At 40.3% G+C, this 144,179-nt stretch overlaps 1 protein-coding gene across 1 annotated transcript; it reads right to left on the bottom strand.

Moving 5' to 3' along the window:
- Window positions 1-42,600: 42,600 nt before the first annotated feature.
- LOC309386186 (cation channel sperm-associated auxiliary subunit beta-like) lies at window positions 42,601-122,742 on the bottom strand. Its single transcript, XM_081941292.1, has 23 exons — window positions 122,424-122,742; window positions 119,714-119,783; window positions 119,081-119,176; window positions 118,478-118,624; window positions 115,985-116,077; window positions 114,268-114,386; window positions 110,742-110,808; window positions 104,010-104,056; window positions 102,679-102,831; window positions 102,093-102,245; window positions 98,646-98,790; window positions 88,498-88,649; window positions 87,137-87,273; window positions 81,135-81,331; window positions 78,957-79,283; window positions 64,497-64,636; window positions 61,876-62,085; window positions 59,408-59,518; window positions 59,008-59,118; window positions 56,220-56,358; window positions 48,710-48,810; window positions 46,395-46,469; window positions 42,601-43,053 (listed from the first exon to the last, which is right to left on the bottom strand). The coding sequence occupies exons 1-23, from the start codon at window positions 122,631-122,633 to the stop codon at window positions 42,838-42,840; spliced, it is 3,216 nt and encodes a 1,071-aa protein (XP_081797418.1). The 5' UTR covers window positions 122,634-122,742; the 3' UTR covers window positions 42,601-42,837.
- Between the last annotated feature and the right edge of the window lie 21,437 nt (window positions 122,743-144,179).

Below are 144,179 nucleotides of genomic sequence, written 5' to 3'. Positions count from 1 at the left end.
TTTACTTAATTCTAGGGTTTATAGATCTCTGGCCTCAGTAAAATAGCTTGCAATTTTAAGCAAAACATAATTGTGTAATCCTTTACAGGCTTAAAAGACAAAGTCTGTTATGAGTTCACTTATTTATTCAAAAATTAAACCCACTGAGCTCACTGTGACTTATTCCTAAGAAAGTACAGATAGTCTTTGACTTACAACGGTTCATTTAGTGACTGTTCAAAGTTATAACAGAACTGAAAAAAGTGGCTTACGACCATTTTTCACACTTACGACTGTTGCAACATCCCCATGCTCATGTGATCAAAATTCAGATGCTTGGCAAGTGACTCATAAATGGTTGCAGTATCCCAGGATATGTAATAATCCTTTGCCACCTTCTGACAAGAATAAGTCAAGGGGGAAGTTGCAAAGTAACACTTTATAGCCATGTTACTAACTCAACAACTGCAGTGATTCAACAACTGTGGCAAGAAAAGTTGTAAATGGGGCAAAATTCACTTAACAACTGCCTCAGCAACATAAATTTTGTATTTGTGGTCATAAGTCGAGGACTATCTGTATGAATAGGGACATGTAGTAGCATTTGCTTCCGAGTACACATATATCAGGTAACCTTGTTGGATAGCAAACCTATCATCGTTGGTGGTTGTAGCTATGTAACACTCATCAAATAATATGCAATTACAAGATGCTGCACTTACCAATATCTTTCTTTTTATAAATCACACCAATTATTGCTACATCACTTGCACAAGGACTCTTTGTCATTTTCAAATCTCTTATCTCAGATATTGTTTTCTTAATATGTACGTAGGTACCCATTATATAAAGCCACTGAAGAATTGGCTCTGTAAAATATAAGACAGTGAGGTTAATATGTAAGAAATGTGTATTCTGCACAGTTTTGTAACTTTACTATAAAATATAGATACAGAATGAAAATACAGATTTTGATTGTTAAAATCATTGAAAATATATTTACAGCCCCATTATTATGAGCCCAGTCCTAAATACTATGTATGTAGTTAGTATCTAAATTCCAATACTTCCTGGAGAACAATGCCATTAAATAAACAAAGAATTGCTATCTGTCCTTCATATTTGATTTGGATTTATTTATTCTAAATTCCAGTAATAAAAGTCACTTGAAAATCTATCTCAGCTGTCAACAAACAAATCTCTCCTCGTGGCCGCAGTGTCTTAGCCAATCAGATGACCACCATTTAATATCTGAACACCTTCAGAAAGCTTTGAACTGTATGTAGCTACTACTAGTAATTTCCCTGAACTGTAGCTATAACTTACCTCGCATCATATCCAATAATGTTCCTTCAGTGGTGAACATACCTAACCCATGATGCATATTGAATTTTACAAACCATTCCTCTACTAGAGCAGTATCTAGTCAAACAGGAAATAGAAAATGAATATAATTCCTATGAACATCTAAGTGTAATATTAACATCTTTCTTTAATATACGATACACTCAGGCATATTCAGTGGAGTTATTCAGTTTACTTTTCAATAATGTGTATGCTTTCATATTTGGGGGTTCATGTCATTTTCTTATTTATATTCATATTTACATTTATATTTATCATTTTATATTGTTTATGGTTAACATGACACACTACTGGATCATTGGTGCAAATTAAACTAAGGAAGCAGCAATAATCCCATTAGAAGAAACATACTATTATAGCACTTAGACTTATATACCGCTTCACAGTGCTTCACAGCCCTCTCTAAGCAGTTTACAGAGTCAGCGTTTTGCCTCCAACAACCTGGGTCCTCATTTTACTCACCTCAGATAGAAGGCCGAGTCAATTCTGGGGAGATTTGAATTGCCAAATTGCAGGCAACCGGCAGTCAGCCGAAGTAGCCCACAGTACTGCACTCCACTGTGCCATCCACCGTGGCTGATAACAATCTCTCACCTGTATTATATGTAATCTTTTCTCTAGGGATATCAATAGACCATGTGTTCACTTCTTCATCTCCTTTTCCCTTTAGAAATTATGTCAGAAAAAGACTTTCAGACTTAAAGTTTCAACAGCTATAGTCATTTATAGATCATAATTTTAATATGCATTTAGTATTGTATGGTATGGTTGGTTTAGATTCGGTTCTCTTCTCAGCCAAATTTACTAGCTTAGCCTGCATGAGTCAATCTTTTAACCAAATTTACTGCTTGATGCATAGGAGGGGAGAAACTACTCTTGAATAGGCTATGAGCTCCTTGGGAAAAATCAAAAACAGAAGTAAAGCAATTTTCTTATTTATATTTATATCTTGCAATAACTACATGAGGTCAATGATTAGTATTCAGATGGAAAACTACAAAGAAATCCCAAATTTATAGACTAAATGTAAACTAGGTGTAGATACAGTATATACTGTATACTGGAAGAAAACAGTAGCACTCCACTTCTGGCCAAGAAAATAAATGAGTATGTATTGTAGGAATATCAAACTAAAATAACAGAATGTTTATGCCGCTTCAAAAATGAACATCTTAATTTAAGTCAGCTTATAGGGGAGATGGACAGCATAAACATATAATACATAAATAAAGTAAACATTTTAATTCAGATTAATGCAAATTGTACCAAAGAATTGGTTATCGAGGCCCATAAATGGACCAAATCATCTCTTGCTGTAATTCACAGTAACCGATAACTGAGATCTGATCCTGAAAGTAGTATCAATCATCATGAACGCCACATGTACACAGACACTGCAGATATGTTGTATGCATATTTGCTTGAGATTTAATATTATCAAGTACCAGTGACGTGCAGTCAGGTGAGGCAAGTGAGGCACAGCCTCACCACTCTCATCATGAAAAAAAAAGTAAAAGGAAAAAACTGAGCTAGTTGCTGCCTCACCGTGGATGACTCTGCTTAACCTCACTGGTGCTCTCCCTCCCCAAGTGTAGTGACTTCCTCCCCAGGCCCCCATTCATTTCTCTCTCACACACACACAGCTGGATAAAACTATATAAAAATCTAGCCCAGCTTCACTGATTACAAGTTTGAAAAGGCAACGTGGCTCCACCTGCAATCAAACTACACTTGGGGAGGGAGAGCACAAGCGAGCACTGAGGAGACCACAGGAGGAGGCAGGAAGCCAGGCAAAGAGCCATGCTGTAGTACACACACTTCCCCCCAGCTTCTTTCTTTTGGAAGGCTCAGCTTGGCTCCCCTCCGGCTTCTCTGCCTCTCCTCTCACCCCAGCCTGCCAGCAGGAGGTGGTGGGTGGGCTTTATTGTGTTCCAGGCATTTCCCACCCAGACAGCAAGCTGCATTTGCAATGGTGGAGGTGTTTGGGAAAGGCAGCAGGGGAATGGGAGGGGGATGGCAGAGGAGCTGCTTTCAAGCCACTGGAAAAGATATCCAATCCAACTTTTGTGTGTGGGGGGGTTTGTTTGAGAGTGAGTGAGAGAGGGAAGGGGTAGGAGAGATAGTCCAATCCAACTTCTGTGTGTGTGTGTGTGTGTGTGTTTGTGTGTGTGTGTTTGAGAGAGGGGGAGGAAGGGAGAGAGGGAGGAAGGATGGGAAGGAGAAGAAAAAGAAAAAGAAAGAAGGAGCAAAGGAGAAAAAGAGCGTTGGTCCTTACCTGAACGCTTATTTTCGGTGGTAAAGGTGGGAGGGACTACGCGTGGGTTTGATACAGCCTGATTGGTCCAAAGACTGAGGGATTTTTCTTTTAGTGTCCTCCTTTCCCTCCTGGCCCCCAGTTCCCGAGGTTGCATGGAAAAGCTGATATTCATATGTAAGGAAATAACCGTGGAAACAATACACAGAACACAAAAGCAAGCAACAAATCATAATTAACGACCCCCCCCTGACCCCTCTATACTTTGGGCGGGAACGTAGTCCCTCCCACCTTTACCACCGAAAATAAGCGTTCAGGTAAGGACCAACGCTCTTTTTCCGGTGGTTTCGGTGGGAGGGACTACGCGTGGGACATACCCAAGCTACGTCCCAGGGTGGGAAGAACTCAACGTGGAAGGGGGGGTCGCCACTTGTTGGAGCACTCTACGGCCGAAGGCCGCATCTCCCGAGGCGAAATGATCGAGGCGGTAGTGCCTGACGAAGGGAGAGGGCGAGGCCCAGGTGGCCGCCCTACAAATATCCTCCAGTGGAGCCCTAGTCGCCCAAGCGGCAGTGGTGGCCGCGCTCCTAGTAGAGTGTGCCGTTATACCCTGAGGGGGAGTTAGCTGCAAGGCCTGGTATGCTTCCGAAATTGCCTGCCGGACCCACCTGCCAATGGTGGCCGAGGATACCCTAGCCCCCAGGGTCCCTGGTAGGAAGGACAGAAATAAGGCTTCCGATCTTCTAAAGGAGGAGGTGCGCCTGAGATAGATGCGGAGAGCCCTTCTGACATCCAAACCATGCCAACTGACCTCCTTCTCGTGAACAGGAGCCGGACAAAAATTAGGTAATATGATCTCTTGGGAACGATGGAAAACAGAATTGACTTTGGGCAGGAAGACCGGGTCCAGTCTGAGGACGACCCTATCTTGGTGAAACTGACACAAGTCCTCCTTGGATGACAAGGCACCCAGTTCGGAAATGCGTCTGGCCGAAGTAACGGCCACTAGAAAACTACCTTTAAGGTAAGGAATCTGAGATGTACTGTTCTCAGGGGCTCGAAGGGGGCCCCAGTCATTGCCCTAAGGACTAGCGCCAAGTCCCAGGTGGGGAACCTATGTACCGGAGGGGGGCATAGATTCGCAGCGCCCTTGAGAAACCTCTTAATTAACGCTGACTGAGTTAAAGAACCCGTCCCCACCCCTGAAAGAATGGAAGACAGGGCCGCTGTCTGCCTCTTTAATGTATTGTGGGACAGCCCGCGATCTAGCCCGTGTTGTAGGAATTCCAGGACCTCCGCGACCGAGGCTGAGGTCGGGTCAATGCTAAACCTCCCACACCAGGTAGCAAAGGTCGACCACGTTGAGTTGTAAATACGCGTGGTCGAGGGGCGTCTAGAAGCCTCGATGGTAGATATTACTTTGGCTGAAAGATTAACGCCCCTTAGGATGCTCCGCTCAATAGCCAAGCGGTCAGCTGGAGCCACTCGAGCTCCGGATGGCAAAGAACCCCTTGGAATAAGGTTACCTCCCCCTGTGGAATCCGCCAATGGGGGGCTACGGACAGTTGGATAAGGTCCGCGAACCACGGGCGTCTTGGCCAAAATGGGGCTATCAGAATGACTAGGGCCTTCTCCAGAACAATTTTCCTCAGGGTGCCCTGAATCAAAGGAATGGGAGGAAAGGCATAAAGGAGGCCGGGAGGCCACGGGCACCGCAGAGCGTCCGTGTTCTCCGCATGTCGAGCCGGGAAGCGGGAAAAGAAGCGTGGGAGCTGAGCGTTGCTCGGACTGGCAAAAAGGTCCACCAGGGGAGTCCCGAACCGGTGGCATATCTTGTGAAATATGGTCGGGTCGAGCTGCCACTCTCCGTGATCCACGGTCGCTCGACTCAGCCAGTCTGCCTGGTGGTTGGCAATGCCCGAAATGTGCTCTGAGATGATCGAGGCCAGATTCTTCTCCGCCCACCTGCCTAGTTTTTGAGCCTCCAGCCATAGACTTTTGGAGTGCGTCCCCCCTTGACGATTTATGTGCGCTTTCGCTGCCACATTGTCCGTCAAGAGAAGGACGTGACGGTTGTGAATATGGTCCCGGAAGTGAAGAAGGGCCAGGCGAGCCGCCTTGAGTTCTAGCCAATTGATGTTGTGGCACAGGTCGGATTTGGACCAACGTCCCTGTGCCAGGCTGGACTCCATCACTGCGCCCCAGCCGAACAGGCTCGCGTCTGTTGTAATGGTGACTCTGTCCGGTTCCCAGAACTCGGCCCCGCGATTCAAGGTTGGTTTCAACCACCACTTCAGAGACCACCGGAGATCCGGCGGAATCCGAATGGGTCGCGGAGAGTTGCTGAGCAATTGTCTCTGGAATGGGATTAGAGTCCACTGCAGCGTTCTGGAATGGAGACAGGTGGCTCTTGGGAAAGTTTATGGAAAAACCTAGGCTTTGAAGGAATTGAATGGTGACCTGAACATCCCTCGCTGCTTGAGGCTGGGACTGGGCGAGGACGAGAACATCGTCGAGGTAGCAATGGAGTCTCACCGGTCTCGAGCGGAGGTGAGCCGCCATTGCCGCCAGGACCTTCGTGAAGGTACGGGGGGCTGATGCTAACCCGAAGGGGAGGGCCCTGTACTGGAAGTGTTGCTCCCCGTGTGAGAACCGGAGAAATTTTCGATGGGATGGCCGAATTGGGATATGTAAATATGCTTCGGTTAAATCTATGGATGCCATGAAATCCCCTCGTCTGATGGCGAGGAGGATTGACTTGAGCGAAGACATCTTGAAGCGCCGGTATACTATGTAAGAGTTGAGGCGCTTCAAGTCTAAGATCGCTCTCCATCCCCCGGAGCTCTTCGGGACCACGAATAGGTTGGAATACACTCCTTGACCCCGCTCCCCCTGAGGAACCGGTTCGACAGCTCGAATTTCGATCAGGTGTTGAATTGCGAGAAGCGTGAGGCATCGTTTCTCCGGATCTCTGGGGAGGGGGAAGGTTCTGAAGAGCGTCGGGGGAGGGACCAGGAACTCCAGCCGGAGTCCTTCCCTGACAGTCGATCTGACCCAGGCATCTGAGGTGATCCGATCCCACTGGTCCGCGAAGGACGCCAGGCGGCCGCCTATGGGCAGACTCGGATTTGAGTCATTTGCCCCTGCGGAAGGGATGGCCGCCCCCTCCGCGAAAGGGCCGTTTGGATTGACCCTGATACCTGTTCCTGTCCTGGTAATAATTCCGTTGATACTGCCTATCATACCTGTAGGGTGTGAATCTGTTTTGACGGAAATCCTGTTCTGAAGCCCTATAGGAGGAAGACCTACGGAAGGTTGAAGGGCGGTTATCTGTCTTTTTTGTGTTGGACGGAAGGACCTTTTTCTTGTCCTTGTTCTCGACAAGAATAGGATCCAGGGAGGAACCAAAAAGGTTGGGGCCCGTGAATGGTGCCCCCGCCAGACTCCATTTGGACTTATTGTCCATTTGCCAATTTCGGAGCCATAAAAGCCTCCGCGTAGTCACAGAGGTGGCTAGGGCTCTGGACGAAAATTTAATGGAGTCGAGGGTGGCGTCCGCCGAGAACTGGGCGGCTGAAATGATTTTGGCAATGTCCTGATGAAGGCGCTCGTCTTCTAGAGGAATGCGGTCTTGCAATTGCCTAAGCCACATGACTGATGTACGATTGAAATAAGAAGCTGCTGCGGCTGCCTTAATAGCCCATGCCGAAGCATTAAAGTTTTTGCGTAGGGCAAGTTCTGCTCGCTTATCCTCCGGTTTTAATTTATCAGCAACATCACCCGTGACTACGGAGGAAGCGTTGGCTAACAAGGCCACTGGGGCATCTACTGTGGGCAGTTGAAGAGCCTGTGTGAAGGCCTTCTCCATATTGTAGTAGCTTTTGTCGCTACTGCTGGGATTAGGAAGAGAAGAAGGCTTAGCCCACTGATCCTGAACTACCTCCAGGAAAAGGGGAGGTGCAGGCACCTCTTCCTTCTCAGTGTTGGGGTTGATAAACATGGCCAGATTGGGGTCCTTACGCTGGTAAGCCGGAGGGGGCCCCGTGCCAATTTGAGTGGTTTTTTTTGCTTTGCGCAGCATAGGTTTAAATGCCAGAGGAGGGAAAAGACCTGGAAAGCCTGGTGTTTCTGGGGTGTCCTCCTCATCTTCAGAAAATCCTAGAGTAACATGCGCAGGTTCCCCCAAAAAGGAGCCCTCGCTGACCACAGAAGGGGAAGCTGCCCTAGACCTTTCCAGACTTCTATCAGCAATCTGAGGTCTGCTACTTGTGGCAGTCACAGGGTGAGGCCTACCCTGGGGAGGATCCCTGTGAGCTAGGCCAGAGGAAATGCCCTTGTAAATTGCAGTAGAAATAAGTCTTTTAATATTGGGAGGCAAGTTCTCCAATTCCTCCAAATCCTCTTCTGAAGGACCCCGGGAAGGATCCTGTGGAGCCAACTGAGCTGGTGGTAAATAGTCACCAGATCCCCCTTCTCTTGGATCCTCCATTCTACCTCTGGGGGAAATGGATGGGGAGGGAGAGGTCACTTCCCTCCTGGGCCTGGCCGGGGAGACCGAAGGGGATGAAGGACTGTAGCCCCTAGTAGGGGAGTCTGAGACCTGAGACCGTGCCCCCATAGGAGATCTAGATCTAATAGGGGAGTCATGCCTAGAAGCCAGTGCTTGCTTCTCAGCCCTGGCCACCTGTTTTTCCAGAGCCCTTTGTCTTCTAGACTCGTCCCTGGCAGTTGCTCTGGAAGGGCGTTGCTCTGCAGAGGGCTTGGGGCCTGCTGTTCTGGGCCTAAGCCTGCCCTGGCTCTCCTCCACCCTTTCGCTGGCTTGTGAATCAGAAATAGTGGAAGCCATGCCTCACTCACGTGTCCAGTAGATTTGTGCTTCGGTCTCAGGTAAAAAGCCTCGTTGCAGCCGCACACGAGGTTCAGCGTGCCTTTCCCTTGTCCTGCAGGCCTGCTTGCTCAGCTAATTGCACTCGGGAAGTAGGCCGCCGCCCACGAGGTCGCACCAAAATGGCCGCCGCGCCTCGTGGGTGAAGAAATTAAGCTGCCCGGCTGGATGGAAAAAGCTCTGAGGGATAAACCTCACTAAGAGCTTAAACGCAGCCTGGGAGATCTTCAGCTGTCTCGCTGGCTGCGAGCAGCACTTAAAACGACCTCTTTTTTTCCTTTGCTCTGCAAACAGCCGGGGAAGCTCTTTGAAGCTGCGGCAAGCCGCGCGGCAGCTCTTTGAACTAGCGGTGAGCTGATCGGCTTGATAAGAGCCGATTTGAAAGCTCCCAACCGCCGGAAGATTTACAAGCTTTAAAGTAGCAATCTGAGGCTTTCCAGGCTAAACAAGCCTCAAAACAAGCCTCGCTCTTTTTCGGCACTGCTGTAAGGCGCTCCTAAAGAGCCCCCACCCTCAGGAATTTCCTGAGAGTGCAAATTGCACCTCGTAGCTTTAAGGCAGAGGATCAAGATAAACTTATTTTAAATCTCCAATTATATACCAATTAAACAGTCAACCTCACAGGAGCCAAACTAGCTTGGACCAAAGACTGAGGGAACTGGGGGCCAGGAGGGAAAGGAGGACACTAAAAGAAAAATCCCTCAGTCTTTGGACCAATCAGGCTGTATCAAACCCACGCGTAGTCCCTCCCACCGAAACCACCGGAAAAACAAATGCTGTCGCTTTAAATTGGAACTGAGCATGCCTGGCTGTGGAATTCTGGGAGTTGAAGTCCACAAGTCTAAAAATATTTGAAACTCAGCACTGTGTCAGTGCCTCACCAGTCATAAACCTCACCGCACGTCACTGTCAAGTACAGAGATCAAAATATGCCTTCTCGGTTCAACTGCAATACACTCCACTTTCAGCCTGAGCAATCTTGTAAATCTCAACTTTTTCCTCACAAATTTTTTATTCAAATCATCTAAGCACTGTAATATCTGGTAGTTCCATTCTTGCAGGAATCATGGCACATATGACCCTCTTAAAGGAAACCAAAAGTAAATTAAAAAGTAAGATAACTTGTTTAAAATAAATGGTGGAAATTCCATGACATTGCCAAATCCTATACAATGTTAGGGGTATATAAAGGACCCAAGTCTTCTAAAATCACTATTTTTGCACAACTGCAAATTGTTTTTAAAGGCTTTAAAAAAAAGTTTTAGAAAAAAAAACATTTTAGAAATGTTGTATATTTTTGTAGCACCTGCTATAACACGTACAATCAGATAATGATGCCCATCATCTGAAAAGATTGCTGGCTTCTGCTACAAAATAATAGAAAGACAAGATGCTGATGTACACCGGATAGGACTATTTTAATATTTAATCTATTGTTGCCTTATACTACTGGAAGTTTCTCTCTCTCTCTACATCTTTCAATCATTTGCCACTTGAGTCTAACTGAAGATATCACTGGAAGTCTTTAAGAAGATGTTGGATAGCCATTTGACTGGAACGGTATAGGATTTCCTGCCTAGACATGGGGTTGGACTCGAAGACCTCCAAGGTCCCTTCCAACTCTGCCATTGTATATCAGGAAAGGAATCTAACCCATGGAACAATTTACCTTCCCCAGTCATTTTATTTACCAGAGTCGTTTCGAAGAAGAAGACTCTTGAGAAGGTGCTATTGAAGATCTGTATGCTGGGAGCAAGACCTACTGAAGAATAGAGCAGTAGATTTTTTCTTCTGTTCTCCTTGGTATCATCTTCATTAATATTATACAAATGGCAGAGGACTTTCTTTGAGATGAGATGCACACCAAAAAAAAGAAGGAAAAAAGTTATACACAAAGTCATATTGTCCAACCATAGCACTGAACATATTTAAAATGTTAAATAATATGCCAATACAAACATGCCTGCACGCACGCACGCACACACACACAAATTCTTAATTCCTACAAAAACACCTTCCAACTTGCTGCTTCTGTGATATAGATAAATAGATCCAATCTATATCTTTATTATTATTTTTTTGATTAAAGTTTTTTATTTTATTTTTCCATTTTCATAACATATAATCACATGTATACTATTACATTCCCAACATCATATTGTATTATTAAATGTTTACATCAATTCATCTAACCAACAACTCCCAAGAACCAATTATTGGCTCTTCTGCTCTCCATACACCATATTTGTACTTTGTCCATCACTTCCTTCTCCCTCTCTCCTCCCCCTATATACCTTCTTTCTTCCCTCTGTCATGCTTCTCTTCTCAATTTCCCCTTCCTCTCTCCTTCTCCTCCCTCCTCTTACCACTGCTCATTTCTCTCTTCCTCTTCCCCTTCCCCCCTTACCTTCTCTCCTATTTCTCTCTTCTTCCCTTCCCTTTCTCCTCTACTTCCCACTCTTCATCTCATTTACTTGGTGTATTTCAGCTTCTGGGCAAGCTCCTTTTTATGTTTATGGTATTTATAATTCTTTTTCAATATACATATTTAATTTTTCTCCTCCTTTTTAGTAAAAAGAAGGTGATATAACAGAAAAGTATACATATATAGTCATTGTGTTTTTAACCCCCCCCCCCCCAAACCTAATTTTGGTTGAGCTGTAGACCTGGTTACAATTCCCAGCTATTCTAATCATTATCTTTATATAGTTATACATCGTTACATGCCCCCAATTTGTGGTTCTTTTTTTAATGTTTTTTTAAATTTTCAAAACAAACACAACACATCCTTCTTTACATACTGTAGAAAGTGTATCAGTTGGTTACAAAAAGGCTTATGTGCATCTCTTCCACAGTCAACAAACATAATTCATATTAACTCAAATATTTTAACTCAGATATTTATACATGTTACCATCATCATACCACCATTTTCATTTGACTATAATTGTTTAAACATCCTTCATCATAAAATATACCAAGATTTAATACATAACCACATACTGGCATTTCATTTACTATTTCTAAAATCCTCCAATAACACTAAATCCTTATGTCCTATTCTAGCTAAACATCCATAATATTTAATAACAAAGTTTTCTAATCCTTCTTTCCAAATCACTGTTTAAAATTTACATCCCATTTCCTTATGTTGTACTATATATATATATGTTATTATCATTATCCCTCCTTTATTTGACTATATCCTGTATCATATCATTTCCCCCCCTAATAATCAAGACTTAACTGAATCTAACTTAATTCTTTTTTTAATTAACCTTTACATATAATCCAAAAGGGTTTCTAATCTTCCTTTCATGGGCACCATTCAATATTCATATCCAGTTATTACTTATCATAACACTACACATTGTATACATTATTATCATTATCAATTATTTATTTAACTATATCTATTGTCACTAAATTTCACTAAGTTTAACTAGTTTTAAATTATACTCTTCCATCTATCAACCTGTATCTTTCCAGTAACAAAACAGTCTCATATCTTCTGCCATTTGTGGTGTCAGTCCTCTAATCATCTCCTTAATCAACTTTGTATGGACTCCTCTTAGCAACTCTTTGCTTATAAAATCTCTCATGTAATTTCGATGCCCTTCTTCTGTTTCCTTAATCAGCTTATCTTTGATTGTCGGTAGTGTTATCAATGATATTGCTAATAAAATTTCTCTCTTTAAATCCATAAATTCTTTTGTTTTCTCTTCTTCTGTATCTTGCCATCTGGGGTAGATTTCCCCTCCATTTAATTCCTCTTTCAGTAGTCCACTCTTTCCCTTTTCAGAGACAAACCAATCACCATAAATATCAGCAATTTTAATTTCTTTATATTCATTTTCCTCTTCAATTTTTAGGATTTTAACCACCAATTTTTCCATTTGATTAACGTCTTCAACTTCTTCATCATATCTTGCTGTCAGGTGCACTAAGTCTTCCATCTTCTTCTCTATCCTCTCATGTGTATCTGATAATTTCTGTATTTCTGAGAATATCTTTTGCAGACTTAAAACTTATTTCTGCTGCTGAAATTGTGCCATTATCTCCAGCTAACAAACACTGCTGTTCTAGCTTAGAAGGTTTTAACAGGATTAAGCATAGATTCATAATAACATTTCATCTTTCTCTGGTTAAAAATATACTTCAAATGAACATCTGTGTGCTTTTCTACTTATCACTCTCTATAAACAAGCGGTGAGACCTTGAAGTGCCAAGCCAGGATAATCAGTGAAAAAAAATAAAAGTGTTTCGTTTCCAATACACAAACCCCCAGCCTCCGAGCAGCAGTGTTATTGTTGCAATGTTGCAATTTTCTTTGTTTCTTTTTGTATCTTTTTTGTATTTCAAGTTAAAAAAAAAGTCCAATTCTAAAATGAGTTAGAAAAACACCCACAGTAATAAAAGAGGAGAATTTTAGTCCATGGATTACAAAGAATAGTAAAAGAAATAAAATAGAAGAAGGAAACTTAATCCATTCGTTTTAAAAGGCTTGCGTAAATTCCATCCATGAAGATAGCGTTTAAAAAGTAAGATAATCCACTGTCCAAAACCATTCCAAGTTTAATTCCACTGCTGATTTTTTCTGTTCTCCAATTTAAATCAGTGAACAACTTGCCTCCATAAATTGTGAATGCCCCAACACTGCAAGTGTTAACAAGATGTTGGATAGCCATTTGTCTGAAATGGTATAGGGTTTCCTGCCTAGGCAGGGGGTTGGACTAGAAGACCTCCAAGGTCCCTTCCAACTCTGCTATTGTATTATATTGTAAATTAATTTTAAATTTTTTATAGGATGTCACTTTTAAAACAGTAAAAATTCCTCACCAGCTGGAAACACTTTCTCTTTCCATATCCTTCCGTTTTGGAGCCGCCCTGACTTCATCAGCCAAATGGCTGGATTTTTTGTCACTGGCTTGAAGAACTTCTCTTGGATCAATCAGGGACTTTGCAATGTCCCTAAGATCAGCAAGACATATTCTTCCTGTTCACCGTCTCTGCGGGACGGTTTAGGTCCGTTTGGACCACCTAGTGGCAAAAGTTTTGACTGCGATCTCAGAGCATTGAGATCGCACATTGTCGCGTTGCGACTTTGGCTCCTCCCCCGCCCCAATTTGTGATTCTGTCTTTTTATCACAATAGTTTCCCATTGTAGATATATACCATGTTTCTTCTCCATTTCTCTAAATCTTGGATTAGATTAGCCTTAATTACCTCTAGATGACAATCTTTGCTGTTCAGTGTTCATTACACTTCCCTTAATGTATTATATGAAGTAACAAGCTGTAAACATCTCACTTTGTTCATCATCTTAAAGGTTCTATATATGTCCACGTTTCATAGATTTTGACCCATCCTTAGTTGTCCTTGTATTGTCATATTCACTCAGTTCGCAACTCAATTTAATTATCATGTTAAAATATCACAAACCTCTGCTTTACAAACTCCCCATATCAATTTTATATTTATTCATATTCCATATATTTTGACTTTTATTTAGTTATCTTTCCATTATTATATTCAACAAGTTAGCAACTCCATTTTATTATCATATTTGGGAACAAAGCCCTTATCTTAACTTCATATTTTCCCATATAGTAGTTTCTAATTATCTGTTTTTTTTTCCTGGTAAGTCTTTTGTCCCACTTCTCTGTTCCTATCTTCTCCCTTTTCTTTATTTTGACACATCCACTCCCTTCAAATTTCCCCAGGTGACCAAAGGAATAATTTATATTCCTCTTTGTTGGGGCATAACCTCCTGCTTCAATTTCCCTTATGCCACTAACAGCCTCCAAGATCACTTTTGTCAGCTTTCTTTTCCCTTTTGTTGGGGAAAGAAAAGGGAAAAGAATTACAATTTTCCCTACACCATTGCCGGGACCAAAGGAGTGTTTTGTCTGCTTTTTATTTCCCTCCGCTTTTACCCCTTCAATGTCTCGCCCCCCTTCTTCTTTGAGTTCTTCTATAGCTATTTGCTCCTCTGGATTCAAAATTCTAATTAGGTTTGATTTTACTGATGTCAGGCCTGTAGTTATGTTTCTTTTAGGATCTTTGGCCTGCCACACTTTCTTATAATTTTCTATGTGTTTCATTAGTGTAGTAGTTGGGAGGGGGGAGTAGAAAGGAGTAGGATTGTGGAATGTATTGTTGTCATTCTTTTATAGAAGTCAAGGTCATCTTTTGTCTCCGCACCTCAACACCTGACCAGAAGCAGAGGGGTGTAGATGCCAGCGTGGAAGATGGTGATTGGAACATGTGATGGATTTGTGGGTGTGGGGATAGATCATGAACTTTCAACTGGGTGGAATTCCAGGAAGAACATTAGAGTTGGAATTCCATAGACATGCTAACTTGCCTGTATGATTAAAAGGGAACTTTAAGGATGATTCTGCCCTGGTCTCTGATGATTTCATACATGGTATTTAGAACGCTAACAACTGATTTTACTGATTTATGTATATATTTTTAAAAAAATTAGACATAGTTTCACATAGAGTTAGAGGAAGTTCTTCAGCTGGACAGATGTGGGGGTTTGTGGGCTTTCCAGAGCCTCACATGAACCCTGTCTGACAAACCAATTCTGAGGTCCGTCTAAACCAGAACCCCTCCCTGGAGGGGGGGCAAAGAGGACAGCGTCTCATTACACCTAGGTGGAGGCAACAGATCCCTTGCAGGTCAGAGATTTGTCTTTTGAATCAGTCAGGGCGACAGCTTATAAATATGGCTGACAAGATGCTGAACTTCTTGTCAAAGCATTATTATTATTATTATTATTATTATTATTATTATTATTATTATTTATTAGCGTTTATATACCGCCCCCTCTCCCGAAAGGGACTCGGGGCGGTGTACAGTCCCTATCAAAATACAATTAAAACATAGTAATAACTACATAAATACGTGTATAAGAGGAGGATAAAATATGCCAAACTGTACAGCTAAATAAGTAAATCGATACAAAAATTTAAAATCCCAATATCATATCAAATTTAAAACACTATCCTTCTAAAAACCAGTAAGAATGTGTATGCCAGGAGGTAGACGTTATAAATTATGCCAGACCAGCCAGTCGGAACAGGTGTGTCTTCAGTTTCTGTCGGAAGGAGCGGAGGTCAGTAGTGGTTCTAATGTCGGGGGGGAGGTCATTCCAGAGGGTTGGGCCCATCACAGAGAAGGCCCTACTCCTCGGTGTCGCCCGTTGGCATTGCCTCGTGGACGGCACCAGGAGAAGGCCCTCCCTGTGAGAGCGAATTGGCCGCAGGGATGTATGTGGGAGGATGCGATCCCGCAGGTAACTAGGCCCTATGCCATGGAGCGCTTTAAAGATGGTGATCAGAACCTTGATCAGAACCTTGATCAGAACCTTGAAACGCACCCGAAAGACTACAGGCAGCCAGTGCAGCTCGCGCAGGAGAGGTGTTACGTGGGAGTACCTAGTACTCCCCATGACTACCCGCGCGGCTGCATTCTGGACTAGCTGCAGTCTTCGGGCGCATCCCAAGGGAAGCCCCATGTAGAGAGCGTTGGAACAGGAGGGTTCAGAAGAGATGAAAGGTCGGTAAGGTAAATTTATCTAACCCACAGCCATAAATCAAACTTGGAAAAGGCAAAGAAATCCTGAGAACATAAATAATATTGATGGTCAGATTGGGACTTTTCCAAAAAGAAAGAAAGAAAGAAAGAAAGAAAGAAAAAAAGAAAGAAAGAAAGAAAGAAAGAAAGAAAGAAAGAAAGAAAGAGAAAATGGAGAGTTGAAAGACCAGCCTCCCCAAAAGTTATTTACTTGAAACAATTTTGGACAGAAAGGAGAAAGCAGAGAAATGAGAAACCTACTCAAATATAAACTTTAAACTTGGTTTTGGATTTGAAAAAGAAACCAAATACTTTCAAAGATTTATTCTGTTTGAATTTTCTCCAATTGATTAATCTTAACTCAAAAAAAAAAGTAGCACTTTTTCTTACTGATAACTGATAACCTAACTGTGTGGGGAGGTTTAATCAACCAACTGCCATAAATCAGAACTTTGAAAAGTAGGAGGCAAAGAAGAACATCCAAATCTGGCTCATTTCAAGTGATATAATGTGAGCAGCTACAAGAGACTGGACCCGGTAAGGGAAAGAATAACAACAAAATAATAATGGAATCCAAACTGGGAAATATGAACGTTTTTTTTCATTTTGTTTTGCTTTCTTCTTCTTCTTCCTTTTTTTCGCTCGGCAAAAGATGGCTCCAGCTTCTCTTCCGGTTTGAATTTAAGGTGGTCCAGAATCTCAAAATAAGATTTGTATAACTAACTGCAATTTTGGATCTGGACATTAAGGTAGAACAAAAGAGTAAGATAGCCACCAACATTTTCCCCCACAGCAACTTAAGCTGATAAACTTAAGGTGGAACAGAACTCTGAAATAAGAACTGCATAACTATATAATTGACTGTAACTTTGGAAGTGGACATCATGGAAAATTTATATGGAATAAAGTGTTTAGCGAAGTTGAACTTGAGGAAATTCAGGCAAATTGCAAAAAAAAAAAAAAAAAAAAAAAACCCATCACAAGAGGAAATAACTGATATTCAAGATACAACTAAAGAAATCGTAGTAGAACTCCCAGAGGAAGCTGCCGGAGAGGAAATAACAACACTACCACCAGAACCAGTTACCATTGAACCAACTGATGAACCAACTCAAAAACAAAAAGAACTGAAGGACAAGATCATGGAGTATTTTCTGGCTAGTGAGAAAAGGCAACGTTTACCATCATTAAAAACTGTCCCTAACACTTTATTACTCTACTGCCAGAAGTAATTAGAACAATTTCCCCTCTGGTTGGACTCCTAGCCTCCTGATCTCTCTCGGCGGTTTCCCTCCTTAACTTCCTCTCTGTATTGACTTTGAACTTTTACTGCTCAACATAATGCCACCTAAAAGACCACCCCCGGGGAAGCCGGGCTTCGCTGTCTCCGCCCCGACATCTACAGTATCCAGTCCAAGCGGACAACAGACGTTAACCTCTCTGATGCAGCCCAAACCTGCTGAGACAGATTTCCAAAAGATGTTCCAACAAATCTTAAAGGGACAGGGGGACATAAAAAGTGAACTAAAGGAGATGAGAGAGCAGCTTAAAGAGAACCAAGACCAGACGACTAAAAACACACAGAGACTGGATCTTTTGGAGGGAGGGACGGCTGAGATGAGGGGGGAGGTGAAAGGGGTGCAGAAGGGGAACCAAGAGATTGAGATCCACCAAATGAAAACAGAATTTGAAAGAATGTCATTTTTCCTTAGGTTTCAAAATGTAGTTGAGGCAGACGATGAAGATTTAAGGGATATCATGACAAACATCTTGGCTGAATACATTCAAAAAGAAAAACAACAGATGGGGTGGGAATTGGATCTGGTTTATAGAGTAAATTCAGCGTATGCTAGAACACATAACGTGCCCAGGGAGGTACATATTAAATTTCTCAGAAAGACCACAAGAGATGAGATTCTGAGTGCACAAAGGGGGCAAGCGTTGAAATATCAAGATAGAGAAATAACCATCCTGAAACAGATCCCCAAGAAAGTGAGAGAGAAAAGAAAAAAATTATTCGCAATTAGCGAAGAAGTTATACCAGAAGGGGGTGTGGTTCAGATGGCTGATGCCTGAAGGTATGTTAATATTCTGGGAGGACACAAGAGCTAGAATTAACACAACCATAGAGGCTCAGGCCTTTATGGAAAAAAATAAAGCACTCCTAGATAAACCAGATGATCCTATACCAGACATACAAAACACGGGAGGGGCCGGAGCCCTGCTGCAGGGGGGAGAAGGGGCAATACCAAGAAAACTCAGATCACAAAAATGAATAAGGAAATCGGTTTGATATAAATTGATTGAAATTATTATTTGAATTTACATGCTGACAAATTATTATTATTTAGTATTGAATTATTTGTTTCAATGAATACTATGAGTACAGGGGGAGGGGACACCTTCTACATATTGTAACTGCCAAAATTTGTAACCCATTCCAATACCCCTTTCCTTTTTATTTTTTAAAAAAAACATTAAAACTTTGTTTAAAAAAAAAACCTGTCCCTAACAAAATTTTGGGTCCTATCATGAAAATGGTTAATGCAGTGCTTTTAACAATTGAATCGGGATCCATCTTGGAAACGAATCAGTTAATGTACAGTGCAGCTGTAATAATCACTAATGAACTAGACATTAAAATCAAAGCTCCTAATCACACAATGGAAAAAGCATCAAAGCCAAACTCGAAAATCCGATTAGAACAAAAAATCAAAAAATTAAGAGCAGATGCTAGCAACTTAAAGAACATGCATGAGCAACGGCTTAAAAACAGCAAAATCATAGATCAGCTAATCAGAAGATATAGATTGGATACTTGAAACATCAATGAAGCTGTAGAGATTGTAAAACAGCAGATAACAGCAACAGCTTGAAAAATTGAGAGATATGAGGCACGAATCATCCAATACAAACAAAATCAACAATTTCGATCAGACCAACGGCGTTTTTATCAAAGTGTTAATGTGAATGGTGACACCAAAAGTGAAAAACCAGAAAAGCAGGCCACAGCTGAATTCTGGAAAGAATTGTGGGAAAATGCAAAGGACTACAATAAGGAAGCAAAGTGGATACATGATCTTGAGGAAAGCATTGGTAATAAACAAATGCAAGTATTAGAAATAACAACTGAGATGGTCAAAAATCGAGTAAAAAATGTAAAGAATTGGACATCACCTGGAAATAACCAATTACATGGTTTCTGGCTCAAATATCTGACCAGTTTACATGCAATATTGGCCAGGCAACAGAATGAAATTTTACAAAATGGTCAAATTGATGAATGGTTGGCAACTGGAAAAACATACTTGATTCAGAAAGATGCAACTAAAGCAACAATACCTGAAAACTACAGACCAATAACATGCTTGCCAACAACCTTCAAATTACTCACAGGCATTATTGCAGATAACATTATGGACTATTTGGAAACAAACATCTTGCCAGTAGAGCAGAAAGGCAACAAAAGAAGGAGTAGGGGCACAAAAGATCAGCTCCTAATTGATAAAATGATATTAGAAAATTGTAAGAAAAGATCTGGTCTGGATTGATTATAAAAAGGCATTCAACTCATTGCCACATAGTTGGATCATAAAATGCTTAAAAAAACTGGCATTAGTAAAAATATTACATCCTTCACTGAAAAGGCGATGAAACAATGGAGAACTGAGTTGGCAGTAGGGAATGAGAACTACGGAATGGTTAATATAAACGAGGAATTTTCCAGGGTGATTCACTTTCACCTCTTCTCTTCATCATAGCAATGATCCCACTATCAGGAATCTTAAAAAAATGAAATTAGGCTACCAAACAGCCAAAGAAGCTGAAAAAAATTCGCATTTATTATATATGGATGATTTGAAACTCTATGGAAAGTCAGAAATAGAAATCCAATCACTGACAAACACAGTCTGAGTAGTCAGCACCGATATTTCAATGCAGTTTGGCATCGAAAAATGAGCCACTGTATCCATAAAAAGGGGCAAAATCACTGCATGTGAGGGAATTGAAATGCCCAATGGCCAAATAATTAAATGCAATGAAAATGAAGCCTACAAATACTTAGGCATTCTGCAGTTGGATAACATCAAACATGGAGAAGTAAAAACTATTGTCAGGAGAGAGTACACCATCAGAGTTAGGAAAATTTTGAAATCTAAATAAAATGGAGGAAATACAGTCAAGGCCATAAATACTTAGGCAATACCAGTTATAAGATACACAGCTGGTATAGTTAACTGGACACAAGCTGATTTGGACATTTTGGACTGAAAAACCAGGAAACTAATGACAATGCACTACAATTTATATCTCCGCAGTGACATTGATAGACTATACCTGCCCAAAAAATCAGGTGGTAGAGGATTATTACAAGTGAAGCAAATAGTTGAAGAAGAAAAACATGCGCTGGCTGATTATTTAAAAGAAAGTCAAGAACATCTATTAATCGAAGTAAAGAACAAAAATCTACTGAAGACCCAACAGACGAAACAAGAATACAGAACAGATGTGATAAAATCAAGAATGGAGAGTTGGCAGAACAAAGCATTGCATGGTCAATTTCCGGAAAAAATAAAAGATATAGTGGACAGTCAAAAAACTTGGTTATGGTTAACAACAGGTACATTGAAGAAAGAAACATAGTCACTAATCCTGTCTGCGCAAGAAAAAGCTATCCAAACAAATGCCATTAAGGCCAAAATCGAAAAATCCTCTGATGATGCCAAATGCAGACTCTGCAAAGTAGTTGATGAAACTGTTGACCACATACTCAGCTGCTGTAAAAAAATTGCGCAGACTGATTATAAATTGCGGCACAATTCAGTAGCACAAATGATCCACTGGAATTTGTGCAAAAATTATAATATTAAAACAACAACAAACTGGTGGGAACATAAGCCTGAAAAAGTCACTGAAAATCAGATGGTCAAGATCCTATGGGATTTTCGTATACAAACAGACAAAATACTAGCGCATAACACACCAGACATCACACTGGTTGAGAAAAATAAGGTTACAATCATAGACATCTCAATACCAGGTGATAGCAGTGTCGACGAGAAGGAACATGAAAAAAATCGCGAAATACCAGGACCTAAAAATTGAAATCCAACGATTATGGCACAAACCGGCAGTGGTAATTCCAGTGGTAATCGGCATGCTGGGTACTATTCCAAAAGCACTGGAATTACATTTAAAACAGTTAAAACTTGACAAAATCACCATCAGTCAAATGCAAAAAGCTGCACTGCTTGGATCTGCACGTATATTACAAAAATACGTTACGACATCCTAGGCCCCTGGGTGGGGCCCGACTAGTAATCAATGCCAAATCTGGCCAAACAACTGGCCACTGTGATACAATTGAATAATAATAATAATAATAATAATAATAATAATAATAATAATAATAATAATAATAAATAATTCAGTGAACAAAGTGAAGAAATCAAAACAAAGTGAATAAATCAGTGAACAAAGGCTAATGGACCAATGACGTGTAATTCTTAGCCACAAATTTTTCACTACAGCAGAACGACTGTTGGCTTACCTGAATGGTCCTTCTCTAGGCGCTGCTTGGAGTGTCCAAGCATGGGTTAACTTCAGCTTGCTGCCCAAGGACTGAGTTCAAATCTTTGTGTAGCCACGCCTCCTGCTCCCTCCAGGAGCTCAGTTTTAAAAACTCAGTCGCCCTAAAAGGATGCAATTGGAGAGGCTCCAGACCTTGAGCAGCAAATTGAACTCTCCATATAGTTAGTGTAGTCTCTTTTTTATTATTTTTGTATTAGTTTAGTGTAGGTCTGTTAATTTAGTCGATCCTATAAAGTGGTGTGAGTGCGTTGGACAGGTGATCGGTGTGCGTGGCCCTTCCGCGACCACCGCGGTTGAGGCTCCACCGGGAGACTCGTTAGCGGCTGCTGACGAGCTCCGAGGGCAGGTAGGTAGCCAGGAATCCCTCGAATTCGCTGCCTGGCCTTTAAATCGTCGATCGGAAGCTCTACTGCAGAATTAACAGGAATCAAAGAGAAAGCAACTAATGGTCTGAGTATACCAATAAAGAAGAGTAACATCAAGAATGATCCGCAGACTCAAAAGCAAACTGAGGAAGAAAGGGAGGAACAGGCTGCTGAAATGGATGAAGATGAAGAACAAGGAAGCACTGAAGAACAAGCACCAACAGATAGTGCTCAATTAGCTGAGAAAATAAAGCATCAAATGGAGGGCGCTGAAAGAACACGTTTGCCAAAGCTGAACCAAGTGAACCAAAAAGAATTGAGAAATGTACTAAAAAGGGTCAATAAGGCTGTGCAAACCATTCAAACCACTACATTAGCTGAAACAAACCAGCTGATGTATGCAGCAGCCTTCATAACTACCAAAGAATTGGGTTTGAAAATACAAAGGAACCAAAGAGGCAAGAAGGGGAAGCCTAAGTGGAAAATTTGTTTGGAATTGAAGATCAAAAAATTTCATGGAGACTTGAGCAACTTGAAGAACCTATGGCAAGGTCAGCTAAAGAACAAGCAGGTCAAAAGCAGCCTGGAAGCAAGATACGATTTGGAGGATAAGGGGATTGTGGTAGTAATTGAAGAGCTGAAGCAGAGGGCTGTTGCCATTGCTGAAAAGATTAAACGGTATGAAAATCGAGTAACTCAGTTCAAGGAAAACTCACAGTTCAAAGCAAATCAGCACCAGTTTTGTAAGAGCTTAGAAAGTGGAGATGGAGTAACAACAAATGAAAAGCCTGGTAAAGAGAAAGGTCTGAAATTCTGGAAGAATTTGTGGGAAAACAACAAGAAGCACAACAGAAATGCAAAATGGATCAAGCAGGTTGAGGATTCTATTAAAGTGCATAAAATGGAAGATGTGAAAATAACAAAAGAAATGGTGCAAAAGCAGTCAAGAAAAGTGAAGAATTGGAGTGCACCTGGACCAGATGAGCTACATGGTTTCTGGCTAAAGGCACTTACAAGTATGCACGAAAGATTGGCAGCCCAAATGAACCATATTTTAAAAACACCTGCAAATGATGAATGGATGACAACTGGAAGGACATTTTTGATCCAAAAAGATAAAGAAAAAGGAAAGGACCCTGGAAACTATAGGCCAATCACCTGTTTGCCAACAACATACAAGCTCCTTACTGGTATCATTGCAAACCAAGTTTACGGATATTTGGAAAGAAATGACTTGCTTCCTGTAGAACAGAAAGGATGCTGCAAAAATTCAAGAGTAACAAAGGACCAACTGCTGATTGACAAGCTAATCCTAAAGAATTCAAAGAAAAGACGAATCAAGCTGTTCATAGCTTGGATAGACTATAAGAAAGCGTTTGATTCCGTTCCCCACAGCTGGATCAAGAAATGCCTGAAAATCTTTGGCATCAGCAGCAACATATCAAAATTCATGGAAACTTCAATGAACCTCTGGAAAACGAAGCTTATGGCTAATGGAGAAGAACTGGGTGAAGTTGAAATTAAACGAGGAATTTTCCAGGGTGATTCCCTTTCACCCCTATATTTTATACTCTCAATGCTACCACTGACAACCATTTTGAAGAAGGTGAACTGTGGATACGAACTTACAAAGAAAGGACTGAAAATTTCACACTTGGTGTACATGGATGATTTGAAGCTGTTTGGTAAAACAAAAGCTGAACTGAATTTATTAATTGAAAGCACAAAAGAATTTAGCCAAGACCTTGGTATGCAGTTTGGAATTGACAAATGTGCAACAATGGCAACCAAGGCAGGCAAGGTCCTAGAAGATGATGGATTACAACTTGAGAATGAAGAAATGATAAAGGCAGTAAGACCAGAAGAAGGCTACAAGTACTTGGGGATTTTAAAGGCCTCTGACTTAATGCATAATAAAGTCAAGGAATTAACCTCAGCCAAGTACATTCAACAAATTCTTAAGATATTAAGGTCCAAACTGAATGGAGGAAATATCATAAAAGCCATAAATATCTGGGCTATACCTGTAATTCGATACTCTGCAGGAATAATTGACTGGACCCAGATGGAGTTGGACAATTTGGACAGAAAAACAAGGAAGCTTATGACAATGAATCATGCTTTGTACCCTAAAAGTGATGTTGACCGATTGTATCTACGAAGATCAGAGGGTGGTCGAGGACTCCTACAAGTAAAGCAGACTGTGGAAGAAGAAAGACACAGCTTGAATGATTACATCCAGAAAAGTGAAGAACCAATGATTAAGGAAGTAAATAAAGGAGGCCTTTTGAAGACAACTAAGTTAAAAGCTGAATATAAGAAAGAAGTAATTGAGAAGCGAGCTGAAAATTAGAAAAGCAAAGCTATGCATGGCCAATACTTGAAAAGTATTGAAGGCAAAGCTGACCAAAAACTAACTTGGAACTGGTTAAGATCAGGAGTACTGAAAAAAGAAACAGAAGGCTTCATTTTGGCAGCTCAAGAATAAGCCTTAGCCACAAACTGCATGAAGGCAAAAATTCGACATGTTACCTCCAACAGCAAATGTCGCCTCTGTAATGAGAAAGATGAGACAGTCGACAACTTGATCAGAGGGTGCAGCAAAATTTCACAAACTGACTACCTACAACGCCATGACCATGTTGCTAAGATTATTCACTGGAAATTGTGCCAAACGTTTGGATTTTAGTACAGTAAAAACCACTGGGACCATCAGGTTGAGAAGGTTTTAGAGAATGAGAAAGGCAAAATCTTGTCGGACTTCAGAATCCAGACTGACAGGCACTTGGCCTACAACACACCTGACATAACAATAAGTGAAAAGAAAAAAAGTATGGTTCATTGACATTGCAATACCTGGTGATGCACAAATTGAAGATAAACAGCAAGAAAAAAACACAAAATACCAGGACTTGCAAATTGAGGTTGAGCGACTGTGGAAAAAGAAATCATGTGTTGTCTCAATTGTAACTGGAGCCCTTGGAGCAATACTTAAAGGGCTACCTCGCTATTTGAAAATTCTAAATTTACCTGACTTGAACATCCTGACTCTACAAAAAAACCACCCTACTTGGAACAACTTATATCCTCCAACGTTACCTTAACAGTTCCTAGGTCCTTGGTTAGGACTCAAGCTGTTAGGCTACCAACCAGCCCCAAAGGCTGTGAATCTCACCAAAGATTAACATAATAATAATAATAATAATAATAATAATAATAATAATAATAATAATAATAATAATAATAATAATAATAATAATAATGTAGAGATTGTAAAACAGCAGATAACAGCAACAGCTAGGAAAATTGAAAGATATGAGGCACAAATCATCCAGTATAAACAAAATCAGCAATTTTGATCAGACCAATGACGTTTTTATCAAAGTCTTAATGTGAATGGTGACACCAAAAGTCAAAAACCAGAAAAGCAGGCCACAGTTGAATTCTGGAAAGAATTGTGGGAAAATGCAAAGGACTACAATAAGGAAGCAAAATGGATACATGATTTTGAGAAAAGCATTGGCAACAAACAAATGCAAGTATTAGAAATAACAACTGAGATGGTCAAAAATCGAGTAAAAAAAGTAAAGAATTGGACATCACCTGGAAATGACCAATTACATGGTTTCTGGCTCAAATATCTGACCAGTTTACATGCAATGTTGGCCAGGCAACTGAATGAAATTTTACAAAATGGTCAAATTGCTGAATGTTTGACAACTGGAAAACATACTTGATTCAGAAACATGCAACTAAAGGAACAATACCTGAAAACTACAGACCAATAACATGCTTGCCAACAACTTTCAAATTACTCACAGGCATTATTGCAGATAACATTATGGATTATTTGGAAACAAACGACATCTTGCCAGTAGAGCAGAAAGGCAACAAAAGAAGGAGCAGGGGCACAAAAGATCAGCTCCTAATTGATAAAATGATATTAGAAAATTGCAAGAACAGAAAAACGAACTTGAATATGGTCTGGATTGATTACAAAAAGGCATTTGACTCATTGCCACATAGTTGGATCATAAAATGCTTAGAAACAACTGGCATTAGCAAAAATATTACATCCTTTACTGAAAAGGCGATGAAACAATGGAGAACTGAGTTGGCAGTAGGGAATGAGAACTACGGAATGGTTAATATCAAGCGAGGAATTTTTCAGGGTGATTCACTTTCACCTCTTCTCTTCATCATCGCGATGATCCCACTATCAGTAATCTTAAAAAAAAATGAAATTAGGCTACCAAACAGCCAAAGAAGCCGAAAAAAATTTGCATTTATTATATATGGATGATTTGAAACTCTATGGAAAGTCAGAAATAGAAATCCAGTCATTGACAAACACAGTCTGAGTATTCAGCACCGATATTTCAATGCAGTTTGGAATGGAGAAATGTGCCACTGTATCCATAAAAAGGGGCAAAATCACTACATATGAGGGAATTGAAATGCCCAATGGCCAACTAATTAAATGCAACAAAAATGAAGACTACAAATACTTAGGCATTCTGCAGTTGGATAACATCAAGCATGGAGAAGTAAAAACTATTGTCAGGGGAGAGTACACCAACAGAGTTAGGAAAATTTTGAAATCTAAATTGAATGGTGGAAATACAATCAAGGCCATAAACACCTGGGCAATACCAGTTATAAGATACACAGCTGGTATAGTTAACTGGACACAAGCTGATTTGGACATTTTGGACCGAAAAACCAAGAAACTAATGACAATGCACTACAGTTTACATCCACGTGGTGATATTGATAGTCTATACCTACCCCGAAAATCAGGTGGCAGAGGATTATTACAAGTGAAGCAAACAGTTGAAGAAGAAAAACATGCACTGGCTGATTATTTAAAAGAAAGTCAAGAACATCTATTAATCGAAGTAAAGAACAAAAATCTATTGAAGGCCCAACAGACGAAACAAGAATACAGAACAGATGTGATAAAATTAAGAATGGAGAGTTGGCAGAACGAAGCATTGCATGACCAATTTCTGGAAAACATAAAAGATAAAGTGGACAGTGAAAAAACTTGGTTATGGTTAACAGCAGGTACATTAAAGAAAGAAACAGAGTCACTAATCCTGGCTGTGCAAGAACAAGCTATCCGCAGAAATGCCATTAAGGCCAAAATCGAAAAATCCTCTTATGATGCTAAATGTAGACTTTGCAAAGAGGCTGATGAAACTGTTTACAACATACTCAGCTGCTGTAAAAAAAATCGCGCAGACTGACTATAAAATGCGGCACAATTCAGTGGCACAAATGATCCACTGGAATTTGTGCAAAAATTATAATATTAAAACAGCAACAAATTGGTGGGAACATAAGCCTGGAAAAGTCGTCGAGGGTCAGATGGTCAAGATCTTGTGGGATTTTCGCATACAAACGGATAAAATACTGGCGCATAATACAACAGACATCACACTGGTTGAGAAAAATAAGGTTACAATCATAGACATCTCAATACCAGGTGATAGCAGGGTCGCCGAGAAGGAATATGAAAAAATCGCGAAATACCAGGACTTAAAAATCAAAATTCAACGATTATGGCACAAACCAGCAGTCGTAATTGGCACACTGGGTGCCATTCCAAAAGCACTGGAATTACATTTAAAACAGTTAAAACTTGACAAAATCACCATCAGTCAAATTGCAATAGGCTGCATTGCTTGGATCCGCACACATATTACGAAAATACGTTACGACGTCCTAGGCCCCTGGGTGGGGCCCGACTAGTAATTAATGCCAAATCTGGCGAAACAACTGGCCGCTGTGATACAATACTGTTGATGCAATAATAATAATAATAATAATAATAATAATAATAATAATAATAATAATAATAATAATAATAATAATCGTGAAATACCAGGACTTAAAAATCGAAATCCAACGATTATGGCACAAACCAGCAGTGGTAATTCCAGTGGTCATCGGCACACTGGGTGCTATTCCAAAAGCACTGGAATTACATTTAAAACAGTTAAAACTTGACAAAATCACCATCAGTCAAATGCAAAAAGCTGCACTGCTTGGATCTGCACGTATATTAAGAAAATACGTTACGACATCCTAGGCCCCTGGGTGGGGCCCGACTAGTAATCAATGTCAAATCTGGCCAAACAACTGGCCACTGTGATACAATTGAATAATAATAATAATAATAATAATAATAATAATAATAATAATAATAATAATAATAATAATAATAATAATAATAATAATAATAATAATAATAATAATAACAATAGACTTCAATATTCACAATGTGTGAAAAGTTGCTGATGTTGGCAATTCATTTTTTAGAAAGTGGAATCTTAGCTGCTCTAAATCCTTGTCTTATCAATCCATACAAAGACATGGTTCGTCCTAGGCCTCATGCCATTACTACGCATTGTTACCTGTTTGGGATTGGCTTTCAACCCTGAATGAAAACTTATTGCAGCAAATGCTGCAGATGCTTTTTTCTGAATGTTTTTCTTTTGTGTCAATACATCAGGAATCACAGCAGGCATGTCCACAACTCTGCCTCCTGCCTCCTGTTTAAGATCCCTGTTTTCCCCTTGTTGCTATAGGCAGGAAGTGAGTGCTTGCCCTTTGAAAACCCAGGTGTGAAATGGCAGAATATAAAGTCCTCAGTACCTACATGTGGAAAGAGTGGACAATATGATTACAACATTTTATCTCTTTTTAAATATTTTTTTAAAATCCTGCCTTTATTATTATTTATCAATAACTCAAGGTGGTGAACATACCTAATATTCCCTCCTTTTATTACCTCACAACAAGAACCCTGTGAGGTGATTTGGGATGAAAGAGAGTGACTGGCCCAAGATCACCAGGCAGATTTCATGCTTAAGGCAGGAATAGAACTGATAGTCTCCTGGTTTCTCGACTGTTGCCTTAGGCACTAGACTAGACCAAAATTGATAGCTGAGAGCCATTTCTTTAATTTACATTTTATTTACCGTATCCTTTCTATACTTCCATAGATTAAAAAAATTCCCCTAGCAAGTAAAAAACTATTCTTTGTTTTCAGGGACATTTCTTATCAAAAATATTTGTATATAACTATTCAAGCTGAATTTTATAGAAATAACAACAAAAGAATAATTTTATAGAAATAACATAATTTCATTCATACAAAGAAGAAATCCTTAATTTGACAGACTCATGGGAGAGAAGGGATGGATCGGTTACAATCAAATGTAAAATAGTGCCTGTGTGGAATGGTGAATAAAATGGCATTTTGCCTGTTGTTTAAGAAGTCTGTGAAACAGAGATTTGGTAAACCTATTTACTGGATAATGAGTTTTTAAAAAGTCATTGTTAGTTGCTATAATTTAACTTTCTGCACAGTATATGAAAATGAATGAGCAACTTACTAAGCTCGTCGAGTAAAGAAACAGTTTGATTGTTTTAGACTTCATAATCTCAAGTTCGTACAAATCAGTGTAGCAAGAAAAACTTGAAGTGCTCACCCCTGAGAGAAAATACAGAATTACTATAATAACATCTCTAAACATTTTTATTTATACTAAGGATGTACAAACTTTGTGGGCTAAAGGCTGCATCTGGTCTTTGCTCATGTACACCTATGACTAAAAGGGTAGCAGGATAAAAGCCAAATTTTAATCTAACTAAAATGAAATCAAATGTAATTAATATAATGATGTGACTATAGTATTCAATCAATCAATCTTTATTGATTAGCCCTTGGGCCATATCAAAGTACTAAGTTCCAGAGACAAAAACTACAGTTTAAAATGAGATTGAAATAAATCACAATTTAAAATGTAAATGGAATAAAATGCAATTTAAAATATAGTCAGAATAGAGTGCAATAATTTAAATTACAAATTAAATATGCTTAAAATTATATTACAATGTCACCCCTATGTCTACCCCGTCAAGTGGTTTTTCCTACAATCTACCACGTTCTGCTGCACCAGCTTTGTCCTTGTTTCCATCAACTTTACAGTAAATTTGGCAATCTGTTTCAGCAACTGCAAATTAATACCTAACAAACAATGTTGCAAAAAGCGCTCTTTGGACTTAGGAGTGCTGATATAAAAGATCCTACCCAACTGGTGTTCCCTCAAATCTGAGTACAGGGGGAAATCAAAAATTACGTGGGAAATTGTTTCGACTTCCCCCATCCCACATAAACAAACTCTTTCAGTTGCAGGGATTCCCTTATACCTGCCCCCAAAGCATGTTTGTTTGAAGTTGGTCCAATCTCAATTTGGAAAAAAAATCTCCTTATGACGGGAGATAAAGGTGAAATTTTTCTATTTTAAAAATTTGTTTGTTTACTGATAGCCGGGGGCAAACTTTGGCTGCTGTCACTTGTGCAATGTCTGATTGTGTACTTATGTCCATAAATCTCTGTGCAATCCAAGATCTGATCTGCCTAAGATCATGCTGCTGCCAATTTAGAGGAATACCAAAACTTGATACCTGTTTCAAAATTCTTGATAACCAATTATTTTTATTACTTGATCTAATCTGCTCCATTAGCGCTACCTTTACTAACCTCCCTTCCTCCATCTCGATTATTCTTAGCCAGTAATAAACAGTCTTCAACATGGCCCTTGTGCCAATCGCATGTACTCCCAATTCTGCCCTCACTACTCATGCTGGTGTTCCAGGGGACATAGCCAAGATTCTCCTCAAGAACTTATTTTGAGGGATTTCCAACCCAGGCAACTTAACTAACCCCCATATTTCTGCCCATAGGTAAGTATTGGTCCAATTTTCACCTGAAAGACCTTTAACACTGGGGTTAATGAAGATGGACTTTTCTCTAAGATAAGTTTATTTAATTGGGCCGTCCAAGCCAGAGCCTTCTGAGCTCCGGCTTTTACATGTTTATTCCATTTACCATTTGTCTGGAATACTATCCCATAGTAGGTAAAAGACTGAACTTGTTCTATTCTTCTGCCATTTAAAATCCATCTCCTCATCTTTTGTTGCCTGCTAAATATCATTACCTTTGATTTCTCTACGTTAATTATCAAGCGATTCTTTATGCAATGTGCTGCCAACCTCCCGAGTGACCTTCGTAGCCCCACCCGTGAGGCCGACATCAAAATTATATCATCAGCATATAATAAGCAATTTACCTGTCTTGTTCCTATACTAGGCCCATGGAGTGATATGTCTTCCAAACATTTTGGCAAGTCGTTTAAGTATAAATTGAAAAGTGTTGGAGCTAAAATGCAATCTTGTCTTACGCCCCTATTTATTGGGATTGCACTTGTTACCGATCCTGTCCTGTTCACTCGAACTCTAACCTGGTTTTCCATGTATAACAGTTTAATTAAATATAGCAATTTCTTTTCTATTCCCATGGCCTCTAATTTATCCCATAATATTTGTCTATTAATGGTATCGAAGGCAGCCTTTAGGTCTATAAATGCCACATACAGTGGTTTTTTCCCCAAAAACTTAAACTTTGTTATTATATGGTCCAATACAAAACAATTGTCCATAGTAGATCTTCCGCGCCTGAAGCCTGTCTGTTCTTCAGCTAGAATGTTATCTCTCTTTATCCAATCTTCTAATTTATGCAGTAAATACTTAGCATAAATTTTTGCTGAAATATCAATACAATACAATACAATAGTAGAGTTGGAAGGGACCTTGGAGGTCTTCTAGTCCAACCCCCTGCCTAGGCAGGAAACCCTATACCGTTTCAGACAAATGGCTATCCAACATCTTCTTAAAGACTTCCAGTATTGGAGAATTCACAACTTCTGGAGGCAAGCTGTTCCACTGATTAATTGTTCTAACTGTCAGGAAATTTCTCCTCAGAGATTACAAAAGCCCAGTCTAGCACAATACCAATGAAGAAGAAAAATAACAGCTCCCAAAAGAAACCAGCATGGCTACATAAAGAACTCTCTGACAAACTGAAAGACAAAAAAGATAAGTATAAAAAGTGGAAAGAGGGGGACATAACTAAGGCAGAATATCAGCAAATAGACAAGCACACGGTATGGTAATCACTATTAAATGCTTGGTCAATTAAACTAATTAACTGGAAATTATCTGGGTTATCCCTAAAGGTTTTTTTATGTAGTGGAATAATTATTGATGTGTGCCAGCTAGCAGGAATATAACCTGTTCTATTAATAAAAGTAATGAGACCCACCAGGGCAGGCGCCCACCAGGTTATGTTTTCTTTAAATAACGTTGCCGGGAGTTCATCCTGTCCTGGAGCTTTGACTCCAGGGAAGAAAGTAAACGCCTCACGTCCATGATCGACACTTCTGCCCACTGGTGTAAGGCTTCATATCTCTGTTCCAGGCTAAGAGAAGACATCACGTCATCAGAATTTTCCGCTACTGCTGGAGTGGCCAGATGCCTCTCCCAACTTACTGCAGTAATAGTTGGGTCACTTATTGATTTTCTATCTTTAATAATTTTTGAGACCCCCAACCAAAAGAGTGTAGGTGAGGCCAGCTTTGCTGCCTGTTCTAAGCCAGCCCAATAATTATCAGTATAAGAGCCTTTTTTTCTTCTTCATTAGCTACTTATATTTCTGCCACATGGTGATATATTCCTTCTGTAATTCCATGTTTAGGCTGTTTAAGTATTTCCTAAGTGACTTCCTGAGCTGTTTTCTCCTATCTTTGCATTCGTTATCAAACCATGTTGAGTGACTTTGATCAAACTGGCCCTTTGGCTTAGTAGTCATGAAAAAAATGCTTCAATTTATGGCATATTTCCGCAAAATATACTAAAAGCTCTTGTTCCCCTGTACTATTTGAGCATATAAGCGCTAGGGTTTCCATACATGGTGAATTCAAAAATTCTGTCACTACTTTCCCGTCAACCCTCTTCTATGTTAGGTTTCTCTCCTGGGCTATTTCCAAGTTGTGGCTTATTTGTTGAATTATTTTATTCCTTTTCCTTAAATCAGAAGGAAATACCAGGGACATCGCAATTGAAGATGATCACTTTCAGGCCTTGGTAACGTCGAGAACGAAGTAGCCCCTGAGACTAAGCTGTGAGAAACACAAAAGAATCGATAGAGCTACATGCCTTGGGACCAAAAAAGGTTATGGGGTACCTTCTAAACTCTGAGTACTGCCCTACAATTTGAAGGTTACTATAGTATTTTTCCTCTTGTGTTATATTACAATATGATTATGTATAAATTCTAGGACTAATGCTCAAGATTTGGGAAAGCAGTATGCAGCCAGTGAAACTTAGATTGTACAATCATTATGTTTGATGTTTAATATAAATGAAAGTCTGAAGGAGAAACAAATTAAAAGTTTAGAGAAATGGAGGAGACATGGAGAAATGGAAGGAAAAAGAAAGAAAGAAAGAAAGAAAGAAAGAAAGAAAGAAAGAAAGAAAGAAAGAAAGACAGACAGACAGACAGACAGACAGACAGGCAGGCAGGCAGGCAGGCAGGCAGAGACAGACAGGCAGGCAGGCAGAGACAGACAGACAAAACATTCTTGGTGTCATTTACTGTTAATATTATCACTGGGCTTGTAGTAAAAATTAGTTTACATAAATAGCCTCCTTGCTCCTTCTTTTGGGCCAAATCAAATGCTTAATTGCTTACAGAAATTTAAGATACCATAGAATTGCAAGCAGAGAGTTATTCTTTTAATTTAAAGAATTACATTTAATTTACAGAACACCTTAATAAACAATAACAAATTTTGCAATGGATCAGAAATGGATTGTTGATATCCCTTTCTAATAAAACTGTGGTGCAAGAATGATTGTCCTGGTAGGTGTGTGTGTGTGTGTGTGTGTTGGTCTTGTTGTATTAGGTTCTTTTCTCGTGTAAGATCTTGCACGGGAAAAGAACCAAATACAACAAGAATACAACAAGACCAGCATACCTACACCTGTGAAAATCTACGAAAACATAGACATAGAAAACATAGTGTTATGTCAAAGCACCTGGTATGCCCAAATATGGGAGGGAACATACTGCTTCCCAAAAATGGTTTTCTGCCTGGAAGGCTCCTAAGGTGGAGCTGAAAGGCAAAAGGGAAGCAGTAGGCTCCCTCCCATATTTGGGCATACCAGGTGCTTTGACATAATGCTTAATCATTTCCTTGCCTCAGCTGATAAGGGAGGAGAGTTTGTGGCTTAGAGGCTAATACAACTGCCTAACATGTAAAAACAGCCAAGGTTCGAATCCCAGTAAGGGTATGGCTAGCTGATGAGAGCTAAATAGCTTGAAATAGATCTATCCAAGTCTCCCTTTATTTATTTATCAACACAAATGCAACACACACACACACACACACACACACACACACACACACACACACACACACACTGAGGTCAATTAATATTAATTTGTTTCAGTTCTGGCTGCAACAGGTTCCACATAATGCATTCATAGAAGAGATAGATTACTATCACAACATCTAAGATTGTATGTCTTGTTTTGAAATTTTCAATAGCTACATCTGCAAGACAGTGACAACTTTTCCAGGAGGCATACGGTAGGACTGCCAGATCTGGGCTGCAGAAACCTGGAAAACCACTAGATGGCAGCCAAGGGTTCTTTGCCAGGATCCATTGTTCATCTGAATTTTTGCAGGCTGGATTTGCTAGACCTAGGATATACCCGTAATATGATTCTTTAGAAGTCTCGTCAGGAAGCTGAGGATGCTCTTGTGGTGAATGATGCATACTATATCAATTAGTACTTGTGCCACAGATGGATTTATTCTAATTCCTGGAATCACATATGTACATAGCAAATTCTTACTATAACATCAATATTCATTTATTGCTTCTCGTATAACTAAAATTCACTTTGGTTTAATGGGTGAATGATGGCAGGGTGAGATCATTTAAAGAAGGCTAGCCTGAGGTCATTATGTTGCAAGGAATGTAACTATAGAAAATGGAACCAGGTGGAAAACAGAACAGAGTAAAAGTGATCTGAAATCAAGTAAAGTAAAACAAAAACATCCAAGAACAATTTGACAAAGCCAATGAGATCTCATAATAAAACAAGGACATTACAAAAACTAAAATAGAATCCATTATGAAACCTAACAAGCATGATTTCAGCTACCATTTAAAGCAAAATTTCCTTATAGTGTCAGGAACATGATTGATGGTCATTGTAGCTGCCCGGGACATCACAAAAAAGCACAAAAAAGCCAGCACGAGCCTTCCTATGGCATAAACAGGCAAAGAAAGAGAACAATGAGCAAATTCCCTAGCCTGAGCGTCCATCTTCTCCTTTTGATCATTCTAACAATCAGGGGTGAATGCATTTGAAATCACAACTTGCCTCTTTTATTGTAGGTAATGCCTGAAGAAAGTTTCAAAACAGCTCCAAGCAAAATATAAAGCCGTAGCAGCTCCATCTATGCCATAAGAAAAGAAAAGAAAATGTGAATATGAACCTTTACTTTCTGTTCCAGACATGGTCAAATAAAGTCAAGATGGTAGCCCCAAGAGTGCAATCCCAGCTGCATCTGTTTTTATGTGCATTGCATGGGCAGGTGGCACTTCAGCACACTGCTGTTTACTGTGCTGCATCCTCTGATCCAGTGGCTGGTTCATACGTTACATACCTGTTTAGACCAGGCGGGTAGGCTGTGCTGTCCTCAGGGGATAAGTAATTTCCTTTTTAAAAATCCAGTTGAAATCTCCCGGCTCCTCTGTTTTTTCCACCAGGTCCCCCACCTCTTCTCCAGGTTATCTTTATATTATCTCCTGAAAACACCTTCTTTTTGATTTCTGCTTAGGCTGGTAGAAGTACATTCTCCTCTCCTTCTGACCCAATAGAATAGTATTACAATAGTTCTCTTCCCCACTTTTTAAATCTTTAAACTACAATTTAGGCATGTTGGAATGAAGCCACAACATTTCAATGAATCCCATTTCTTTTTCTTCTATGAACCTATCAGCTCTTCATTGCCACAAAATTGTTATGGACCTAACAAAGGAACAGTGTGTTCTTTTCACTTTAATCTTTGTAGCATCAAGGCAAAATAGTATAATATAAGAGAAAAGATGGATTGATGGATGGATGGGTGGATGGATAGATAGATGATAGATAGATAAATAGATAGATAGATAGATGATTGGGTGGATGGATGGATGGACGGACGGACGGACAGATGGAAGAAGAAACAAGAAAGAAATAGAAAGAAAGAAAAAAGAAAGAAAGAAAAATAAATAAAGAAAGAAAGGATTGGTAGTGTCAAACAAGAAAGTGTAGGAGTGGGTTCCAAAGTTCATAAATATTTGGAAAAAGAATGGGGACTAGTGAGAAGGGAGAAACCCATAAAAGAAAAAGACAGTCAACGGTAGACCTGTCCACACCAAGTCTAGTCAGCAAGACTTGCCTTCTATGCATGGTGGGGAAGGGCAGGATGCTAGAGAATGAATAGTTAGGGACATGCTCAATGGTCTCCCTAACCCCTGGTCCATAGCTCAGGACTGGGTTGCAGCCCATTGAGAACCAGGTCACATAAGTGACGGTCAAACTCACAAGCACAAGAAGCTCCATTTGTGCAAACGCTGGGCACGCACACGAAACTACCCCCTTTCTCCCCCTGCTACCACCACCACCACTGGTCCGCAGAACTGGTAAGAATGGGGACCACCAGGATATAGCATTGCACCTTGTCTACCACACCCCACTGACTTTCCATTTTTTCCTACTACTAGTGAATGTCTGTAAATCTCCCATAAGTAAAAGCAAAGTACTGGACTTATAGAACCAGGTTTTGGAGGAAACAAAATCGCACTTTCTACTTACTGCAAAGTAGCAATGACCTAATAAACGGACTTCCTCCCAACTATATTTTTTCACGGACCCAGACAGATGTCATTGTTCTGGAAACAGATGAGAGGGGTTGAAGTGCTTTCTCTGCAGCTGTGGAACAGTATCCCCCTGATGGCTCTTTCCTGGGATTGTGGGTGCTGATTTGCTCCCTGATGGTATTCTGTGCCTAAAATTCTCTTTTAGTCCCTTTTTTTTTTGCTTTTTTCAATCATTTTTTTTTTGCCAAGGAACAATATGTATTTTTGTTCTTAGTGTGTTATCTATGTTGCTTTACTTGCTGTCTAAGCCTTAACCTTAATATGTGCCTAGAATTACTGAGTTGAGGGTGTGACATAAATAAGGAATCATCATGTCCTGTGCTAAACCCATTGGGCTACAAGCAATAAATAAGGAATGAAATATATAAATCTTACCTAACTTGGCCAGGGCTGGCTTTACTAATAGGAGAGATTAAATGAGATGCAGCTTTGTTAACAGAATGATTATCTAGTAGATCTACCTTGTAATGGTATATCTTTTGAAAGACAGAGTGCTATAACAACTGGCTGATGATATTAATGGTGGGTAGTCAAATATCTATGAGAAACAAGGACGAACAATACCTTTCTCTACTTCCTGGGGTCTTCTCCCTTGCGCTTTTGCTGAGTTCTTCCTGCCCCACCCCCTTGTAGGGCCTTTGAAAGAGCCAGTTAACTGATTCTTACATTTGAATCTTCAGAAAGGCAGTTAGAAGGTTGCAGTTTCTCTTCCAAACATCATGTTATATGAGCAGATCAAACTGCAGGTAGTCCTTGACTTACAACCATTCCCTTAAAGTTACAACAGCACAAAAGTGACATGACCATATTTCACATTTATGACCATTGTAGCATCCTTGCGGCCATGTGATCAAAATTTGGACACTTAGCAGCTGTCATGTATTTATGACGATTGCAGTCTCCCGGGTGTGTGTGTCATATGATCAGATTTTCAAACTTTTGGGCAAGTAAGTCAATTGGGAAGCTAGTGAAGTTAGTGTTACTAACTTAACAACTACAGTGATTCACTTAATAACTATGGCAAGAAAGGTGATAAAATGGGACAACAATCACTTAACAACTGTCCTGCTGAGCAAAGTAAATTTTGGGCTCAATTGTTGTCATAAGTTGAGGACTATTAAACAATGATGGACATCCAGACAGTTGATTTTCAGAATGATTTCAATTGGAAGCAGAAGATTGCATGAGACAGTCCCCTTGCAGAATATAATTCCTAAATATAAACTGGCAGAGCTAATTTGGAAACTCTATTTGTTTATAGGGCAGTAAAGTAAATAAACTATATTTATAGTGAAGGTCAATTCCTGGCAATTTATTTTGGCAACAAATAAATGTCCTTGAACTCTTAGAGAAGAAGAGGGATATAAATGAAAACAAATGAAAGGACATAAATAAATTATCTAAAGCTAATGTTTAGGCTTACAGAAGAAGATTATGAATAATAGTGTCAACTATATTTCACTAAATGCATTCTCCCATTCAACTTTTGTCCCTAGTCATAGTCCCACTATGCTTTGGCCCCCATCACAGACTCAAAGACTGAGTGAGATTCATCCGACTCTTCCGTGATCCTTTGCAAGAGAGCTTTCTCTGTATGCTCTGACATGCATACTCTTTCTGGCTTTGAAGCCCTTTTCCCAATATCTCTGACACCTTCCTTTAAATACCAATTGCAGGTCTTAAAAATGTTGCACATGCTTAAGGCCGTAAGGATTCTATTTTCTGACGGGTTTGGTTCCAAGCCAGGAAATGATGAGTGAATCCAGTCAGTATTAAAAAAACACATGCAGATAAAGGTGATTTAAATAATACTTGGCCCTGTTCACTGTTTATACTACGCTGAACCATGAGGGAGAGAGAAATGTGTTGTGCAATTACAGTACTTTAACTTGGCCAACTGACTCTATCAAGTGATCCTGGTGGGGTTACCAGGTGAATTCTGCTTTAGTTCCAAACAAACAAAGGTCTGTTTTGGCTAAAACAATGAAAAAGGAATGTCATTGAGTGGGGCTAAAGTGACTCCACCCAGTCAGTTAGGTAGCAATTTTTCATTATCACTTTATTTTGTCATTCAGTGAAGAACGATAAAAGGATCTCACTTAACCAGAAAAATGGATATCAAATCAGCAAATACAACTCAGTGTGAACTTTTAAAAAACATTCCTATATAATCAACTTCCACTAAAAGCCAACTTTATATTTGTTTACAAGTTCACTTTTCAATTGGCAGAGTCTCTGCTAGCATAGAAACATATATTCATTTTTATGCAATGTCCAAAACTGGGTTTGATCTTGTTATTTAAGGGCTACTTTAGCCAGAGCATGGCTAAAACAGCAATATTTCTTCCCCCTCCCCACATGTAATGTTTGACACAAACTATCTTTGTATCATCTTTAACTGTTGCTTAGTGAACTAAATGAATAAAGTTGCACTTAGCTTAACTGTATATCTCGATCAGCGGTAGGATTCAATTTGTTTTACTACCGGTTCTGTGGGCGTGGCTTGGTGGGCATGGCATGGCTTGGTGGGCATGGCAGGGGAAGGATACTGTAAAATCTCCATTCCCTCCCCACTCCAGAGGAAGGTTACTGCAAAACCCACATTCTGGGGGCTGCTTGGAAAGATAGTTTAATGGTGGACAGGTCTACATGGCTTTAGTCCTGAACAGAAAAGGTGATCAGATGCTGCAATGTTGGTGGAATCTTCTCTAGAAGCTTCTCTAATGAGATATTGCCTTTATGAAAAGATCATATTCCTACATGAAGAAATGAAGAACGCCGTCTACATGCAGCAGCCAAACAGATTTGAGGGATCTGGGGAAAAAGATCTGGTGTGCAAATTCAGAAGAGCATCTACAGCCTGAAGCAATCAGTTAAAGCCTGGAATGGAAGGACAAACTATATACTATATTTGTCAGGGAAGAGTTTGTGCAAGGTATAAATCTGACCCTTGCCTTTATTCCAGATTCAAAACAACAGATGACCTATATCTTATATATTATTTAGTCATTTGCTGCCAAGAAACAAGTGATGGCCAAGAGACTGAAAAAATCTCAGTAATGAAATTGATATGAAAGTGTTGGAAATCAGTTTTTGCTATCTTGGCATCCAGACAGAAGAAGAGTAAGATGGAAGTTACCTCTTTAGCCAGAAACAGAAGACAGGATTTTCTTCGGTATCTGGGGCTGGCTGGAGCAAACGAGATCAGGGCTCCAATGGAAACTCAAAATCTACAGCAGACTTTAAACAAGGAAGTCTGAGACTACAGGACAGCAGTTGGGAAATGAAAAGACCAGACTTTGTGGAAGCATTCAGATTCCTTTGCAGGAAGGCATCAACCACAGGAGTCTGGATTCCAGTCAAGAGATTGAAGGAAATTAAACTAACTCTCAAGCTACCAGCCAATATTCTGTAGTGGTATTGCAAACTGTATTGGTATTGAATTGGTAAGGTATATGGATGCCAACAGGGCAAAACACAAGACAGATTGTTAATCCTGTATGGGAGTGAGCCAATCAGCTAGGCAAGTGAAACACAGCCAATTGTTGTCCTATTGTCTAACAAAGCAGACTTTAGGATATAAGAGCCAAAGCCAATAATATCTTTCAAATACAAGCAAAGATATATATATCTTTAATAATTCACAGTACTTTCTTTCTTTTACCATGTTAGAGAAAGTTTTTATGTCTTATCATGACATTTACTTTTTTTCTGTCTGAAAAGTAATACTGTGTGCTGTGCCTCTGAATTTAAATTGAAGCCCCCCCCCAGCTGATTTTTAAAGTCAAATTTGGATGTAAGGCACACCATTTCTGCAAACTGCAGCTTGTATAGTTACCACTAGATGGTAATGTTTTATTTTATTCTGCACTTCTGAGGCTTGTCTTCTGCCTGTTCTACAGGATGAAAAATAAAAAAATCTACTCCATTTTTGGCAATATAGTCACCTTACATGTTTGTTATTTTATTCAGATCTGATTGCAACTTCTGATACTTTGCAGAAATTAGAGGTTTTAGAGAATTATGTGGGGTTCCCAAGTGAGCAACCTTTTCTTAGAGGAACCTGAATGAATTGATATTATGCATGTAACCTTTAGAATAGCAAGTTTGAATGACCTTTCTTGGTAAACCAATGGCACACTATATTAAACAATGTGAAATTCATTGCTTATGGTCTTAAAATGAGATATGCACAACAGCTTACTACGTATATCCTAAAGAACATTCATTAAGAGTTGGGTATAATCATGTTATTATTGGACATGAAAGACAGAAATTTGAACTGTAATCAATATGATTATATCTTATCCTATGGCATTATATTTGGAGCTAACATAGCATTGTTAGCCTCTGGGTCAATATCAAAGATGCTTAAGTTCTTTTGGATTATATCCTCACATTTGAAATATGTCATCTATCAAAACAGTGGATCTTTTCAGTCATGGGAGAGGACTAAAACAATTGTCATGCAACACTGGGATGAGAAATCTGCCCCTGACTTTGGTGTGCACTTGAATTGGTCTTCTTTTAGTAAAGACTAATGAAGATCATCTCTGAACATTCCATGTTTTGATAGTTCTGCTTTTTTCCAGGCCTTTTTCACTGCCTTTTTAATGGCTATGCTTGTAAAATTTAGGTGGGATAGATCCTGTATTGATGTTATACATATACTAGTCTTTACTGATTAGTTTTGGGTAATAATACAAAAAAAATCATTCCAGTGAGAAACTCACGTGATATACTGCATGGTAGGCTAAATGGAGCGCAGTGAAAAATAAACTTATTTGGGGGAAATCCTAAGTTTTGCATTATATCCATAGGTCAAGCAAACTGTAATGCTTCCTTTTTAGCCGAATGACTACACCTCAACTCACGGATAGTTTGGGAATCACTTTGAGAGAAGGAAGCGAGAGGAATAGAACAAAGTATTGCATTGAATCCTTAAACAGGAATATTGTTATACTCCTCATTTTTATTTCAGATTCCATTTTATATCATACATCTTTTTCTCATGCTGTATGGCAATGAACCAACCATATTAATCTGTGGGGACATTATTTTTAAAAAATAATATTTTGAATCTTTGCCCTTTGTTTCAAATTCCTGGAAGTATAAAGCACATATGTAACAGTAGTTGGTGGATTTTTTAAGCAAATGCAATAACAGTTAGACTTATATACTGTTTCACAGTGTTTTTTACAGCCCTCGCTAAGTGTTTTGAGGGTCAGCATGTTGCCTCCAACAATCTGGGTCCTCTTTTTACTGATCTCGGAACTAGCCAGCAATACTACATTCTAACCACTACGCTATCATGGCTCTTTTTCTTTCTTTTTTGCTATATATACTTTTGTTTTCCTTTGAAATTATCTCTGAATAACTTCTTAAAATTTAAAAATGTTCAGTGTAATGTATATTCTCATTTATATTTTATCAGCCTCATAATTAGGGAATTTCTCCCCACAGTAAAATACAGAATAATGCATTCATAATTTTGTTTTTAAATTTATTTGTTTTTAATCTTGTTTGTTCTTAACTTTGTTTAGTTACTTTTTTTTGCAATGTATTAACATAAATGACAATAACTGCTAGATTGGACTTACAGAGCTTTTAATCAAAAATAACTGGTACTTAATAAATACAGAGTTAGAATGGATATATATTTAATAACTCTTTTCTATTACATTTTAATTAAGTTATTGTATACTGTTGAATGACATTTTCTGAACATCAGTCTACACTTTGGCAAAAATAAATGCATACATAACTAGCTTCCTCACTCAAAAGCTAAAAAGTGCATGGCAACAGCAACTAGAATAATGTCATATTTAGAAATAAAAGAATATTCTTTTTGTTATCTAACAAGAAAAAAACCCTAACTAATCCTTTCAATTTTTGTGGGCCAAATTAGACCAAAATGGCCACATACTGGCATGGCAGTGAGAACATTGTGCCATAATTGACAATTATGATTCGTTGCTTTCATATGATGCTTCACTGGCAACTGAAGTTTTTGATTCTACTTTGTTTCTGGTTTTCTTTCTTTTAAAAAAAGTTATTATCTGGATTTCATACATGTGCAGAAGAAAAGCTATAAAGAGAATCCCTCCTATTGACACAGCTACAACTGTAGTGATGAGATATTGTCCAGGAAAAGCCAGTGGTGGATCATCAACATAAATCTGCAATAAAAATATATCCCGGTAAACTGAAATGTCATACTACTTTAAAAGGTGTATCTTGAGATAGATAACTTAAGTTTACATTAGTAAATGTACCTTTGAAGCCAAGTCTAGCATTGCAAGTTTAAATACAGATTTGAAAATTTATTACATTAAAGAAGCAGAAAGAGCAGCTACATTTCCATTTTAGGACTATTCAAAGTTTTAAAATACAGTACAGGTACCGTAATCCTTGACTTATGACCAATTAGTGACAGTTCGATGTTCTGATGGGCCTACCTGGGTAGTGGTGGTACTTATGACCTGAATTCAAAGATCCTGTAGTTGTATCCCTGTGGTCACTTGACCACACTCTATGGCAATTTGCAATGTTCTGTGGTCACATGAACACATTTTGTAACCATTTTATAAAAGGTCATGTAACCAATTATTTTATACCCAGCATAAGTTACGATAGTGATGGACAAGTTCCACTACAGTTGTAATCTGAGGTTATATGTATATTATAAGAACTGAATAAATGGATGAATATCAATAAATCAGTCAATCAGTATCAAAGTCTTGTAACGTTATATTTGTATTACTTAATGGTATATTTGCTTAACTTGCTTAAATTCTAGAAAGAGACAAATAGGGACAACCATTATAGTTCTCAATGGAACTATGTCTACATGGAGGGAAGTATAAATGAGGGTACCCCAAGATTCTATCTTAGGTCCAATGCTCTTCAACCTCTTCATAAATAGTTTAGATGAGGGAATAGAAAGGGAACTCATCAAATTTGCAGATGACACCAAACTACGGGAAATAGCCAAGACCTGAACACTGGGCCCTATCCAACAAAATGCAATTCAATGGTGAGAAAAGTACTGTAAGGTTTTATACTTGGGTAAGAAAAACCAAATGAATAGAATAGATGGTACCTGGCTCAATAGTATAACTGTGAGAGGCATCTAGGAGTCCTAGTGGACAACCACTTAAGTATGAGCCACCAGTGTGCGGCAGCTGCCAAAAAAGCCACTGCAGTCCTAGTCTGAATCAACAGAGGATTATCACCACACGAACTATCAGTAGTGCTATATACTGCGTTGGTAAGACCAGACTTGGAATACTGCATCCAGTTCTGGTCCCTGCAATATAAAATGATACTGAGACTCTAGCAAGTGAGTAAAGAAGAACAACAAAAATGATTAGGGGGCTGGAAGCTGAAACAGATCATGAATTGCTGTTGGGTATATCTAGTCTAACAAGGAGCAGGACTAAGGGTAACATGATAGCAATCTTCCAATATCTGAGGATGTCACAAAGAAGAGGTGAGTGAACTAGAGGTGGGTTCTTACCAGTTTGGACTGGTTCAGCCAAATAGGTACCGTGCATTCCCGAAAATATGACATGTCCTGATAATAAGGCCATGCCACATTTCTCTGGTGGGCAAAAATATAAGCCTTCCCCTGCAAATAAGCCCCCTGGACAACCACCCACCTCCAGCCAGGCAGAGTGCTACTCACCAACCTAGCGGTATCCCGGGGGGGGGGGGGCAAAGGTGATTGCATTGCTTGGCACCTCCAGGATACCGCTAGGTTGGTGAGCAGTGCTGAGCCCAGCTGAAGAGGGGGCGTTGCTGGGTGGCTGCCCTCTTACGAGTGAGCTCCCAAAGAGCCGGGCACAGCCTCATGGGCGAATGGCTATGTTGCACTGTCGCAGCAGCGCAACACTACAGTCATGAAGCGACCACGCTCATGATCAGCCACCCGGAAACCCCCGTTCCAGCTGAGCAAACTACCATTCACTGATCTAGGGGTATCGCCAAGTCACGTGAGCGCCTGTTCGCCGCTACCCGGCTCCCGCGGCTTGGCGCCTTCGAAATGCCAGTGAATGGCGGTCTGCATGGTTGGAGAGGGCGGTTGCATGAGTGGCTCTTCCGCTCTCGCTCATGTGCCTTCCAGCCTCATGATACCCTGGCCCAGCTCTCCCTGCAGAGCCAGAGCACCCCCACTGCTGCCTCTGCTGCCACCACCACTGCCATCCCAGCCCATGGCTTTTTCGGTGGCTTCCAAACCGAGTCTTCTGGCAGTGGCCAATCTGGGCGTACGCTCTATGGTTGTGGGCCAGCTGCAGGCAGAGCGTACAACCATAGAGTGTACGCCCAGAGTGGCCACTGCTGGAAGACTCGATTTGGAAGCCTCCGAAAAAGCCATGCTGGGATGGCGGTGGCAGCGGCAGTGGAGGTGCCCTGGCTCTGCAGAGAGAGCTGGGCCATGGCATCATGAGGCTGGGAGGCACGTGAGCGAGAGCAGAACAGCCGCTCACGCAACCGCTCTCTCCAGCCGTGTAGAGCGCCATTCACTGGCATTTCGATGTTGCCAAGCCACGGGAGCCAGGTGGCGGCAATCACACGGCTTGGCGATACCCCTAGGTCAGTGAATGGCGCTGTGCCCGGCTGGAAAAGGGTTTTTCCGGGTGGCTGCTTGTGAGCATGGTCGCTTCAAGGCTGTTGTGTTTGCTGCTGCAATAGCGCAACACAGCCATTCACCCATGAGGCTGTGCCCGGCTCTTTGGGAGCCCACTCGCAAGAGAGCAGCCACCCTGCCATGCCCCTGAACTGATTCTCTTGGCAGCTCCTACAGCAGCGCCATCTTGTTTTTGGCTTCTGCGCATGCACAGAAACACTTTTTTAGTATTCCATGAGCAAACCGGCAGTAGCAGCAGGCGGAACCCACCCCTGGAGTGAACATATTCTCCAAAGCACCTGAGAGCAAGACAAGAAGTAACAGAGGAAACTTATCAAAGAGAGAACCGACTTAGAATTAAGGCAAAATTTCCTTGCAGCGAGTACAATTAATCAGTGGAACGACTTGTCTCTAGAAATTGTGGATGCTCAGACACTGGGTTTTTAAAGAAGAGATTGGAGAGCCATTTATTTAGAATGGTATAGGGTCTCCTGGTTGAGCAGGAGACCAACCTCCAAGGTCCCTTCCAACTCTATTCTTCTGTATTCTGTGTATTTCTGTTACAACAATCTTTGAAGCAGGAAAGGTTCCACTTGCTACAAGGAAAGGAATAGAGAGTCTTCCTGTGCTCACGGCTCTTTTAATATGTTGGGGGCTATGAAGACCGGATGCAGTGTTTGCATTCTATCAATACTCATTTGTAGAAATGTTACCACTCAGAAATTGTGGGGGCACTTCAGACAATATCATTTAAATTTGTTGAATATGGGATTGTTGTTGATTATATCTGTACTAAGTTACTGTATATAAATAATTTTGCCAATGTAATTATTCTATGTATTTGAGATTTGTTTCATAGTCTTCTATATTTCAATACTGTGAAAAATATACCTGAAATTCATCAAATAAATTGCAAAAGGAGACTCTGGGAATAATGGATACTCTGAAATGGAAAAGTTCAGATCCCTGTTAAAAAGAAACATTTTTATTAGTGCATAATAATATTTCTTTTGCTACAAATACATTTTCTAGCATTGCTTAATCTGCTAAAATTAATGTTATTTTGAAGGTCATCTTGAAGGATATGAATGTAAAAGTCTATGGGAATTTTCAGTCCTCCAGGTTATGGTTGTCCCAAAGGTGCTTTTCCAAAAGGCAAAGGGACTTTCTTGTTTTTTTTCTTTGCAAACCCTTCTCCAGCATTCAAACAGAATTGAAAAAGCTTCTTGGATGAGAAGAAAACATTTTCAAGAAGAAAAACCCAAGAAAGTTCAACTGCCTTTTGGAAAAGCATCTCTGGGACCTGAATGGAAATGAATTCTTTTCTCTATTACCATTTTACTTTATTTGCAAAGTGGGATTTGCTGCCCTAAATAACTTGATTGGTTTTAGATACATGTCTTTATTTGGACAGATGGATAGGGATTTCAGTTAAACTACATTTATCAAATATTGACTGTCTATCTAGGCCAGGCGTGAAATGCTAATGGTTCAGGACGGTTCGCAGAACTGGTAGTAAAAAAAATACTTTAAAATGTAAAAAAAAAAAAGTTCCGACGATCGTACGTTGCACAGATGATCTTCAGACCTTTTTCTTTTTGCTTTTTAAGCATTTTTTTTACTACAGGTTCTCCAGAAACACGGGGGTGGGGGTGCTGAGAAAGAAAGAAAGAAAGAAAAGGGAAGGAAGAAGGGAGAAAGAAAGAAAAAGAAAGAAAAAGAAAGAAAGAAAGAAAGGGAGGGAGGGAAAAAGGAGATGAAAGAAGGACTACAAACCTGGCACTAGACGCAGCTTCAGAGGATAATCCAGGGCTGGAAGGGACCAACGCTGTTCCAGCAGGGCTTTGTTAAAGTGAGTTTCTGTCTTTTGAGCCTCCAGTTCATTGGTGGGCTTCAAATTTTTTTAGAAACTCTTCTGTAGGTGTGGCCTGCTTTGTGGGAGTGGCTTGCCAGCCATGTGGCCAACTGGGAGTGGCTTGGCAGTCATGTGACTGGGTGGGCATGGCCAACTTGTAAAATGTGGTGAAACTCTCTCACAACACTCTTGCTTAGCAACCAAAATGTTGGCTCAGAAACTCTGGCATTTGAAGCACACAATTCTTAAAGCTGTCAAGTTACAAGATCCTTGCACTCCTAACCCTTTAGAAAAAAATAACCAGGGATGTTCAAACTTGACAGCTTTAAGACTTTAAGGTTTAGATAGAACTCTTAGAGGTGGGCAGGGCAATTGGTGAACCAGCCAATCAGTGAGCAGTGGGCGGGGCAAGCGTGGTGCGGACGGATAGGGGGAGGGAGCTGGAACCGGTTCTAAATGGCACAGTAGATTCGTGGAACCTCTTCTATAGAAGAAGTTAGAACTGGCAGGAACCCACCCCTGCTCCAGTTACATAACTCCATAGCCATGCCCACCCAGTCACATGATCCCACCACACCACAAGCCACGCCCACAGAACCCTTAATAAAAAAAATAGATTTCACCACTGATCTAGGCCAAATCTTCCTTCTCTGAATATTCATGAATATGCATATCATGGTGCAGTTTTTTCTTTGCATTGGGAAACAACTAAAATTAGAGAACAATCTGCAAATATTTGTACTGAATTATTTAATGCAATGTGTATACTAACTAATTGTAGTTCATTCAACAAATCATAGATAGCAAAATCATGCAATTTTAGCAAATCTGATTTTTTTTTCTTGAGATGCAGGTATTCAATTTAAGATACACCATTAGGGTAATAATTAACATTAGGATGAAAAAAAATCCCCCTTTGGTGTGAAAACAAAGATTTTCTCTAGAGTTAAGATTGCCAATTGTTTTGACCAAAATCAAGACCAAGGAAGAAAGCTTTAACCTATCTGTGTCTTGTGATGCCAATGACATTCACATTTCTCCCAGACTGTAGGTATTAAAGGCACTTTTCAACCTGCTTGCCTTGCTGGATTTGCTTTGTGTCAGGCAGTTCTTTGAGTTCCATGGGGAGGAAGGTTTTTTACAAATGTAGTTTCTATTTGGGCTGCAAAAACCTGGCTGATAGCTACTTGACATGTACCATCTCGCTGCTCTCTAAAGATCATTCAGAATTTTAGAGCCAAGGTATGGTATTCCTAAAACAGGGTGGGGTAGGATTCAAAATATGGTGTGCCAGATTGTGGCAACACTTTTGGCTTATCTATTCAAAATACGTATTTTATCAGAAGCTTACAGTTATTGATATAGTTAGCCCATCTGGATTATACAACTTGCTTTTGATCTTCTTCTTCAAGTATGTCCTTAGTTTTAACAAACTTAATGTTTCATTGGTACCTGAAAAAATATTTAAAATAGTTTTTGAGTAATAGTTCTACACATTGTCTGACTATACATTCCAATAATAAATGAATTTTACATAAAGGGTGACTAGCCCATGCTTTGAATAAAGATATCCTTTAGCAAAAACTAAAAATTTAGATTAGAAATCAGAAATGGAGATCTATCTGCAGCAGATTTTTTGTTACGATGATAACTTATGATGAAAGGGCAAACTTAAAACTTGGTAAAGCAAAGTATCATCAAAACTCTTTATCATGAGTAGAAACTTTTCAAGAATAGTGAAAATGAAAATGAAAGTAGATAGATCTGGAAAACAATATTTTTCATTTTAAGTTATTGAAGGTTTGGCAAGGAAGGGAGATTTGAACATTAAGAGTGATCATACAGGGTCAGGCTGGATAGCCTCTCAGGGGCCCTTTCATGTTGTTATTATAAAGTAAAAGACAGAGTTTGAAACTTGTAAAAGAACAGGAAGTATGAAGCCTAGCCGCAGAGTTCAGTTAAAGTTCTCACAAAACCACAGAGTTCAGCTAAAGTTCTTACAAAGCCACGTAGCCATTATGAGACTAGAGCTCCATACCTGCGGCCCAGACAAAAGGGGAAGCAAGACAGTATCTGCTTATAAGGCCTCTTTCCTCAAGGTAACCAATCAGAAATGGGTTAAGTATTTCCGTGTTGTGCTGCTTTTGACAAAGTATAAGAATGTGTGCTTCCATTAGAAGAGTTGTTCAGAAGTTACATGCTAGTCTTTGACTAGCTTTTCTGAACCTGGTTGCCAAATAAACTTCTCCTTGATCCTTAAACATCTAAGCCCTTTTATTTTCTACAACAATTGTGGTGACCGCGGCAGGTCTTAGAGTGGTATTTCGCTGAGGATGGCAGAGATGGCCCAATCGAGGCCATGTTGCCCAACCTTCAGGCGTCAACAGAGAGTTTCTCTGGGAGGAGGCAAACGATCCCCCTCGGGCATCCGGTGGACACTACTGATCCAAGAACAGGACCGGGATGAGGACAAGTCAATAAATTACACTGGCTGAGAAGAAGAAGACGCCTGCAGGCAGGTATTGTGGGAATTGTAGACCCACTCGGTTGAGAGTGGAAGAGGGGGCCTGATCACCCCCCTGGGATCTGGGACTGGCACGTCCTAACAAGATCCTAGAATTGTGTGGGAGGTTAAGTCACTGCAGTTCCTGAAGGCGACTGTGATACTCCAGCACCCCAGATCGGTGACAGTGTCTTAGAAATAGAACATGGGTGGTGAAGGAAGCGTTCCTCGAACACTTCTTCAATACATGTTACTCTATACATCTTGATCTTTAAAAATAGGCCAACACTTGTTGGGAGGTCAAAAGATAGATATAGAAAACTTTGGATCTTTAAAAATATGCCAGCGCTTGTGGGGAGATAAAAAAATTCAGAAAAGAGAAGACACTGAACACCCCAGAACAAAGAAGAAGAAGAAAAAAGAGTTGTAAGGTGTGTAGTCCTGGGTAGACATGATACAACACTCTTAGAAAAAAAAAACCCTGAGATATAGTCAGTTACCTGGATGGGTAACAAGCCTCAAGGAGAAAAAAAAGAAAAAAGAAAAAAGAAAAGGAGAGTCTCAATGAAACATTTAGCTCCTGTGTTGTTTTAACTTGCGTGTTTGTCTTTGTTGATGTGTTTAAGTGTCTTTTTTGTTTTTGTTTTACAAAAAAGAAAAGAGAGAGAGTCTCTGACATCAGTGCCCTCCACCTGTGTATCTTTGACATGAAATGGTTGACACTGAAGAAGTAGGAGAACCAGGGAGACAAAAGGTTGAATCAGATATTGGTTAGAAAGAACAAATGGTCCCATTAGGTGGGGCCAGAAGGAAGAAAACCAAAAAGGTTACCGAAGGGACAGATCAAGTGGACCACAAACCTGATCCAAGGAAGCAGTTGAGACAAAAACTCAAATTGCCCCTAAGGGAAATTTTATTGCCAGGAGTTGAGGGGGAGCTATGTAAGGTGTGGATATACTGTATGCTCCATTCTCAACGGCTGATTTATATAATTGGAAAAATCAAATTCCTGCTTATAGAGAAAATACAGATGAGATGCATGTCCTTTTGGCATCCATTTTTCTGAACTCACCAGTCTACTTGGGCAGACATACAAAATCTGATGGAAATTTTATTAAACCCAGAGAAAAGAAAGCTGGTGAAAGGAACCATGAATAAGCCTTTGAAGAAGGATCATGCAAAAGATCCGGACTGGACATGGTTACTGGAGGAACCAGATTGGGAACCTTAGTCCATTCATCTGCAAAACTATTGGACCTTAGTTTTGTTAGGACTCAAACAAAAGTTAGGAACTTATCAAATTCAACAGAAAAAAGGATGAAAATTCAGGGGAATTCCTAGAATGCATTTATCAAACCTTTAGGCAATATACTACATTAGATCCTGAGGTTGAAGAAAATAAGAGAATGGTCAATATGATCTTCATTGGTCATTCTGCAGATGACATTAGGGTAAAAATTACAGAAGACAAAAAGGGGGGCCAGGAAAGGCATCTCTGAACTTGTGGAATGAGAATACAAAGCGTATATTAAGTGGGCTCAAAATCTCAGAGAAGAAGGGAATTCAAAGGGCAAGAAGAAATGTCGTTTTTCTCGCCGAAGCCCTTAGACAGGAAAAGCAGGAGGCCAGGGTAACTGCCGGAAGAATTGTCGAGGAGGGGTCAGTAGTTAGAATCCCACTCCCAGTCAGAGGAAGAGCTCTCCAGTTAGCAAAAGGGAAGGTGGTTAATGTCTACACAGACAGAAAATATGCATTTAGAGTTTTACATGCTCATGGGGCTATTTTGAAAGAAAATACTCACTGATTTTGTCACTTGATACATGCTGGAAAAAAGCACATATGCCATTGTTAATCAGGTTGCTCCAGCCTGTCTCTGTTATGCACAAAACAGGCATTTGAGATTTTAAAGTAAGCATTGCCTCAAGCTCATGTTAAGGAACTTCCCAATCTTGAGAAAACTTTCTTGACTCAAGAAAAGGGAAGTGGCAACAACCCATTTGTCAAAACAATGATGAAGTAGCAAAAAAAGGGAGCGGCATTGCCTTAAAATCCTGGCCGCAACTGCTCTTCTGATCAAGGAAGCTAATAAATTGACTTGTGGGCAGCCAATTACTATATTTATTAGTCATGCAATTTGTGGAGTATTAGAAACAAAGAGCAACTAGTGTGCTTGCCCGGGGGAATTAAAGATCTCATATGGGGGATCTGCACAATCTCCAAGCTGGATGCTCGGATCCAGCAGAAAAGGGAAGAGCAGCTGACAGAAAAGCAAAGCTGTCAGCAACCCGAGATGATCAGAGCCACCCTGACATGACAGCTTATTGGAAATGCAAAGGGGACTGAGCCCCAGATATTCTAAAGCAAAGGAACTCTAGGCAACTGTAGATTTGAAGGGACATAAGCAGGGAGAATGGTATATACTCCCAGATGGAATAATTTATGTACCAGAAAATTTAGCCTGGCCAGTAGTAATAGACTCTCACTCAACAAGTCACATGGACAAGAATGCATTTGCAAAAGCCTTTTAGCGTATCATGTACATCAATTGCCTTCACTCACTATGTGCCCATGCTACTGAGAGATGTAACACATGTGCTCAAGTTAATCCAAGACAAGGACCTAGTCTTCTGCCAGGAAGTCAGCTCAAGGGATATTACCCTATGGATTCATTAGTTATTGATTTCACATACATGCCCAAGTGTGGGCTGTATAAGGCAATGCTAGTCATAGTATGTAATTATACTGGATGGCCTGAATGTTTTCCCACCAAGACAAAGCAGGCATGCAAAGTAGCTAGAATCCTACTTAAAAACATTGTGCCCTGATATGGAGCACAATGGGCCTGAGTTTGTGCATCAAGTAATTCAAAGGCTAGCAAAATCCTTAGGGACCCACTGGAGACTTCATTGTTCCCTGCACCCCCCAAAGTGGGGGTCGCGCTGAACATGGGAACCGCAATGTTAAAGAAAAGATAACCAAGGTGTGCCTTGAAACCCACTTTAAATGGGTGGATGCCTTGCCGCTGGCACTTTGGTCTGTGCATGCACTCCATGAAAGGGAATTAGGTTATCTCCTTTTGAAATGATATTTGGAAGACCCCCGGTTATAAGTGCTAACTTGAAAAATCACGTAGGGGACCTAGGTCTGTGGACATTGTATGTTACAAATAGGGGTTGGTTTTGTGGAACACCTAAGATTGATATTGCCCTTTCCCAAGTCACATATAACCCTAACCTTCTTCCTGATGTAGTGATTTTGTAGATTAAGATAATTGTGATTGGGTAGGTTCTGTGTAAAGGACAATTATGAGGTATTTTGTGGCTTTGCCTGTTATTGGCAAAGGGCCTGCTGAGTGATAATATCCTGAACAGTAGTTCCCAATTTGTGAGAATGCCCAAGTGATCCCCCTTGCCCTTGAGGGAGGATCTGGGGAGGTTGAGAACCTGTGTCAAACGAATATCAGGAACCTGGCATTCCTGTAGGGATACTGGCTGAAGGACAATGTATATCAGAATTATACCTTAGCCCTAGAGAGACACTTATGGATGTAAAACTAACCCACAGTATTTCTCCTTCTGCCCACAACCTCTTCCAACAGAAGGTCACCTTTTCGCTTCCGTCACCTTTCACCTTTTGCATATGGGGAGGGAATTTGACAACTGAAAAATGCCCAAGGCCATTTCAGCCACCCCAATTCCCAATTTGGCTCTCAATTCAATCCGTCCCAGGATTATGTTTTCACTTTCCCCCTGGAAACACCAGTACCATTATCTCTTTGAAGGATCAGTTCTCAGGGATAAGCAAAAGGACCCTAAGCAAGAAGTTCCATTACAACCATTGACTGGCATGTTCGTGGCAGGAACCTTGGGGGTATGGATTAATGAAAAGAACTTTTCATACCTTTTCTATGAACATAGCTGTGTGTCTAGGAGAAAATGGGGTCTTTTTCTTATGTGGGGGGAACACCTCTTCCCCAAGATGGATGTTGTCAGTGGGGAACAAACTCTACCTGTTCCTCTCATGGGACATATTCAGAAAAGAGTGCCACTAGTAATCCCACTGTTAGTAATCCTGGGAATAGGGACAGCAGTTGGAACAGGTGCAGGTGGAATGACACACTCCATAATACAGTTTAGGCACTGAGGAACTCCAAGAAAGCCTAAGCCAAATTGCTGGAACCTTGGTTGAGGTCCAAGATCAAATAGACTCCTTGGCAACAGTGGTTTTTCAAAACCGGCATGCCATAGACCTCTTAACTGCTGAGAAAGGTGGGCTGTGTGTATTCCTGGGAGAAGACTGCCGTTTCTATATGAATAAATCAGGTGTGGTCCAAGAAATAGCCAAAGATTTGCGGGACCGGGAATCCAAGATTGGACAGAGGCTGCAAGGGGCAGATGCATAGTTCTCTTGGTTACCTGGGACTGGTTGGATTAAACAAATGCTATTTCTACTGTTATGTTGGATTGCAAGCCTAGCCTTTCTTCCTTGCGTGATACTCAGAAAACTAGTTTTGAGGTCAGTAAAGGAAATAGAGGTTGAAAAAGAATTAGTTTTAATGGAAAGCCTTATTGACCATAGGATTGCCCCATATCCCTATGATAAGGATGAGATTTCAGACACAGGTACATATGTTCAACTTGCACCCTGGAGACTGGAGAGAATGCTTTCATAGGATAAGCCCTAAGAGCTATTCCATATGTATTACTTGTCTTTTTCTTTCTCGCTGCTATATATCATTATTTTGCATTAAGTATGTTATGCCAAAGATTATATGTTTGCATTATTGATTTAAAGCTCTGTAGTAGGCTAGACTCAATTATAGCTAAAAATAGAGTATAGAAGCGGGGAATAAAATAGGACTTAAAGTGAGATTTGGGCATTAAGAGTGATCCAGTGATGTGCAGTCAGGGGAGGCAGGGAAGGCAGAGCCTCACCGCTCTCATCATGAAAATTAAAAACAAATTACTCTGGGAAGCCGCAAAAGTGGCTGGGAGAGGCACGCGGCTTGGTTTAGCCTCCCTGGACATTGCAGCATCAGCCCCAAGTGCACTGATCTCACCATTTTTTGCATTGGGCGAGCCCGGTATCCTTGCAAGGGGAATGGGACCATGTGTGCAGGGGAAGGGGACCGCGGCTCACGCTGATCTGAGGCTGGCGCTTCCGAGCCTCCTGCACACGTGGTCCCATTCCCCTTGCAAGGATCCTGGGCTCACCCGATGCAAAAAATGCCTAGGTAACATCATCAGTGCTAGAAGGGAGTGGGGAGGGGGAGGAGGAGAAAGGAGAAGTTTCTCTTCTCAGAAATGTCAGAAAGGGACAGGCAGGCTGCCACAGGTCCACTGAGAAGACATTTCTGAGAAGAGAAACTTCTCCTTTCTCCCCCCTCCCTTCTAGCACTGATAATATCATGTTACCTAGGCATTTTTTGCATCGGGCGAGCCCGGGATCCTTGCAAGAGGAATGGGATCACGTGTGCAGGAGGCTCCTCAGTGCCAGCCTCAGATTAGCGCAGCCGCGGTCCCCTTCATGTTGGCTCAGGAAGGAGGGGAATGGGACCACGTGTGCAGGGGAAGGGGACCGCGGCTGCACTAATCTGAGGCTGGCGCTGAGGAGCATCCTGCACATGTGATCCCATTCCTCTCGCAAGGATCCCTGGCTCGCCCGATGCAAAAAATGCCTAGGTAACATGATATCATCAGTGCTAGAAGGGAGTGGGGAGGGAGGAGGAGAAAGGAGAAGTTTCTCTTCTCAGAAATGTCTTCTCAGTGGAGCTGTGGCAGCCTGCCTGTCCCTTTCTGACTTTTCTGAGAAGAGAAACTTCTCCGGTCGGGCTGTGCCCGTGCGATTGGAGCAACCACGCGGTTTGATGACGTCACCAGCCTCACCAGCCATAAACCTCACCGCACGTCACTGGAGTGATCATACGGGGTCAGGCTGGATAGCCTCTCGGGGACCCTTTCATGTTGTTATTATAAAGTAAAAGACAGAGTTTGGAGCTCGCAAAAGAACAGGAAGTATGAAGCTTAGCCGCAGAGTTCAGTTAAAGTTCTCACAAAACCTCAAAGTTCAGCTAAAGCCATGTAGCCATTATGAGACTAGAGCTCCATACCTGCAGTCCAGACAAAAGTGGAAGCAAGACAGTATCTGCTTATAAGGCCTCTTTCCTCAAGGTAACCAATCAGAAATGGGTTAAGTATTTCCGTGTTGTGCTACTTTTGACAAAGTATAAGAATGTGTGCTTCTATTAGAAGAGTTGTTTAGAAATTACATGCTAGCCTTTGACTAGCTTTTCTGAACCTGGCTGCCAAATAAACTTCTCCTTGAGACGTCTAAGGCCTGTTATTTTCTGCAACATTACCTGAAATAATCCAGTTTGTTCTATTGTTTACTTCGTTTATGGTGACAAAATAAGGAGATGTCAGATTAACAAGATAACCCTCATCTTCCACAATAAAATAGAGAGGAAGGTTTACTACTGGAAATTTCATCCGCAGCGCCTAAAGACAAATGTACCATAGAGACAGAGATGTTAAAATCATTTTATATAATGTTACCAATGTAGTGCACGGTTTTGAATGAGATAGCATTCAGACAACATAGGGTCTACAAAAACCTACTTAAAGTTGCCAAATTCAAGTCAAGTGTCAGTGGGACTTTTGTTTTGAGAATATTTTTTTCCATTTGAAAGGTAAGAAGTTAGAGAAAGTGATTTAAGAAGAGATACTTTGTGTATTATTTTGCATCTTCTTCTCCCACTCACAGATGTCTTACAGGGGAGGAATGGGCAATTAATTTTCCCAAGGGGCCATTTGAGAAACTGGGATTGTTGTGGAGGACCAAACCAATAACTTCTGGCTTCACTCTGCCCACTCACCCAGAAAGCCATCCTTCAACCCAGGCAGCAGTGGGTGGCTGAGCCCAAGCCCTCACGCGATGACCACTGCCACCAGCACCACCACCTCATTCCTTAGGCCGTTCCAGGTGAGGGGTGAAGGGCTGCACAGGTGCAGAAAAGTCATTTGCGTTCTTGCCGTCCTGTGACTGCCAGCTGACTGAAGGAGCCTACAGTGACTGGGCAAGAGCTGGACTTGACTCATCTCTCCCCCCTCCCCCCCGTGGCATGCTTATTACATTTGATTTTTAATTACTGATTAACCTTACATGAGCCAGACAGGGACAGCCAAAGGGCTGGATGTAGCCTGGGGGCTGTAAAATGCTACGTCTGCTCTAGACGCCAATAGTCAATCCATAATCAGATCTTCAGACAGGACTCCCAGTGATTCCCTTTCTATCCCTTCATCTAAATCATTGATGAAGATGTTGAAGAGTACTGGCCTACAACAGAGCCTTGGGGTACCCCACTGCATACTTACCTCCATGTAGATGCAGTTCTGTTGAGGACCACTACACATTGAGTGGTTAGTCAGTCAGTTGTGAATCCATCTGATGGTGATGCTATCTAACCCCCATTTTTCTATCTTATCAAGTAGTAGGTTGTGGTCTACTTTACCAAACGTCTTACTGATGTTAAGGTAAACTATATCCTCAGCATTTTGCTGGCCCACTAATTTTGTCAGTTTGTGAAAGAATGCATAAGATTTATCTGGCATAATCTGATCTGATCTGTTTTTAAGAAACCCATGTTGGCTTCTAGTTAGGATTTTGCTTGCCTCTAGGGGGTGTTTGTAGATTCATTGCTTGATAATCTTTTCCAGAATCTTCCCAGGTATTGATGTATGACTGATAGGTCTGTAATATCCTGGATCAATTTCCTCCCTCCTTTTTTGAAGATAGGAATTACAACAGCTCTTTTGCAGTCATCTAGTGGTTCCCCAGTCTCCAGGATCTTTGAAAGATATGGCTCAGTGGTTTTGCAGTCACATCTGCCAGTTCCTTCAGAACCTTTGGGATATAATCCATCTGGTGATGTGAACTCATCTAGACTGGATATGTGTTCTCTTATCATTTTCTTGCTTATTTTGTCTTCCATTCCTAATCTGTGTTAAGCAGTTCTGCTTTCTCTCTGCTGCTTGTCACCTTCTTACTATTTTCTCCTATTAATGGATCAATTCCTAGACTTTTTTTCATGCTTTGTAAATGTTGAGAGAAACGTTTTGTTATTTTTGACATTTGTCACAAGTCTTAGTTCCTTTTGAGCCTTAGATTTCCTGACTTCATCTTTGCAGGTTTTGGTTATTTGTTGATATTTTGCCTTAATTATGTGCTCTTTTTCCACTTTTTATGCTTATCCTTTTTGGCTTTCAGTTTATCAGAGAGTTCTTTGTGCAGCCAAACTGGTTTCTTTTGAGTTCTCTTATTTTTCTTCCTCATTGGTATTGTTCTAGACTGGGCTTTTATAAGCTCACTTTTAAAGTTTCTCAAGCTTCTTGGGTTGTTTTCCATTGAGATGTCTTATCCATGGAGTCCTTCCCAGGTTCTCTCTAACTTTATTCAAATAAGCTTTCTTAAAGTCCAAGACTCTGGTTTGGCTTCCCCACCCCTATTCCTTGTGCTTGCATAATGTTGAATCCCAACATGGCATGGTCACTCCCTCCAAGGTTCCTATAATTTCATCTCTGTTAGTGGAATTAAGTCCTGGTTGGGGAGTTGAAGTCCACAATTCGGAAAGGTGCCAAGTTGGGAAACCCCTGCTCTAGTTCCCATCCCTACCTTTAGGAGACAAAGCTGTCTGCTAGATTTGTCAAGTTTGTCATTTCAAGAAAGGTATGTTTGCATATTAAATTTTCTGGGTATCAGAAGAAGAGAATATTTGTAGCTTAGGGTTAAACTGTGGGATTCTTCGCATACTGAGGATGTTACCTAGTTTAGTAATGAAATATCTGCAAAAAAACAACCAAGCTCAGAGAGTATTAAGGATGCACACTACCTATGTAGAGGCTTCTTGATCCGTATTGGGTGGTAAAAAAATAGTTGAACATTCCATTTTTGGAATTCTTTTCTTAGAGAGGTGTGCCTCTCACACTTTTTTAAAAAAAATACTGCTAATTAAATATGACATAGTTGATTGTATTTGTTTCTGAGTGTTACTGTGTCTTTGTAAACCCAGTCCCTATCTCCCAAAATTATTTCTAGAATGAAGCCCTTTCCAAACACATTAATTTAAGTAGGTGGCAGTTAAAGCTTACCTTCTCTTTACAGTCGGAAAAGGCAACAGAAAATGACAGCTTCATATTATCAGTACAACTGCACTCAGCTCGGCTTGATTTGTTAGCACACTGTTTGTACTTTCCAGAGGCCTGTGGAAAAGATATCTATTGATCTAAGACTGAACGGTGATCTGGTTTTTAAGTCAGTGACATTTTTGACTATCATTTGCTCACATGTAGGCTCTTAAACAGTAGAGTAGGGATGGAAAGGGATTTGCATCTGCTTTTCATTCTTAAAAGTGACTTGTAATTTATGAATACACTTGTATATTAACATTGTACTTGGAAAAAAAGCATAGAAGCAAGGTATTTTAAGTTTATTTAAGTCTTAAAAATCATGGCATTCAAAGGACAAAAATGATTAATAACCAAAACTTACTTTTGATCCTTCAAAATAATCTCTCAATCTAGGTTTAGTTGGATCTGCATTATAAATATTATCTGTGAGTGGAACAGCAATTCCCATTACAGATGGTGGTCTATAGTTCACCTATATCAACAATAACAACAAAAACTGTTGAGGAATACAAAGTGTACTTCAGCATCCTTTTTCTAATCCCAAACTCCTACTTATTAGTATTATTGATTCCTATGAAATTACGCTACCCTGATTCCACTGAAAGTGGTCTTTAAAAATTCTGCTAGGAATTGCAGTCTTCAGTACAATTTACGTAATGCATGTGCAAGAGATTTCCCATCCCAAAAAACATTAGCCAGCTAGTTGTTACTCATGTCTGTAATTATGACAAAGTGTTGTAAACTCTAGAGATACATGGATATAGTAATTTCTTCAAAACAAAGTGATGAGGTCAACAAATCCACAAACTTCAAATAAAGAATAGCGAAAGAAAATCCCTACCTACATATAAGGGATAGGTGGCTAAACACACAGGTTTTTTTTACTTACTAGACTATTGAAAGCAATCTAGTTCATAAAAGGCAAATGGATTACCTTCAGGAAATACATATATAAAATATCCACCCAATCCACACACAAAAGAGGGAATAGGTACACATGTATATATACAAGACAAATAAAGGATACATAATTTTACACACAGTTTAAGTGCAACACACCCATTTGCTTCCCACCACCCCTAGACTCCAACTCCATTTCACTCATGGGACCCAGGAACTACTCTTCTGGGGTTCCAAGAATCCTGTTGGAGTTCTGAAGCTTAGCTATGAATCTGTGACCTAAAATTGATGGGATCTCCTGGGTTTTTCTATAGTCCTGGAATCTGGAGATGCAAAGGAAATTAGAAGGGCATGGTTGGTACTGATGGATCCAAAAGTCAGGGCTAGGTTTGAATTATCCTCTCCAAAGAGGTTGAAAAAGATGGCTTGCAGCACTTTTCATTCGGGCTTCAAAATGTGCAGGAGAAAAAAAAAGTAATACTGGAATAGGCACTTTAAGCTTTCACGTTATGCTGCTATATGCTGGGGCCTAAATCCAAACATTGCACAGTCCTAATGTTTTAGGACAAATAGCTCTGACCAAGAACTTTGCAGTGACTGGATTTCTGCTTTCACTATATAATATGATTGTATAGTTGGGGCAACAGAGGCAAAGATCAGGGTATGCAACAAAAAAAAATGTTTTGCAACAAAACACCAGATGGGAGATCTTCAGATTTCTTAAAAATGATATTTCTAAACAGATTTATTTGTAGGTGACTTTCAATAAAAAGTGCTAAAAACAGTTAAAATTAGAAAAAACTGAATAGAAAAGTGAAAAACCAAGATGATGGGAAGCCTGGGAATGGGAATCTTCTCTACCAGTCAGACACCCCAAGGCCAAGCAACAGAGTCAAGTTCTTAGGCTCTGCATAAGGTCAGGAGTTTTTGGGTGGACCTCATCTCTGACTGAAGAATATTCCAGAGGGCAGGGCCCAGGGCATTAAAAATCTTTTTCCTGGGCCCCACAAGCCAACTTTTTGCCTGATGGGATCTGAAGTAGGCTCTTTCCCCAGGAACGAGTGCGGCAGGCTAGTCCCATCACAATGAGATGATTTCTCAGATAACATACTTTATCATTGTAGATGGCCACTGTACTTGTACCCCCTTTTTTATATGTGTCATGTACTCTGTAACTTTTTTGCTGCCTATACTTCTTGCTTTGGTAACATCAATCAATGTTCTCCTCTAAGTATGGTAAAAAAAATCAAGATGACAGTTATGAGATTGAAGCTCTGTCTGCTTTTTACGTGGATTGCACACACAATAAACATACAAATATGAGCAGAGTTTCAGCAACCCCTTGTGGCTGCCATCTTGACTTTTTTTAATCTCACCTTGGGGACATCCCTGCATCAATTGAGAGTTTCTCTTAACTTCTAGCGTCCATATGGAGCGTCAGGAAGACTAGACAGAGCTGGAATGATTGTACCCTGAAGATTGTCAAATTCTCTCAACCTTGTTTACCTCATAATTACACTTATAATACAATACAATACAATACAATACAATACAATACAATACAATACAATACAATACAATAGTAGAGTTGGAAGGGACCTTGGAGGTCTTCTAGTCCAACCCCCTGCCTAGGCAGGAAACCCTATACCGTTTCAACTTGATAGGTTGCTAAGCAATGCTATCTCACAAATAAACAAAGCACACTCAGCTATATCTTACCCATGGCAAATTTGCTATAGTTTCCTTATACTTTAAAAATAATAATTTATTTCCTAATTAAAGGAATGATTACAATGTAATTCAGTTGCATACTTTGATCCCAGGTGCCTGATTAGGTCCATCTCTGAAACAGTGGTGGCCAGAGACCATATTGCTACATCTTTGTTTTCTCCTGTCTAGAGCATTTTGAAAATTCTTCAGTATCCTTACCGGCAGAACCTTCAAATATTTACTGATCCCCGAATAATTGTACCCGAAGGTATTCGCCGAAGACAGCCAGTCGGATGAAGACAGTTTATAAGGTAGAACATAGTGTGCTGCTTTAAGGTAGGAGCAGGAACTCTTCAAGGTTAATACAATACATAGAACATCACATAAGAGGCTGCCATGTGGCAGAATCACAGCTAAGGTAGTTTTACCCTAGGGATGATAATTAAAAAGCATAATATTAATTTGCCCCAATATAAAATAAATAATTATTATCCCATCATAAGACATTATCTACAAAAGCTCAAACATTAAAATGGTTAAATAGCTAAGCTGTCTTTCATTACAATAGTTCAAGAATTCTAGGTGGGAGAAATATATCTTCAGTGGAGACATTATTTGTACATTGAAATACAGCAAATATAATGTATGCATTTTAAGAGAATCTTTCAAGTCAGCTAATGAGAAACAATAACACAAAAATTCTCCATTTTAAAAAGTATATATTGTTGCTTTCAGAAATCTTGCAGTGTAGTCCTAGAAATACTAGGAATTTAATTGGGCACAAGATAGTACATGTCACAATTTAATGTACGGTAGTTAGACTGGACCAGATGAATTCCTGCCTTCATACAAGAAGAAGAGTTCTGCTGGCAGTTTGCTTGAATGTGAGTAAAACTCTATATTGAATTGCGGATCCTGCTTTATCAACATATGCACTGTAATCTCATGAAACATTATGACATGTTTAAGTACATGTGAGCAAAGTTTCCATTTAAGCTGCCTGGTTTCCACCTGAGAAAATCTGCAGAAAGGAAAACACCTGTTTGCGAGGTGCTGTCTTATATATTTGAGAATTTCTGGTCTGTTTTGATATTATTGATCATAGCATCTTCTGGACCACCTGCAGGGAGGTTTGGGGGCATTGTTTTGAAGTAATTCTGCTCATTACTTCTGAATGGTTTCTATCGGTTGCAGTGGAGAAGGAGAGGTTGTCCCATAACCGCTAATTAAGGCATACATCAACCTCTTGCTTTGTAACATTTACATGAAACTCCTGGGAGAGTCATCCAATGTGCTGATGGACTATGCTATGCTATGCTATGCTATGCTATGCTATGCTATGCTAATACTCTGTATGCTGTCAGATCCTGCTGTTCTGATTTGCTGCCTTTTTGGAGACTGTTAAGGTCTGAACAGGAAAGAACAGGTTCAGATTGAATCAAAGCATGAACGAGTTGCAGTTTATACATCATGGTTCTTCGTTGGTATCAGTGTTATCCATAAACAGACAGGCATTTCCTGTCCAGGAACACGATCATGGTTTAGGGGTCCTTCTGTATCTAAGAGGGATTAAAATTAAATATGAGGGAATAGTCTCTTTGATGTGCTAATGCTCTAATGTTTGGAATTTACTTCGCCAAAAGGCCCTCAGACCTTAGTTTTTATGCCTATGGCTCCCAGGGTTCTATCCTGTTTCCCCAAAAATAATACCTCCCTGGATAATAAGCCCATCAGATGTCAGCGTTCCAAATATCATGTAGAATTACATGAGCGCATGTGCCAAAATAATCCCTGTTTTTTTGGGGGGGGGGATCAAAAGAAAATTTCAGGGAAACACGGTAGAAATTACTGAGAAGGTTCCATTGTTGAGCTGGCCATTTTTATCCTTTTGTTGCCTGGGGTTTATATCTTTGGTTTTTCTAATATTAATATGAAATTTTACAATTTATATATCTGTTTTTACATTGTTATTTTATCTGATTATTTTGCAGAATCAGATATGGAAAATCCCTCCTCCCTCCCTCCCTTCTTCCTTCCTTCTTTTCCCTTCTTCCAGTGGTGGTTTTCAAAAAAATTAGGACCTATTCTGTAGGTGTGGCTTATTTTGTGGGCGTGGCTTGGTGGTCATGCAACCGGGTGTGAGTGACCAACTTGTAAAATGTTGTGAAACTCATTTAACAACACTTTTGCTTAGCAACCAATATTTTGGGCTCAGTTGTGATCATAAGTTCTCTTTCTTTTCCTTCCTTCTGTTTCCTTTCTTTCTTCTGTCTCTCGCTCCTTCTTTCTTTCTTTGTTTTCTTCCTTTGTTTTCCTTCCTTCCCTTCTTCCTTTATTTCTTGTGTGTCTCTCTCTCCCTCCCTCTTTCCTTCCTTCCTTCCTTCCTTCCTTCCTTCCTTCCTTCCTTCCTTCCTTCCTTCCTTCCTTCCACATGGCAATTGATCCTGGGAAGTCTATTGTGGCTGGAAGCACACAGCTTCCTTCATCTTAGAGTTCACTATCTACCTGTGTGGTGGCAGGAATAAACTTGGGAATTGAAGGGATGACAACCACTGGTTGAGAATACCTGAAGAAGATCATTTGTTTACAACTCTTTGAACTACTCCCTGTTTATTCTGACCTGTATATTAGTTCAGACTGGAATCTCTGTGTTATAGTTAATACTCTTTAATATTCATTCCCTATATTATACCTATCCCGAGAAGAGATTTATACTTAAGCAGATCAAAACAAGTTTATTGTGCAATATGTATTGGATAGAAAGGGCTCGCCTAAACATTTGAGATCTAGCTACATAGTAAACTCTATCAAACAATTGAGCAAAACAGTTTGGGTATTACCTGTTCAAAAAATTTACTGTGAACAAAGATTTTCAATATATAACTATGATTATCATCCCAGTAATCTTGTGTACTCAGATCCAGTAGAGTAGGCTTTCCAACTATTGCTCTCATCAGATACTGATGAAACACTATGAAAGCTGTGGATTGAAACAACCATGAAAATTATATTTATTTTTACTATTGGTTTTCTGCAGAATAATTTCATGTAAGAAGAGGAACACCTATTATTTTACAGACCATTTACGCAGATTATAATTTCTGAAAAACAAATAAAGTTAAATAAAGATCTTAACTGGAGCTAGTAATTGCACATTGTTCCACATAAAGCCCAATTTAAGGTTTTGCCTCAATATAAAGAATCACACATAAATAAATCATAGTACCACTTTCTGACCCTATGCAGGTATTCAGTCTGCACAAGGAATGAGAGATTGGAATCATGCTAGTGTCAGGCATGTAGTTATGTTCTTTTTAGGAACTTTGGCCTGCCACACTTTTTATTAATTTCCTATGCTGTTTCATTAGTGTAGTAGTTGTGAGGGGGGAATAGAAAGGAGTAGGATTGTGGAATGTATTGTTATCATTCTTTTATAGAAGCCAAGGTCATCTTTTGTCGGAGGGGGCTGGAAAAGACTTTTTCTATACCAGGATTAGAGGATGACCAAAAGTTGAAAGGAATGGAGATTCAAGCCATCCCCATGCAGTCATCTCTGATGGACTTACCGGACCATCTCGGACAACTAAAAGTGATTGCATGCTCCCCCTCCTTCCCACCAGCTTGGAAGCAAGTCTTGGAAAAAAAACCTGGAATGGAGGTTTTGACTCCTTCCAGACGGCAATAAATGAAATGACTTATTACCCAGCAACTAAGTGGGAGACAGATTCCCTTTCAAAATGGGAATTTTAATCCAGGCAGCAAGAAGGGATTTGGCCATCATCTTTCACTTGCCAGCCACCACAAATTGGGCTGCAACCAGTAAATGAAGCAAAACCAGATTGGGTTTTCTTCCCAGAGTATGGATGGATGAGATGCCACTGGCCACCTCCTTTGCCATCAGCATGGGAAAATCCTCCAAGCCAGCAGAGGCCACCTACTTGGCCCATAACTCCTCCAAGCCAGCAGGAGGGTCCTTGGCACATAAACCCCCCTAGCCAGCCATCATTGGTTGAGCTGCAACCTGTGAAGCAGGCAACCCCGGGATGGGTCTTAACCCCAGGTCATGGATGGGAGGAATGCCAGTGGGCACCTGCCCTCCCTCAGCAGATGGCACCATGGCAGAAAACTGGGCAGTGGCCAACCGAGGGATTGACCTCCCCACCGGTTCCAGTCTCCCCTGCAAGGCCCCATAAGGTTCTTACCCCACCTTCCTACAGAGAAGCAATCTCCGCCATGGAAGAAGGGATTACCAAAGAGAGGCCTGCAGGATGGGAAGCAGGACAAGGTGCATCTGCAATGTCCCAAAAGGTTCTTACCCCACCTTCCTACAGAGACGCAATCTCCACCAGGGAAGAAGGGTTTACCAAGGGGGAAGCTGCAAGGTGGAGAGCAGTCCAATGTGATGAGGAGGTTCCGAAGTTTAGGGATGTAACTAGGTTCCATTCCTCAAGGGGGCGAATAAAATGCCACCATTGCTGTCAACTCGGCCACAGAGCATCAGAGTGCTTGGCTCCAGCCCCAATGCCACAAACGTGTGCACCAACCACCACGGCGGTAAAGAGAGGGCCCCAGATGCCACCACAGAAAAGTCATGTGGGCCAACAACCTCTGGAAGAGGATCCCCAACTTAAGGTGATGAAGTGTCTTACCAAAGGGGAGGTCTCGGAGGAGGAAAAGGGCAAACAATCTCCGGAGGAGGATCCCCAACTAAAGGTGATGAAGAGTCCTACCAAGGGGGAGGCCTCGGAGGGGGAAATGCCCAAACGATCTCTGGAAGAGGATCCCGAACTTAAGGTGACGAAGAGTTCTACCAAGGGGGAGGCCTCGGGGGAGGAAAAAAGCCAGCCGTGGATGATTGAATCCAAGAGCCCAGAACCTACAGCACCTGCAGCAGAGAGCCCTAAATGGCCATGGGAAGAGGTCGCAATGGACTTCATCGTGGAACTCCCAGACAGCAGTGGGAATAGAGTAATTTGGACAGTTATTGATTTGTTTTCTAAGCAGGCACACTTCATTGCTTGCTCAGGATTGCCATCCGCAAACGAATTAGCGAAAATGTTTGTGAATCACATTTATCGCCTGCACGGAGTACCCAAGAGGATCATTTCAGACCGCGGAGTCCAGTTCACAGCCAAGTTCTTGAGAGAGGTCCTGAGATCCATTGGGTCCACACAAGAACTGAGCTCAGAGGTTCATCCCCAGCATGTACTGCGCAGCAGATAGAGCCAATGCGGTGGTGGAACAATACCTCCGGTGTTTTGTGGACTATCAACAAGACAACTGGTCAGACTTGCTACCCTTCGCCGAAGTGGCGTACAACGATGCGGTCCACAGCAGCACTGGATTTACTCCTTTCCAGATTACCAGCAGCATGGAATTTGTTGCCATGCCTGAGTTGCCTAGAGAACCTCCTTCCTTCATGTCTTTGAGCGAATGGATGGACATGCTAAAGAAAGGATGGGAGAATACGAAGAAGGCTCTAGCAGTTGTGGCAGAAGCCTACCAGAAGCAAGCTGAGAAACATCGCTCGCTCCAAAACCCCTACCGTGTGGGGGACAAAGTTTTTGTGTCTACCAAATACATAAGATTAGGAATGCCTAGTGAGGAATTGGGTCCAAAATTTCTAGGTCCATTCCAAATAGTGAAGATAGTTAACTCAGTTACAGTTCAACTCAGTCTACTCAGAAGTCTAGGGAAATTTGACCCAGAATTTCATTGTAGCTTGTTGAAACCAGTAATTGGGTCTAACAGAAGAGCATCCAACCAAGCTCACTCTCCTCCTGTAGTGATAGAAGGGGAAACACAATCTGAGGTGGAAAAAATTGTAGACTCCAGGCTGAATAGGGGTCGCTTACAGTACTTAGTGCGTTGGAAAGGTTACCCTTGGTCTGAAGCTACTTGGGTGAACAGTGGGAACCTAAAAGTGGAGAAGTTAGTAAAGCAATTCCATGAGAAGTTTCCCAATAGGCCTGGGGGGAGGAGAGGTGGTTAATTTTGTTATGTTAACTTTTATGTTATTCTGTTTGCAGGAAACATTTTTCTTCTGAGGAGAGGCCGCCTGTCAGGCCTGTAGTTATGTTCTTTTTAGGATCTTTGGCCTGCCACACTTTTTATTAATTTCCTATGCTGTTTCATTAGTGTAGTAGTTGGGAGGGGGGAATAGAAAGGAGTAGGATTGTGGAATGTATTGTTATCATTCTTTTATAGAAGCCAAGGTCATCTTTTGTCTCCGCACCTCGACACCTGACTGGAAGCAGAGGGGTGTAGATGCCAGCGTGGAAGATGAAGATTGGACCATGTGATGGATTGTGGGTGTGGGGATAAGATCATGAACTTTCAACTAGGTGGAATCCCAGGAAGCAAATCAGATTTGGGGTTTCATAGCACAATGCCAAAATGTCTGTCTTATTAAATTGGAACTTTAAGGAAGGTTTTGTCTTTGATTCTGATTTAATTCTGCATGATATTTGGAACGCTGACAGCTAGTTTCTGCCATTCAACTTAACATAAAGTTGGATGAATGAGTTTCACATTTGCATAAGGGCTGTTGTGTGAGAAAGCCAACACATAACCGTACAATATTTGGATAGTTCTGAACATGTTTCCTACCACCCTGTTTGAATTTTCCAATCCACTTGTTTACAAGCCATTTCTTCTCCAGTGACATCAGTGTCATAATGTATACACTATAACTCTCAAGAATCAAAACAATGCTTTGTAGTAGTAGGAATTACCCTGCCACTCCTGAAACTCCACCCCATAAACTTTCTGTTTATAATGATTTAGTACTGAGTCCTCTGGGAAAGTGCCTTAGGTGAGAGATATTTAGGTTGGTGACTATTTTTCAATTGATTGCAAAAAGGGAGTGAAACACCTAAAAATTAAAAAAAAATACAATGGTAAGAAAAATCAAAGATGTACAGTACAGGAATAGAATAGGTGGAACTTCTGGTTGATTTCACAGTGTTGGGAGGCCTTCGGGCCATAGCCATCTTGCAGGGATGGTGAAGAAAGGAGAGGCGTTTCATGGATGGCAAGGAACTAGAAATTCCTCATCAGGACAGAAACAACCTCTCCCGATCAGTGGCAGGGGTGGCAGTCATTTTCCGATGGTTGTCTTGAAGCTGGGGCAACTGAACTAAGAATCGTGCTGGAGCGGTGTTTGGACAGAGCTGGGTGAAATAACTGCCAATTCTCAAGTAAAGAAAATTTTTGGAAATTTGAAATCGATGGTCTTAAATTAATTCCAGAGCTTGGAATAGTGGCTATTTTGCACTTGTGGAAAAAACAGAAAACGCTGAGACTACAAAATAAAAAGCCCAAGAAGAATTCGTGCAATTGGGAAGCGAGGGAAAACCAAAGCATTAAAAAACAACAATAATTTTCAGGAGAAAATAGAATTTTTATGTTTATTTTAAACTCCCTGAATATTTTGATTAACTAGTAAGTCATATGGAATAGAAATTCAGAGTGCCATCTATTGGACAAAAAATGTGCTACAAAGTTTAGCAGTTTTGGTGAGCAGAATATGTGCTAAGAACAAAACAGATAAAACAAGAGCTGGAAGATTTTACCTTGGCTATAAAGAAGAAGATAATTTGGACATTGTGAGAAAATTTAAGAAGTGCTTGTGTTTCTCTTTTGTCCTTTTCTTTGCTCTCTTTGAAGAAAACTAATTGTTAACTGGATTTGTTTATTTTTAGAATTGGGTTACTATTAGATATATTAATATAGCATAGCACTCTACTTTTGAAGAGAAGACAATAACTGAAGAAAAGAAGAAAAACAAGGAAATTAAATAGACTTTAAATTTGGACTAACTATGAAGAGAGATATTTGGGGAAGTTTTAAAAGATTGTTATATTGTTCTAAAATGGAGTTTCAGATATATGGAGAAATACTTTTGATGTTAAAAGAAGCAAGTGACTCTTTGATAGGTAATAAAGAAACAGAAAATGTGTTTAAACATACATAAAAGAAAATAGAGGGAGAATTTGAAGGGGGGGGATGTAAATGAAATACAAGAAGCTAAAAATTTAGAAGAGGAAGAAGTATAAAATAAAAATCAACTAGACAATGCCACAGAACCTATAGAAAGGTAGAAAGAGTAGAGAGGAAAAGGAGAAAGCCCTCCTCAAAAAAAGAAAAGGAAGCAGCTAAAAGGCAAAAAGGGACATATTTTGCAGAGACAAATGAAAGTCTTGGTGTGGGAGGTGCAAAAAATAAAACAAAAAGGGATAAAAAGGACACAGAAGAGAAAGCACATAAAAATAAAGACAAGAGAAATAGAACCTCAAGACAGCGGGATAAAAGGCAGATCAAAAAATCACTTAAAATGGGGTCCTCAAAAGAGCAAGAGATGATGGTTAAGGAAGAAAATGTTAACAGAAGAGAAGTACAATTATAGGGTAAATATTAGTAGAAATATATAAAGAGTTAGATCAGTAGATGGGGATGTTGGCATCCTTCAGTCTCAAAAGACTATGGTATCGTGCTCCTAATGCAGCATCTGGTGTGGCTAAAAAGTCCAATTGGTGAATGGGGATGTGAAAGTAGTTAATTTGATAATACTATTAATTTTGAATGTAATTTAAACAATGTGGGGGATTTAAAAATATCAATGATTGGGAAAGGGAAATTGATGAGATATTTTTTGAGAAGAAGAAATATCTGGAAAAAACTGTAAAAAAGATGAAATATAGGGCATATAGTGATGTTAACTATGTATGAAAATTGAATAAGAAAAGATAAATAAATATGTAAAGAGAATAATATGATTGAAGTTGGTATAGTAAAACTATGGTGAAAAATGATTAATATGCAAAGATTAGGTGTTTAGTAATGATAAGTAAGCTTAAATGAATTAATGGGAAAAGATAAAAGATTATATAAAAGAGATGAATATTGATGAAAGTGGGAGATTAGAATATACTGAAATTTTGGTTATAAATGAGATGTATAAATCGTGACCCAGTCAACACTCCGCCCATAAAGTATATATGATGGGGAGGGGGGGAATTGCAATAAAACTTTTAAAAAAAGGAATAGAATAGGTGGATCCTCAATAGAAGCAACTGCGAGTGATCTAGGACTCCTTCTAGACAACCATTAAAATATGAGCCAGCGGTGTGGCAGTGTGGCAATGCCTAGGCTGCATCAACAGAGGAATAGACTCACGATCATGTGAAGTTGTTAGTACTGTTTTATAACGCCTTAGTAAGACCACACTTGATTAGAGGGTAAAACATATGAAGAATGGTTGCAGAAACTGGTTATGTCTAGTCTAGTGAAAAGAAGGACTAGTGGTGGCATGATAGCAGTATTCCAATATTTGAGAAGCTGCCATAAAGAATAACAGAATAGAGTTGGAAAGGACCTTGGGGGTCTTCTAATCCAACCCCCTCTCATTCAGAAAACACTATACCATTTCAGACCAATCTCTTCTTAAAACCTTCCAGTGTTGGAGCATTCATAACTTCTGGAGGCAAGTTGTTCTACTGATTAATTGTTCTGTCAGGAATTTTCTCTTTAGTTCTAGATTGCTTCTCTCCTTGATTAGTTTCTATCCATGCCTTCAGGTGCTTTGGAGAATAGGTTAACTCCCTCTTCTCTGTGGCAGCCCCTTAGATATTGGAACACTGCTATCATGTCATCCCCTACTCATTCTTTTAATTAAACTAGACATATCCAATTCCTGCAACCATTTTTGTATGTTTTAGCCTCCAGTCTCCAATTCTTCTTTACTGCTGTTCCCTGCCCTCTTCTAGCATTTCAATAATATATATACATATTTATATTGTGGTGACCAAAACTGGATATAATATTCCAAGTGTGGTCTTACAAAGGCATTATAAAGTAATATTAACACTTCATGTGAAATTGATTCTATCCTTCTGCTGATGTAGCCTAGGACTGTGTTGGCTTTTCTGGCAGCTGTAGCACACTGGTGGTTCATATTTAAGTGATTGTCCACTAGGACTCCAAAATTACTCTCATAATTACTACTATTGAGCCAGGTACCACCTATACTAAACCTGTGCTTTTGGTTTTTCTTGCCTAAATGTAGAATCTTACTTTTTTTTTTTTTTACAATTGGACTTCATTCTGTTAGATAGGGTCCAATGTTCAATTCTGTCAAGATCCTTCTGTATCTTAAGCCTATCTCCCGGGATGTTGACTGTTCCTGCCAGCTTGATGTCATCTGCAAATTTGATGAGTTCCCTATCTATCCCCTCATCTAAATCATTGATGAAGATGTTGAAGAGTATTGGGCTTAAGACAGAGTCTTGTGGTACCCCATTGCATACTTCCCTCCATGTAGATGCAGTCATGTTGAGGACTACACATTGAGTGCAGTTGGTCAGTCAGTTATGAATCCATCTGATGGTGATGCTATCTAACCCATATTTTTCTACCTTATTAAGTAGTAGGTTGTGGTCTACTTTATCAAATGCCTTACTGAAGTCCAAGTAAACTATAGTATACCCAAAGCATTTTGCTGGTCCATTGATTTTGTCACTTTGTGAAAGTATGCAATAAGTTTTGACTGGCATGATCAGATTTTGACAAACTCATGTTGGCTTTTGGTTATGACTTTGTTTGCCTCTAGGTCAGTGGGTCTCAATCTTCCTAATGCTGCGACCCTTTAATACAGTTCCTCAAGTTGTGGTGACCCTCAACCATAAAATTATTTTATGTTTTCTGTATTTTTTCTAAAATACGTGTTTTCCGATGGTCTTAGGGGACCCCTGTGAAAGAGTCGTTCGACCCCCAAAGGTTAAGAACCACTGCTCTTGGTGTTTGCAGATTCATTGATTATCTTTTCCAGAACTTCCCAAGTATTGATGTAAGGCTGATAGGTCTGTAGTTTGCTGGATCCATTTTTTTCTTTTTTTGAAAATGGAGCTACATCAGCTCTATTCCAGTCCTCTGGTAGTTCCCCAGTGCTCCAAGATCTTTGAAGATATAGTTCAGTGGTTCTTAGATCAAATCTGACAGCTCCTTCAGGACCTTGGGTTGTAATCCATCTGGTCCTAGTGATTTGAACTCATCTGAGGTAGACAGGTGTTCTTTTACCATTTTTTGGCCTATTTTAATTTGTATTCCTAATCTGTGTTTTATAGTACTGTTTTTGATAGGTTGGACTGTTTTTTCCTTTTGTGTAAAGACAGATGCAAAAAAATGAATTAAGCAGTTCTCCATGTTGCATATCAACATGTTGCATACCTAGGAGTACTCATCTCAAACGATCTAAGCCCCAGAGTTCACTATAACTGCATTGCCAAAAAGGCATTAAGAGTTGTTAACCTAATTTTGTGGAGCTTTTTCCTCCAGTAATATTGTACTGCTAATTAGGTCATACAAAACCTTTGCCAGACCAATCTTCAAACATAGCTCTTCTGCTTGGAATCCACACTGTGTATCGGACATTAATACAATTGTGCGGGTCCAGAGGTATTTCATGAGAAGAGTACTCCACTCCTCTGGTCACAATAGAATATCTTATGCCACCAGGCTTGAAATTTTGGGCTTAGGCAACCTTTAATTATGTCGCCTATGGTCTGACCTAAGCATAGTACACAAAATTGTCTGCTACAACGTCTTACCTATCAACGACTAATTCAACTTCAACTGCAATAATACACGGGCAAACAATAGAGATAAACTCAAGGTAATCTGCTCCAAACTCGATTGCAGAAAATATAATTTCACAATAGAGGGGTCAATGCCTGGAATGCTCTACCTGACTCTGTTGTTACTTCCTTTAACGGGGAGAGGGGGCGGTCTATAAATTCAATAAATTCAAATTCAACCTTATGTCAGGCCTGTAATTATATTCTTTTTAGGATCTTTGGCCTGCCACACTTTCTTATAATTTTCTATGCTGTTTCATTAGTGTAGTAGTTGGGAGGGGGGAATAGAAAGGAGTAGGATTGTAGAATGGATTGTTGACATTCTTTTGTAGAAGCCAAGGTCATCTTTTGTCTCCGCACATCGACACCTGGCCGGAAGAAGATGGGTGTACATGCCAGCGTGGAAGATGATGATTGGAACATGTGATGGATTTGTGGGTGTGGGGAGAGATCATGAACTTTCAACTGGTTGAACTTAGAGAATGTACTTCCAGAGTTGAAATTTCCATAGCTGTACTAACATGCCTGTGGAATAAATTGCACCATTAAGGATGTTTTGCCTTGGACAATGATTTATTTCTGCATGGTATTTAGAACCCTAACATTATTTCAACTCTCTACTTTAAAAATATTTCACTAGCTCCCTCCCCCTATCAAGGGGGAAGGGCTGGTGATGGAAGATCTGGTGATGTGGGTCTCGGCATCCCCAATGCTGACCGGGACAGCGTAAATATCAGCCTAAGAATTAATGAGAAGCTTTTGGTGATAAGAAGAGGAGTACGGAACTTCAAAGGCAATGGAATGCTGTTTCCAGTTTAATTGCATCTGGAGGAATGCAGGAGGAGACGCGACAAGACGAAGGAAATCTCAGACGGACTTCTTCAGCAAAATTGTGAGTGCATGCTCCCCCTCCTTCCCCCCCAGCTTAGAAGCAAGATTGGAAAAAAAAAAAACACCCTTAGAACGGAGGTTTGGGCTCCTTCCAGACGGCAATAAATGAAATGGCATATCACCCTGCAACTAGATGGGAGAGAGATTCCCTTTCAAAATGGGAATTTCAAAGGAGGCAGGAAGAAGGAATTTTTCCAGCATCTGTCACTTGCAAGCCACCACAAATGGGGCTGCAACCAGTAAATGAAGCAAATTGGGCAGTAAATTGGGCTTTCCTCCCAGGACTTGGATGGAAAAGATGCTACTTACAAACTCCTTTGCCATCAGCATGGGGAAATGCTCCAAGCCAGCAGAGGGCACCTACTTGGCCCATAACTCATCCAAGCCAGCAAAGGGCACCTACTTGGCCCATAACTCCTCCAAGCCAGCAGGAGGGTCCTTGGCACGTAAAACCCCCTAGCCAGCCATCATTGGTTGAGCTGCAACCTGTGAAGCAGGCAACCCCGGGATGGGTCTTAACCCCAGGTCATGGATGGGAGGGATGCCAGTGGGCACCTGCCCTCCCTCAGCAGATGGCACCATGGCAGAAAGCTGGGCAGTGGCCAACCGAGGGATTGACCTCCCCACCGGTTCCAGTCTCCCCTGCAAGGCCCCAAAAGGTTCTTACCAGACCTTCCTACAGAGAAGAAATCTCCATGGAAGAAGGTATTATCAAAGGGAGGCCTGCGGGATGGATGGTGGGAAATTGTGCGCCTGTAAGGCCCCAAGTGGTTCTTACCCCACCTTCCTACAGAGTAGCAATCACCAACATGGAAGAAGGGATTACCAAAGCCAGGCCTGCAAGATGGGAAGCGGGACAAGGTGCATCTGCAATGCCCCAAAAGGTTCTTACTCCACCTTCCTACAGAGAAGCAATCTCCACCATGGAAGAAGGGTTTACCAAGGGGGCAGCTGCAAGTTGGAGAGCAAGGCAGTGTGATGAAATGGTTCCTAAGTTTAGAGATGTAACTAGGTTCCATTCCTCGTGGGGGCCAATTAAATGCCACCATTGTTGTCAACTTGGCCACAGAGAGTCAGAGTGTTTGGGTCCAGCCCCAATGCCACAAACGTGCGCACCAACCACCACGGCGGTAAAGAGAGGGTCCCAGATGCCACCACAGAAGAGTCATCTGGGCCAACAACCTCTGGAAGAGGATCCCCAACTTAAGGTGAGGAAGTGTCCTACCAAGGGGGAGGCCTCGGAAGAGGAAAAGGGCAGACAATCTCCGGAGGAGGATCCCCAACTTAAGGTGACAAAGAGTCCAACTAAGGGGGAGGCCTCGGAGGGGGAAAAGCCTAAACGACCTCTGGAAGAGGATCCCCAACTTCAGGTGGCGAAGAGTCCTACCAAGGGGGAGGCCTCGGAGGGGGAAATGCCCAACCAACCTCTGGAAGAGGACCCTCAACTTCAGGTGACGAAGAGTCCTACCAAGGGGGAGGCCTCGGAGGAGGAACAAGGCCAGCCGTGGTTGAATGGATCCAAGAGCCCAGAACCTACAGCACCTGCAGCAGAGAGCCCGAAACGGCAATGGGAAGAGGTCGCAATGGACTACATCATGGAACTCCCAGACAGCAGTGGGCATAAAGTAATTTGGACTGTTATTGATTTGTTTTCTAAGCAGGCACACTTCATTGCTTGCTCAGGATTGCCATCCGCAAACGAATTAGCGAAAATGTTTGTGAAACACATTTATCGCCTGCATGGAGTACCCAAGAGGATCATTTCAGACCACGAAATCCAGTTCACTGCCAAGTTCTGGAGAGAGGTCCTGAGATCTATTGGGTCCACACAAGAACTGAGCTCAGAGGTTCATTCCAGCATGAACGGCGCAGCAGAGGGAGCCAATGCGGTGGTGGAACGATACATCCGGTGTTTTGTGGACTATCAGCGAGACAACTGGTCGGACTTGCTACCCTTCGCCGAAGTGGCGTACAATGATGCGGTCCACAGCAGCAGAGGATTAGCGGGTTTCCAGATTACCAGTGGCATGGGAGTTGTTGCCATGCCTGAGTTGCCTAGAGAACCTCCTTCTTTCATGTCTTTGAGTGAATGGATGGACATGCTAAAGAAAGGATGGGAGAATACGAAGAAGGCTCTAGCAGTTGCAGCAGAAGCCTACCAGAAGCAAGATGATCAAAGTCGCTCACTCATAAACCCCTACCATGTGGGGGACAATGTTTTTGTATCTACCAAATACATAAGATTAGAAATGCTTAGCAAGGAATTGGGTCCAAAATTTCTAGGTCCATTCCCAATAGTGAAGATAGTTAACTCAGTTACAGTTCAACTCAGTCTACCCAGAAGTCTAGGGGAAATTGACCCAGAATTTCATTGTAGCTTGTTGAAACCAGTAATTGGGTCTAACAGAAGAGCATCCACCCAAGCTCAATCTCCTCCTGTAGTGATGGAAGGGGAAACACAATCTGAGGTGGAAAAAATTGTAGATTTCAGGCTGAATAGGGGTTGCTTACAGTACTTAGTGCATTGGAAGGGTTACCCTTGGTCTGAAGCTAATTGGGTAAACAGTGGGAACCCGAAAGTGGAGAAGTTAGTAAAGCAATTCAATGGGAAGTTTCCCGAGAAGTCAAGGGGTTCCCCTGGGTGGAGAAGAGGTGGTTAATTTTGTTATGTTAACTTTTATGTTATTCTCTTTGCAGGAAACGTTTTTCTTTTGAGGAGAGGCCGCCTGTCAGGCCTGTAATTATATTCTTTTTAGGATCTTTGGCCTGCCACACTTTCTTATAATTTTCTATGCTGTTTCATTAGTGTAGTAGTTGGGAGGGGGGAATAGAAAGGAGTAGGATTGTAGAATGGATTGTTGACATTCTTTTGTAGAAGCCAAGGTCATCTTTTGTCTCCGCACATCGACACCTGGCCGGAAGAAGATGGGTGTACATGCCAGCGTGGAAGATGATGATTGGAACATGTGATGGATTTGTGGGTGTGGGGAGAGATCATGAACTTTCAACTGGTTGAACTTAGAGAATGTACTTCCAGAGTTGAAATTTCCATAGCTGTACTAACATGCCTGTGGAATAAATTGCACCATTAAGGATGTTTTGCCTTGGACAATGATTTATTTCTGCATGGTATTTAGAACCCTAACACCTTAGCTTTAACATTAAACTGTCTACCGTGGACCTCACCCCATTCCTAAGAGGTCTGAAGGGGGCATGGATAAGCCACCAGCTGTCTCTGTCCTACTGTCCCCATTTATTTGTACTCATTACATGTGCTCATGTCCATGTTTATACTTATACCTGTTACCTCATACATGTTTGACAAACTAAATAATAAAATAAATAAAACAAATTTCTTGCCATTTTCTCCCATTAATGGACCAATAGTTTCCTCAACTTTTTTCTTGTTTTTTACATTTTAAAAGAATTTTTTTTTTGTAGAGTGTATTTCTTTTGTCACAAGCCTTACTTCATTTAGCTTTCCTGACTTCATCTTTGCAGCCTCAGGATATTCTGCCTTAGTTATGTACCTATCTTTTTTGTGCTCAGTTTATCAGAGAGCTCTTTGTGGAGGCATGCTGGTTTCCTTCGAGAGCAGTTATTTTTCTTCTTCATTGGAATTGTGTTAGACTGGGCTTTTGTAATCTCATTTTTCAAAAATTCCCAAGCTTCTTTTCCAAAGCACCAGAAGACAGGACAAGAAGCAATGGATGGAAGCTAATCAAGGTAGATCTAAGCTACAACTAAGGAGAAATTTCCTGACAGTGAGAACAATTAACCAGTGGAACTGCTTGCCTTTAAAAGTTGTGGATCACTAGAGATTTTTAAGAGATTAGACAGCCATTTGTCCAAAATGGTTTAGGGTCTCTTGTTTGAGTAGGGGTATATGGTCTCTTGTTGGACTAGAAGACCTTTGAGATCCCTTACAACTCTATTATTTTATACCATATCATAAAAAAATAAGAGTCATTAAATGGAAAGGATTGGAAAGATGCATTGTGCTTTACAGAGATCTATCACAGCTAGGTGATGGTTTAATGTTGTCTATGGAAACTACAATGCCAGCCCATCTCTTTCATTTTTTAAAAAGTACTAGTCTTCATTTAGTGAGTGGTTTTTGTAGCAATTGTTCACAATTACAATGATACATATTTTACAAGCAATCTCAAATTTATGCCCTTCATAGGCCTGTAAAACAAAGGAAAGCTGAAGTAAGATCACAAACACAATCACAGCTTTAGTTAAAAACTTTTTTCTTTAACAACCCAATTGCCTGCCCCAATTGTGGTCAATAAATGAGAACTGCCAGTATTGTCTTATTTAAATCTTTTTGATTCTAGTTACCTATGCTAATAATTTTATTATTATAATTTTACATTAAAATTGATAAGAGCTTGAAAGGCAATTAATGATTAATTAGGCAAGGATAGTATTTTTTCCCAGTATAGAGTCAATCACCATCTAAGAAATTTTGCTTCAGAAGGTTGTAGTGGGGGCCAGGGATGACATTTTTCAGCCTTCTCTACAGATTGAGAAGCAGATAAATGAATTATGCATTTCAGAGCTTGATATTTCTATTTTGAACATTTTAAAGATAAAAAAGGCAGTGCTGCCTACCCATGAATAGCAGTGAATATTTGCACTGAGGTTACTAAAAACATACATTTAACTTAAATTAATATTTTCCTGCTGTAAAAACCTATTGTACATATATTTATAACACATTGAGAGTTAAAAAAGAGAGAAAGATACATGCATGATTCCAGTGGTTCTTACCAGTATTAACTGGAGTTACTCTGAATGAAAAATGCAATTTTCCTCCAAGATCCAGGTATTTAATGGCATGGAGTGGTAGATCATCAAACTGTTGTACTACATATCTACATTCGTCAACTACAATTTTCCATTTTCTGCCATTTGTTGTGCCAAAGTCATACAGAAACCACTCATCAGGTGGAAAACTGTGGTTTAGAAGCATTTTTTCAGGCAAAGTGGCCATTCCTAAAGCGTTAAGATCATCCACAACCTCAGTGATAAAGAAACTGCTAGTGCCTGGAATCACCACTGTCTTTTCAACATCAGTTGCCTTAAATACATTAGTACCTGAAAAAAAATTACACACAGAGAGCTGTCATTAAAATGAGTTGACATTAAAATGAATAAGACTAATTTATTCAAAAATAATTTCCTGGCCTATGCCAGCTTCACTTAGTATAAGGAACCTTAGATTTTTATACCTTAATTAACAATAAAAGACACATTTTCACCATAGTTTTCTAGCCATGTATGACAGCACACTCAGATTAATTCCGCTTGTCATTCTTCTTTAGAATGACAAAACAAACACAACAATCAGCTTTCTGGGAACTGAGGATGAAAGGGTTCTGTCTCGGGTGATGCAGAAAATGGCAAATATGTGGGGAAGAAAACCAAGATAAAGCCTTCCAAATTGACAATATTCTTTATGCCAAGTGAAGTTCTTAACCACTATGGTGCTTCAGCAGTACTGGTAAGGCAAAGATATACTGCAGAAAGTTTAGAATGCACACGTGATAAGGTGTGTTGGATATGTTAACTGACCCAAGTTACTTCTAAAAATAAAAGTGGTAGGACATAAACAAACGAACAAACAAACATTAGCCTAGTTGAATGGATGATTCTCTGCAAAGAAACCAATGAGCTATTGAGGATAGCCCACAACCAACTAAAACACTGTAGCCCAAAGTGACAAAAGCATTCCAAGTGTCAATATTACCTGGATTTTTTAGGCTTCATTATCAGCCATTTAATAAAGATGATAATTAGCCTTATTAGCATAGCATCTGTGTCTCCTTCTGAAGTGCGGGAAACCATGTTTTGTTTATCTAAAAATGTGTCTGAAAAGGACTATAGCCACTGGAAATAAAGTTTTAATTCAACAAAAATCAATTTTTCAGACTCAGAAATGCAAAGATATATGAATAAAAGAATGGCTGATGAAGGAGGCAGACAACGGGGGAGCCAGGAGGAGGTAAATGCTAGCTGATAATCCCTTGGAAGAGAACGCAATGTAAAGAAATGGTACAGGGAAAGGGCACACATCTGAGGAGCCAGTTGAGGTCCGTGGTCCAGTTGTGTAACCTATAAATCCATCAGGAGACAATCAGGAGTCAAAGTGTGCATAGGAATGTGGAGAAATATACAGGAATGTGGAGAAATATACAGGTGCATAGGAATGTGGAGAAATATTTCACAGGAGAAGTGATGGTTGGAGTGGAGCTCTTTTTGACTTGAGACTGCTGGAAGCAGTCTGAATGCAAACAGAACAGACCCAGTCCTGCTAAATGAACTTTTGGACCCCGTGGAGTGAAGTGATTGAACGTCAAGCGGACTAGAAGATGGTTGCAACAGACAATGTAATAGCATGAAAAAGAAGAAATCAAGAGAGAGCTCCTACCTAAAGGAGGGGTTGGGCTTTATGGAGAATAGGGAATTGATCAGGACGATCTGCCATTTGCTGCTTGTTATTTTTTCCTGGGTTCTGGGAAATTTCAGTCTTGATAGTTCAAAAGTCTCACCATAATAAACACCTTTATAGGATTTAGCTCCCTGACCAGGTTGAGGAAACATTGAATGTATGTTTGAGAAACCATAATTTGGAATTTTACAATGTTTTCAAGAGATTTGCTAAGTTGGAACTTGACCCATGGTATCCAGCTGAAATGGAATACCATTCATTTTGTATAACAAAAAATATGGCTTTTAACATTCTAGGCATAACAATTTTTTCTTGTTCTTATAGGATTTCCAAAGAATTTCAGATACCACAGTAGTACACTTAAGGCATTAACAAGTATAGCTGTTCAGAATTTAGAAAATGCTGATATTTAAGAGAAATACTGAAGGGTACAGAAGCAGGACTCACCTAAGGAAATTCAGAACCAAAAGTTCTTCATTATCGAACGATTGACATACCTGCAGTAGTAAGTTTAAGTTGATATAATTCAGAAGTAGAATTAGGAGGTAGAATGGTTAAAGTATTTGCTGTACAAGGGCTGTCAGTTACAGATTCAACAGGAAAATCCTCCAGAACATCTACCAAGACAGATGTTACAGTTCCTTCAGGATTTGCACGTGTGAAGATTGTGTTAATTATACCTGATCCTCCTGGCCTTTAAAAAAAAAGTAAATATTATTATCTTGATAGCTTTGTCCAATTGCATTCTATATCTACCACAATTATAGCTTTTTCTCTCAGAAACCTTCTAGGCTTGGTCCTGTTTTCTGCTTTGAGGTGGCATGTGTTTCTGCTGTTAACACCTGTCTTCTAAGGCAGGGATGGCTAACCTTTTCTGGACTGAGTGCCCAAAGCACGCGCGCAGGCACATGAATGCACGTGCACATGCCTGAACCCCAAAAATGCAATGTGCAGCACCCCTCACATGCCCCACATGCATGAATGTGTGGGCCACTGCACTTGCCCCACCCTCATTTTTATGGCCCCCATGCATGCCCCGCCCCCATGCATGCATGGCAGACACCCAACAATCAGCTGGCTGCTGGGAGGTACATGCGCATGCGCGGCAGAGCTGAACTGGGACAATGGCTCACGTGTGCACAGAGACGGCACTGTGTGCCACCTGTGGCACACGTGCCATAGGTTCGCCATCGCAGTTCTAAGGGGTTCCCATTCGAGGAAATAACTCATCCTTGATTCTATATATTATAAGAGAAGGTGATCTTGATTTTTAATATTCAGATTAAAAACTCTCGAACAAGCACCATGATAAATAAACTCATTCTCTGTTCATTGCGGTTTAGTGGAGTTCAGCAGGATGTCAAGTTTAAGGGCATCTCCATACTTTTCATTGCAGAGGTGGTATTCAGCAGGTTTTGACCAGTTCTGGAGAACCGGTGGTGAAAATTTTGAGTACTTTTAACTGGTAAATACCACCTCTAACTGGCCCAATCCCCATCTATTCTCTGCCTCCCGAGTTCCAGCTGATCGGGAGGGAATGGGGATTTTGCAGTAACCTTCCCCTGGAGTGAGAGGGGGAAGATTTTATAATAATGTTCCCCTGTCATCCCCACTAAGCCATGCCCACCAAACCATACAATGGCCACCAAGCCACTAGTAAAAAAAATTGGACTCCACCACTGCCTCATAGGATTTGTGGGCTTGTTTTTCCTCCTAAATTCTACAGTTTATAAGATAAGGGACAAAACTTAAGGAAGGGGAAGATAAGTTTGAAATTATTTGTCACTGACATGTCACAAGGTAACATTTTATCAATAAATTTTAAGAATTAACAGAGGATTGTATGTATCTTATAATTCTGAATCTTGACTATTAGCGGAGGGTAGAACTTTGAAAGGAACTACTGTAGGTCAGTATGAAGCTCTAACATGGTTTGTTTTACAGCTTCTAGCCTCCAAAGAATATCAACTTGTTCTTCCCCAGGAAATTGTCTGAAAGAGTTTTGATTTAAAGTTTCCTCTATAAGATGTTCAGATGATGATCTTATTAAGGATTTACTAAGAGTCATAATACCTTTCCTTTTCAAAGTCATTGTAGCAGACACATTGTGGCCATCAGTATTCTCTTCCATTTTATGGGTAGTTGGATTGATATTATTCCAGGACTTTTTATTAAGCAGCAGGGTTCTAATATCTGGGTCAAACTCCATATTTTGAATAGATTTGAAAACTCTCCATGAATTTGCTTACTTTAAGTAACATTTATTTATTTATTTATTTATTTATTTATTTATTTATTTATTTATTTATTTATTTATTTATTTATTTATTTATTTATTTATTTATTTTATTCTTCGTATTTCTAAACTGCCCCCTCTCCCAAAAAGGGACTCGGGGCGGTGTACAGTCCACAATAAATAACAGATAAAATACAAATATAAATAGAACTATAAATATACGTATATGTGTGGAGGAGGTTAAAATTAAGAGTACATGAATATAAATTGAACTTTTATATTTAATTATAACTCTATAAGTACTGAAACCTCTTACAAAACATATGGATATGGAGAAACTGACTCAGAAAACATATTATTTCTTTATGGGAGTCTCATTGCTGATTGTATACTTGGCTCCTCGCTATACGTCAGCAGCCCTGCCCGAGCTCCTCGAGCTGATCTCGGAGACGACGGTGGAGATCCGCAAACTTTTGGTTATGGGGGATTTCAACCTGCCGTCGACGGGAGCAGCATCTGAGGTGGCTCGGGAGTTCATGGCTTCCATGACAGCCATGGGCCTGACCCAACTAATTCAGGTTCCCACACATGAAGGTGGCCACACACTGGACCTTGTTTTTGTATCTGAGCAGTGGACGAGTGATCTGGGAATAGGGGACTTAGACATTACTCCCCTGTCATGGTCAGATCACTCTTGTCTCCGGCTAGATTTCCCTGGCGCTACCCCCCACCGCGAGGAGGCGGAACCAGTTTGTCCAAGCTGGTACCGCCCCAAGCACCTGATGGAACCAGTTAGGTTCCAGTCGGAGCTTGGGCCACTACCTGTAGCCCTGACCCGCGCTCGGTCAGAGGACCTAGTGGCCGCCTGGAATAGGGCGACGGCTGGGGCCTTGGACCGGGTTGCGCCTTTGCGACCTCTCCTACGGCAGTGACCCACCCGGGCTCCTTGGTATACCGAGGAGCTGAGGGTGATGAAGCACCAGAGGAGACGTCTAGAAAGCAGGTGGAGGTCCTCACACTCCGAGTCTGACCGAACACAGGTAAGAGCCTATTTACGGACTTACCTTGTGGCATTGAGAGCGGCCAAACGTAGACATTGTGCCGCTCTTATTGCGTCTGCGGATAACCGCCCTGCCGCCCTGTTTAGGGTCCCCCTCTCCCTCTTGGTGCAAGAGACGCGGGGGGCACCCTTACAGGGAAGAGCAGAGGAGTTTGGAGAATATCTGCAGAACAAAGTCGCTCAGATCCGGAGCGGATGGGCCCCCTCCAGTGGTCTGGACGGGCCGTCAGCAGTGAGTCTTGTGAGTCCACTCTGGGAGGAATTTGACTCTGTTGCCCCCGAGGATTTAGACAGGTTGCGTGGAAGGCTGCGACCCACCACATGTTCATTGGACCCGTGTCCCTCCTGGCTGGTACTGGCATCCTGGGAGGTGACACGAGGCTGGCTTCTGGGCCTGGTGAACGCCTCGTTGGGTGAGGGATCCTTACCTACTGTCTTGAAAGAGGCGGTGGTGAGGCCCTTACTCAAGAGGCCTTCACTCGACCCAATGGAGCTAGCTAATTATCGTCCAGTCTCCAACCTCCCTTTTTTGGCGAAGGTTGTTGAGAATGTGGTGGCGCAGCAGTTTCCACGTCACCTCGATGAATCCGATTATCTAGACCCATGCCAGTCCGGCTTCCGACCCGGGCACAGCACGGAGACAGCCTTGGTCGCGTTGGTTGATGATCTCTGGAGGGCCAGAGATAGAGGTTGTTCCTCTATCCTGGTCCTATTAGATCTCTCAGCGGCTTTTGATACCATCGACCATGGTATCCTTCTGCGCCGGCTGGAGGGGATGGGAGTCGGAGGCACCGTGTTACGGTGGTTCGACTCTTACCTCTCCGGCCGGATGCAATATGTGTTGACAGGGGGGCAGAGATCGACCTCGAGGCCACTCTCTTGTGGGGTGCCGCAGGGGTCGGTCCTCTCGCCCCTTCTGTTCAATGCATATGTGAAGCCGCTGGGCGAGATCATCCGTGGTTTTGGGGTTGAATACCATCTGTACGCTGATGATACACAGCTGTACATTTCAACCCCAAACCACCCCAACGAGGCTGTCGCAGTGATGTCCCGGTGTTTGGAAGCCATCGGGGTCTGGATGGGGGACAACAGACTCAAACTCAACCCCTCCAAGACTGAGTGGCTGTGGCTTCCGGCACCTCGGTTCAGCCAGCTGACCCCATCGCTGGCCATAGGGGACGAGTTACTGCCCCCTGTGGAACGGGCGCGCAATTTGGGCGTCCTCCTAGATGCCCGGCTGTCAATGGATGACCATGTGGCAGCCGTGGCTAGGGGGCGTTCCACCAGGTTCACCTGGTGCGCCAATTGCGCCCCCTACTGGACCGGGATGCCCTACGCAACAGTCACTCATGCACTGGTGACGTCTCGCCTAGACTACTGTAATGCTCTCTACATGGGGCTTCCCTTGGGACGCGCCCAGAGAGTGGTGCTAGTCCAGAACGCGGCCGCGCGGGTTATCATGGGGAGGTCTAGATACTCCCACGTAACACCGCTCCTGCGCGAGCTGCACTGGCTACCTGTGGTTTTTCGGGTGCGTTTCAAGGTCCTGATTACTATCTTTAAAGCGCTCCATGGCACAGGACCTAGTTATTTGCGGGATCGCATCCTCCCACATACATCCCTGCGGCCAATCCGCTCTCACAGGGAGGGCCTTCTCCAGGTGCCGTCCACTAGGCAATGCCAGCGGGCGGCGCCAAGGATAGAGCCTTCTCTGTGATGGGCCCAACCCTCTGGAATGACCTCCCCCCCGACATTAGAACCACCTTGGACTTCCGCTCCTTCCGACAAAAAATGAAGACTCACCTGTTCCGATTAGCTGGCCTGGCATAATTATAAATGTTACAACTATGAACTCCTGGAAGCATACTCTCAACTGGTTATTTTAAGGGTAATTTTAAGGGTAATGTTTTAATATTTTAATTTTAATTGATTCTAGGGCTTTTAGAGCCATATTTATTCTTCTGTACAGTACTCTTAATTTTAACCTCCTCCACATATATACGTATATTTATATTTATATTTATATTTGTATTTTATCTGTTATTTGTTGTGTGGACTGTACACCGCCCCGAGTCCCTTTTTGGGAGAGGGGGCGGTTTAGAAATGCGAAGAATAAATAAATAAATAAATTATCTTTTGAAATGAGAAGGTTTTCAGCATTAAGCATTAATTAATCTACTTTTATTAGAATACTTTCTGCAGTTGTTAGCAAATCCCCAGTTCCCAATTGTTTTGAACTTTTCCAACATCTATCCAGAGTTTAGTTTTAATCTTTTCAAGTCCCACACTAGAAAATTTTGTCACAGAAATAAAAAAAATACTGTTGGTGCCTAGAACTATTAACAAAAGAAGAAGGGAACAAACCCTAAAATCACAAATCCAGCAAGGCTGAAACCCAAAAGATGTAAGTTGACATTTTTATTAAGCTTTATTATTGTATTTCAGTACATGCATATTTCTGTTAAACAGTTACCAAGGCCCAACAGTAGTGACAATGTAAAATGCTAAAATGAAATTCCCAAAACTGGTTTCTGCATTAGATTTATTTTAATATTTTTTTAAAGCTGCAGATATTTGCACCTAGCATTAAGGGATGCGAAGTCTATGACTTTTGTTCTACAATATGAGACTCAAAAGCCCCTCAGGATCACATCTCTGAGATCTAATGATACTTTAGCATTTTAAGTGATACAGTATTTCATTGTCTTCTTTTTAAAATAAGAGATGACAAGTCCCTCCTGGCATCAAGAATAGCTGAAAATGTCAGCCCTGTCCACTCTACACCTCTAGTAGCCTGTAAAAAATTGCTACTGTTATGCCAATTCTCCAGCTACGTATGATTCCCAAACCACAATGGCTGGGTTCATATAGCATGCTGAACCCAAACCAAACAAATCATATTATACTTTACCATGGTGTGCAAATCAGGTCTCTATACTCTAATCAAAAAGAAATGTTAAGGGGGTCTTGTATAATCTCAATTCTGCATTACTGGAATAATTTAATTTCAGATGCTGACAAATGTGATTTCATTTGGAAGAAATATTACAAGTCATATTCATATTACAAGTTCTGTCCCTTAAATCTGTATTTTAAGAAAGAGTGCTATTTATTTTTCTTAAACATTAGACAATGTTTCAAAATTCATAATACCAGAGTAATTTTTAAAAACCTGATGTAATTTATATACTATTGGTATTTACTCGTAATCTAAGCGCTTTCCGCTTTGTAAGTTGGAGAACGTTGGCATAGTATTTGGTGGCCCGTGGTGAAAAAACAGCATTTGCTCTTCAGTAACATAATGTGGAGATAAAGGACCATCAAAACCTAAGTCAGTCTCCTGAAATAAAGTGAAGAAGTAATTATTTAATTTTTTCAAATAGATTTTTAACTATTTTAGGAAAAAAATCTAAAGGGTTCTTGATCAACAATATGGCACAATGTATACACCAAAATGCACGAACATTCATGTCTCCAGGCAACATATAGACCACTCTTTCTTATATTCAGTCCATATTCAATTTCTATTTATTCACAACCAATTGATCCTTGATCCTGTCTCTTCTTGTTTTGCCATGCAGATTCAAGTAATTCATTGTCACTTTATTCAACTTACTTTTATGTGTCTTCTGACACACTATAAAAATATCCAACACTGGAACATGAATCAAAGCAACATGGTCTTTACATAAAAAAATGATTTTGATAATGTATGCCACTCACACCAAAACAGACCAACAGATGAAATGTGAAATGGCAATTTAGTTTAACTTTGAAGATAATTTAAATTAAGAAACAAAGATAAAATGTTAAAGAGTGCAATGGGGAATTTGAGAAACATATTTAGTGATGGAGTTGATGTTATTGTAAGAGATTAGAAATTAAGGGGAATTAGTGATGTTGTTTATGTACTAAGAAGAAAATAGGTTTAAAATAAAAAATATGGAAAGAGAATAATATGGCTGAAATTGGAAACAGAGATATGATGTAAAATGGATTATGTATATGAGAGGATGTAAAAGAAAAGATCCGGACAACATTGTTCATAAAATATGTAAAAATGTGCAATAAAAAATAGAAACCTTGGGGGAAAAAAGAACTACATGTACTGGCTAATATGCTGCTCAGTTCTGTATCTGAGCAGACAAATGGAATCTTTGCAGGTTGTGACCATTCCAGTGTTCTTCTAAAGTCATGTTTGATGTTTCATATTCAGGCATAAGAAGAATTCTAAGGGAGTTTAGATCTTAAACTTATATGTTATGTGTTACAGTTACAACTACAAATCTAATAGTTGCTGACAATACTTAAGAAATGGATATGATTCAATAAAAGCCAGTAATTTCTAAAACTCTTATTAGTTTCTAAGAAATCTCTAATTCTTTCAATGTTTTGTCATAGCTTTGCCTTACCAGCTGGTCATACAATAAATTACTGTAGCTATAATATCTTTACAAAGAAAGTAAATATGCATTTCATACAATCAAACTGAATAATCTTTACACTACCGTAATATTTTATAAATCATCTTTAGTAGCACATCAAATAAATGTAAAAGTCAAACCTTCATTAAAGTGCTGATATCCACCGCAGAAACCCCCAAACCATCTTCAGTTATGTTATCAAAAGTTATATGATTTAAATTTCCCAGATGATCATAGTACATGCTGAAAGCACCAGGTGGCATTGTTGTAAGAAAGGTATATGCAAGTACTCCTACAGAGAAAAAAAATATGTGTGCGTATCTTATGTTATTATCATAAACTCTATGACTTCACACCAGTGACATGCGGTGAGGTTTATGGCTGGTGAGGCACTGACCCAGTGGTGGGTTTCAAATTTTTTTAGACTTGTGGACTTCAACTCCCAGAATTCTACAGCCAGGCATGCTCAGTTTCATTTGAACTTTCCTGTGGCTAGTGATTGGAGCTGCTGTCTGGAAGGTGGGGGGGGGGGAGGAGAGAGAAAAAGAGGAGCAGGTAGTGTCCTTTTAACTCCATTTTGTTTGAACTTTCCTGTGGCTGGTGATTGGAGCTGCTGGCTGGAAGGTGGTGGGGGGAAGGAGAGAGAAAAAGAGGAGCAGGTAGTGGCCTTTTAACTCCATTTCATTTGAACCAAAATAGCAATAATACATTCTGGATTAGTGCGTTTGAAATTGTGATTTTATTTATTTCAAAATGACCGCTTTAATTCAGTGTAATAGCTATCTTGCACCTGTCTTTCACAGTACTCTTTTCAAATTTGGATATTGTCCCCTTTGTAAACAAATTACTAGTCTACATAGACAGATTACCTATGTAGAATCCCTAATCTGTGCTCTCCAAGCAGAAATTAGGTGTCCAATTTGGCCATTCCACTCTACGGACATGCCACGCTATCTGCCCCCCCCCTACTGCAAAGATACCACAGGAGAAGAGCAGTCTGGACAACCATGGGATCTGGCAGGGTGAGAGCTGTGAACCATAAACACAAAGCTTTTGCTGTGACCCAGCATAACAGATATAGTGCCCTTGCTGCCCCTAATGGGGACACTAAAGAGACAGCTCAAGGTAATTGTGATAATGATGACTCAAATAAGCAGGGGATCCATCTGTCCCCCTGCTTATTTGAGTCATCATACAGAAGAGCAAGGTATGCAAAAAGAGAAGTCACCTTCTGGTTGGTGATTCAATCATAAGGGATGTAAATTTAGAAAAGGATATGGAGGTTTCAAAAGAGGGCAGGTGTCTGCCAGGTGCTACTGCCAGCAGAGACAGAGGCATATTCTTAAGATAGTCAAGAATAAGCAAGTAAGGACTGTGATGTTGATACTATTACACATCTTGGCACAAATGATCTGTCCCCAAAAGATGTACTTTCTGTGAAGAATGATTTCCAGAGCTTGGGGTATGAACTTAGTAGTGTAGGTTGTAAGCTTATCTTTTCAGAGGTTTTACCAATATATAAGGAACAAAAAGAAAAGGGCCAGTGTGTAGCAGAGTTTAATGTGTGGCTAAAGGAGTAGTGTAAAAGAGAAGGCTTTGGTTTTATTAGTCATGATGTCTGCAGCTGGTCCAATGAAAAACTGTACAAAAGAGATGGTTTGTACCCATCCAAGAAAGGGACTGAGTTACTTGGCATTAAATTCACAGATTTTCTGGATAAACATTTAAACTGAACAGAGGGGACAGAATTAATTGATACAGAACATTTCTGTCCCCAGCAATCTAAAATTCATAGGGTTATCAGTGCATGTAACACAGATGTTTGTGCGGGTAAGATTAACACTCCCGCTGTCAAGCAAAACCAAGCATTTAATAGTGAGTGCCATACCCTGTGCATGAATCAAACAAGTGGCAAGAAAATAGGGGCAGTCAGGCACAACACAGGTTATGTAGACAGTAAACACAGGGTCAATCAAAATGGACTCAAATGTCTATACACCAATGCACAGAGTATGAGGAATAAACAGGGCGAATTAGAAATTCAAGTAAAAGTGGGCAGATACTATATTGTTGCCATTACAGAAACTTGGTGGGATGAAACCAACAAATGAAACATATAGCTAGAAGGATTTAAATTATTTAAAAGAAATAGACCAAATAAAAGAGGAGGTGAAGTTGAACTATATATAAGAAATAATTACCTATCTACAGAAATAGATCACAACAATGATGAGAACTATCTTGAATGCATTTGGGTCAATATTAAAGGTTGGGGGGGGAATGACATTGCCATAGGTCTATACTACAGGCCACCCAACAAAGCAGAGGAAGTAGATGAACTGTTTGCTAGTCAGCTAACTAAGGTATGTAGGAAGCACACCACAATAGTAGTGGGGGATTTTAACAAACTTAGCAGACAACTTTGTTTTCCAAAAAGTAGAGAAGGGAACAAGGGGATCAGCCATATTGGATTTAATTCTCACTAACAGAGAGGAAATGATAGAAGGTGTTGAAACCACAGGCACCCTGGGGGCAAGTGACCATGCAATATTGGAATTCAACATTATGCAAACACAAATAGTAGAATAAAGTAAAACCAGAGTCTTGGACTTTAAGAAAGCTAATTTCAATAAACTTAGAGAGAGCTTGGGAAAAATTCCTTGGATGAGAATCTTCAAGGGGAAAACAACTCAAGAAGCTTTGGAAAATTTGAAAAATGAGATTACAAAAGCCCACACTAGCACAATACCAATGAAGAAGAAAAATAACAGCTCGCAAAAGAAACCAGCATGGCTGCATAAAGAACTCTCTGACAAATTGAAAGACAAAAAAGATAAGTACAAAAAGTGGAAAGGGGGGGGGGACATAACTAAGGCAGAATATCAGCAAATAGCCCAAGCATGTAAAGATGAAGTGAGGAAAGCTAAGACTCACAATGAAGAAAGGCTTGCCACAAAAGTAAAAAATAACAAAAAAAGCTTCTTCCAACATGTTAAAAAGAAGAAAAGAGTTAAGGAAACAATTGGCCCATTGCTGGGAGAAAGTGTCAAGAAGGTGACAAGCAACAGGGAGAAAGCAGAACTATTTAACTCATGTTTTGCATCTGTCTTTACACAAATGGATAAAACAGTCAAACCTATCAAAAACAGCACCACAAAAGTCAGATTAGGAACACAAATTGAAATAGGGAAGAAAATGGTAAGTGAGCACCTGTCTACCCTAGACAAGTTCAAATCACCAGGACCGGATGGATTACACCCCAGGGTTCTGAAGGAACTGCCAGACAAGATCTCAGAACCATTGAACTATATCTTTCAAAGATCCTGGAGCACCAGGGAACTACCAGAGGACTGGAAAAGAGCTGATGTGGTTTCCATCTTCAAAAAAGGCAAAAAAACAGATTCAGGAAACCTCAGACCTATCAGCCTGACCTCAATACCAGGAAAGATTCTGGAAAAGATAATCAAGCAATGAATTAGCGAACACCTAGAAACAACAAAGTAATAGCCAAAAGCCAACATGGGTTTGTCAAAAACAGATCATGCCAGACTAATCTTATTGCATTCTTTGACAAAGTGACAAAATTAATGGACCAGAGGAATGCCGTCGATATAGTCTACTTGGACTTCAAGGCATTTGATAAGGTAGACCATAACCTACTACTAGATAAAGTAGAAGAATGTGGGTTGGACAGCATCACCACCAGATGGATTCATAACTGGCTGACCAACCGCACTCAACGTGTAGTTCTCAATGGAACTGCATCTACATAGAGGGAGGTATGCAGTGGAGTACCCCAAGGCTTTGTTTTGGGCCTAGTACTCTTCAACATCTCCATCAATGATTTGGATGAGGGAATAAATGGGGAACTCATCAAATTTGCAGATGACACCAAGCTTGCAGGAATAGCCAACACTCCAGAAGATAGGCTAAAGATACAGAAGGATCTTGACAAACTTGAACATTGGGCACTATCTAACAAAATGAAATTCAATGGTGAAAAGAGTAAGGTTCTACATTTAGGCAACAAAAACGAAATGCACAGGTACAGTATAGATGGTACCTTGCTCAGTAGTAGTAACTGTGAAAGGGATCTTGGAGTCCTAGTGGACAACCATTTAAATATGAGCCAGCAGTGTGCAGCAGCTGCCAAAAAAGCCAACACAGCTCTAGGCGGCATCAACAGAGGGATAGAATCAAGATCATGTGAAGTGTTAATACCACTTTATAATGCGTTGGTAAGGCCACACTTGGAATACTGCATTCAGTTTTGGTCACCACGATGTAGAAAAGATGTGGAGACTCTAGAAAGAATGCAGAGAAGAGCAACAAAGATGATTAGGGGACTGGAGACTAACACATATGAAGAACGGTGGCAGGAACTGGGTATGTCTAGTTTAATAGAAATAATAATAATAATAATAATAAAATTTATTTCTTAGCCGCACCCTCTCCCGAAGGACTCGGGGCGGCGTACAACAAAACACATAAGAACAATATGGAAAATACACAAACAAAATAAACGAATGCATATACATAGAGGAGGAAGGAAGATGAATAAAAACAGTTAAAACACAATTTAAAATCCCCTAATAAAATTCCCAAAGTCACAAAATTAAAAAACCCGTCAGGAGCAGTGTGAACGAACTATGATTGAGCCAGGCCAGCTACTTGAAATAGGTGGGTCTTGAGCTTAATCCGGAAGGCGCGGAGGTCACAGGTAGTCCTAATATCCGGGGGAAGGTCATTCCACAGGGCTGGGCCCGCAACAGAGAAGGCTCTACTCCTAGACGCCGCCCCCGCCGACATTGTCTGGTGGACGGCACCTGGAGGAGTGCGAGCGAATTGGTCGCAGGGATGTATGGGGCAGGATACGATCCCGCAAGTAGCTAGGTCCTGAGCCATGGAGCGCTTTAAAGATCGTTATCAAGACCTTGAAACGCACCCGGTAGACCACAGGGAGCCAGTGCAGCTCGCGCAGGAAAGGTGTCACATGGGAGTAACTTGTACTCCCCATAATTACCCGCGCGGCCGCGTTCTGGACCAACTGTAGTCTACGAGTGCATTTCAAGGGAAGCCCCATGTAGAGAGCGTTACAGTAGTCCAGGCGAGACGTCACCAGCGCATGAGTGACTGTGCGCAGGGCATCCCGGTCCAATAGGGGGCGCAATTGGCGCACCAGGCGAACCTGGTGGAACGCCCCCCTTGCCACGGCTGTCACATGGTCATCCATGGACAGCCGGGCATCAAGGAGGACGCCCAAATTGCGCGCCCGCTCCACCGGGGCAAGTTGCACGCCCCCGATGGCCAGAGATGGAATTAACTGGTTGAACCGGGGGGCCGGAACCCACAGCCACTCCGTCTTGGAGGAGTTGAGCTTGAGTCGGTTGTCATCCATCCAGACCTGTACGGCTTCCACACACCGGGACATCACTTCGATGGCCTCGTTGGGGTGGTTCGGGGTGGAGATGTACAGCTGAGTATCATCAGCGTACAGGTGGTATCCCACCCCGAAACCACGGATAATCTCACCCAGGGGCTTCATGTATGTGTTGAACAGGAGCGGCGAGAGGACCGACCCCTGTGGCACCCCACAGATAAGGGGGCTCAGAGTCGACCTCTGCTCCCCCGTCAACACATGTTGCGTCCGGCCGGAAAGGTAGGAGCCGAACCACCGTAAAACGGTGCCCCCGACCCCCAACCCCTCCAGTCGGCGCAACAGGATACCATGGTCGATGGTATCAAAAGCCGCCGAGAGGTCTAATAGGACCAGGATAGAGGAGCAACCCCTATCTCTGGCCCTCCAGAGATCATCCAACAACGCGACCAAGGCCGTCTCCGTGCTGTGCCCAGGGCGGAAGCCGGACTGGTGCGGGTCTAGATAATCATTTTCCTCCAGATGTCGTGGAAACTGATAAGCCACCACACTCTCTACAACCTTCGCCAGAAAGGGAAGGTTGGAGACAGGACGATAATTGGCCAGCTCCGTAGGGTCCAGGGAAGGCTTCTTGAGCAAGGGTCTCACCACCGCCTCTTTCAAGGCGACTGGAAGGGACCCCTCACCCAGCGAAGCGTTCACTAGGCCCAGGAGCCATTCGCGTGTAACCTCCCAGGATGCCAGTACAAGCCAGGAGGGACAAGGGTCCAGTAAACATGTGGTAGGTCGCAGTCGTCCACGCACTCTGTCCAAATCCTCGATGGCAACCAAGTCAAACTCCTCCCAGATAGGACTCTCAAGACTCGCCACAGACGCCTCTACAGGACCACTGGAAGGGACCCAATCCTTCCGGATTTGAGCAATTTTATCCTGCAGGTATTTCCCAAATTCCTCTGCCCTACCCTGCAAAGGGGCCTCCCGCGGCCTCTGAAATAAGAGGGAGCGGGACACCCGAAACAGGGCGGCAGGGCGGTTCTCTGCGGATGCAATGAGAGTGGCACAATATTGACGTTTGGCCACTCTCAATGCCACAAGGTACGTCCTTAAGTGGGCTCATACCTGTGTTCGGTCAAATCCGGAACGGGAGGATCTCCAACGACTCTCTAGGCATCTCTTGCGGCGCTTCATCACCCTTAGCTCCTCGGTAAACCAAGGGGCCAGGGTGGAGCGTTGCCGCCGGAGAGGCCGCAAAGGCGCCACCCGGTTCAAGGCCCCGGTAGTCGCATTGTTCCATGCGACCACCAGGTCCTCTACCCGAGGGCGGGTCAGGGCCGCAGAAGGTGGCCCAAGCTCCATCTGGAACCTCTCTGGCTCCATCAGGCGCCTGGGGCGGAACCATCTAGTATTTTCCGGTTCCGCCTCCCCGCAGCGGGGGGTAGCACCAGGGAAGTCAAGTCGGAGGAGTGAGTGGTCTGACCATGACAGGGGAGTGATGGTTAAGTCCCCTCCTCCCAGATCACTCAACCACTGGCCAGAGACAAAAACAAGGTCCAAGGTGTGCCCTCCCTCGTGTATCGGGCCCTGAATCAGTTGAGTCAGGTCCATGGCTGTCATGGGAGCCATGAACTCCCGAACCCCCTCGGATGCTTCTCCCACCGATGGCAGGTTAAAGTCCCCCATCACTAAAAGTTTGGGGGTCTCAACCGCCACCGATGCGATCAGCTCGAGGAGTTCGGGCAGGGCCACTGATGTATAGCGAGGAGCCAGGTATACTATCAGCAGGCCCAACTGTCTCCTAGGGCCTGCTGATAGGACTAGGGGAGACATGATAGCAGTGTTCCAATATCTCAGGGGTTGCCACAAAGAAGAGGGAGTCAAACTATTTTCCAAGGCACCTGAGGGTAGAACAAGAAGCAATGGGTGGAAACTAATCAAGGAGAGAAGCAACTTAGAACTGAGGAGAAACTTCCTGACAGTTAGAACAATTAATCAGTGGAACAGCTTGCCTCCAGAAGTTGTGAATGCCCCAACACTGGAAGTCTTTAAGAAGATGTTGGATAGCCATTTGTCTGAAATGGTATAGGGTTTCCTGCCTAGGCAGGGGGTTGGATGAGAAGACCTCCAAGGTCCCTTCCAACTCTGCTATTGTATCTGTATCTATTTGTATCTGTATCTAATTTGTATCAGTTCTGATTTAAAGCAACAGCATTTGTTTTTCTCCTTTGCAAAAGAAGATTCCTTCTTTCTTTTTCTTTTTCTTCTCCATTCCCTTCCTTCCTCCCTCTCTCCCTCCCTCCCCACTCTCTCAAACACACACACACACACATTCACACACACACACATTGAATTGGACTACACACACTTTCCCCCAGCCCCGGAAGGATCCAGCCCAGCTTCACTGATTACAGGTTTGAAAAGGCAAGTGGCTCTGCCTGCAATCAAACTACCCTTTGAAGTTTGAATTCCTCCCCCTCCCTCCGACCCACACGTACCTTTTCCAGCTGTTTCAGAGAGGATTTCAACTCTGCTTTTGCCTCGGGTCCTCTGAAGAAGCCCTGCCCAAACGAGCGCCCTCTACTATGAGGCAGGAGAACTGCATGCCTCACCTAGGTCAGGAATTGTTAGGCTTTTAACCCTTGCTTAACTCTGCTCGAGTGATCATAAAACGCTTAAAGTCAGACTAGATGAGGCATGCAGTTCTCCTGCCTCATAGTAGAGGGCACTTTTTTAGAGGCTTTTTTAAACAGTTAAGCAGAACCATCCATGGTGAGGCAGAAACTAGCTCAGCCTGACCTCAGCTCTCGCCTTTTTCCTTTTTCCTTTTTTTTTCTTTTCATGATGACCGTGGTGAGGCTGTGCCTCCCCTGCCTCCCCTGACTGCACGTCACTGCCTCACACAGAAGTATTTTCAAAGAGAACATTTCTTCTAATCAAACTGAGTTTGCTCTGTGTAATCAGGATACAAGATATTTGATTTAGAAAGAAGCGAATGCAAATGTTTAAAGCAATAGTGCTTCACCAGGAGAAAAGGAGATTGGCAGTATTGATGGCTTCGTTTTGGAGTGGTTCTATATTTATAAGTATTATAAGTACATATAAAATATATGTATTTTATAAAGTGCAATTTTGACAGGTTTTTTTTCTCTTTGGATAGAAACTGCATAAAAAATTAATGAATGAAAAACATTCAAGAGCCAATGGAAGATTGCACTGAATTTCTTCTATTCTAGCCAATAAGGACAGCGTGGAAAATCAACAACTGAGGTGAATATAAAGACAACATAATTTCCAGGAAAAAAATGGATGACAGAGAAAATGTTATTAAGTCACAGCTTTTAATATCTGTTATCTCAATGCTTTGTTTGTTTGTTGCACATACCCTACTTTTAAATCCCATCAGTCATAAAACTCTAAGCATAGCAAATATATATAGTACAATCACTTAAATAATAACATCAGAATGATATGATACTACCAAATAACCAAATTGGAAGAATCTAGACATGGGTTATTTTTAATTTAATGATTTTGATGAATTAAATTTATATGCTGCCCATCTCACCTACTACAGTGATTTTGGGTGCTATATAATAATATGATATAGTAATATCTCTTATTTCCTTTGCCCTCTCAGAGTTTCAGTGGATAAATGTGAACAATCTTATAAACTTAACAAATACAGTAAAATAAAATAAAGACCTAATTAGAAGCAAGAACTAAGCATGGGAAAGGGAACAAAAGAGATCTACACCCTTTTCTACTTTGATCCTAATGAAAATCAATAATTCTGACTCTAACTCTGATCCCCTTCCTTGAAAGTTGCTATAATATTTAGAGAAGGGGTAAAATTCCAGATGCCAACAGAATGGTTGTTTCTGTTGCCAGGTCTTTCTCCAAACCTGTAACTCATTTTGCAACAACTGCCCAGGCACAGCAACTACCATGGTCTTTGTTAACTTGGGCAATGCCCAATCCCGTATGGGATTCTTTTTCTGTTGACTCTTCATGGCCAATGGCTTGTGAGTACTCTTAGTGTGGCTCCTCCGTTGAGACCTATCTGCTTGGGTGACTCTTCTGCTTTACCTTCAGGTGGTATACCTCCAGCATAGCTCTCAACCTTAACAGAATGCAGAAGCCCTTCCCCCATGACAAAGGGGTATCCAAGTGGAGGGGATACATTCATACAGGAAGATTTTTATTGGCTAGGTGTCCAATTTGATGACAGCATAGAGCCAACCTATACTGATCTTCAATTTTAAATTGACTATAATTTTAAAAAAAACCTCAGCCTTGAGGAAAGCATTTTCAAACCATTTCTATGGCTTTGACAAGAAAAGTGCAGGATTGTTTCTATGAAATCATCAGAGTTCAAGCTCAATAAGTAAGTTTGAAAGAGAAAGGTAGAAAATTATGAATGCCATATTTTATGTATCTGGTACAGAGATCAGTTGTGTGGCTCCTGGGAGGTATTCAGGACTAATTACATCTGATTCTCTCTTTCAGATGATGATATAAGTGCATAAATTTTCCTTAGAGATGTCACATCTTGGGATTTATGGTTTTTTGGCCCCATCACCCCCTATTGCTGCTGCACTGTTTCTTCTACTTTCTATCTATCAAATAATATTTGACATATTTGTTCAACTGGTCTTTAGAGAGCTTAAGCTCATTAAAAGCTTCTTACTTTTCAGACTACCAACAAGTGCTATATCTTAACAGACTAATACAGATATTTCTTTTTTTATAATAAATACATTCTAAGTTTTTTTAAAAAATTGCTATTCTTGATATTTCAGTATTTGATGTTTTGTTATTCTATATGTAAATGGGGAAAGACAACAGTTTGCATCAGATCAGATTATAAAAGCTTCACAATCCAAGAGTAATTTTAATTTTAGAATAATTTCTTACCTGCTTTAGTGTAATAAATATTTTCCTTGTCGGAAACATATACAATTCCCTGAGTGTAAACACATGAATCTGCCCTTATAATAGTCTCATTAATCAGTATAATCAATGGTATAAATGAGTTGCCTCCATCAAAAGAACCCCAAACCTGAAAAAAGTCAAAATTAGATATACTTTAAAATCACAATGACTTAAAATTTTTAATTACTTTGTTGGGACTCAGAAGGAAGGCGTGGTTGGAGGAACTTAGAAATTAAGACCTTTTCTAAGAAAGCAACAAAGAAAAAATATCCCAGAAGATGGCAGTGTAAAACTGTCTTAAAGAAAATGTTAAGTTTCTGTCCAATTTAGTCAGCAGGAGTTCGCCTGATTCTAAAGCACGTTTAGATTTATTTTTTTCATATATGATCAAAAAGGATAAATGTAAAATTACCAGTCCCTTCTTCAAGAAGACTAGTTTCACGATGAAGCTCTAGGACCATGAATGCAAACAAACTCGTTCAAAGTAGAATTATTGAGCAATTTAGAATGTGATCTAAAAATAAATGTATGGTTATAAAGAGTCCTCTATTGCCTGAGGAGAGTAACCAAGCAAATATATTTAATAAGATAATAAAGACAAAAGATAAAAACAAAAACAGAACCACAGAGAAAGATAAACAAGAGACCCCAGACAAGACCAGCATGGTTGCACAAATAGTCTCTGACAAGCTGAGGGATAAAAAGGACAAATGAAAAAAAATGGAAAGAGGGGACTATATCTAGAGAAGGAAACTAGCAAATAGCCTGAATTGGTAAAAAGGGAATCAGGAAAGCTAAGCTCAGAATGAACTAAGGCTTGCAACAAATGCCAAAAATAACAAAAAGTTTGTTTCAAATATGTAAGAAATAAGTAAAAAAAACACTTCAGGAAAATGGTTGGGCCACTAATGGAAGAAGATGGCAAGAAAGTGACAGTCAGGAAGGAGGAAGAGAACTCCTTAATTATTTCTTTGCATCTGTCTTTAGACAAAAGAAAAATAGAGCCAACCTATCAAAAACAGCACTGTGTGGAAAACAGAACAGGAATGCAGATCGAAGTAGACAAGGAATTGATAAGAGAACACCTATCTGCTTTGGATGCGTTCAAATATCTGGAACCAGGTACTTTACATCCCAGATTACTGAAGGGCCTGGCAGATATGATCTTGGAACCCCTGAGTGAAATCTTTCAGAGATCCTGGAGCCAGAAGAGTGGAAAATGCTGATGTGGTTCCAATCTTCAAAATGGGGGGGAAATGGATCCAGGAAACTACAGACCATTCATCTTGAAATCGAGACTTAAGAAAATCCTGGAAAAGATAATCAAGCAGTGGATTTGTGAGCCTCTAGAAAGGAACAAGGAGAACTGGAAGTCAGAATGGGTTTTGACTGAAGTATTGATTTAATAAGGTGACCAACTTTTTTACAGTGAAAAGGAGGACAAAACATGTTCTATTGTCCAAAATGCTAAGGTGACCAACTTTTTTACAATGAAAAGGAGGACAAATAAATTGGAAAAAATATATTGTAAATAAAAGAAATATTTTATTCATTGCAACAATAATACACTAAAATATGATATATGCATAATAAAATCATTTGCAACATTTTATATTGTAATTATGCTTACATGCCTGTTAATTATTATTTAAATGAGTACTTTTCCATTGAATTAATATTTTTTTGTCAATGTATCATCTTCTAACAATATATTGGAAATATCTGAACGAGAAATATCCTTCATATTGAATTTTACGGCAAGTGCTGCAGCTAGAGTATCAACATTCAATCTCGATTTCTCACTTGTCGAAAAATAATTGGCAATTGAAAAAAACTCTTTCAACTGCTGCATTAGTTCCAGGGCAGCACAATGTAAATTAAACAAGTATAAATAAATGTTCACATGGAATATGTTCATTTTTGAAATGGCTGAAAATATCGACCCATCTTTTATCAATTTCAACATGTTGATTTTCCCATTGTATTAATTTTTCAGAATTTAAATATACATTCAGTCTTATAATTTCTTCAAAGAGACAATTGTCATCTATTTTAATGTCTAGCATTTCTTTAGATAAAAATTCTTGAGTCTTGACGAATTGTCATGTCAAATACAAATACGTCACATAACGCACAACAGATTTGTCTTCAAATATCGAAAAGGAGGACATATAGGAGGACACTTTTCGAGGGAGGACAGAACTTACAAAAGAAGGACTGTCCTCCCTAAAGGAGGACGGTTGGTCACCTTAGATTTAAGGAAGTTTTGAAATGTGTCAGTGAAGACACCTTTGGCCTGGATGATTGAGTGTTCATTGATATACTTCAAGCCACTTTGTGGAGAAACCCCTAAAGTTAGTTTGCAAGAGTTGGTACATTACACTAACTCTCTGCCTAACTAATTTGCTCTGACTGATAAAGTTGCTTGGATGAGCAATGAAAAATCTCAGATTAACAAAGTTTGGTTCAATTGCCTTGATTCAACCTTTAGACATGAAGTTTTGAAATGCACTACGGGTTCAGAGGGACTCAGATTAATTCTTTTGAAGTTAATTGAATTATTTCCCCTGGAAACTGTCTATGTTTACATTTGGGAACAAACATAATTAATAAGATGGGTTTGAAGGTTGCCCACTAAAGGACAGATGGATTCCACCAGATGGAAACAAATGGTAGATTTGATGAGAGAGTATTACTGGATTATTTATTGGATTCAGAAAATTATTTAAGAAAAACATACATAAAGTCAGAGGTGGGTTGCTCCCGTTTCGGCCTGGTATTTTTGCCTGGGTTGAACTGGAAGTGACCCAGGCTTGCCACGCCCCCTAATCGGTTCCCTCACCGTGTTGTTTTGTTGCCACCATGTTGCTTTGTAGTGACTGTGTGTGCGCAGTTCACTGTAAATTGTTCTGTGCATGCGCATAACGCGTGTGAAGTGAACTAGAAGTAAAACCGGCAACAATCCACCCCTGCATAAAGTATATTACAATCATTTTAATATACGAGTTCAATCCACAGTATTCACATTATTACATGCCCACTAAAAATAATTAAATCAGATACCTGAATCACCTAAAAGCATAAGAATACCAACACAATGTTTCTTCTCTGGTTTTGAAGAAACACGTATCCTACACCAGTAGTTCTACACACAGTTGAAAAGTGTCCTGCTACACCATCTTGAAAATAACATTTTGCAACTTCTTTCAAAACTTTTTTAAAAATTGCATTTGTCTCAGCTGCAGAAGAATAACTGGGTTTATAAATGGCCCAAGGTTCCAAATGGCATCAGGATGTAACCCCTCTTTGTTTCCTGACACTCCTTGTTCTCTTCGTGTATACCTATATTTCCTCCCCAAAAAGCAACAATTAAAAGAATTATAAGAATAGTTGAAACTGTCAGTTTCACATCTCTTCCATTTTACACACCTGATTTCCATAAGCATACACAATATGACTTCCTTGATGAAAAAATAATCCAGTTGGTACAAAAGACGTTCCTGGAAATATGAAAGGAGGAAACTTGGGTTTTTTATTTAACGCACCGTCCGTTAACTTATGCACAGATACAAGTTTTTTGTCCTGGGAAGAAAAGAAAAGAAAATATTAAATTTTATACCTTATCAAAGGTACAGAATAAACTAACAATAATGACATGTAACTTAGCAAGTAAATTTGCCAGTGAACAGCATTCTTCTGAGCTTATGAGGCCATGATAAGAAAATGGAATTTTTGTTAGTACTCAGAAAGCTAGAAGAATTGGGGTGGAGGCATGGAGAGAGAGGAACACAGAGAATGAAAAGTAAAGTAAAATTCTCGATTGCTTCAGATACTGTATGTTATCCCATTGTTGTTCCATGCATTATAGCACAATTGAAAAATCTTGATCAAATCATTTTAAAACTAAGCACACTTTTAAAAACTGCATAATGAAGAGGAGGGAAGGGAAGAATAGCAACAAAGTATACATATACAGAACTAGTAATTGAAAAAGTACCATTTCTAATACTCTTACCTTTTGCGATAATAGCGCTATACCAGTATTCTGCTCATAATCAACAACAAAAGAAACTACCCGTCTAGAAATATGCTTTTCAGCTTGGGATTTATGTGGTAAGCAACTGTGCCATTTTGTAAACGAATCATTGCTATAGAAGCAGGTGGATTCCTGCAAAAGCGTGAGAAAGATAAATATAAAAGTGCAAGATATTAAACTGTTAATGTATCTAGAAATGTATTATATTCTTGTCTTAAATGTGCTGCCAAATATTCTGGTCAGCATATTAAAACAAACCAGAAAGAAAGGGATCAAGGCCAAGAGTCCAAGCCTCCAATCAGAATGAGCTTCTGAAATGCACTGGGACCCTGTATCAATTTTCTGGTTAAAATTATTCCTCTCGCCATTCATCCCCCAACTGCTGCTTGTTCCCATACAGCCTTAGGTACAAAAACCAGCTGATGGCATTTCTAGTTGGAAACTACCTGTACATATAAAAACCAAATTAAAAAAAAAAGTATGGTTGTCTCTAAAAAGCAGATGAAGAAAACAGAAACAAAACTGAATTCACAAAAGGCCAAGTATCCCTCTCTGAGAATACACATATTATATTCAGCTATATTGGAGGTTTTCTAATTGTGTGAACAACTTGTGATTGTGATTACATAAACTTGTGTTTATAGATTAGAATTATGTATGGAGGCAGTCAATGAGGGCTAATAATATTGGGAATACAATTGATATGTTAATGCAAGTATAAACTTTTGAGCATGTCTGCTTTCCTCACTTCACCTCTATTTGGTGCACTGCTTAATATGCCCGACTTGTTTGAGATTTGATGGAACTTTTATGTTCCCATCTCTTCTGTCTGAGTATTCTTGCTAACGTCTCATAACGTAATTTATAGTTTAGTAAATAGGTTAGATTTTAGTAAATAGTTGTAAGTCCTCGACTTACAACAGTTCATTTAGTGACCATTCAAAGTTACAATGGCACTGAAAACTGTGACATGACTGTTTTTCACAATTACGGCTTTTGCAGCATCTCCATGACTATGTCATCAAAATTCATATGCTTGGCAACTGGTTGATATATATCCCTTGTTCCGTCCCTCCCCCTCCCCTCCCCTCCCTCTCTCCCCCCTCTCCTTTTTCTTTCTTTCCTTCCTTCCCACATAGCATCAAACCTTCTCTCCAGCAGTGGCAGAAATGACTCTGCATGGTTATCAATTACTAAAATTGGATTTTTATGGACATTGTGGTCAATCCTCTGTATGATGTTCCTGGGTTAGCTTCTATATTGAACAAATTTGAGCAAGCCATGATAAAAATGGTCATTATTTGTCTTACCTGACTCAATGACTTATCTTTGTTGAATGTGAGACTGACATAATCCGCTAGAAGAAAAAGGAAGTGCATCTAATTGCTTACATTTCTAAAGTACAAAGATGTACACATCTAGTTACATGTGAACAATTGCAGAAAATGTCGTTTCTTTCTTTTAAAAAGCGAGGTAGTGCAAATTGATATGACTTTCTGAGATTTGTTTTTAGAAATCTTTTGATGTGTAATTCACTTTTGAATAATCACCTCACCCAGAGTCATGTTATAGGGAGGATTGATAGCTTAAAAATTTAATAAATAAAATTATCAGTAGCGTTGTAGCATTTTCATACTCCATACTTTTTAGCATCAAATATAAATTATTAATGTATAATGTATAATGAACTAAAATATTTGGCAGAAAAGCTTTCCTCGACTGTACTAAACATTTAAATTAGGTTAATGGGATTGTATTTGTGGCTCTTATATATTTTGTTGCATAAAACTTTCTGAAAAAGTGTGTTATATACTAGTCTGTCTTTCAAATACGAGCTGAAAGCATCATGAACTTCCATGATTGGGAGTGACCTTGAATTTGGATCTGTCCAACACTTTAATATTACAACTAAATATTGTGTATGAAATACTCTATAGAAAGAAAGGTTTACATCCATTATAAGTATGATTATTAAATAGAGTAAAGCATTTTTTGCTCTTTTGGTTTAGGAAACCAAACTTGTGAATGAGAAATTTCTTTTTTTTTCTATGTTGGGTCAAAATATTTTACATTGTGGTACTATATTCCAAGTATTGCAACATTACTGGGCTTATACCATGTTTCCCTGAAATTACGACATGCCCTGATAATAAGGCCATGCCACGTTTTTCTGGTGGGCAAAAATATAAGCCCTCCCCCACAAATAAGCCCCCTGGACAACCCCCCCACCTCCGGCCAGGCAGTGGTATCCCGAAGGTGCCAAGCCGCAGGAACCGGTGGGGAGGCAAAGGTGATCGCGTTGCTTAGTGCCTTTGGGATACCGCTAGGTTGGTGAGCGGCTCTGTGCCCAGCTAAAGAGGGGGGTTGCCGGGTGGCTGCTCTCTTGCAAGTGGGCTGCCAAAGAGCCGGGCACTGCCTCATGGGTGAATGGCTGTGTTTTGCTGTCGCTGCAGTGCAACACAGCAGCCATGAAGCGAGCACACTCATGAGCAGCCATCCGACAAACTCCCTTTCCAGCCGGACACAGTGCCATTCACTGACCTATGGGTATCACCAAGTTGCGTGAGTGGCTGTTCGCCGCCGCGCGGCTGTCGTGGGTTGGCACCTTCGAAATGGCAGTGAATGGCACTCTGCACAGTTGGAGAGGGGGATTGCATGAGCGGCTGTTCCACTCCCACTCGCACGCCTCCCAGCCTCATGATGCCCTGGCCCAGCTCTCTCCGCAGAGCCAGGGGACCTCTGCTGCCATTGCTGCATGGCTTTTTCTGCGGCTTCCAAACCAAGTCTTCTGGCAGTGGCCGCTCTGGGCGTACGCTCTATGGTTGTATGCTCTGCTGGAAGCTGGCCCACAACCATAGAGCGTATGCCCAGAGCGGCCACTGCCGGAAGACTCGGTTTGGAAGCTACAGAAAAAATCATGCGGAGGTCTCCTGGCTCGCGCAACCCCCTCTCCAGCCATGCAGAGCGTCATTCACTGGCATTTCGAAGGAACCAAGCCACAGGACCCGGGCGGTGAACAGGCGCTCACGTGGCTTGGCAATACCCCTAGGTCAGTGAATGGTGCTGGAAAGTGGGTTTGTCGGGTGGCTGCTCATGAGTGTGGCCGCTTCATGGCTGCTTTGTTGTGCTGCTGCGACAGTACAACACAGCCATTCCCCCATGAGGCTGTGCCCGACTCTTTGGGAGCCCGCTTGGAAGAGAGCAGCCACCCGGCAACCTCAAAACAATAAACCCTCCCCTCATAATAAGGCCCAAGCCATATTTTGTGTGTAAAAAGAAAATAAGACTCTGTCTTATTTTTGGGGAAACACGGTATTAATACTGAGGTTATACTGGGATATAAAATGTGAGGCCAGAGGATTATCAGCATCTTCATGGCAGTACTTAGGGCCCCTTCCATTTTTTTTTCAATTATAGGGGGATTTAAGGAGCATAATATTTGCTTCAACTCAGTGGTGGGTTGCCAATTTGTTTTTACTACCGGTTCTCTAGTGCCTTGTTCCCCAAACCCTGGGCTGCGGACCGGTGCCGGTCTGTGGATTAATCGGCACCGGGCCGCGCGGCCGCGCACGTGCCTAGACTACGCTGCGCACTAATTTCTAACTGCCGCACAGCGCCAGCGTCGCGTATTTGGTGTGGACACGCACACGCGGTCTCCAGCCAGCTCCAGCTAAACGCAGTTCATTGCCGCCTGACTTGTGTGACTTCAGGATTCTCCTTAATCAGTGTAGGTCAAAAATAAAAAAGGGAAAGGGGCACTTCAAAACAAGTGCCCCTTTCCCTTTTTTCTTTTCGACCCACAATGATTAGGGAAGATCCTGAAGTCGGGCGGGGCTAAGAAGCGAGGAGGGAGAAAAAGAGACGGAGGCCAAGGAGCTTCCCCCCCGCCCCCTCCCAGCAAAAATCTAACCGGGGAGCCGGGCGGGCAGTAGCGAAGTAGCCGATCACGCCGGGTGATCGGTTAATTTGCTACTGACCACGCGGCGTGATCGGCTAATTTGCTACTGCCCGCCTGGCTCCCCGGTTAGATTTTTGCTGGGAGGGGGCGGGGGGGAAGCTCCTTGGCCTCCGTTTCTTTTTCTGCCGCCTCGCTTCTCAGCCCCGCCCGACTTCAGGATCCTCCCTAATCATTGTGGGTTGAAAAGAAAAAAGGGAAAGGGGCACTTAAAGTTTCAAAATATTGCATTGGAGCAAAATATCGCTTCAGAGGCAATAGTTCTCATGGGGAATTAGCCCTGGAGTTTCACTGCCCCACCCGGTCAAACCTCGCTTTCCGTGCATGCCGCGTGATCAGCTAATTTGATACTGCCCGCCGGCTCCCTGATAAGATTTTTGTGGGGGGGGGGAGAAGCTCCTTGGCCTCCGTCTCTTTTTCTCCCTCCTCACTTCTTGGGGCTGTTTTAAGACTGGTGGACTTCAATTCTCAGAATTCTGGGAGTTGAAGTCCACCAGTCTTAAGAGCCAATTTTGCCCAGGGATCTGCAAAATTGGCTCTTAAGACTGGTGGACTTCAACTCCCAGAATTCTGAGAATTGAAGTCCACCAAGGGCATCAGTCACTCTCAGAATTCTGGGAGTTGAAGTCCACAAGTCTTCAAGCTGTCAGGTTTGAAGACCCTGGGTTTTTTTTTCCTAAAGGGTTAGGGGTGCAAAGGGTCTTGCAACTTGACAGCTTTAAGACTTGCACACTTCAATGCCAGAGTTCCTGAGCAAACATTTTGGTTGCTAAGCAGGAGCGTTGTTAAGTGATACTGACATTATATAACACTTTTAATTAAGCGAGTACCTTGAAGAAACATAACTTTGAGTTTCAAATAATACTGATTTCGTTGTTGTCTTAGGTGACATTTGTGAAAAAAATTCAGGTGCTCAGGCATAAAAATGTGCCGCTCAAACACTATACTTTTCTGCTCACACTGAAAAAAAAATTAGAGGGAACATTGCAGTGGAGTGAAGAGAAAAAGAAGGTATCACTCTTCTAGCTCTTCTATCTGTTCACCGGTACTCATGTGTACTGACGTGTTATTGTGTCTGCTTTAACCCACAAATTAGCAAAAATGAGTATAAAACAGACATCGTTAGAAAGTTTCCTTGGGAAGAAAAGAAGGCCCAGTGAACAGACAGAAGAAGACCCTTCAACATTAAAGAAACATGCAACTTTTAACAGACAATACCATGAGTCCTATTTGAAATATGGATTTATCGGGACAGGTGATTCCCACGCACCAAAACCGCTCTGCATAGTTTGCGGCGAGAAGCTCTCTAATGAGGCAATGAAACCTTCAAAACTGCTTCGCCACTTGACCGCCAAGCACCCTGGCATAAAAGACAAGCCCCTGGAGTATTTTGAAAGAAAAAAAACAGGAGCACAAAGCACAGAAGATATTTATGAGGGCCATCACATCAATAAAGGAGAATGCACTGAGAGCATCGTATTTGGTGGCTAACCGCATTGCTAAGGCTAAAAAGCCATTTACTATTGGTGAAGAATTGATCTTGACCTCCAATAAAGACATTTGCCGTGAACTTCTAGGAGAGGCTGCTGTGGAAAAGATAGCACATGTGCCTTTGTCAGCTAGCACTGTGACTAGGCGCATTGAGGAAATAGCCGAAGACATTGAGGCACAATTGTTGGAGAGGATTAATACATCACCGTGGTATGCACTCCAGGTTGACGAATCTACAGATATCAACAACAAGGCACTACTACTTGTTTATGTGCGATATCTATATCAGGAGGATGTGCATGAGGATTTGTTATGTGCACTATCTTTGCCAACCAACACCACAGGAGCAGAACTGTTCAAGTCACTGGATTGTTATATATCAGAAAACCTGAAATGGTCCTTTTGTGTCAGCATATGCACAGATGGAGCTGCTGCCATGACCGGACGACTGTCTGGTTTAACTGCTCGGATTAAGGAGGTTGCACCTGAGAGTGAATCTACGCATTGTCTCATTCACAGGGAAATGCTGGCAAGCCGAAAAATGTCACCAGAATTTAACAGCGTATTGATGGACGTCGTTAAAGTTATTAACCACATCAAAGCACACGCACTTAACTCGCGCCTGTTTGAGCAGCTTTGTGAGGAGATGGACGCAGAGTACAGATGCCTTCTCTTATACACAGAAATAAGATGGTTATCCAGAGGAAAATCACTAACCAGAGTATTTAAATTACGAGAGCCATTGCAAAGATTTCTCTCAGAAAAGAAGTCACCCCTGGCAGCACATTTCAGTGACAAGGTATGGGTCGCAAAACTGGCTTACCTGTGTGACATATTCAGCCTGCTCAATGAACTCAATCTGGGCCTTCAGGGGAAAATGACAACTGTTTTCAAGTTGTCAGACAAAGTAGCTGCATTTAAAGCCAAACTGGAGTTGTGGGGACGGCGCGTGAACAGAGGCATTTTGGACATGTTTCAGACATTAGCAGGGATTGTAGGCGAGACTGAGCTTGAACATTCATTCTGCCAGTTGGTGCACGATCACCTGTCTTTGCATTTAAAAGAGTTTGAGCGCTACTTCCCAACCACAAAAGACCCACGAACTGGTAAGGAATGGATCCGCGACCCATTTGCCAACAAATCAGGTGAATATAGCATGTCTATGCAAGAAGAAGAAGAACTGCTGGAGATTGCAAATGATGGTGGCCTTAAAACTACGTTCGAGACAACAACTCTGCCAGTGTTCTGGATTAAAGTCATGGCGGAATACCCTGAGATTGCCACCACAGCACTTAAATCCCTATTGCCATTTCCGACAACCTATCTGTGTGAAGCGGGGTTTTCTGCAGTGGCAGCAACCAAAACAAAATAACGGAATAGACTGGACATAAGCAACACACTTCGGGTGTCATTGTCTCCTATTACCCCCAGATGGAACCATCTCGTTGCAAAGAAACAAGCAAAGGGTTCTCATTGATTTGGCATTCTAGTGAGTTAAATAAAATAAATCACTTTATATTCATTTTTTGGTGTAGCTGTATTTTATTTTGAAGGCATGTTTAAATACAATTAAATTAAAATTATTAAATCAAAACAAGCGGGCCACGGAAAAATTATCAAACATTTACCGGTCCGCGGCGATAAAAAGGTTGGGGAGCACTGCTCTAGTGGACGAACGCAACACTTCTGCGCATGCGCAGAACCGTCCGGGCTTGTGGGCGGAGTATCCCACCGCTGCTACTACCGATTCACCCAATTAGGGCTGAACCGGGAGCAACCCACCTCTGCTTCAACCCTGCTCAAGTTTTAACACCTCAACATTGCCCTCTTGCAAAATAAATTTTATCCACTTTTGGAAGGAATCTTCCAAACATCCAGTGTAGGTCAAGCAGATAGAGCTTATGCACTCCTGCATTACTCTAATCCCAGTTTTTTTCTTCCTAATGACAACATGCTAACAAGTCACATTGGCCTAGTAGATAAAAATGATAAGTTTTTGTAGTAGATAAAAATGCTAAATAAAAAATTCTAAATTTATATGGTTACAGTTCATAGCTGTGGGGTCCTGCTTTGCGCTAAAATAAAACCAAATACGGCACATTTTGAGTTTTTTAAAAAAAATAATAGGTCAAAAAATTCAGCAGACGAGGAATAGAGTGACCCAGTTATTAAATGGACAGGTATAGAGAAGCCATTTATTTCAGTTCCATGTATATGTTGCAAATGTGTGTGTCAAAAATTTAAAATGTAACTATGGTCACTATCTTGATTCTTACACAACATCATTGACTGATACAATTTTCAGAGCTAACATTGAATGCCAATGATTATCACTGAAAAACCAAAGGTGTGGGCTATTTGAAGTTCTATCCTTAAACTCAACTATGTGTGAGTTTACCGTTCATTCTTTGATAACCTCATGAAATACTTATTAGTGGGTTCAGCTATAGTGTCTTTATTACTAAATCCTTGCAAAGTTGTAGACATATATCACAACAATCACTTAAAAAGCACCAATAATATAATTCTCATTTACTAATTTGGATATACCTTTGTGCATCATTCATTTTACTGCTGGAAAATCTGCTTTCCTTACCTTCATAGGCTTCTCTATTAGCTAAACACTGACGATTATACCAGATTTTTGCTTCATAATAATCATTCTGTAGAAATCAAAATGTGAAATAAATACTTAACATATAGATTGGAACATGATGTATGTAAGTATTATATACGATTGGCCCTACTTTATCTGAATTTCATTTTCTTTCTGCCGCAAGTGAAGCTGAGGAAGATAGATGTTAGGATTATCAAATGCCAGCAAGGTTAGATGACAACCCAGGATCTCTAGTTGCAGTTCTGGTGACAATGGCAATTAACAGGAGAGACCATCATTATAACACTATTATGGAAGAGTAAATCTAGTAATTCAAGAATAAAATGGAATTAACCAATCATGGTTAATAAAAAAAGCATAGGCCACATAATAAGAAATGCATGCACAGAACCTTCTTGATGCAACTGAGATATTTGACTCTTACTAGGGATTAAAAGGAAAAAAAGTTTATTCTTAAATGATGGCAATTGGGAACACTACTTGTACATATGCCATAAACTACAATATAAAACAGGGCTATCAGATCCAGGTTTTAAAAATCTCGTCCAACACCCAGAAATCTCTAAACTCTTTGCTTCTGTTCAAGGGTTACTACTATATCCTTGTTTTATGTCCAGTAATGGACAGCTCCACAGATGGCAGCAACACTTGCAACCAACATAATATTGAGACCAAATGCCTACAAATTGCTAGCTCATATCCCTCCCAAATCAGTCATGCAACCATCGTAATCTCTACATAGAAGAGTAACTATAGCAGATACAATGGCCTTGTGACCAGTGGGTCTTCAGATGCTACTGGATTTGGACCCTCAGCAATAATATTTACTGCAACATAAACTTGCAGAAGGGTGGGATAAAGCAGGCAAAACTGGAAATATGTCAAGAAAAGGGGGGGACATTAACTGGCATCTTAAATTTTATTAGAACATTGCCTGTTCATTTCTTGTCTCAATCATGGTGTAGTATAGGATTGTGATCAATTCTATATTAAGAATATCAAACTTGCCCAACAACGATGTGGCTTCACAAAAGTTATTTAATAGAATCATAGAGTTGGAAGGAACCTTGGAGGTCTTCTAGACCAACTTCTTGCCCAAGGCAGGAGTCTTCATACCATCTCAGACAAATGGTTGTCCAATCATTTCTTGAAAACCTCCAACAATTGAGCACCCACAACTCTGAGAGGCAAGCTGTGCTATTGATTAATCATTCTCACTGTCAGAAACTTTCTCCTTGGAAGACTGGTATCATGTCTCCAGTCTTAACTTTGTGAAGCTAAATGTATATACAGTAATTCCTTTAGCCATTCTTCATAGGATTTAGTCTCCAGACTAGTTGCCATCTTTGTTGTTCTCTGTACTCTTCCTAGGGCTTTTTTTTCCTGTATTGCAGTGATCAGAAGTGGACTCAGTATTCCAAATGTTGCTCACCAGTGCCATACAGAACAGTACAGTAGTGTTAAGCTAAGTACTGAATCCTGCACCTTTGCATCTGATTTTTTTCTTGCTTGGGTGAACGACCTTATATTTCTTACCACTGAGCTGCAGTTTGCTGGATAGGGCACAGTACTCAAATCTGTCAAATTCTTCTGAATCTTAAGCGCCTTTCCAAGAGTTAACGATTCCTCCCAGTTTTGTGTTATCTGCAAATTTGACAAGTGCCCCTTCAATCCTCTCATCTAGCTCATTTATTAAGAAGTTGGTCTCAAGAGACAACCTTGAGGAGCCCCTCTGCATATTTCCCTCCAAGTATATGTAGTATTAAGGACCACACGCTGAGTGTGGTTTGTCAGCCAACTACAAATCCATCAGGTAATGATACTGTCTATCCCTTATTGTTCTGTCTTACCAAGAAGTAGGCTACAGTCAAAAAATGTACTGAAAACTAAGTATACTGCATTTCATAATTTGGTTGTATATTCTAATGTATCATTTTGAAGACCCTACCTTCCTCTCTTTTCTTTTTCTTTTAAAATAAAGATGTTGAAAACAAGTACTTAGAGAAGTCAGAAGCTTTCAAGTGTTTGTGATTATGTTGTGAAATAACATATCAAATAATTGAATGTTATGAGTATGACCGTAGCAAAAATATTAGCAATTTCTCACCATTTCAAAGCCGCATAAAGCTGGTTTGTTGAACTGGAAGAAAGAAAAGTAAAATGAAAAAGCAGAAATGTATGAATAAATTAAAACTTCTAAAGCTTGCAAAGCAAGTGCAGAAATATATTATTTATTATATTACATATTCACCTAAGAGTCGAAATGGTGCAGTGGTTAGAGTGCAGTACTGCAGGCTACTTTTGCTGACTACTGACTGACTGCAATTTGGCAGTTGAAATCTCACCAGGCTCAAGGTTGACTCAGCCTTCCATCCTTCTGAAGTGGGTGAAATGAGCACCCAAATTTTGGGGGCAATGTGCTGACTCTGTAAACCACTTATAGAGGGATGTAAAGCACTGTGAAGCATTATATAAGTCTAAGTGCTATTGCTAATACTTAGACCACCTCGATACAGTGCTGTGTCCTAATATTATACATTTCTCCTGTGTTTGTATTAGAATTTAATTGCCAAATATTTCAGGGATGGGGACTCGGTTTAATTGAGGAGTTTGGATGCTGGAATTGCAAAGGAGGGCAGTTACATCATCATTCTTAGGTTTCTACTCTCAAATGTTTATACAGAACCCATTGTTGTAGATTCTTTGTGGTTTTTTCCCACCACCACAACTGCTTATCTATCCAGTTAACCTTGTTAATTTTTTTCACTTAAATCTTTTCTACTTTCTTAGAGTGAGTGCCACAGATAGCAGTCCAACATAGGAATTCTTACATTTATACCATAGAAATTGTTCCTAGACCACAAAGCCTTTTGCTAAAAGACTTCAAGTGGAAGCTGTACTGGAATCATGACATTCTTACCAGAAAGTTGGTATCTAATTCAAGTGGGTTTGTTTTTCACCAGCTCCACTTACACTGGCGTTTGTTCTGAAGTGCCATGAGGGAAAACGCTTGATTGCCTTGAGTTCACAGAAGAAACTTGCCATGAGAACAAGTTAATAGCTTTACAGCAGATCACTGACTTAAATTGAAATATAGGCTATGTATCTTTAAAATAAATGCATGAAAGAAAAGTGTTCATTTGGCTACATCAAGCTCAAATCTTGAGCTATACTCTTGATTCAGGATGATTCAATATACTGCCATCAGCAGATTTGCTAGTAGTTTTCATTTTAATAGACGAGGCAGAGAGAATATCTTTCTATGGAAATAAATAATGTATCAATCTCTTTCAATTCCTCACTACACTTTTTCTAACTTTTTCCTCTAACTCTGTGTTCTACTTCTTTAGTTTGATCTGACTTAAAGGCACCTCTCAGTTTCCATCAAAAGATTTCTAAAAGTCTAAAATGTCAGTTTTCAAACATTCTCTGAACATTTTTTCAGTATGTTCTTTGTTAACTTTACTACACCATATCATAGGGGAAGGATATATTCAAAACATACTTTCAGCGTGTCACTAGTAAAATACCGCAGATCTTCACTGACAAATAGACCCAATGTAGTAAGTAGTATTAAACGTGTATTTGTTAGAAGGATATCCACAAGTGCAAGACCAGAGCAATCTGTAGAAAAGAAAAAGATTCATGGGAGAGTGGTTATTTTTATTTATATCTTTTAACATTATTTTCTACCAATAAGGCAAATAATATACATTTTTCAAACATCCAAATTTGAGGATTGAGGAAGTAGGTAGATAGGTAGGTGTATATGATAGGAGGATGGTACAAAATAGAGGAAAGGATTTGGGAATGTACAGGGGCATCAACTCACTCGAGCTTGGACCTGGCAGTTAAATAACCATGACTGAAACATCAGCAGGACAATTCATTGGAAAAGCCAGTTGGTTATGAGGCATTAATTGAAACCCCCTAAACTCCAACTGCTTATCTGACTTCAGAATGAACGAGCACTGGCCATTATCTTTTAGGATTAAAAGAACAGCGATTATTCTGAGTCAGTGAAGAGATGCATCGGGATCTTCTCTCCAAAGCATAAAATTACCATACAGAATTCTAATAGGCCTTAAAGAATGGAGCATACAACTTTTTCAGGCCCTTTCTCCAAAAAGCATCAGACCAGACCAGGAAAGAAAAAACTGAATTTAATAACACAATAACAGATTTGGAAGGAACCTTGAAGGTGTTGTTCTAGTCCAACCCCCTGATCAAGCAGAAAACCCTGTACCATTTCAGATAAATGGTTGTCCAATCTCTTCTTAAAAGCCTCCAGTGTTGGAACACCCATAACCACTAGAGGCAAGTTGTTCCACTGATTAATTGTTCTAACGGTTAGGAAATTTGTCCTTAGTTCTAGTTGGTTCTCTCCTTGATTAATTTCCATCCCTTGTTTCTTGTACTGCCTTCAGGACAGGAAGCAATGGATGAATAGATTTACTCCCTCTTATTTGCAGCATATTAGAACATTGCTACCATGTCACCCCTCGTCCTTCTTTTCATTAAACTAGACATACCCAGTTCCTGCAACCATTTTCATATGTTTTAGTCTTTACTCTCCTAATCATCTTTGTTGCTCTTTACTAGAGTCTCAATATTTTTTTAAATATTGTGGCTGCTAAAACTGGACGCAATATTGCAAGTGTGGTCTTACCAAGGTATTATAAAGCGATATTAACACTTCATCTAATCTTGATTCTATCCCTCTATTAATGCAGCCAAGGACTGTATTGGCTTTTTTGGCAGCTGCAGCACACTGCTGGCTCATATTTAAGTGATTGTTCACTAGAACTCCAAGATCCCTCTTTCAGTTACTACTGTTGAACCAGGTACCACCTATTCTATACCTGTGCATTTGGTTTTTCTGCCTAAGTATAACATCTTACTTTTCTCTACATTAAATTTCATTTTGTTAGATAGGGCCCAATGTTCAAGTCTGTTAAGATACTTCTCTATCTTGAGCCTACTTTTTATTTTAATTAAGCTATAGTTAAGTTATAGTATGTTTACAGTCCAATCACATTATTTAATATTTTCTCCCTTCAGACTTATCAAAATGATAATTGGTATAAATCTGGGAGAGAACTCTGAAGTCTATAGTTAAAGTTTTTAGGGCTACATGAGTCTTATGCTTCTGTCATAAAATTTAGGAATACAGAAATTTATAAATGAAAAACGACAAATACTAATTGAAAAGAAAATATTACCATAATCCATGAGAGCACAAATGTCATCTGTTAAATTACGCCAAGTTACATCTGGGGACGTAAATCCATCGTAGGTGATTCCTATAACTAGTCCTATGAATCCCCAGAAAAAGTACACAGACATGAAAACAGAATTATATACAAATCTGGATATTAATACATAGTACAGTGTTATAGGCTTCCCATTTCTACAAGTGATCTTGAATTTTCAGAGGTGAAACAGATTTGGGGTCCCCATGGATGAAGAGAAATAAAGCATTTCTTTCATATTTGGTTTTACAGGATAGGTGGAGACATGACACTGCAAAAGGAGCAACATTTACTATAGTCATAGCTCATCTCTAGTTGGAAGCCCTTCTGCATCTTCAGGAGCATGCAGAAAATAAGAGTTCAACTGAATCTCTTGTTCTGACTGAAAACTTAAGAAAACGTGGCAGGTAGAGGTGAGTAGCTAAACAGATTACAGTGGAGTTTTATGTACTGTATGTGCAAGATTCTGAATTCAATTCAGCTGAGCCAGAAAGAGATCAACTCAAAGACCATGTGGAAGTGTCCCCAGTCAACATGTTTCTCAACAGAACAAATATTTGTATGGAGATTCTCAGTCATCCAGGTCATGGTTGTCTCAAAGGTGCTTCCCTCCCCCCCCAAAAAAGTATAACTGTGTTTTTTGAGGAAAAAGAAGAGATTTTGCTTCGCCTCAAAGAAATTTCATCAGTTTTGGCTAGGTGGTGGTGGTGGAGGGATGGAAGGCTTAGTTGTGCACAGTTGTCAGAACCTATCCTTTCATTTCCCCCCACACCCCCACCCCGGCCCCAGATAGCCATAACTGAAGACGTTTCTTGGATGAAAAACAGAATGTCTTCTTCCTCAAGGAAAACACATAATCCAGTTACCTTTTGGGGGGAAAAAAGCACCTTTGAGACAACCAGCAGAAGAAAGTTATGCAAATTGTTTTAGAACTAGTTACAAGATTCATTATTTTAGCAGTTCTTGAAATTAATACAGGAGTGGGATTCAAAGATTTGATCAACCAGTTCTCTGCCTGGTGCTAGGTGAGCGTGGCCATGGTGGGCGTGGCCTACTTGGCCTCCTGCACAATGGTATGTGGCGGTGCATTTCCACCCTCCCCAGGCTCCGGAGGCTTTTCTCGAGCCTCCAAGACAGTGAAAAAAAGCCTCCCATGGACTCCAGAGGCCCTCCGGAGGCCGGAAATGAGCCCATTTCCAGAATTCCGGAACTTCCAGGAGGCCTATATTTTGACCTCCCCATGCTCCGGAGGCTTTTGTTGAGTCTCAGGGAGGGCAAGAACAGTCTCCCACGGGCTCTGGAGGCCTTTTGGAAGTCAGAAATGGGTCTGTTTCCAAACTCCCGGAACTTCTGGGATGTCCGTTTTTTGTCCTCCCAGAGTCTCCGTGCAGGCCCTGCACTTAACTGACACCCAAAATGGGCCACATGGAGGCTCCTAGGTGGGGCGGGGCAGGGCGGAGTGGGGCGGGGCGGGTGGGCCAGCCAATCCTTGCAACTACCAGTTCGTCAAACCAGATGTAAAATTAGCATCTGGTTCTCCCAAACCATCCAAACTGGCTGAATACCACCCCTGGTTATAACCAATTGCCTCTTGGAGATTATAGCTAAGTAGAGAAGTAGGAAGACAAGTGTCAATCAACTCAGAAGCCTGATGCACTGGGATCTTCCCTCCTTTCCCCAGAGGGAGGTTACTTCCCCCCAAAAAGGATGTCCTCATGGAGAAGAAAGAACGCCTACAACTACCAACATAGAATCCTGCCCAACAGGATTCTTTCCTTGTTCAGCTTCTGCTGGGGGAAAAAATGAAAATATGGTGATGAAGTACGAATAAGACGACAAATTTGGAAGATGGCAAATGTCTTACCCTTTTGTTTGTCTCTGGGTATGTGTGGTAAATTTGAAATAAATTTACTTAATTCTAGGGTTTATAGATCTCTGGCCTCAGTAAAATAGCTTGCAATTTTAAGCAAAACATAATTGTGTAATCCTTTACAGACAAAGTCTGTTATGAGTTTACTTATTTATTCAAAAATTAAACCCACTGAGCTCACTGTGACTTATTCCTAAGTAAATACAGATAGTCCTTGACTTACAACGGTTCATTTAGTGACTGTTCAAAGTTATAACAGAACTGAAAAAAGTGGCTTACAACCATTTTTCACACTTACGACTGTTGCAACATCCCCATGCTCATGTGATCAAAATTCAGATGCTTCACAACTGACTCATATTTATAATGGTTGCAGTATCCCAGGGTATGTAATAATCCTTTGCCACCTTCTGACAAGAATAAGTCAAGCGGGAAGTTGTAAAGTAACACTTTATAGCCATGTTACTAGTAGCATTTGGTTCCGAGTACACATATATCAGGTAACCTTGTTGGATAGCAAATCTATCATCATTGGTGGTTGTAGCTATGTAACACTCATCAAATAATATGCAGTTACAAGATGCTGCACTTACCAATATCTTTCTTTTTATAAATCACACCAATTATTGCTACATCACTTGCACAAGGACTCTTTGTCATTTCCATATCTTTTATCTCAGATATTGTTTCAGTAATATCTACGTAGGTACCCATTATATGAAGCCACTGAAGAATTGGCTCTGTAAAATATAAGACAGTGAGGTGAATATGTAAGAAATGTGTATTCTGCACAGTTTTGTAACTTTACTATAAAATACAGATACAGAATGAAAATACAGATTTTGATTGTTAAAATCATTGAAAATATATTTACAGCCCATTATTATGAGCCCAATCCTAAATACTATGTATCTAGTTAGTATCTAAATTCTAATACTTCCTGGAGAACAATGCCATTAAATAAACAAAGAATTGCTATCTGTCCTTCATATTTGATTTGGATTTATTTATCCTAAATTCCAGTAATAAAAGTCACTTGAAAATCTATCTCAGCTGTCAACAAACAAATCTCTCCTCGTGGCCGCAGTGTCTTAGCCAATCAGATGACCATCATTTAATATCTGAACACCTTCAGAAAGCTTTGAACTGTATGTAGCTACTACTAGTAATTTCCCTGAACTGTAGCTATAACTTACCTCGTATCATATCCAATAATGTTCCTTCAGTGGTGAACATACCTAACCCATGATGCATATTGAATTTTACAAACCATTCCTCTACTGGAGCAATATCTAGTCAAACAGGAAATAGAAAATGAGTATAATTCCTATGAACATCTAAGTGTAATATTAACATCTTTCTTTAATATACGATACACTCAGGCATATTCAGTGGAGTTATTCAGTTTACTTTTCAATAATGAGTATGCTTTCATATTTGGGAGTTCATGTCATTTTCTTATTTATATTCATATATACATTTATATTTATCATTTTATATTGTTTATGGTTAACATGACACACTACTGGATCATTGGTGCAAATTAAACTAAGGAAGCAGCAATAATCCCATTAGAAGAAACATACTATTATAGCACTTAGACTTATATACCGCTTCACAGTGCTTCACAGCCCTCTCTAAGTGGTTTACAGAGTCAGCGTTTTGCCTCCAATAACCTGGGTCCTCATTTTACTCACCTCAGATGGAAGGCCGAGTCAATTCTGGGGAGATTTGAATTGCCAAATTGCAGGCAACCGGCAGTCAGCCGAAGTAGCCCACAGTACTGCACTCCACTGTGCCATCCACCGTGGTTGATAACAACCTCTCACCTGTATTATATGTAATCTTTTCTCTAGGGATATCAATAGACCATGTATCCACTTCTTCATCTCCTTTTCCCTTTAGAAATTATGTCAGAAAAAGACTTTCAGACTTAAAGTTTAAACAGCTATAGTCATTTATAGATCATAATTTTAATATGCATTTAGTATTGTATGGTATGGTTGGTTTAGATTCCGTTCTCTTCTCAGCCAAATTTACTAGCTTAGCCTGCATGAGTCAATCTTTTAACCAAATTTACTGCTTGATGCATAGGAGGGGAGAAACTACTCTTGAATAGGCTATGAGCTCCTTGGGAAAAATCAAAAACAGAAGTAAAGCAATTTTCTTATTTATATTTATATCTTGCAATAACTACACGAGGTCAATGATTAGTATTCGGATGGAAGACTACAAAGAAACCCCAAGTTTATAGACTAAATGTAAACTAGGTGTAGATACAGTATATACTGTATACTGGAATAAAACAGTGGCACTCCACTTCTGGCCAAGAAAATAAATGAGTATGTATTGTAGGAATATCAAACTAAAATAACAGAATGTTTATGCCACTTCAAAAATGAACATTTTAATTTAAGTCAGCTTATAGGGGAGATGGACAGCATAAACATATACCACATAAGTAAAGTAAACATTTTAATTCAGATTAATGCAAATTGTGCCAAAGAGTTGGTTATCGAGGCCCATAAATGGACCAAATCATCTCTTGCTGTAATTCACAGTAACCGATAACTGAGATCTGATCCTGAAAGTAGTATCAATCATCATGAATGCCACATGTACACAGACACATACTCTATGTCTGCAGATATGTTGTATGTGTATTTGCTTGAGATTTAATATTATCAAGTACAGAGATCAAAATATGCCTTCTCGGTTCAACTGCAATACATTCCACTTTCAGCCTGAGCAATCTTGTAAATCTCAATTTTTTCCTCACAATTTTTTTATTCAAATCTTCTAAGCACTGTAATATCTGGTAGTCCCATTCTTGCAGGAATCATGGCACATATGACCCTCTTAAAGGAAACCAAAAGTAAATTAAAAAGTAAGATAACTTGTTTAAAATAAATGGTGGAAATTCCATGAGATTGCCAAATCCTATACAATGTTAGGGGTATATAAAGGACCCAAGTCTTCTAAAATCACTATTTTTGCACAACTGCAAATTGTTTTTAAAGGCTTTAAAAAAAGTTTTAGAAAAAAAAACATTTTAGAAATGTTGTATATTTTTGTAACACCTGCTATAACATGTACATTACAGTGACGTGCAGTCAGGTGAGGCAGGGGAGGCACAGCCTCACCACTGTCATCATGAAAAGAAAAAAAATGTAAAAGGAAAAAGGCGAGAGCTGAGGTCAGGCTGAGCTAGTTGCTGCCTCACCATGGATGGCTCTGCGTAACTGTTTAAAAAAGCCTCTAAAAAGTGCCCTCTACTATGAGGCAGGAGAACTGCATGCCTCATCTAGTCTGACTTTAGGCGTTTTATGATCACTCAAGCAGAGTTAAGCAAGGGTTAAAAGCCTAAAAATTCCTGATGTAGGTGAGGCATGCTGTTCTCCTGCGTCATAGTAGAAGGTGCTCATTTGGGAGGGGCTTCTTCAGAGGACCCAAGGCAAGAGCAGAGTTGAAATCCTCTCTGAAACAGCTGGAAAAGGTACGTGTGGGTCGGAGGGAGGGGGAGAAATTCAAACTTCATTCTCATGGTGCAGGTCTTTGGGCAAAGGCTGGAGGAAGGACTCTGGCTTGCTTGTGCTGTCCCTGGGGTGCAGTTTGATTGCAGGCAGAGCCACATTGCCTTTTCAAACCTGTAATCAGTGAAGCTGGGCTGGATCCTTCCGGGGCTGGGGGAAAGTGTGTGTGTTCCAGTTGGCTCTTTGACTTGGTTCCTGCCTCCTAGGACTCAGCATCTGTGGTCTCCTCACTGGTGCTCTTCCCTCCAATCCAACTTTGTGTGTGTGTGTGTGTGTGTGTGTGTGTGTGTGTATGTTTGTTTGAGAGAGAGAGAGTGAGAGAGAGGGAAGGGGGTAGGAGAGATAGTCCAATCCAACTTGTGTGTGTGTGTGTGTGTGTGTGTTTGAGAGGGGGAGGGAGAGAGGGAGGAAGGCAGGGAAGGGAGAAGAAAAAGAAAAAGAAAGAAGTAAACTTCTTTCGCAAAGAAGAAAAACAAATGCTGTTGCTTTAAGTCAGAACTGAGCATGCCTGGCTGTGGAATTCTGGGAGTTGAAGTCCAGAAGACTAAAAAAAAATTGAAACCCACCACTTTGTCAGTGCCTCACTAGCCATAAACCTCACCGCACGTCACTGATGTACAATCAGATAATGATGCCCATCATCTGAAAAGATTGCTGGCTTCTGCTATAAAATAATAGAAAGACAAGATGTTGCTGCACACCGGATAGGACTATTTTTATATTTAATCTATTGTTGCCTCATACTACTGGAAGTTTCTCTCTCTATATATATATATCTTTCTGTCATTTCCACTTGAGTCTAACTGAAGATAGCACTGGAAGTCCTTAAGAAGATGTTGGATAGCCATTTGTCTGGAATGGTATAGGATTTCCTGCCTCGGCAGGGAATTGGACTCGAAGACCTCCAAGGTCCCTTCGAACTCTGCCATTGTATATCAGGAAAGGAATCTAACCTTGCACTTTCTTTCCCACGGAACAATTTACCTTCCCCAATCATTTTATTTACCAGAGTCGTTTCGAAGAAGAAGACTCTTGAGAAGGTGCTATTGAAGATCTGTATGCTGGGAGCAAGACCTACTGAAGAATAGAGCAGTAGATTTTTTCTTCTGTTCTCCTTGGTATCATCTTCATTAATATTATACAAATGGCAGAGGACTTTCTTTGAGATGAGATGCACACCAAAAAAAAGAAGGAAAAAAGTTTTACACAAAGTCATATTGTCCAACCATAGCACTGAACATGTTTAAAATGTTAAATAATATGCCAATACAAACATGCCTGCACGCACACGCACACACACACACACACAAATTCCTAATTCCTACAATAACACTTTCCAACTTGCTGCTTCTGTGATATAGCTAAATAGATTCAATCTATATCTTTATTATTTTTTGATTAAAGATTTTTATTTTATTTTTCCATTTTCATAACATATAATCACATGTATACTATTACATTGCCAACATCATATTGTATTATTAAATGTTTACATCAATTCATCTAACCATCAACTCCCAAGAACCAATTATTGGCTCTTATGCTCTCCATACACCATATTTGTACTTTGTCCATCACTTCCTTCTCCCTCTCTCCTCCCCCTCCCTACCTTCTTTCTTCCCTCTGTCATGCTTCTCTTCTCAATTTCCCCTTCCTCTCTCCTTGTCCTCCCTCCTCTTACCACTGCTCATTTCTCTCCTCCTCTTCCCCCCTTACCTTCTCTCCTATCCCTCTCTTCTTCCCATCCCTTTCTCCTCTACTTCCCACTCTTCATCTCATTTACTTGGTGTATTTCAGCTTCTGGGCGAGCTCCTTTTTATGTTGATGGTATTTATAATTCTTTTTCAATATACATATTTAATTTTTCTCCTCCTTTTTAGTAAAAAAGGTGATATAACAGAAAAGTATACATATATAGTCATTGTGCTATTAACCCCCCCCCCCAACCTAATTTTGGTTGAGCTGTAGATCTGGTTACAATTCCCAGCTATTCTAATTATTATCTTTATATACATCCTTACATGCCCCCAATTTGTGATTCTTTTTTTTAATGTTTTTTTTTAAATTTTCAAAACAAACCCAACACATCCTTCTTTACATACTGTAGAAAGTGTATCAGTTGTTTACAAAAAGGCTTATGTGCATCTCTTCCACAGTCAACAAACATAATTCATATTAACTCAAATATTTTAACTCAGATATTTATACATGTTACCATCATCATACCTCCATTTTCATTTGACTATAATTGTTTAAACATCCTTCATCATAAAATATACCAAGATTTAATACATAACCACATTCTGGCATTTCATTTACTATTTCTAAAATCCTCCAATAACACTGAATCCTTATGTCCTATTCTAGCTAAACATCCATAATATTTAATAACAAAGTTTTCTAATCCTTCTTTCCAAATCACTGTTTACAATTTACATCCCATTTCCTTATGTTGTACCCATACATATATATATATATATATATATATATATATATATATATATATATATATATATATATACACGTTGTTATCATTATCCCTCATTTATTTGACTATATCCTGTATCACATCATTTCCCCCCCCTAATAATCAAGACTTAACTGAATCTAACTTAATTCTTTTTTTAAATTAACCTTTACATATAATCCAAAAGGGTTTCTAATCTTCCTTTCATGGGCACCATTCAATATTCATATCCAGTTATTACTTATCGTAACACTACACATTGTATACATTATTATCATTATCAATTATTTATTTAACTACATCTATTGTCACTAAATTTCACTAAGTTTAACTAGTTTTAAATTATACTCTTCCATCTATCAACCTGTATCTTTCCAGTAACAAAACAGTCTCATATATTCTGCCATTTGTGGTGTCATTCCTCTAATCATCTCCTTTAACAACTTTGTATGGACTCCTCTTAGCAACTCTTTGCTTATAAAATCTCTCATGTAATTTCGATGCCCTTCTTCTGCTTCCTTAATCAGCTTATCTTTGATTGTCGGTAGTGTTATCAATGATATTGCTAATAAAATTTCTCTCTTTAAATCCATAAATTCTTTTGTTTTCTCTTCTTCTGTATCTTGCCATCTGGGGTAGATTTCCCCTCCATTTAATTCCTCTTTCAGTAGTCCACTCTTTCCCTTTTCAGAGACAAACCAATCACCATTAATATCAAAAATTTTAATGTCTTTATATTCATTTTCCTCTTCACTTTTTAGGATCTTAACCGCCACTTTTTACATTTGATTAACGTCTTCAACTTCATCATCATGTTTTGCTGTTAGGTGCACTAAGTCTTCCATCTTCTTCTCTATCCTCTCATGTGTATCTGATAATTTCTGTATTTCTGAGAATATCTTTTGCAGACTTAAAACTTCTTTCTGCTGCTGAAATTGTGACATTATCTCCAGCTAACAAACACTGCTGTTCTAGCTTAGAAGGTTTTAACAGGATTAAGCATAGATTCACAATAACATTTCATCTTTCTCTGGTTAAAAATATACTTCAAAGGAACATCCGTGTGCTTTTCTTCTTATCACTTTCTATAAACAAGCTGTGAGAACTTGAAGTGCCAAGCCAGGATAATCAGTGAAAAATAAAATAAAAGTGTTTTGTTTCCAATACACAAACCCCCAGCCTCCGAGTAGCAGTGTTATTATTGCAAAGTTGCAATTTTCTTTGTTTCTTTTTGTATCTTTTTTGTATTTCAAGTTTAAAAAAAGTCCAATTCTTAAATGAGTTAGAAAAACACCCACAGTAATAAAAGAGGAGAATTTTAGTCCATAGATTACAAAGAATAGTAAAAGAAAAAAAAGAAGAAGGAAACTTAATCCATTCATTTTAAAAGGCTTGCATAAATTCCATCCATGAAGATAGCATTTAAAAAGTAAGATAATCCACTGTCCAAAACCATTCCAAGTTTAATTCCACTGCTTATTTTTTTCTGTTCTCCAATTTAAATCAGTGAACAGCTTGCCTCCATAAATTGTGAATGCCCCAACACTGGAAGTCTTTAAAAAGATGTTGGATAGCCATTTGTCTGAAACAGTATAGGGTTTCCTGCCTAGGCAGGGGGTTGGACTAGAAAACCTCCAAGGTCCCTTCCAACTCTGCTATTGTATTATATTGTAAATTAATTTAAGTTTTTTATAGGAAGTCACTTTTAAAACAGTAAAAATTCCTCACTAGCTGGAAACACTTTCTCTTTCCATATCCTTCCGTTTTGGAGCTGCCCCGACTTCATCAGCCAAATGGCTGGATTTTTTGTCACCGGCTTGAAGAACTTCTCTTGGATCAATCAGGGACTTTGCAATGTCCCTAAGATCAGCAAGACGTATTCTTCCTGTTCACCATCTCTGCGGGACGGTTTAGGTCCGTTTGGACCACCCAGTGGCAAAAGTATCGACTGCAATCTCAGAGCATTGAGATCACACATTGTCGCATTGTGACTTTGGCTCCTCCCCCGCCCCAATTTGTGATTCTGTCTTTTTATCACAATAGTTTCCTATTGTAGGTATAAACCATGTTTCCTCTCCATTTTTCTAAATCTTGGATTAGATTAGCCTTAATTACCTCTAGATGACAATTTTCGCTGTTCAGTGTTCATTACACTTCCCTTAATGTATTATATAAAGTAACAAGCTGTAAACATCTCACTTTGTTCATCATCTTAAAGGTTCTATATATGTCCATGTTTCATAGATTTTGACCCATGCTTAGCTGTCCTTGTATTGTCATAATCACTCAGTTCGCAACTCAATTTAATTATCATGTTAAAAAATCACAAACCTCTGCTTTACAAGCTCCCCATATCAATTTTATATTTATCCATATTCCATATATTTTAAGTTTTATTTTGTTATCTTTCCATTATCATGTTCAACAAGTTAGCAACTCCATTTTATTATCATATTTAGGAACAAAGCCCTTATCTTAACTTCATATTTTCCCATATAGTAGTTTCTAATTATCTGTTTTTTTCCTGGTAAGTCTTTTGTCCCACTTCTCTGTTCCTATCTTCTCCCTTTTCTTTATTTTGACACATCCACTCCCTTCAAATTTCCCCAGGTGACCAAAGGAATAATTTATATTCCTCTTTGTTGGGGCATAACCTCCTGCTTCAATTTCCCTTATGCCACTAACAGCCTCCAAGATCACTTTTGTCAGCTTTCTTTTTCCTTTTGTTGGGGAAACAAAAGGGAAAAGAATTACATTTTTTCCTACACCATTGCCGGGACCAAAGGAGTGTTTTGTCTGCTTTTTATTTCCCTCCGCGTCTACCCATTCAATGTCTCACCCCCTTCTTCTTTGAGTTCTTCTATAGCTATTTGCTTCTCTGGATTCAAAATTCTAATTAGGTTTGATTTTACTGATTTTATTGATTTATGTATATTTTTTTAAAATTTCGCATAGTTTCACATAGAGTTAGAGGAAGTTCTTCAGCTGGACAGACATGGGGGGGTGTGGGCTTTCCAGAGCCTCACATGAACCCTGTCTGACAAATCAATTCTGAGGTCCGTCTGGACCAGAACCCCTCCCTGGAGGGGGGGCAAAGAGGACAGTGTCTCATCACACCCAGGGCGAGGCAACAGATCCCTCACAGGTCAGAGATTTGTCTTTTGAATTGGAGTCAGGACGACAGCTTATAAATATGGCTGACAAGATGCTGAACTTCTTGTCAAAGCAAAAGGAACAGGAGGGTTCAGAAGAGATGAAAGGTCGGTAAGGTAAATTTATCTAACCCACAGCCATAAATCAAACTTGGAAAAGGCAAAGAAATCCTGAGAACATAAATAATATTGATGGTCAGATTGGGACTTTTCCAAAAAGAAAGAAAGAAAGAAAGAAAGAAAGAAAGAAAGAAAGAAAGAAAGAAAGAAAGAAAGAAAGAAAGAAAGAAAGATAAAATGGAGAGTTGAAAGACCAACCTCCCCAAAAGTTATTTACTCGAAACAATTTTGGACAGAAAGGAGAAAGCAGAGAAATGACAAACCTACTCAAATATAAACTTTAAACTTGGTTTTGGATTAGAAAAAGAAACCAAATATTTTGAAAGATTTATTCTATTTGAATTTTCTCCAATTGATTAATCTTAACTCCAAAAAAAGAGAAGCACTTTTTCTTACTGATAACTGATAACCTAACTTTGACTGTGTGGGGAGTTTTAATCAACCAACTGCCATAAATCAGAACTTTGAAAAGTAGGAGGCAAAGAAGAATATCTGAATCTAGCTGATTTCAAGTGATATAATGTGAGCAGCTACAAGAGACTGGACCCGGTAAGGGAAAGAATAACAACAGAATAACAATGGAATCCAAACTGGGAAATATGAAGGGTTTTTTCATTCTGTTTTGCTTTCTTCTTCTTCTTCCTTTTTTTTCGCTCGGCAAAAGAGTTAGATGGCTCCAGCTTCTCTTCCGGTTTGAATTTAAGGTGATCCAGAATCTCAAAATAAGATTTGTATAACTAACTGCAATTTTGGATCTGGACATTAAGGTAGAACAAAAGAGTAAGATGGCCACCATCATTTTCCCCCACAACAACTGAAGCAGATAAACTTAGGGTGGAACAGAACTGTGAAATAAGAACTGCATAACTATATAATTGACTGTAACTTTGGAACTGGACATCATGGAAAAACTGGGAATCTATATCTTTATTATTAAAGCACTTAAGAGATAAAGAGATAGCTAGGTCTACTCATAGGCAAATACCCTCATCCAAGATCCAACAAAGGTAAGATTATCCCTCTACTCATCTAACAACATAACTCACCACATGGCACCTGGGAAGATTACATCACCCAGAAGGCTCAACTCAGGATAGCCTATGTCCGTGATGGCGAACCTATGGCACGCGTGCCACAGGCGGCACGCGGAGCCATTTCTGAGGGCACGCAAGGCATTGCCCTGTCAGCTCCAGTGCACATGCACCCGCTGGCCAGCTGATTTTCGATAGTTTTTTTTAAATCTCCGGAGGATTCCCTGAAGCTTCCAAAGGGTGAAAAACAGCCCAATGCAAACCAGAAATTAGGAGAGAGCTGCCGGAACGGGGGAAAGACAAGCGGCAAGAAAAGAGGCTTCTTTCACTCGTGCTGGCTGCTCTGTTCCCCCCTCCCCCCTTCTACTAAAAAGGATCCTGCCCGATCGCTTGAATCCACAGGGAAATGAGAGAGCTGCTAGCATGGGGGAAAGACAAGCGGCAAGAAAAGAGGTTTCTTTCACTCATGCTGGCTGCTCTGTTCCCCCCTCCCCCCTGCTACTAAAAAGGATCCTGCCCGATCGCTGGAATCCACAGGGAAATGAGGAGAGCTACCAGCAGGGGGGAAAGACAAGCAGTAAGGAAAGAAGAAAAGAGGCTTCTTTCACTCAACGTGGCTGCTGTTGCCCTTTTCTCCATTTCAGTGCTACGGCATCGAGGTTGCCCCACCCACCATCGCCCAGGTCCTCGCTTCTCCCAAACATTTCTTTGCCTACCTGATTTCCAGCTCCATCACATTTCTTGCCATCGTGTGCAGAGAAACAAAGTTTGTGGGACTAAAACAAAACTTCAATCAATTACAACTTGGGGGGGGGGAGAGATCTCACAATGTTGGAATTGATTGATTGAAAGGAGTTTTTTTTAGTCCCACAAACTTTGTTTTCCTGTCCAAAACGGCAAGAAACACGATGGAAAAATGCTACGGAGGGGAAATTAAATAGGCAAAGAAATGCTTGGGAGAAGCGAGGACATGGGGGGTGGGGCAGGATCCATGGAGTGGTGCTGAAATGGAGAAAAGGGCAACAGAGCAGCCACCTTGAGGGAAAAAGGCTGCTTTTCCTTATTTCCTTGCTGCTTGTCTTTCCCTCATGCAGATTGCTCTCTTCCTCATTTCCCTTTGGATTGCAAGGACCAGGCACGATCCTCTGTGCTAGCATGGGGGAGGGGGGGAAACAGAGCAGCCACCTTGAGGGAAAAAAGCTGCTTTTCCTTATTTCCTTGCTGCTTGTCTTTCCCTCATGCAGATAGCTCTCTTCCTCATTTCTCTTTGGATTGCAGCAACCAGGCAGGATCCTCTATGCTAGCACGGGGGAGGGGGGGAAACAGAGCAGTCACCTTGTGGAAAAAAAGCTGCTTTTTCTTCTTTTCTTGCCGCTTTTTTCCCCTTGTGCCAGCAGCTCCCTTCATCATTTGTCTATTGACTGTAGTGCCCAGGATCCTCTTTAATAGAAGGGGAGAATTTAGCAACTGGACTCACACCTGCCATTGTAAAAAGGGCCCAACCTTTACACAGGAGAATGATAAGGGAAGGTTTTTTGACACAGGAGCACACTTGAGCATCCCCCCACCCCCACACCAATCTCTGCCCGTTAGTGGCAGAGCAACTTCTCCCCTCACTGGGTGTTATATAAGGGGAAGCAGCCAGAGCAGGGAGTGGCGAGGAAGCCTTGTGCAAAAATGCACGGTCCACACAGGTGAGGGGGGACATTAAGTTATGTGGGTGGGCACTCGAGTTCGTGTGATAGCACACACGTATGTGCTTTTGGCACCCGAGGCGAAAAAGGTTCGCCATCACTGGCCTATGTGATTGCCTCTGCATGTCCCATGGGAGTCTGACAACCAATCAGAATACAAACTCAAATTCAAAAGGCCAAAGAGGGTATAAAACTCAGGCACTCTCAACACCTCTGCCTTTTTTCCCTTCACCAACATCCATGTCATCCTGTCTACCATTAAAACCATCTTTCCAAACAGCAACCATGTTTCCAATGTCTTTCTCCCCTCTTGGAACTGAACCCAGAAGGACATTTCTTCCAAAAATTCAATAGATGGATAAAAATGCCAAATCCACTCTAAACATAATAACAACAACAACAACAACAACAACAACAACAACAACAACAACAACAACTCTGCCGTTGCCGGTCCCAAACCCGGATGAGAAAGAAGGAGGGTTGGGGTTAGGTTGGCAACCTGGCCCCATAAAAACTCGCCATACAACTTGGTGAAAGAAACGAATAAAAAGTCTATACCGCATCGGTCGCGGCGGATGTTGAGGTCCCTTATCATCCATCGACAAGTGGGCTACAAGTGGACCAGCCAACAAAATGACAAAAATATAGTGCAGATGAAAATCGTGCCATAATGGCCTGTTATTACAACTCAGAGCCAAAAAAAAGAGTCTATTTAAAGCAAATGTACGATTTATGGAAACAACAATATCCAGATTCAAATGTTAGTGAACAATGACTAGCAGATCAAAGGTGATTTATTATATGGAATAAAGTGTTTAGCAAAGTTGAACTTGAGGAAATTCAGGCAAATTGCAAAACAAATAAAAACAACATCACAAGAGGAAATAACTGATACTCAATACAAAAAATAAAGAAATCGTAGTAGAACTCCCAGAGGAAGCTGCTGGAGAGGAAATAACAATACTACCACCTGAACCAGCTGATGAACCAACTCAAAAACACAAAGAACTGAAGGACAAGATCATGGAACATTTTCTGGCTAGTGAGGAACGACAACGTTTACCATCATTAAAAACAGTCCCTAAGAAAATTTTGGGTCCTATCATGAAAATGGTTAATGCAGTGCTTTCAACAATTGAATCGGGAACCATCTTGGAAACGAATCAGTTAATGTACAGTGCAGCTGTAATAGTCACTAATGAACTAGGCATTAAAATCAAAGCACCTAAGCATCAAAGCCAAAGTGGAAAATCCGATTAGAACAAAAAGTTAAAAAATTAAGGGCAGATGCTAGCAACTTAAAGAACATGCATGAGCAACGGCTTAAAAATAGCAGAATCATAGATAAGCTAATCAGAAGATATGGATTGGATACAAGAAATATAAATGAAGCTGTAGAGACTGCTATTCCAAAAGCACTGGAATTACATTTAAAACAGTTAAAACTTGACAAAATCACCATCAAATCAAATGCAAAAAACTGCACTGCTTGGATCTGCACATATATTACGAAAATACATTACGACGTCCTAGGCCCCTGGGTGGGGCCCGACTAGTAATCAATGCCAAATCTGGCCAAACAACTGGCCACTGTGATACAATTGAATAATAATAATAATAATAATAATAATAATAATAATAATAATAATAATAATAATAATAATAATAATAATAATAATTTGGACATTTTAGACTGAAAAACCAGGAAACTAATGACAATGCACTACAGTTTACATCCACGTGGTGATATTGATAGACTATACCTACCCCGGAAATCAGGTGGCAGAGGATTATTACAAGTGAAGCAAATAGTTGAAGAAGAAAAACATGCACTGGCTGATTATTTAAAAGAAAGTCAAGAACATCTATTAATCGAAGTAAAGAACAAAAATCTATTGAATGCCCAACAGACGAAACAAGAATACAAAAAAGATGTGATAAAATTAAGAATGGAGAGTTGGCAGAACAAAGCATTGCATGGCCAATTTCTTGAAAAAAATAAAAGATAAAGTGGACAGTGAAAAAACTTGGTTATGGTTAACAGCAGGTACATTAAAGAAAGAAACAGAGTCACTAATCCTGGCTGCGCAAGAACAAGCTATCCGCACAAATGCCATTAAGACCAAAATCGAAAAATCCTCTGATGATGCCAAATGTAGACTTTGCAAAGAGGCTGATGAAACTGTTGACCACATACTCAGCTGCTGTAAAAAAATCGTGCAGACTGACTATAAAATGCGGCACAATTCAGTGGCACAAATGATCCACTGGAATTTGTGCAAAAATTATAACATTAAAACAGCAACAAATTGGTGGGAACATAAGCCTGGAAAAGTCGTCGAGGGTCAGATGGTCAAGATCTTGTGGGATTTTCGCATACAAACGGATAAAATACTGGCGCATAATACACCAGACATCACACTGGTTGAGAAAAATAAGGTTACAATCATAGACATCGCAATACCAGGTGATAGCAGGGTCGCCGAGAAGGAATATGAAAAAATCGCAAAATACCAGGACTTAAAAATCGAAATCCAACGATTATGGCACAAACCAGCAGTGGTAATTCCAGTGGTAATCGGCACACTGGGTGCTATTCCAAAAGCACTGGAATTACATTTAAAACAGTTAAAAATTGACAAAATCACCATCAGTCAAATGCAAAAGGCCGCACTGCTTGGATCCGCACACATATTACGAAAATACGTTACGACGTCCTAGGCCCCTGGGTGGGGCCCGACTAGTAATCAATGCCAAATCCGGCGAAACAACTGGCCGCTGTGATACAATTCTGTTGGTGCAATAATAATAATAATGATAATAATAATAATAATAATAATAATAATAATAATAATAATAATAATAATAATAATAACAACAACAACAACAACAACAACAACAACAACAACAATGAATGTTGACCACATACTCAGCTGCTGTAAAAAAATCATGCAGACTGATTATAAATTGCGGCACAATTCAGTAGCACAAATGATACACTGGAATTTGTGCAAAAATTATAATATTAAAACAACAACAAACTGGTGGGAACATAAGCCTGAAAAAGTCACCGAAAATCAGATGGTCAAGATCCTGTGGGATTTTCGTATACAAACAGACAAAATACTAGCGCATAACACACCAGACATCACACTGATTGAGAAAAATAAGGTTACAATCATAGACATCGCAATACCAGGTGATAGCAGGGTCGAGGAGAAGGAACATGAAAAAGTCAAATGCAAAAAGCTGCACTGCTTGGATCTGCACGTATATTACGAAAATACGTTATGACGTCCTAGGCCCCTGGGTGGGGCCCGACTAGTAATCAATGCCAAGTCCGGCGAAACAACTGGCCTCTGTGATACAATCGTATAATAATAATAATAATAATAATAATAATAATAATAATAATAATAATAATAATAATAATAATAATAACAACAACAACAACAACAACAACAACAACAACAACAACAACAACAACAATAACTCCGCCGTTGCCGGTCCCAAGCCCGGATGAGAAAGGAGGAGGGTCGGGGTCAGGTTGGCAACCTGGCCCCATAAAAAAACCCACCAACCCATATAACATGGTGAAAGAAACAAATAAAAATTCTATACCGCATCGGTCGTCTTGCGGGTTAACAAGGGCCACAGCGGATGTTGAGGTCCCTGGACATCCGTCGACAAGTGGGCTACAAGTGGACCAGCCAACAAAACGACAAAAATATAGTGCAGATGAAAACTGTGCCATAATGGCCTGTTACTACAACTCAGAGGCTGGAAAAAGAGGTTATTTAAAGCGAATGTATGAATTATGGAAACAACAATATCCAGATTCAAATGTTAGTGAACAACGACTTGCAGATCAAAGGCGATTTATTACATGGAATAAAGTGTTTAGTGAAGTTGAACTTGAGGAAATTCAGGCAAATTGCAAAACTAAGAAAGCAACATCACAAGCAGAAATAACTGATACACAAGACACAACTAAAGAAATCGTAATAGAACTCCCAGAAGAAGCTGTCGGGGAGGAAATAACAACACTAGCACCAGAACCAGTTATCACTGAACCAACTGATGAACTAACTCAAAAACAAAAATAGTTGAAGGACAAGATCATGGAGCATTTTCTGTTTAATAAGGAACGACAACGTTTACCATCATTAAAAACTGTGCCTAAGAAAATTTTGGCCCCTATCATGATAATGCAGTGCTTTCAACAATTGAATCAGGATCCATCTTGGAAACGAACCAGTTAATGTACAGCTCAGCTGCAATAGTCACTAATGAACTAGGCATTAAAATCAAAGCACCTAGTTACACAATGGAAAAAGCATCAAAGCCAAAGTGGAAAATCCGATTAGAACAAAAAGTAAAAAAATTAAGGGCAGATGCTAGCAACTTGAAGAACATGCGTGAGCAACGACTTAAAAACAACAAAATTATAGATCAGCTAATCAGAAGGTATAGATTGGATACAAGAAACATCAATGAATCTGTAGAGACTGTAAAACAGCAGATAACAGCAACAGCTAGGAAAATTGAAAGATATGAGGCACAAATCATCCAGTATAAACAAAATCAGCAATTTCGATCAGACCAACGGCATTTTTATCAAAGTCTTAATGTGAATGGTGGCACCAAAAGTCAAAAACCAGAAAAGCAGGCCACAGTTGAATTCTGGAAAGAATTGTGGGAAAATGCAAAGGACTACAATAAGGAAGCAAAATGGATACATGACTTTGAGAAAAGAATTGGCAACAAACAAATGCAAGTATTAGAAATAACAACTGAGATGGTGAAAAATAGAGTAAAAAAAGTAAAGAATTGGACATCACCTGGAAAGGACCAATTACATGGTTTCTGGCTCAAATATCTGACCAGTTTACATGCAATATTGGCCAGGCAACTGAATGAGATTTTACAAAATGGCCAAATTGATGAATGGTTGACAACTGGAAAAAAAATACTTGATTCAGAAAGATGCAACTAAAGGAACAATACCTGAAAACTACAGACCAATAACATGCTTGCCGACAACCTTCAAATTACTCACAGGCATTATTGCAGATAACATTATGGATTATTTGGAAACAAACAACATCTTGCTAGTAGAGCAGAAAGGCAACAAAAGAAGGAGCAGGGGCACAAAAGATCAGCTCCTAATTGATAAAATGATATTAGAAAATTGCAAGAACAAAAAAACGAACTTGAATATGGTCTGGATTGATTACAAAAAGGCATTCGACTCTTTGCCACATAGTTGGATCATAAAGTGCTTAGAAACAACTGGCATTAGCAAAAATATTACATCCTTTACTGAAAAGGCGATGAAACAATGGAGAACCGAGTTGGCAGTAGGGAATGAGAACTACAGACTGGTTAATATCAAGTGAGGAATTTTCCAGGGTGACATCGCAATACCAGGTGATAGCAGGATTGCCGAGAAGGAATATGAAAAAATCGCGAAATACCAGGACTTAAAAATCGAAATTCAACGATTATGGCACAAACCAGCAGTGGTAATTCCAGTGGTAATCGGCACACTGGGTGCTATTCCAAAAGCACTGGAATTACATTTAAAACAGTTAAAAATTGACAAAATCACCATCAGTCAAATGCAAAAGGCCGCACTGCTTGGATCCCCACACATATTACGAAAATACGTTACGACGTCCTAGGCCCCTGGGTGGGGCCCGACTAGTAATCAATGCCAAATCCAGCGAAACAACTGGCCGCTGTGATACAATTCTGTTGATGCAATAATAATAATAATAATAATAATAATAATAATAATAATAATAATAATAATAATAATAATAATAATAATAATAATAATAATAATAATAATAATAATAATAATAATAATAATAATAGACTTCAATATTCACAATGTGTGAAAAGTTGCTGATGTTGGCAATTCATTTTTTAGAAAGTGGAATCTTAGCTGCTCTAAATCCTTGTCTTATCAATCCATACAAAGACATGGTTTGTCCTAGGCCTCATGCCATTACTACGTATTGTTACATGTTTGGGATTGGCTTTCAACCCTGAATGAAAACTTACTGCAGCAAATGCTGCAGATGCTTTTTTTCTGAATGTTTTTCTTTTGTGTCAATACATCAGGAATCACAGCAGGCATGTCCACAACTCTGCCTCCTGCCTCCTGTTTAAGATCCCTGTTTTCCCCTTGTTGCTATAGGCAGGAAGTGAGTGCTTGCCCTTTGAAAACCCAGGTGTGAAATGGCAGAATATAAAGTCCTCAGTACCTACATGTGGAAAGAGTGGACAATATGATTACAACATTTTATCTCTTTTTAAATATTTTTTTTTAAAATCCCGCCTTTATTATTATTTATCAATAACTCAAGGTGGTGAACATACCTAATATTCCCTCCTTTTATTACCTCACAACAAGAACCCTGTGAGGTGATTTGGGATGAAAGAGAGTGACTGGCCCAAGATCACCAGGCGGATTTCATGCTTAAGGCAGGCATAGAACTGATAGTCTCCTGGTTTCTCGACTGTTGCCTTAGGCACTAGACTAGACCAAAATTGATAGCTGAGAGCCATTTCTTTAATTTACATTTTATTTACCGTATCCTTTCTATACTTCCATAGATTTAAAAAATTCCCCTAGCAAGTAAAAAGCTATTCTTTATTTTCAGGGACATTTCTTATCAAAAATATTTGTATATAACTATCCAAGCTGAATTTTATAGAAATAACAACAAAAGAATAATTTTATAGAAATAACATAATTTCATTCATACAAAGAAGAAATCCTTAATTTAACAGACTCATGGGAGAGAAGGGATGGATCGGTTACAATCAAATGTAAAATAGTGCCTGTGTGGAATGGTGAATAAAATGGCATTTTGCCTGTTGTTTAAGAAGTCTGTGAAACAGAGATTTGGTAAACCTATTTACTGGATAATGAGTTTTTAAAAAGTCATTGTTAGTTGCTATAATATAACTTTCTGCACAGTATATGAAAATGAATGAGCAACTTACTAAGCTCGTTGAATGAAGAAACAGTTTGATTGTTTTAGACTTTATCATCTCAAGTTCGTACAAATCAGTGTAGCAAGAAAAACTTGAAGTGCTCACCCCTGAGAGAAAATATAGAATTACTATAATAACATCTCTAAACATTTTTATTTATTCTAAGGATGTACAAACTTTGTGGGCTAAAGGCTGCATCTGGTCTTTGCTCATGTACACCTATGACTAGAAGGGTAGCAGGATAAAAGCCAAATTTTAATCTAACTAAAATGAAATCAAATGTAATTAATATAATGATGTGACTATAGTATTCAATCAATCAATCTTTATTGATTAGCCCTTGGGCCATATCAAAGTACTAAGTTCCAGAGACAAAAACTACAGTTTAAAATGAGATTGAAATAAATCACAATTTAAAATGTAAATGGAATAAAATACAATTTAAAATATAGTCAGAATAGAGTGCAATAATTTAAATTACAAATTAAATATGCTTAAAATTATATTACAATGTCACCCCTATGTCTATCCCGTTCTGCTGCACCAGCTTCGTCCTTGTTTCCATCAACTTTACAGTAAATTTGGCAATCCATTTCACCAACTGCAAATTAGTACCTAACAAACAATGTTGCAAAAAGCGCTCTTTGGACTTAGGAGTGCTGATATAAAAGATCCTACCCAACTGGTGTTCCCTCAAATCTGAGTACAGGGGGAAATCAAAAATTACGTGGGAAATTGTTTCGACTTCCCCCATCCCACATAAACAACCTCTTTCAGTTGCAGGGATTCCCGTATACCTGCCCCCAAAGCATGTTTGTTTGAAGTTGGTCCAATCTCAATTTGGAAAAAAAATCTCGTTATGACGGGAGATAAAGGCGAACTTAAGTATTTCTTTATTTTAAAAATTTGATTGTGTACTGATAGCCAGGGGCAAACTTTGGCTGCTGCCACTTGTTCAATGTCTGATTGTGTACTTATGTCCATAAATCTCTGTGCCAGCAATGGAGCAATTGTTTCCTTAACCTTTTTCTTGTTTTTAACATGTTGGAAGAAGCTTTTTTGTTAATTTTTACTTTTGTGGCAAGCCTTTTTTCATTGTGAGCCTTAGCTTTCCTCACTTCATCTTTACAGGCTCGGGCTATTTGCTGATATTCTGCCTTAGTTATGTCCCCCTCTTTCCACTTTTTATACTTATCTTTTTTGTCTTTCAGTTTGTCAGAGAGTTCTTTATGCAGCCATGCTGGTTTCTTTTGGGAGCTGTTATTTGTCTTCTTCATTGGTATTGTGCTAGACTGGGCTTTTGTAATCTCATTTTTCAAAATTTCCCAAGCTTCTTGAGTTGTTTTCCCCTTGACGATTCTCATCCATGGAATTTTTCCCAAGCTCTCTCTAAGTTTATTGAAATTAGCTTTCATAAAGTCCAAGACTCTAGTTTTACTTTGTTCTACTATTTGTGTTTGCATAATGTTGAATTCCAATATTGCATGGTCACTTGCCCCCAGGGTGCCTGTGGTTTGAACACCTTCTATCATTTCCTCTCTGTGTCAGGCCTGTAGTTATGTTCTTTTTAGGATCTTTGGCCTGCCACACTTTCTATTAATTTTCTTATGCTGTTTCATTAGTGTAGTAGTTGGGAGGGGGGAATAGAAAGGAGATGATTTGGGGAATGTATTGTTGTCATTCTTTCTAGAAGCTCAAGGTCATCTTTTGTCTCCGTACCTCGACACCTGACCGGAAGCAGAGGGGTGTAGATGCCAGTGTGGAAGATGATGATTGGAGCATGTTGTGGATTATGGGGTGTGGGGATGCATCATGAACTTTCAACTGGATGGAATTCCAGGAAGAAGATTAGAGTTGGAATTCCATAGACGTGCTAACTTTCCTGTATGATTACATTGGAACTTTAAGGATGATTCTGCCTTGGTCTCTGATTGATTTCATACATGGTATTTAGAATGCTGACATTATTCCAACTCTCTTTTTAAAATAAATCACTAGCAACCCCCCCTCGCAGGGGGGGCTGGTGATGGGGGGTGCTGAATTCCCAACGCTGACCAGAACAGCATAAAATATCAGGGAAGAATTATGAGAAAGCTGTTGGAGATAAGAAGCTGAGATGAATGCTTCTCTGCTAACTTCAAAGGCAAAGGAATCTGCTTCAAGATTTATTGCATTTGGCAAGAGGACGGAGGGGGCTGGAAAAGACTTTTTCTACACCTGGTTAGAGGACTAGAAAATGAAAGGAATGGAGATCCAAGCCATCCCCACACAATCATCTCTGATGGGCTTCCCGGACCATTTCGGACAACAAAACCTGAGTGCATGCTCCTCCTCCTTCCCCCCAGCTTGGAAGCAAGGCTTGAAAAAAAACCTGGAGTGGAGATTTTGACTCCTTCCAGACAGCAATAAATGAAATGACTTATTACCCTGCAACTAAGTGGGAGGCAGATTCCCTTTCAAAATGGGAATTTCAACCCAGACAGCAAGAAGGGATTTGGCCAACATCTTTCACTTGCCAGCCACAAATTGGGCTGCAACCAATGAATGAAGCACCACCAGATTGGGTTTTCTTCCCAGATGGATAAGATGCCACTGGGCACCTCCTTTGCCATCAACACCAATAATTGTCAGTATAAGAGGCTTTTTTTTCTTCATTAGCTGCTTATATTTCTGCCACATGGTGATATATTCCTTCTGTAATTCCATGTTTGGGCTGTTTAAGTATTTCCTAAGTGACTTCCTGAGCTGTTTTCTCCTATCTTTGCATTCGTTATCAAACCATGTTGAGTGACTATGATCAAACTGGCCCTTTAGCTTAGTAGTCATGAAAAAATGCTTCAATTTAATGCATATTTCCGCAAAATATACTAAAAGCTCTTGTTCCCCTGTACTATTTGAGCATATAAGCGCTAGGGTTTCCATACATGGTGAATTCAAAAATTCTGTCACTACTTTCCCGTCAACCCTCTTCTATGTTAGGTTTCTCTCCTGGCCTATTTCCAAGTTGTGGCCTATTCGTTGAATTATTTTATTCCTTTTCCTTAAATCAGACGGAAATACCAGGGACAATTGTAGATGATCACTTCAGGCCTTGGTAACGTCGAGACCGAAGTAGCCCTGAGACTAAGCTGTGAGAAACACAAAAATAATCGATAGAGCTACATGCCTTGGGACCAAAAAAGGTTATGGGGTACCTTCTAACCTCTGAGTACTGCCCTACAATTTGAAGGTTGCTATAGTATTTTTTCCTCTTGTGTTATATAACAATATGATTATGTACAAATTCTAGGAGTAATGCTCAAGATTTGGGAAAGCAGTATGCAACCAGTGAAACTTAGATTGCACAATCATTATGTTTGATGTTTAATATAAATGAAAGCCTGAAGGAGAAACAAATTAAAAGTTTAGAGAAATGGAGGAGACATGGAGAAATGGAAGGAAAAAGAAAGAAAAAAGGAAGGAAAGAAAGAAAAAAGAAAGAAAGAAAGATATATGCTGGTCTTGTTGTGTTAGGTTCTTTTCCTGTGTAAGATCTTGCACGGGAAAAGAACCAAATGCAACAAGAATGCAACAAGACCAGCATACCTACACCCGTGAAAATCTACGAAAACATAGACATAGAAAACATAGTGTTATGTCAAAGCACCTGGTATGCCCAAATCAGTGACGTGCGGTGAGGTTTATGGCTGGTGAGGCTGGTGACATCATCAGCGCAAGCCATGGTCCCCTTCATGTTGACTCAGGAAGGCGGGGAATGGGACCACGTGTGCAGGAGGCTGAGGCAGCTTCAGCCTCCTGCACACGTGGTCCCATTCCCCTCCTTCCTGACTCCTGAGTCAACATGAAGGGGACCGCGGCTCGTGCTCTGTGGTCCCGCGGCTCGCGCTCCGCGGTCCCCTTCATGTTGACTCAGGAAGGCGGGGAATGGGACCACGTGTGCAGGAGGCAGGCTGAGGCTAGAGGAGCCTCCTGCACACGTGGTCCCATTCCCAGACCATGTGTGCAGAAGGCTCCTCAGCGTCTTTTCCCTTTTCCCTTTTTTTTTTATTTTCATGATGAGAGTGGTGAGGCTCTGCCTCCCCTGCCTCCCCTGACCGCACGTCCCTGGCCCAAATATGGGAGGGAACATACTGCTTCCCAAAAATGGTTTTCTGCCTGGAAGGCTCCTAAGGTGGAGCTGAAAGGCAAAAGGGAAGCAATATGCTCCCTCCCACATTTGGGCATACCAGGTGCTTTGACATAATGCTTAATCATTTCCTTGCCTCAGCTGATAAGGGAGGAGAGTTTGTGGCTTAGAGGCTAATAAAACTGGGTAACATGTAAAAACAGCCAAGGTTCGAATCCCAGTAAGGGTATGGCTAGCTGATGAGAGCTAAATAGCTTGAAATAGATCTATCCAAGTCTCCCTTTATTTATTTATCAACACAAATGCAACACACACACACACACACACACACACACACACACTGAGGTCAATTAATATTAATTTGTTTCAGTTCTGGCTGCAACAGGTTCCACATAATGCATTCATAGAAGAGATAGATTACTATCACAACATCTAAGATTGTATGTCTTGTTTTGAAATTTTCAATAGCTACATCTGCAAGATAGTCACAACTTTTCCAGGAGGCATATGGTAGGACTGCCAGATCTGGGCTGCAGAAACCTGGAAAACCACTAGATGGCAGCCAAGGGTTCTTTGCCAGGATCCATTGTTCATCTGAATTTTTGCAGCTTGGATTTGCTAGACCGAGGATATACCCGTAATATGATTCTTTAGAAGTATCGTCAGGAAGCTGAGGATGCCCTTGTGGTGAGCCAATGAGATCTCATAATAAAACAAGGACATTACAAAATCTAAAATAGAACCCATTATGAAACCTAACAAGCATGATTTCAGCTGTCATTTAAAGCAAAATTTCCTTATAGTGTCAGGAACATGATTGATGGTCATTGTAGCTGCCCGGGACATCACAAAAAAGCACAAAAAAGCCAGCACGAGCCTTCCTATGGCATAAACAGGCAAAGAAAGAGAACAATGAGCAAATTCCCTAGCCTGAGCGTCCATCTTCTCCTTTTGATCATTCTAACAATCAGGGGTGAATGCATTTGAAATCACAACTTGCCTCTTTTATTGTAGGTAATGCCTGAAGAAAGTTTCAAAACAGCTCCAAGCAAAATATAAAGCCGTAGCAGCTCCATCTATGACATAAGAAAAGAAAAGAAAATGTGAATATGAACCTTTACTTTCTGTTCCAGACATGGTCAAATAAAGTCAAGATGGTAGCCCCAAGAGTGCAATCCCAGCTGCATCTGTTTTTATGTGCATTGCATGGGCAGGTGGCACTTCAGCACACTGCTGTTTACTGTGCTGCATCCTCTGATCCAGTGGCTGGTTCATACGTTACATACCTGTTTAGACCAGGCGGGTAGGCTGTGCTGTCCTCAGGGGATAAGTAATTTCCTTTTTAAAAATCCAGTTGAAATCTCCCGGCTGCTCTGTTTTTTCCACCAGGTCCCCTACCTCTTCTCCAGGTTATCTTTATATTATCTCCTGAAAACACCTTCTTTTTGATTTCTGCTTAGGCTGGTAGAAGTACATTCTCCTCTCCTTCTGACCCAATACCCCCTGTATTACAATAGTTCTCTTCCCCACTTTTTAAATCTTTAAACTACAATTTAGGCATGTTGGAATGAAGCCACAACATTTCAATGAATCCCATTTCTTTTTCTTCTATGAACCTATCAGCTCTTCATTGCCACAAAATTGTTATGGACCTAACAAAGGGACAGTGTGTTCTTTTCACTTTAATCTTTGTAGCATCAAGGCAACAATAGTATAATATAAGAGAAAAGATGGATTGATGGATGGATGGATGGATGGATGGATGGATGGATGGGTGGGTGGGTGGGTGGATGGATAGATAGGTGATAGATAGATAGATAGATAGATAGATAGATAGATAGATAGATAGATAGATAGAGATAAATAGATAGATAGATGATTGGATGGATGGATGGATGGATGAATGGATGGATGGATGGATGGACGGAAGAAGAAACAAGCAAGAAATAGAAAGAAATAGAAAGAAAAAAGAAAGAAAGAAAAATAAATAAAGAAAGAAAGGTTTGGTAGTGTCAAACAAGAAAATGTAGGAGTGGGTTCCAAGGTGCATAAATATTTGGAAAAAGAATGGGGACTAGTGAGAAGGGAGAAATCCATAAAAGAAAAAGACAGTCAACGGTAGACCTGTCCACACCAAGTCTAGTCAGCAAGACTTGCCTTCTATGCATGGTGAGGAAGGGCAGGATGCTAGAGAATGAATAGTTAGGGACATGCTCAATGGTCTCCCTAACCCCTGGTCCATAGCTCAGGACTGGGTTGCAGCCCATTGAGAACGAGGTCACGCAAGTGACGGTCAAACTCACAAGAACACGAAGCTCCATTTGAGCAAATGCTGGGCACACACACGAAACTACCCCCTTTCTCACCCTGCTTCCACCACCACCACTGGTCTGCAGAACTGGTAAGAATGGGGACCACCAGGATATAGCATTGCACCTTGTCTACTACACCCCACTGACTTTCCATTTTTTCCTACTACTAGTGAATGTCTATAAATCTCCCATAAGTAAAAGCAAAGTACTGGACTTATAGAACCAGGTTTTGGAGGAAACAAAATCACACTTTCTACTTACTGCAAAGTAGCAATGACCTAATAAACGGACTTCCTCCCAACTATATTTTTTCATGGACCCAGACAGATGTCATTGTTCTGGAAACAGATGAGAAGGGTTGAAGTGCTTTCTCTGCAGCTGTGGAACAGTATCCCCCTGATGGCTCTTTCCTGGGGTTGGGGGTGCTGATTTGCTCCCTGATGGTATTCTGTGCCTAAAATTCTCTCTTTTAATCCCTTTATTTTGCTTTTTTCAATCATTTTTTTTGCCAAGGAACAATATGTTTTTTTGTTCTTCATGTGTTATATATGTTGCTTTACTTGCTGTCTAAGCCTTAACCTTAATATGTGCCTAAAATTACTGAGTTGAGGGTTTGACAAAAAAAAGGAATCATCATGTCCTGTGCTAAACCCATTGGGCTACAAGCAATAAATAAGGAATGAAATATATAAATCTTACTAACTTGGCCAGGGCTGGCTTTACTAATAGGAGAGTTTAAATGAGATGCAGCTTTTTTAACAGAAGGATTATCTAGTAAATCTACCTTGTAATGGTATATCTTTTGAAAGACAGAGTGCTATAACAACTGGCTGATGATATTAATGGTGGGTA

The sequence above is a fragment of the Natrix helvetica genome (assembly GCF_964273705.1).
Source record: "Natrix helvetica genome assembly, chromosome: 1".
Classification (NCBI taxonomy): domain Eukaryota; kingdom Metazoa; phylum Chordata; class Lepidosauria; order Squamata; family Natricidae; genus Natrix; species Natrix helvetica.
This window is presented reverse-complemented; position numbering and strand designations above follow the sequence as displayed.

Excerpts from the sequence above, each read along its gene's own strand:
- LOC309386186 (XM_081941292.1), bottom strand. The coding sequence starts at position 122,633 with ATGACTTTGTGTAAAACTTTTTTCCTTCTTTTTTTTGGTGTGCATCTC. Across the intron at positions 59,119-59,407 it reads ATTATTTTGAAGGATCAAAA|GCCTCTGGAAAGTACAAACA; the intron begins GTAAGTTTTGGT and ends TCTTTTCCACAG. Across the intron at positions 46,470-48,709 it reads GGCTAACTATATCAATAACT|GGATCTGAACTTTTCCATTT; the intron begins GTAAGCTTCTGA and ends TCTTTTTAACAG.